The sequence below is a fragment of the Physella acuta genome, unplaced genomic scaffold (assembly GCF_028476545.2).
Source record: "Physella acuta isolate Inbredline_101_S28 unplaced genomic scaffold, ASM2847654v3 ptg000591l, whole genome shotgun sequence".
Taxonomy (NCBI): domain Eukaryota; kingdom Metazoa; phylum Mollusca; class Gastropoda; family Physidae; genus Physella; species Physella acuta.
Genome location: NW_026732110.1, coordinates 412,637 through 556,815, shown reverse-complemented (window position 1 = coordinate 556,815; position 144,179 = coordinate 412,637). Strand labels below are relative to the sequence as shown.

Genomic DNA, 144,179 nt, shown 5'->3' with positions numbered 1-144,179 from the left:
CAAACATCCGTTGTAACTGTTTCATATGTGACTCTCCAAACATCCGTTGTAACTGTTTCATATGTGACTCTCCAAACATCCGTTGTAACTGTTTCATATGTGACTCTCCAAACATCCGTTGTAACTGTTTCATATGTGACTCTCCAAACATCCGTTGTAACTGTTTCATATGTGACTCTCCAAACATCCGTTGTAACTGTTTCATATGTGACTCTCCAAACATCCGTTGTAACTGTTTCAAATGTGACCCTCCACACATCCGTTTAAACTGTTTCAAATGTGACCCTCCAAACATCCGTTGTAACTGTTTCAAATGTGACCCTCCACACATCCGTTGTAACTGTTTCAAATGTGACCCCCCAAACATCCGTTGTAACTGTTTCAAATGTGACCCTCCCCCTCCGTCCTAGTCACTATGTGATGAAATAGTTTGACCAATATATGTCCACATCCAAGTCACAGTACGATGGTAAAATTGTTTGACCAATATGTCTGCGCCCCATCCCCATCCGTGATGTTGAAACAGCAACAAGCGACAAAAAAAAACAAACAAACAAAAACAACTGACTGGATTACTGTATTCTTTACATGTGAGTTTCGCGGCGGTTTGTCGTGTAGGGACTCAATACCTGGTGTACGTTCATTCTAGTTCACCGTCAGTCAAGTTTGTCGTCATTCACACCACGGTACTGTCCAATTTGTCACTTTGTAATAACTGCCACATCTGTCACTTTGTAATAACTGCCCAATATGTCACTTTGTAATAACTGCCCAATTTGTCACTTTGTAATAACTGCCCAATTTGTCACTTTGTAATAACTGCCCAATTTGTCGCTTTGTAATAACTGCCCAATTTGTCACTTTGTAATAACTGCCCAATTTGTCACTTTGTAATAACTGCCCAATTTGTGACTTTGTAATAACTGCCCAATTTGTGACTTTGTAATAACTGCCCAATTTGTCACTTTGTAATAACTGCCCAATTTGTCACTTTGTAAACACTCTGTCACACTCGGAAACACAATGTGCAAATACTCAGGATTTGTTTTTTATTGAACATTTCGACCGACTTACAGTTCCACATTGAACATTTTGACACACTTACAGTTCCACATTGAACATTTTGACACACTTACAGTTCCACATTGAACATTTTGACGCACTTACAGTTCCACATTGAACATTTTGACACACAGTTCCACATTGAACATTTTGACACACTTACAGTTCCACATTAAACATTTTGACACACTTACAGTTCCACATTGAACATTTTGACACACTTACAGTTCCACATTGAACATTTTGACAGACTTACAGTTCCACATTGAACATTTTGACAGACTTACAGTTCCACATTAAACATTTTGACACACTTACAGTTCCACATTGAACATTTTGACACACTTACAGTTCCACATTGAACATTTTGACAGACTTACAGTTCCACATTGAACATTTTGACACACAGTTCCACATTGAACTTTTTGACACACAGTTCCACATTGAACATTTTGACAGACTTTCACGTTGAACATTTTGACACACTTACAGTTCCACATTGAACATTTTGACACACAGTTCCACATTGAACATTTTGACAGACTTTCACGTTGAACATTTTGACACACTTACAGTTCCACATTGAACATTTTGACACACTTACAGTTCCACATTGAACATTTTGACGCACTTACAGTTCCACATTGAACATTTTGACACACTTACAGTTCCACATTGAACATTTTGACACACTTACAGTTCCACATTGAACATTTTGACGCACTTACAGTTCCACATTGAACATTTTGACACACTTACAGTTCCACATTGAACATTTTGACACACTTACAGTTCCACATTGAACATTTTGACACACTTACAGTTCCAAATTGAACATTTTGACAGACTTACAGGCAATGACTAAACAATTATAGTTTTTCATGGAATAAACTGTGGTAAATTCGAACCGTGGTAAATAAGAACCGTGGTTTATTCGAACCGTAGTAAATTAGAACCGTAGTTTATTCGAACCGTGCCTTAGTTTTCTGACTCCCCCGTGCGTCACTGACGCTAGGCGTCACTCAGATGAGTTCTTGACTTGAGCACCAGTCTGGCGCCATTATACGTCTGCTGCTGTTACAGGAAGATCGTCTGCTGCTGTTACAGAACGATCAGCTTTCATGCTTGGTTGACCGAGTTTTGTAGGGTGTATCAAATGTACAGATTTTCATTTAGGTGTCACCGCAGTAGTGTCGTCGTCTTTGGTGTTGATGGTGGTGTCACCGTAAGGGTGTCACTGTAAGGGTGTCACTGTAGTGGTGTCATAGCTGTGATATCAGTTTGGTGGTGTCACTAAGACAATGTCACTATAGTGTATGTGGTGGTGTCAACGTGGTGGTGTCACCAATGACGTCATTTTGTGGGGTGTACGTCTAAAGGCCGACATGTACAGAAAGCCGACATGGACAAAAGGCCGACTCGACATAAATCAGACGGACTTAAACCACCGACACCTATAAGGCCGACAGACCATAAAGCCGACGACAATAAGACCGACAAAGAAACAATGCTGTTATTGCACTATAGACGATTGTACGGCATAGCCGCTGTATATCTCACAGAGTTGATACATGAATCAATGTTCGAAATTTGAGGCGACTGGCGTCACGTAACCCGTCCGTCAAACCAGGCTACAGGCTACACTGACAGGGCTACAGGCTACCCATAGAGGGCGAACAATTAGGTCTCAGTCACGGGGTACCTTAAGAACAAAAGACAAATGGTAGGTTGCAATACCATCTGATACCCGCAACAAATGGGGTAACAAACTGACCAATCACCGGGTCCTGATCAAATTACATGACACATACGACTAGATCATTATTGATTATTGCATTCAAGGTTTTAGTATTTTGATTCTCATATTTATACACATTTTATACAACATTCCTTTCATCGCGACGTCAGGCTTACATTAATGTTTTCTGTTTAATTTGGTTTACCTATCATTTGTATTCATATTTTATACAACATTTGATCTCAAGTCAAGTCCGCTACAAGTGGTAAGTTTTTGATCTTGATAAAAAAATTTTAAATTGAAAATTAATAAGACAGATGTATTCCCAGTACCATTTGTTAAAATGTGATTTTAATTAAATAGCATAAAATATTTAGTGAAACCCGCTGCTTTCTTTGATGTTGGTTTGGTGATAAAGTAAAGGTTAAGGGGTTTTAAAAAAATAAATCGGAGGGGGGGGGGCACATTGTTATAACGATATACCAGACTTTTATACTGTATTAAATCATTCTATAATTTTAAACATAATTTTGATGCTAGGACTTAATGATTCAATTCTCTGTATGAAATTTAAACTATCGTCAATTATTGAGATGTTGTAACACGGACTAAAGATCCTGGGCACAGGTTAAAACTATTTAAAAAATTGATTTAACCCACTCTGAAGGTCTTCAGAAATATTTAACATTTTTATAGTAGTAAAATATATCCATAAAATGAAACTTGTAAAAGAGAACAAAGGTATACTTGACGGTCTTATGTATTGTCGGCCTTTTGGATGTCGGTCTGGCTAGTATAGCCCTTACTTTCAGTTAGAATTTTGTTTATGTCGGTTACTTGGACCAACTATTTATTTATAGCTACAGTCTAACGAACGAATATCAGTTAAAGGCTACACGCGATTGGGCGATTCCTTTTCCCCTTCGTGCTGATACACCGGATGTGACGTTCTACTCGAGTTTTCATTGACATACGAGGGTAAACATATATGTCACAACATACAATGACATACAAGGGTAAACATATGTCACAACATAATAGGGTAAACATATGTCACAGCATATAGTGGCATACGAGGGTAAACATATGTGACAACATTCAGGGACTTACGAGGGTAAACATGTAACAACATAAGTTACATAAGAGGGCGAAATATAAACTATAACCTGGAGATGTACCTTGGGGTTGGGGCTGACTATTTAGGGGATCCAAAATCTCAATTAAATGTATGTTTGTATTTGTTCGAATCGTGTTATAGCATGGTCGAGTGGTAGTAACTTGCTGCCAGTTCAGATCTTAGTCAATGATTTCTCTCAGTCCACCCAGCTCTGGTGGGTACCTGACTCCCGTTCTGGTGGGTACCTGACTCCCGTTGGGAAAAGTAAAGGCTTCATATGCCTAGGTCAACAAACATCTGGAACCTTCTCTATCTGCCCCATAGATCGTAAGGTCTAAAAGAGGAATTTTAATCTGGATCATACAAGCGTATACAGTTAATAGAACATTCAATGGTTGCTTGATTTGCTCTCACCTGTTACATATTCTCTCACCTTAGCATGCGGCGGGTGCTTAAAGTAGTGAGCACATACTGCTATACCTGAACGCCATTACGCACGGAATCTTAATGAAATCGTGAGCGTCATGCCCGCAAGGTACTCACTTTTCGGCGGATAATTTATGCGACCTAGGGGCTTATCGAGCAGCGAGTGCTTGATATTCCGCCGGAGCTAAATCTTCAGCTTGAGCTTAATCAGCGAGACAGCTTAGTGGTGAGCTATATTAGAATATTGTTGACAGGAGCTTTTGTCGGAGACCCTTTTGATAGGGGGCGATCGTCGGGATCCTTACGGAGGAGACATTTTTTTGTCTTAGTTTTTTGGAATTCTGACTAACTGAAGCCATTATTTCATAAGCCATTTTGACGGAGGCTAATCTAATCACGTCTTCATAATGTAGTTGATTGGATGGGATCGTAATGTCACAAAATGTTTGAAGAACTTTGCTTACATCCCTCCCTAAAACATCCACCCCACAAGTAGGTTGTAGTTACTCAATAGTTCTTACCCCACGGGGAAGTAAAAAAACAAAGACGGAACAAACGATAGAGAAAGAAAAGACCTAATGTTTATACATTTCTGTAACGTTTTCAAGCTGACATAGATATACACACAATTACACAAAAACACACATACACACATATGAATATATATGGAGTATGAACATTTTAAAAAAAAATTGCTTGGGGGGGGGGGGGGTAGGGGGGGGGGAGCTTTATATTTTTGAACAGTTAACGGTGAACGAAAAAAAAAATCACAGGAAACAAAAACACAAAAAAAAGTAACAGAAAAAAAAATCACAATAATATTTTAAGAAATATTTTTTTTTAAATTTTGAGAGTTGTAACATTTTGGGTGTTTATTGATGTGGGTGGTGTTTATAAGCTAGAATATTTATACACATTTAAAGTATTGTGTGTTATAACAATAATAGGTAAAAAATACTATAATTTACAGAGCTCCTTTAACTTTTGTTTGGTAGAAAAATTTATTATAAAAGAAATATAGGCCAATCATTATATTTTGTATGTCTTTTGCCACAGGCCATTTCTTTATTGGCTTCTCCTTGGTCAGTCTTGTTCGTCCATATTGTGTGGTGTTGCCGTTTTGTGTCAACAACAGCCTTTGTACCGTGTCGGCTTTTCTATGCTTTGGTATGTATTGAGCGTGATAAATGTTGACAGCACAGGTAGTGGAACTATTGTTGTGATGGGTTATGGTCAGTAAGTCACATTAACTTTGTCTTTATGCCATTTCTCGCTAATTTAAAGTTGGAATTTTAAAAAAAACACGATGAAAACCTAGAGGGCTGGAACATTCTATTAGGTTCTAATACATATTGTATGTACAAACCTACAAACTTCAAACTAAATAATTTTTACATGTCTTATAAATATTACTTTTTGTATGCAACCTACATACATTACAATACATTTAATTTATCATAAGTTGATTTGCACTTTCTGAATAATAAATTCATAAAAGTCAAAGAATTAACCAACTCCATGACTTTTTTTCCTGTTTTCTTTTTCCCTGTAACTTTTTCCGACAATCGGAACAACGTCAGTGACGTCATAGAACAGGCTCTCAACCCTGTGCTGCACGTGCCAGATGCTATAAATAGAACTACAGTCCCATACCTCACCGGACACCCCCTACCCTCCCGTAGCTCTTATATTTGATGGAATGTTGATGTTCCCTCCCCCCCCCCTGCACTGGACATGCCTGCTTGTTGTCTGGTGACTGGATTAAAACGGAGTTTAAATAGACACCGGTCTTACGTGCACTTCCGGTTCCGCTGTTTCAGGTTAATTGCCGGCAATCAACCGGCTGGAATGTTTGTCGTTGTTTGTTTTTTGCTGGCTGGTGGGATACATGGACAGGCAGTCGGTCAGACAGACAGACGGACAGACGGACGGACGGACGGACGGACGGACGGACGGACGGACGGACGGACGGACGGACGGACGGACGGACGGACAGACAGACAGACAGACAGACAGACAGACAGACAGACAGACAGACAGACAGACAGACAGACAGACAGACAGACAGACAGACAGACAGACAGACAGACAGACAGACATCAATCATCATGATTCCCACACAATGTTTGCTATACACGACCAAACAGAAAGTACAGTAACATTTCACCATCGGGATTTCCCGCAATACTCAGGATTTCAAAAACCAGACATCAGGTCAAAGGTCACAATTAACCTCGTGACGTATGAACACAGCGGGAGCTCACTTCGTCAGCTGTAAGTTCAAACTCTCCAATTTTTGGAGGAGAAAAAAATAAATTTTTAAAGTCAGTCAATTTGTGTAGAGAAGGCAAGTTTGTTTAAACTACTGGTAAACTAAGGGAAAGGGGGGGGGGGGGGGGGTAGAGGGAAGGAAATAGAAAAGTTCATTCTCGAAAAATAAAATAATTCACAAAAAAAGTTACTTCCTGTCATGTCTCGGCAAACTGGTCTCTGGACGATTGGCTGGTTGTGTGTCACATGATTGATCTGTTCACGTGACACAGTTACCTTTCTCTACTGGAACAGTTCCCGACGTTATTATTTTAAAAATTAATTGTATGAGTATCGACCCTTGTACCGCTATTTAACCTAACCTCAGCTTTTAAATTTTTAACCCTAATGTACATTTACAAGACATTTCAAATTCTTTTCAACGTGTTAATTTTTAATGGAAGTTCAAACAATCATGTGAATAATTAATTCTTTTATCATAGCAAATTTCAATTATGATCTTTGTTTTGTTGATGAATTCTTTAACCGGGCTTTTAAAATTTATTTTATGGAGCTGAGCTTTAGATTCCAGTTTAAATTTTTACCGTAGATGTTTTATTTAAATGAAATCGTGCTTACAGAAAGATGCTAAATTAGTTATCTAAAATAGTTTGTCGACTTCGACACAAAGCTCTTTGAAACCCTAGACACGTCGGCTTACAAGGAACAATACAAGTATTTAAACATTTATAATAACAAGCTTTTAAAAGCAAGAAAACAAAGAAGATTAACATTACAATGTTTAGCTATAGTAGTCTAGTAGTAAAAAGCTTTCATCTAGCTAGAATTGTTTTCCTTGACCTAGCTAGAAATGTTTTCCTTGATCTAGTTAGAATTGTTTTCCTTGACCTAGCTAGAAATGTTTTCCTTGACCTAGCTAGAAATGTTTTCATTGATCTAGCTAGAAATGTTTTCCTTCATCTAGCTAGAAATTTTTTCATTGATCTAGCTAGAAATGTTTTCCTTCATCTAGCTAGAAATTTTTTCATTGATCTAGCTAGAATTGTTTTCCTTGACCTAGCTAGAAATGTTTTCCTTGACCTAGCTAGAAATGTTTTACTTGATCTAGCTAGAAATGTTTTCTTTCATCTAGCTAGAAATTTTTTCATTGATCTAGCTAGAAATGTTTTCCTTCATCTAGCTAGAAATTTTTTCATTGATCTAGCTAGAAATGTTTTCCTTGATCTAGCTAGAAATGTTTTCCTTGATCTAGCTAGAAATGTTTTCCTTGATCTAGCTAGAAATGTTTTCCTTGACCTAGCTAGAAATGTTTTCCTTCATCTAGCTAGAAATTTTTTCATTGATCTAGCTAGAAATGTTTTCCTTCATCTAGCTAGAAATTTTTTCATTGATCTAGCTAGAAATGTTTTCCTTCATCTAGCTAGAAATTTTTTCATTGATCTAGCTAGAAATGTTTTCCTTGACCTAGCTAGAAATGTTTTCCTTGACCTAGCTAGAAATATTTTCCTTGACCTAGCTAGAAATGTTTTCCTTGACCTAGCTAGAAATGTTTTCCTTGACCTAGCTAGAAATGTTTAGCTTCACTGATTGGCTGTACTTAAACCATTCCCAACTGCGAATTCTTCAATTCGCGACACAGTTCGTGTTTCTATTCTAAAGAAACCGAGTTTAATTACATACACTTAGTATAACAGGCTACATACACTGAGCATATCAGGCTACATATACTGAGTATAGCAGGCTACATATACAGTGGGTATAGCAGGCTACATATACACTGAGTATAACAGGCTACATATACACTGGGTATAGCAGGCTACATATACGCTAAGTATAGGAGGCTACATATGCACTGAGTATAGCCGGCTACATATACACTGAGTATAACAGGCTACATATAGCAGGCTACATATAGCAGGCTACATATACGCTAAGTATAGCAGGCTACATATATACTGAGTATAGCCGGCTACATATACACTGAGTATATCAGGCTAAATATACACTGAGTATAAAAGGCTACATATACTCAAGTATAGCAAGCTACATAAACACTGAGTATAACAGGCTACATATACTCAAGTATAGCAGGCTACATATACACTGAGTATAGCAGGCTACATATACACTGAGTATAACAGGCTACATATACACTGAGTATAACAGGCTACATATACACAAGTATAACAGGCTACATATACACAAGTATAGCAGGCTACATATACACTGAGTATAGGAGGCTACATATAGCAGGCTACATATACACTGAGTATAACAGGCTACATATACACTGAGTATAGGAGGCTACATATACACTGAGTATAACAGGCTACATATAGCAGGCTACATATACACTGAGTATAACAGGCTACATATACACTGAGTATAGGAGGCTACATATACACTGAGTATAACAGGCTACATATAGCAGGCTACATATACGCTAAGTATAGGAGGCTACATATACACTAAGTATAGCAGGCTACATAAATGACATAAAAAAATAAAAAATGGCGATGTAAACAGCACACAGATACGAGATAAAGACAAATATAAATTCTCAAATACCAGATATCGTATGCTGATTTGTGCTAGCTAATGTAATAGGATGTAATAGAAAGATAAGCTGCCTGAACTCCACAAATCCTAACCTCACATTTTTTAAAACTAATCCCAGCTATGGTCCGTATTTCAATAAAAGTTGCCAGATAAATAGATAAATACGTTGCAAATAAATTCTTTAGACTGCAGCCCGCGATTCTTGATACAGGCCGTGGTTGTTCGAAACGCTGGATACCACTTCCCACTTCCCACACAACCAACAACTGATACCACTTCCCACTTCCCACACAACCAACAACTGATGGTAAACGGAAAAAAAGTCACAGGAAAAAAAAACACAGAAAAAAAGTCACAGTTTTTGCTAGGAAAAAAAGTCACAGAAAAAAAGTCACAGTGGAAAAAATTTTTTGGAAAAAAAGTCACAGAAATAAAGTCACAGAAAAAAAGTCACAAAAATATTTTTAGAAATATTTTTTTTATTTGTTTAGAATTGTAAAATTTTGTATGTATCTTGTTGTGGGTTGTATTTTTTATAGCATAAATTATTTATAGACGTTAAAAGCATTATGGTTTATAACAATTGTAAGTAAAAATACTCTAATATAATTTACACAACAATCTCAACTTTTGTTACGTATTTAGTTAAAAACGCGGTAGAAAATTTAACTATAAAAAAAATTTAGGCACATTTCGCCGTAGGCTATTCTCTGGTCGGCCTCTCCTCAGTAGGCATTGTCCGAACATATTTTGTGTTGTTGACGTCATGCGTCAATGACAGCATTTGAACATTGTCGGCTTTCTTTTTTGATCCTAAGTGTCGTTATGTAATGAGCGTGATAAATGTGGGTAGTAAAGGTGGTTGAACTAAACATCTAAACATAACTATTGTGGCCATGAGTTGAGGGCAGCAAGTCAGACGAACTTACCATTTCACAGTAATTTAATGTTGGTATTTAAAAAAAAACAGGATTAAAACCGTGGACTTTGGAGCATTCTATTAAACGCTACTAATCTTAAGTTTAAAATAATTACAATCTACATACTTCATACTAAATATTTTTAGATGAATTATAAAAATTCCTATGCGTATAGGCCTACAGCCTACACACATTACATTACATTGAATTAAGCCTAAGTTAATTTGCACTCTCTGAATATTTAATACATAAAAGTATTAACAAGTATCATGCAAATATATATTTGTGACTTTTTTTCCTGTGACTTTTTTTCCTGTGACTTTTTTTCCTGTGACTTTTTTTCTGTTTTTTTTTCCTGTGTTTTTTTTTCCTGTGACTTTTTTTCCTACAATCCAACTGATACCACTTTCCACAATACCAACAACTGATACCACTTCCCACTTTCCACAATACCAACAACTGATACCACTTCCCACTTCCCACAATACCAACAACTGATTTCCCGGGTGGAAATAAGGTGGTTAATGTGTTTAACCTCCATCCCAACCACATAACCACGTGATCACGATCGTGGCGCCAGTTTTTGGTTATTGACGAGATTTTGTTGTAAAATTTTAGCCGATTGTTTTTATGGTTGTATGACGATGTAGAGCAAATAATTACTTTAATTAAAGCATACTGAGGCAAGTTTGATTGGATTTCCTGGTTCCATCATTCCGATTGATTGGGCTGGCTTAATTAGAGAGTTCCCGTGGTTATCGGCTATTGAGGGCACGGATTCTATTGTAATTAACACAATTTATTAGGGTCGTGTCCTTAATTCCATAGACGTGGTGACACGTGAAAATGGGAAGAGGTGGTGTTTTTAGTGGTGTGAGATTGGTGTTTTTAGGTGGCATGTGGGTGTTTTTGGTGGTGCTAGGGTGGTGTTTTTAAGACAGCGTTAGTGTTATTTTTATGATACGTTACCCGTGTTTTTAGAATGACATTGGTGGTGTTTTAGTGAAGCATTAGTGTGACGTCAAACGATTGGGAAGTTATGTCCGTCTAGTTTAAGGATATGTAACTGTGTGTAGGTGATTGTGTGTGGGTGACTGTGTGTGGTTGACTGTGTAGGTGACTGTGTGTGGGTGACTGTGTGTGGGTGACTGTGTGTGGGTGACTGTGTGTGGGTGACTGTGTGTGGGTGACTGTGTGTGGGTGACTGTGTGTGGGTGACTGTGTGTGGGTGACTGTGTGTGGGTGACTGTGTGTGGGTGACTGTGTGTGGGTGACTGTGTGTGGGTGACTGTGTGTGGGTGACTGTGTGTGGGTGACTGTGTGTGGGTGACTGTGTGTGGGTGACTGTGTGTGGGTGACTGTGTGTGGGTGACTGTGTGTGGGTGACTGTGTGTGGGTGGCTGTGTGTGGGTGACTGTGTGTGGGTGACTGTGTGTGGGTGACTGTGTGTGGGTGAATGTGTGTAGGTGACTGTGTGTGGGTGAATGTGTGGGTGACTGTGTGGGTGACTGTGTGTGGGTGACTGTGTGTGGGTGACTGTGTGTGGGTGACTGTGTGTGGGTGACTGTGTGTGGGTGACTGTGTGTGGGTGACTGTGTGTGGGTGACTGTGTGTGGGTGACTGTGTGTAGGTGACTGTGTGTGGGTGAATGTGTGGGTGACTGTTTGTGGGTGAATGTGTGGGTGACTGTGTGTGGGTGACTGTGTGTTGGTGACTGTGTGTGGGTGACTGTGTGTGGGTGACTGTGTGTGGGTGACTGTGTGTGGGTGACTGTGTGTGGGTGACTGTGTGTGGGTGACTGTGTGTGGGTGACTGTGTGTGGGTGACTGTGTGTGGATGACTGTGTGTGGGTGACTGTGTGTGGGTGACTGTGTGTGGGTGACTGTGTGTGGGTGACTGTGTGTGGATGACTGTGTGTGGGTGACTGTGTGTGGGTAACTGTGTGTGGGTCACTGTGTGTGGGTGACTGTGTGTGGGTGACTGTGTGTGGGTGAATGTGTGTGGGTGACTGTGTGTGGGTGACTGTGTGTGTGTGACTGTGTGTGGGTGAATGTGTGGGTGACTGTGTGTGGGTGACTGTGTGTGGGTGACTGTGTGTGGGTAAATGTGTGGGTGACTGTGTGTGGGTGACTGTGTGTGGGTGACTGTGTGGGTGACTGTGTGTGGGTGACTGTGTGTGAGTGACTGTGTGAGGGTGACTGTGTGTTAGTGAATGTGTGTAGGTGACTGTGTGTGGGTGAATGTGTGTGGGTGAATGTGTGGGTGACTGTGTGTGGGTGAATGTGTGGGTGACTGTGTGTGGGTGAATGTGTGGGTGACTGTGTGTGGGTGACTGTGTGTGGGTGAATGTGTGGGTGACTGTGTGTGGGTGAATGTGTGGGTGACTGTGTGTGGGTGACTGTGTGTGGGTGACTGTGTGTGGATGACTGTGTGTGGGTGACTGTGTGTGGGTGACTGTGTGTGGGTGACTGTGTGTGGGTGACTGTGTGGGTGACTGTGTGTGGGTGACTGTGTGTGGGTGACTGTGTGTGGGTGACTGTGTGTGGATGACTGTGTGTGGATGACTGTGTGTGGGTGACTGTGTGTGGGTGACTGTGTGTGGGTGACTGTGTGTGGGTAACTGTGTGTGGGTGTCTGTGTGTGGGTGACTGTGTGTGGATGACTGTGTGTGGATGACTGTGTGTGGGTGACTGTGTGTGGTTGACTGTGTGTGGGTGACTGTGTGTAGGTGACCGTGTGGTTGACTGTGTGTGGGTGACTGTGTGTGGGTGACTGTGTGTAGGTGACCGTGTGGTTGACTGTGTGTGGGTGACTGTGTGTGGGTGACTGTGTGTAGGTGACTGTGTAGGTGACCATGTGGGTGACTGTGTGTAGGTGACCGTGTGGTTGACTGTGTGTGGGTGACTGTGTGTGGGTGACTGTGTGTAGGTGACTGTGTGTAGGTGACTGTGTAGGTGACCATGTGGGTGACTGTGTGTAGGTGACCGTGTGGTTGACTGTGTGTGGGTGACTGTGTGTGGGTGACTGTGTGTAGGTGACCGTGTGGTTGACTGTGTGTGGGTGACTGTGTGTGGGTGACTGTGTGTGGGTGACTGTGTGTAGGTGACCATGTGGGTGACTGTGTGTAGGTGACCGTGTGGTTGACTGTGTGTGGGTGACTGTGTGTGGGTGATTGTGTGTAGGTGACTGTGTGTGTGGGTGACTGTGTGTAGGTGACCGTGTGGTTGACTGTGTGTGGGTGACTGAGTGGGTGACTGAGTGGGTGACTGAGTGGGTGACTGTCTGTGAAAAGGGATGTTCGCGAATGTGTGTATATATGTGTGTATACATGTTTGCATATATATGTGTATACATGTGGTGTATATACGTAAGTATATGTGTATATAAGTGAGTATTTATGTCTATATAATATTAATAATATGTATATTTGTGTGCATATATGTGCGTATTTATATGTATATATTTGTGAGTCTCCCATGTTGGTTTAGAAAATAATTCACGAGACAGAGCGTAATCTGATTGGTTGTTAAATATAGACTTCGTTTTTACGTGATCCAATTGGTTGTATTAAAATAGCAAATATAATTATTGTAGCCAATGCTAGTTAGTAAACGAAATAGGTTAATGTTCGGACTTAAAATGGCGATACACAAAATACATCCATACGTATATAAATGTAGCAACAACATTGAAGGAAGATGGACTAAGACATGCACAAGGTGACGTCAAGAGGCTACTAAAGTACACGGTAAATAGGACGAATCGTCTGCCAGTCTAGTCTAGGACGAATCGTCTACCAGTCTAGTCTAGGACGAATCGTCTGCCAGTCTAGTCTAGGACGAATCGTCTGCCAGTCTAGTCTAGGACGAATCGTCTGCCAGTCTAGTCTAGGACGAATCGTCTGCCAGTCTAGTCTAGGACGAATCGTCTGCCAGTCTAGTCTAGGACGAATCGTCTGCCAGTCTAGTCTAGGACGAATCGTCTGCCAGTCTAGTCTAGGACGAATCGTCTGCCAGTCTAGTCTAGGACGAATCGTCTGCCAGTCTAGTCTAGGACGAATCGTCTGCCAGTCTAGTCTATTCAACACTGAGAGTTATCCTGACCAGCTGTCGCCCCCTCGCGGTACAGTACAAAGTCCCAGAACTCTGAGTGAATAATCGAACGTTGACCGCTGCCGAGTTGCTGAGCCTGGCCGAGATGGCTTCACGCATGAGTGACCCGAGCTGACGAGTTCATCTGACAGACTCGTCTCTTGTTGACTTACTCTTTGGGCGGGGCATTTCTCCAAGGGGAATAATTCTGATATCCTCGTCACTACAGGCGGGAAAACAACTCTAAACTATTTCATCACAAGGGACACAACTCGCGTATAAGTCTCCAGTAAAGGGAAATAATTAAAATATCTAATTTACACTCGCCCCGGGCAAAAGCTTTGTGGCACGGACTGAAGCAGTTTAAAACATCCTGAGCAAGACGGGAGGGGAGATAATCAATACTTCTTTCGGCGAAATTTAAAGGGAGGCTAGTCGAGGAAAACAAGAAGGGGACACAACTGAGATGAATTATGCAAGGATTGTTTACTATCGTGTCTTGACTGAGTCGCCTTGGTTCAATGACTCCCAAAATCATTCAGGCGTTCAGGATTGAACTATGGGAGTCTATTTTTTCTAACAATCCAAGGAAAAACAATTTGATAGATTCTCTCCACATGTGTTAGTGATTGTTAAGGGGTCTACTAAATATTCAGCTCGAAGGAACAAAGTCATCTGTTGTATGACATTTGGCGTGACACTATCAGATGATATTTGACGTGACACTGTCAGATGACATTTGACGTGACACTGTCAGATGACATTTGACACTGCAATAGACCCAGTGTCATGTGAGACAAACATGTCTGGACTCCCGTGTTCATCGAGTCAAAAAGTCGAGAAATTTGTTCACATTTTGTCATGCGGAAGAAACATTTGTGGTTCTGATATGTCATGTGTCATATGTCATGTTTGATAATGACATGTCTATTCGCAAATTGACGGAATTTTAAAAAAAATAATCCAATCACATTTTGTAGTTTGAAAAAAAAATAGTTAATATTATTTGAGGAAAAAATCTTTTGACGAACATTTCGAAAATGGACTGGGTAAAAATGTGTGGAAGAATATTTTAAACATGGGCTGGATAAAAATGTGTGGAGAATATTTAAACATGGACTGGATAAAAATGTGTGGAAGAATATTTTAAACATGGACTGGATAAAAATGTGTGGAAGAATATTTAAGCATGGACTGGATAAAGAATATAAAAGATGAGACTAAACAAACAGCTTACCTGTTTATTCTACCTTGACACATGGACATCCAAGGAATCCCAGACATCAGTTCAAAAATTCTCAAATCTCCATCCTGCCCGAACGTTTTGGCAAAGTCTTGTTTGAAACGAAAGATAGTTAATCGATGGTGATTTGTCTATTTAATGATCGTTAGAAAAGTTGCTTTACCCCAATCACCGACACACGCGCATGCGTAGAAGACCCATACCGTCCCTTGGTTACCTGTGTCTTTAACACAACTCAACACGACACAACAATAACACATCAACTGTGTACTAACACGACACAACAATAACACATCAACTGAGTACTAACACGACACAACAATAACACATCAACTGTGTACTAACACACAACTCAAGAACCACAACACATCAGCCAATGCTGCCCCGTATGCTGGGTACTGGAGTCTGCTGAGTTGAAGCGAGGCGAGATGAGGTTAACGACAGCCTGCATGCTGACAGCCTATCTGGCAGTAAATCAATCTAACTAGACAGTGCTAAAAAACCTGGACACAACTGTCATCAGACGTCACTCATCTGTCGCTAGATTGTTTCCTACGTCACGTACACATGACGTAACGCTCGTGCAGTTGATGCCTGGTCACGTGATGCTATTTTAGGTGCAGGCTAGATGCACATCCTGTGTGGCATGGACGGTCACGTGCAAGTTTCCCTGGTCACGTGACTGTCACGTGACTGTCACGTGACACCTTTTTAGTTTCCTCGACTGACCTAGTACCTGACAGTATGTATGGCAGGTGAAGCAGAGTTCATCTGTTTCTTAGAGTGTGTAGTGTACGGTCATGGTTTCTTTCATACATCCTCCTGGGAGAGGGGGGGGGGCATGAAAATTCCCGCGGTGGACGGTACATGAAACCTCTGACGGTGTGAGGGGGGGGGGAGGTAAGTTGAAATCTCCGAGGTGGGGGCGGTTACCTGAAATCTCCGGGGTGGGTGTAACTCAAAAATTCCTGTCTAAAGTATATATTTTGTGTATAATTTACACCTGTTTTCTGTTTATCCCGCGGATTACACATCATAAGATGTTCCTGTGCCGTAAATCTCTTTGTAACTCACAAACTATAAATTAATAACAGGATGTTTTGATTTAAGAGGGCTTTCACATGTTGATGATGTAAGCCGTGTTCACATGTTGATGATGTAAGCCGTGTTTTATTCATCTACAAGAGATCTCTCATTAGATCTCCATCATGTTGCCACCTCAACCCCCTCCCCAGGTCCTAACCGTTACAGCATACCCCCCCCCCCCCTCCCCACCCGCCTTCTGATGAATGGGAGCCCCATGCCAACATAAACAATCGTCTGGTTTTCAAAATTCGCAGCAGATTGTAGGAAAAATAGACAGTAAAAAGTTTGGCTGAAGCTAAAGTTAATGAACTAATTTTGTATTCAACAAGAAATTCCAAAAATGTGTGAGTTTGAAGTTGACGCAAGTTGAAATCAAAACGTAATTCAGGTAGCTTGAAGTGCAAAAATGTGTCATCAGGAATTGTACACAAGCGGGGTTCTTTGACAACAATAGGGTAATTAGGTGAATGAGTAATTAGGTGAATGAGTAATTAGATGAATGAGTAATTAGATAAGTGAGTAATTAGATAAAGGAGTAATTAGATAATTGAGTAATTAGATACGTGAGTAATTAGATAAGTGAGTAATTAGATAAAGGAGTAATTAGATAAAGGAGTAATTAGATAAAGGAGTAATTAGATAAGTGAGTAATCAGATAAAGGAGTAATTAGATGAATGAGTAATTAGATGGATGAGTAATTAGATGAATAAGTAATTAGTTGATTGAGTAATTAGATGAATGAGTAATTAGATGAATGAGTAATTAGATGAATGAGTAATTAGATGGATGAGTAATTAGATGAATGAGTAATTAGATGAATGAGTAATTAGGTGAAAACTTTATTTGATAAATGAGTATTTAAATGAAATACGCTTTTAAAAACTTTATCTTTAATGCTTCCACACAGCATTAGAACACATATTTTTGTTTGTGTATGACAACAGTTCAAATATTTGTTGTATGATACCATGATAATTAGTCGCATCATTCACATAATAATATTATTCACATACCAATTAGTGTATGTTCCCCTAACAATTAGTCGTATGCTACCATATCAATTAGTGCTAATGATCATGACCACGACTTTAAGCCCGGATTTGGAAGTTTTTGTGCGATTAAAATCTTCCAATGAAGACTTTGAGCAATTGTGAAGGAGCTGAGCTCTAATGGCCTGGAAACGATGGAACTTAGTTAAGTGAAAAGGCGTGTCTGGAGATTTTTTCCCCGGCCCCCAGTACACGCCTGGGCGGGGAGACAAGAGGGCGGTTAGATGACGTCATCCGTCGCTGGAACTCTTGGCACAGGCAGCTGACGTCATCAGTACAGGGAACTGACGACATCAGTACAGGGAACTGTTCCCGATTTTGGACAATAGACAGTGACTAACCCACTCTCAAGGTGGTCATGAGGACATGAGGACATGAGGACATGAGGACATGAGGACTGTGGACATGAGGACTGTGATTACAGAAACATTTCAAACCTGTTCCTAACTAAACATTGTGTGGCCATGAAGCAAAAGGTTACTTAGTTCGGTAATTTAGTTTAATTTTAGTTTTACCTGAAACGTACGGTCCATGGAACAGGTAAAGTAGAGTTCACCTGTTTTAGTGAGTCCAGGTCACACATAGACAACTTGACCAACATATCAGTGACATTTTGTGTACATCAGACAGAAAAAAAAGTTGTACTAGCGATATTTTGTGTACATCAGAAAAAAAGTTGTACTGGCGATATTTTGTGTACATCAGACAGAAAAAAAAGTTGTACTAGCGATATTTTGTGTACATTAGACAGAAAAAAAAGTTGTACTAGCCATATTTTGTGTACATTTGTAACATTAGACAGAAAAAAATAGTTGTAGTAGCGATATTTTCTGTATCTGACACAGAACCCTCATTCCTCCCCTTCCTCCTCCCCCCCCTCTCCCCAACAATCCCACCAACACCTGCTCAATGCTGACTGTTAACATATTTTCCAAAAGTTCTATTCAGTTGCGTCCCTTGAAGTTTGAAAGATTTATTAGAAGAAGCTTTCTGCGACTGTGGATTCTCCCCCTTTAGCCGAGTTAACAAAGTAAACCTTGTCGAGATCTAGTGCCGTTAACGAATTTACTCACCTTTTCCTGCATTTGTTCTCAGCCATCTGAACGTGAGCGCGACGTGCGTGATTACTGTAAACCTTTCAATTTACTGGCAGTTGAAACTTCCTAGTTGGTTTTTTGTAGTTGCAACACTTTAGCTTTACACGTCCGTAGTTGTAGCACTTTATTTTTACACGTCCGTAGTTGTAATACTTTAGCGTTACACGTCCGTAGTTGTAGCACTTTATTTTTACACGTCCGTAGTTGTAATACTTTAGCGTTACACGTCCGTAGTTGTAACACTTTAGCTTTACACGTCCGTAGTTGTAACACTTTAGCTTTACACGTCCAGTTGTAATACTTTAGCTTTAAACGTCCGTAGTTGTAACACTTTAGCTTTACACGTCCGTAGTTGTAACACTTTAGCTTTACACGTCCGTAATTGTAACACTAGCTTTACATGTCCGTAGTTGTAGCAATAGCTTTACACGTCCGTAGTTGTAATACTTTAGCTTTACACGTCCGTAATTGTAACACTTTAGCTTTACACGTCCGTAATTGTAACACTTTAGCTTTACACGTCCGTAGCTGTAACACTTTAGCTTTACACGTCCGTAGTTGTAACACTTTAGCTTTACACGTCCGTAATTGTAACACTAGCTTTACACGTCCGTAGTTGTAGCAATAGCTTTACACGTCCGTAGTTGTAATACTTTAGCTTTACACGTCCGTAATTGTAACACTTTAGCTTTACACGTCCGTAATTTTAACACTTTAGCTTTACACGTCCGTAGTTGTAACACTTTAGCTTTACACGTCCGTAGTTGTAACACTTTAGCTTTACACGTCAGTAGTTGTAACACTTGTAAGCTACAACTTTGGAAGGCTTGTTTCATTTCTCATTTTGTTGGTATGCTAGCCTAAGTGTGGACATTTCACATTTTGTAGATGTGATTTAAATGTGAAATAAATGTGCATATCTTAAAACAGAATTTTTCATTTTATCTGCAAGAGTTTCATGAAATGCGTCTACGTACGTTGCACATTTCTACGGGATGTAGGAATATTTATTTAAATAATACACGCTCTAGTAAAAAAAAATATCCGAGTTTTATTCATTAAAATAATAAATATACGCTCTAGTAAAAAATAAATCTTAGTTTTATTCATTAAAATAATGCATGCACTAGTAAATAAAAAATATCTGAGTTTTATTTATTAAAATAATACACGCTCCAGTAATCCTAAAAATATAGCGCCCGATAAAAACTACAACCTCCACATTTTAATGTCTCTAAAATTTGAGTTTGAAAAGGCGTGTCTTCATTTGCCGGCATTGAGGTCACTTCCGCCGTCCTCGCCTACACATTATATGGACATGGGGAACTCGAGCGGCCTGCTTTTCTAAAAATAGCCCGTGACGTAGTCATTTCCTGTGCCCTATAATACGAGGGTTACGTAAAATAACAGTTTCATCTACATTTATCTACGGTAGTTATAATATCCATTTCTCCTAGTGTTGATAAAGACAGAGGAGTAGCGAGGGGGGGTGGGGCGGGGGGGGGGGGGGCGGGGGTGCGGACCGCACCGGGTAACACCATTTAGGGGGTGACACCAAGGCAAAAAATATCAAAATATATAGAGAAAAACTTGAGGGGGGGGGGTGCAAATCGAAATTCGAAAATTTGAAAGTTTGTCCCCGGGAAGGGTCGCTACGCCTCTGGAGGGGGGGGGGGTGACACCATTAAGTGCCGCACCGGGTAACACCCGACCTCGCTACGCCACTGGATACAGATATCACACGGTAGTTATAAGTACATTCCTCATAGTGTTGGTACGACAACATGGTTAGACAAAAACCAGTTGGACTAATACTACAGACTAGGGGCGCCACTAGGCCGGGCGTCACCCGGTGCTGTCCGCATCCCCCCCCCCCCCTTGTAACGCCCTTGCTAATGAATGACAGTCTTTACCTAGTCTTGACGCGATCTTGAGACAATCTTGACATAGTGTTGACAAGTCTTGACACAATCTTGACACATTGTGGTGACAAGTCCTGACAGTGGTCTACTGACCACGTGGTGTAAGAATGGGCTGTGTCACGCCCACAATGTAAGCGGGCCTAGAACCTTCTCTTTCTCTCAAGCCCAGATGTGCTCACTGATACACTAGCCACGCCCTCTTTTCATTCAGCTACACTTCCGGCTTTGGATAAGTCCCCCCCCCCCCCCAATCCACCCTCCATCAGAGAGATAATGAGATAATATCCGTCAACAATTTGTTAAAACACACATTTTGTTTTCTTTTAATGATAGCGGTTTTCGTCGGTTTAAGATATACAATTCTTAATGGTGCTACTTTTTTTACAAACCCATTTGGACATTTGATAAAGCAACCCAACATTCATAATCACTCAACATTTAGATCTAACCCACATAAGAAACCTAAACCGACATTTAAGCCTAACCGACTTGTTTAAATTTTTTTTTGATGGAGCAGAGGAATCCAGTCACTTTAGGCATGGGGTCAGGGATCACAGTTACACAATGTAATCGTGAACAGGACCCCAGATTTGGTAAGGTCAGATGAGAACCTCGGGTCAATGTAAGCATGGGGTCAAAGGTCAGAGTTAATCGTGTCATAAGCCATTGGGGTTACGGTTAAGTCAACACACACATTTTTCTCACACAATACGTCCATCTCTTGGCCAGATGGAAATAGGTGCGTTTGTTTATGTGGGTGTGTGTGTGTGAGGGGGGAGGGTGTGTGTTAGACGGGTGGGGGTGTTGGCCAGGATGGAGAGCTTGCCCCATTAATTTTTACGCCCATAAACTTTGATTCCCTTGACATGTTCCCACGTGACAGTTATGTCATTAAACCTTGGCTGTCACAATTCACATTGTTGGGCCGATTTCTTGCCGTTGGTCAAATGTGAAACTGTGAACAAAACCGTTGAGTTGAGCTCTAAATTAAGCTCTGAGTTAAAGCAGATAGTTTTCTAAAGACGGCCCCATTCTACTCGAGTTGTCTGCCCCGAGTTGTCTTGGTGCTAAAAATAGAAACCCAGCCACGCGGCAAATTTAATTTTTCTTTCCAGCTTTCCCCATTACAGATGATATCCTTTGGGCGGAAGCCGTACATGTGTGTGCATATATGTAGAGGTGTATTCGTGTGTGTGTGTTGGTGGGGGGTGTCTTTTGATATATTTTGTGATGACTAGCTATCTGAAAAAAAAAAAACATTTCGTGTATTATATCCACTTTGACAACAAGCGAGGGCCCAACAAACCCCAACCTACCGGATCCGGCCACACCCCAACCAAAACCCAACCACAACCCAGCCACAACCCAACCCAACCACAACCCAACCACAACCCAACCACAACCCAGCCACAACCCACCCTGACCCCTGTCTGCCAACCCTGGCTGCAAACAACCCGGTAGTTAAAACACACTAATCTAAGATTTATGACTCGCACAAAGGTCTAGTTCTATCACAGAATTAACTCCTTACCCCACCCACACGGCTCATTAGCCCAGCTTTGATGCTATAATTAGCTTCCACCTCGGACTTGCTCACGTGATTTATCGTACTCACACGTGCCGCATTCAAGTGCCGTAACTCTTATTGTCTTCAAGTGCAGTAACTCTTGTTTACAAGTGCCGTAACTCTTTTCTACAAGTACCATAACTCTTGTTGTCTTCAAGTGCCGTAACTCTTGGTGTCTTCAAGTACCGTAACTCTTGGTGTCTTCAAGTGCCGTAACTCTTGTTATCTTCAAGTGCCGTAACTCTTGGTGTCTTCAAGTGCCGTAACTCTTGTTATCTTCAAGTGCCGTAACTCTTGGTGTCTTCAAGTGCCGTAACTCTTGTTATCTTCAAGTGCCGTAACTCTTGTTGTCTTCAAGTGCCTTAACTCTTGTTGTCTTCAAGTGCCGTAACTAGCTAGGTCATTGACTGAGCTACCTGTATACATTAGACTGGCCGAGGGCAAAAAGAAGGGGAAAAAACAAGTTAATTAAAAAAAGTAAGTTAATTAAAAACTTGACTTTTGTTTGATTAACGTACTTCAAAGAGTTCAATTTGACACGCTTTATGGTGTTTGTAGTGGAGGTCAATTGGTGTCATATGCCAGTGTCATGTGTCGGAAGATGAGTTTCGTGTCAGTGCCATGTGTCAGTGACAAGTGTCATGTATGAGTGACAAGTGTCATGTGTCATGTGTCTGAACATGAGTGTCAAGTGTCAGTTATGAGTGTCATGTGTCAGTGACAAGTGTCATGTGTCAGTGACGAGGCTCGTGTCAGTGTTTGTGCCACAAGATTGTGCTAATTAATGATCTAAAACCTAATTTAGAAAACCAAATCTTAATTAGGCAAATCGCATCGTTCTAAAGACTTGAAACATTCTACGTAAGTTGAGGTGTGGAAACATTATGGGATAAGTCAATAGGCTAATGTTGACGTTGTTATACTAATAAGCTAATGTTGACGTTGTTATAGTAATAAGCTAATGTTGACGTTGTTATAGTAATAGGCTAATGTTGACGTTGTTATAGTAATAGGCTAATGTTGACGTTGTTATAGTAATAAGCTAATGTTGACGTTGTTATAGTAATAGGCTAATGCTGACGTTGTTATAGTAATAGGCTAATGTTGACGTTGTTATAGTAATAGGCTAATGTTGACGTTGTTATAGTAATAGGCTAATGTTGACGTTGTTATACTAATAGGCTAATGTTGACGTTGTTATAGTAATAGGCTAATGTTGACGTTGTTATAGAAAATAGGCTAATGTTGACATTCTAATAAGACTGGATAAGAGTGACCACGTCATTTGTAAAATCAAAACATAACACTGCCCTCTCCTCAGAACAGCTTCCCTAGTCCTTGGCTAAAAGTATTTAAAAAAAACCTTCACACTGTAATTTAAAAAATAATTTTAGCTTAGTCCATGTTTCATGTGTTTTTTTGCCTCACCAACTTGCAAACTTGTGTTTGTTTATCAGCCAGTTCATCACCAGCCTACAGTAGAAAAAAATAAAATTTCAACGCTTTAATTACTGCTTTAATTACCTAGAAAAAAAAATTTTCGCCCATTCCTGAACGCCTTGATGTCGTGACGCCCATTCCTGAACGCCCCTGACGCCCATTCCGGAACGCCCCGATCAGCCGTATCAGCCGCCCCCTGCTGGCAGTCAACACCCCAAAAAAATTCCCGCGCTTTTGAAGACTCGTCTGCGTACCTCGCCGAGATCTGGAGGACTCTCGCGCGTTAAATGAGTTGCCGGTTGGCACTTACTAAACACCGAGAGAATCCGCCGCGTCTTATCGAAACTCTCGGCCCAAACAGACGGAATAAACTTTTCACACACTGGAAAATATTTCTTATCGTTATTGATGTTGAAACTAGCGTAAAATAAATGTTGAAATATGGGATAAAATGGATGCTTTTTATTTTGGGTAAAACGAATGTTTGTAAATATCTGCACACTTGACCTCATTAGTTGGGATTTTTTTCTGATGCACTTTAAGAAGTGTTTTATTTTTGTAACGTTCGCTCCATGTTGACAAGTAGTGACCCCTACAGTTGACCCCTATAGAGATCTTATGACAAGAAGTGACCCCTGCATTGACCCCTATAGAGATCTTATGACAAGAAGTGACCCCTGCAGTTGACCCCTATAGAGATCTTATGACAAGAAGTGACCCCTATAGTTGACCCCTATAGAGATCTTATGACAAGAAGTGACCCCTATAGTTGACCCCTATAGAGATCTTATGACAAGAAGTGACCCCTGCAGTTGACCCCTATAGAGATCTTATGACAAGAAGTGACCCCTGCAGTTGACCCCTATAGAGATCTTATGACAAGAAGTGACCCCTATAGTTGACCCCTATAAAGATCTTATGACAAGAAGTGACCCTTATAGTTGACCCCTATAAAGATCTTATGACAAGAAGTGACCCCTATAGTTGACCCCTATAGAGATCTTATAACAAGAAGTGACCCCTACAGTAGACCCCTATAGAGATCTTATAACAAGAAGTGACCCCTACAGTAGACCCCTATAGAGATCTTATAACAAGAAGTGACTCCTACAGTAGACCCCTATAGAGATCTTATGACAAGAAGTGACCCCTATAGTTGACCCCTATAGAGATCTTATAACAAGAAGTGACCCCTATAGTTGACCCCTATAGAGATCTTATGACAAGAAGTGACCCCTACAGTAGACCCCTATAGAGATCTTATAACAAGAAGTGACTCCTACAGCTGACCCATGCATGAGACAAGTTGAGACCCCCAACAGTTGACCCCAACAGTTGACCCCCAAAACTGTCCCCTTGACCGTCTTGCACTGAACCAATGAGACAATTGCCCAACTTCCGGTTCCAGAAGTGGCAGTCACGTCTGCTGATGAATTGGATCATATGGCGGGAATGTTTGCCTGACAGACGAGATCTGGTCGGGGATCTGAGGAGTCACGTGACGTCCAGACGTCCTTTCATTGGTCTATTTTTAGCTTGTCTTGGCTGGTGAGGGGAAGACCTGAATGACACGGTTGGTGTGTGGGTGGGTGTGTGTGTCGGTATGTGTGGGTGTATATGGGTGTGTGGGTGTGTGGGTGTATGGGTGTGTGAATGTGTGAATGTGTGTGTGTGTGGGTGTGTGTGGGTGTTTGTGGGTGTGTTGTCGTGTTTGTGTGTTTGTATGTGTGTGTATTGGTGTGTGTGTATGTGTATGTTGGTGTGTGTGTGTGTGTTTGTGGGTGTGTTATCGTGTTGGTGTGTGTGTGTGTGTGTTGGTGTGTGTGGGTGTGTGGGTGTGTGTGTGGGTGTTTGTGGGTGTGTTATCGTGTTGGTGTGTGTGTGTGTGTATGTGTGTGTGTTGGTGTGTGTGGGTGTTTGTGGGTGTGTTATCGTGTTGGTGTGTGTGTTGGTGTGTGTGGGTGTGTGTGGGTGTTTGTGGGTGTGTTATCGTGTTGGTGTGTGGGTGTGTTGGTGTGTGTGGGTGTGTAAGGGTGTTGGTGTGGGTGTGTGGGTGTGTGGGTGTGTTTGGTCTTGTGTGGTTGGGTGGAGGGGAGGAGAAGAGCCGACTGACACAGTTAGGTGTGTGGGTGTGTGGGTGTGTTGTTGTGTGGGGGTGAGGGGGTGGGTGGATGGGGGAAGGGAGGAAGGGCTGACTGAAAGGGTTGAGTGTGCGTGTTGGTGTTTGGGAGTGTGGGTGTAGGGGTGTGGTGGTGGGTGGAGGGAGGAAGGGCTGACTGAAAGGGTTGAGTGTGTGGGTGTGTGGGGTGGGTGGAGGGGTAGGGGATCTGACTTGAGATGACAGTGCTCTTGTCAAAGAAAAATCCGTCAAAAAATACCAGATATCCAACCAAAGTAGTTTAGTAATGGCCGTCTGATACATTTAATTAAGTAATTGACTTCATCAGCCACTAAGTAAAGACGTTTTTGGGCGTCATGTTGTTTTATTTAACAGTAAGTTGACATCTGGATAGTTAGCTGACATCTGGACAGTTAGCTGACATCTGGACAGTTAGCTGACATCTGGACAGTTAGCTGACATCTGGACAGTAAGTTGACATCTGGACAGTAAGTTGACATCTGGACAGTTAGCTGACATCTGGACAGTTAGTTGACATCTGGACAGTAAGTTGACATCTGGACAGTTAGCTGACATCTGGACAGTTAGTTGACATCTGGACAGTAAGTTGACATCTGGACAGTTAGCTGACATCTGGACAGTTAGTTGACATCTGGACAGTTAGCTGACATCTGGACAGTAAGACAACAGGACACCACGCCAACAAAAGAACTGGTTTCTCTCAGCAAGCGCATAAAAAAACTGACCACACCAGTATAAGGGTAGGGGTAGTTAGAGGGGTGGGGGTGGGGTTATTGTTGGTGGGGGGTGGGGCGGATGTTATCATGTTGTTGATGGGGGGTGGATGTAATCATGTTGGTGAACTCACTCCCTCGGGGTGCAAACGCCGTCTTGATGTGTGAGATTTGAATTCCGCTTCTTGTAGTGGTCTCTACTCTCTGCAACGTTGGCGACATGGATTCTGTCTCTACGGTCTAGAATCAAGGGTTAAGTTTAGGGTTATTGTGTAATGACGGTCTAGAATCAAGGGTTAAGTTTAGGGTTATTGTGTAATGACGGTCTAGAATCAAGGGTTAAGTTTAGGGTTATTGTGTAATGACGGTCTAGAATCAAGGGTTAAGTTTATGGTTATTGTGTAATGAAGGTCTAGGATCAATGGTTAAGCTTAGAGTTAACTTTTATGAAGATCTAGAATCAAGGGTTAATTTTATGGTTATTGTGTAATGACGGTCTAGAATCAAGGGTTAAGCTTAGGGTTTACTGTTACGAAGGTCTAGAATCAACGGTTAACTTTAGGGTTATGTGTTATGAAGGTCTAGAATCAACGGTTAACTTTAAGGTTATGTGTTATGAAAGTTGGCTGTAAAGATTTGTTTGGATGTTTTGAGTAGCTTTTGTCTGCTCAGTTCTGACATCCATTGCCTAGCACAAGTTAGTCAACATTGCCTAGCACAACATAGACCAAAGCTGACTTAATCAACAAACAGAAGCGTGAGATGACCGACATTTGCGCCATAAGACCGTCGCTGTGTACTCATCAGTCACACAACAAAAGTCAACATGTGACTGCGTGACGTCAGCCTAGCGGAAACTGGCCCGTGTAATCTAATGATGACATCAAGGGCCATCACCGCATGTTTGTTGTCCTTTGGGCTAATCGGGGGATCGCGTGAGTGTGGGGGGGGGGGGGGGGGGGGGAGGGGAAATTAGAGGGCATTGACACAGTACGTCACAGCCTCTGTCAGTGAGCGGGGACCCGGGTGTTGTCTGGGTGGGGACCCGGATGTTGTCTGGGGACCCGGGTGTTGTATGAGTGGGGACCCGGATGTTGTCTGGGTGGGGACCCGGGTGTTGTCTAGGGACCCGGATGTTGTCTGGGGACCCGGATGTTGTATGAGTGGAGAGTCAGGTTTTCGATATATGACGCTGTCTACTTTTTTTAAATTTTATAATCGTCGTCTTGTTTGTGGTTATGTTTTTTAATATTTTATTTTACAAGCAAAAGTCGTTTTCCTGCCTCGGTGATAGATGTGACCCCCTTCCGTTGGACAGTTTTGGTCAGTCTCCAGCTGTCGTTTAACTCCTGTTGTCCCAGTTTTGGTCAGTCTCCAGCTGTCGTTTAACTCCTGTTGTCCCAGTTTTGGTCAGTCTCCAGCTGTCGTTTAACTCCTGTTGTCCCAGTTTTGGTCAGTCTCCAGCTGTCGTTTAACTGAGTAGAGTTAGACTACCCTGCTTGATACGGACACAAGAAGAGATTTCTCGCACATTTCACATTCTCATGTTTTCTGTATTCGGTGTTTTTATCAACAAAACTTTTTATCTCTATTTTTGGCAGGGGTTCGATCAGTTTCCGGCTTTTGGCTGGGGGGTTCGATCAGTTTCCGGCATGTGGCCGTAGATCAAGGACGTAAATGTGTCTTTTGAAATGAAGTCTCAGGAATAGTCAAAACTTTGTATGTGTGTGTATGAGCCTGGCACCAGTCGATCTACATGTACAAACGCCAGATTTTTATAATTCTTGGGTTTTATCAGCGTCTCTGGTTGCCAGACTTGACCCGGCAGTAAAATATAAACCAAAAACAGCGCTCACTATAATTACATGGCGTAGCGGTATCACGTGATCAGCTATATATAGCACGTGAGGTTATAGCCAAATAGGAAGTCTGATCAAGCTGAGATGTAATCACTGATGTGGTGATGTAATCACTGATGTGCTGATGTAATCACTGATGTGATGATGTAATCACTAATGTGGTGATGTAATCACTGATGTGGTGATGTAATCACTGATGTGGGGATGTAATCACTGATGTGGTGATGTAATCACTGATGTGATCATGTAATCATTAATGTGATGATGCAATCACTGATGTGGTGATGTAATCACTGATGTGATGATGTAATCACTGATGTGGTGATGTAATCACTGATGTGATGATGTAATCACTGATGTGGGGATGTAATCACTGATGTGGTGATGTAATCACTGATGTGATGATGTAATCACTGATGTGGGGATGTAATCACTGATGTGGTGATGTCATCACTGATGTGGTGATGTGGTGATGTGGTGATGTAATCACTGATGTGGGGATGTAATCACTGATGTGGTGATGTAATCACTGATGTGATGATGTAATCACTGATGTGGGGATGTAATCACTGATGTGGTGATGTCATCACTGATGTGGTGATGTGGTGATGTGGTGATGTAATCACTGATGTGGTGATGTAATCACTGATGTGGTGATGTAATCACTGATGTGGTGATGTAATCACTGATGTGGTGATGTGGTGATGTAATCACTGATGTGGTGATGTAATCACTGATGTGGTGATGTGGTGATGTGGTGATGTAATCACTGATGTGGTGATGTAATCACTGATGTGGTGATGTAATCACTGATGTGGTGATGTAATCACTGATGTGATGATGTAATCACTGATGTGATGATGTAATCACTGATGTGATGATGTAATCACTGATGTGATGATGTAATCACTGATGTGGTGATGCAATCACTGATGTGATGATGTAATCACTGATGTGGTGATGTAATCACTGATGTGGGGATGTAATCACTGATGTGATGATGTAATCACTGATGTGATGATGTAATCACTGATGTGATGATGTAATCACTGATGTGGTGATGTAAGCACTTCTCCTTCTTCTTCGTTCTTAATTTTTAGTGTTAGAAGGGATCCCCTCTAGCACAAGTATATGTGTCAACTGGTTATGCGCCATTGAGGCCATTAACTCCGATTTCAGCCTGCTTTTCTTTTTGGATTTGCTTCCATAGCCTTTGTCCAACCAAGAATAAACTACAAGGCAGCAGTTGTTTAATTTTGGAGTTGCCTCTCCTAGAAGAGTGGCTGTCCCCAGCTAACGAGCCTCATCTGCCCGAGGGTTCGAACTGGAGACTATTCGGTTTAGCAACCATGAGCTTTATCGACTCGACCACGCCGACCCCTTTGTAATCACTTATTGGGTGATGTAATCGATCAAACATCGAACATGTAGTGACTCAAACATCGAACATATACTGACTCAAACATCGAACACCTGGTGCCTTAAACATCGAACACCTGGTGCCTTAAAATCGAACACCTTGTGCCTTAAACATCGAACACCTGGTGCCTTAAACATCGAACATTTGATACATACAGCATTGTAATAACTCAGGCCTAAACACAAAACTTGACGAAAAACAAAATTTGCTTAATTTTAGATGGCCACTTGCCTAATGATCCGAACATTTAAAAATATCAAGTTTTACTGCACTTATAAGCCCAATGGGTTACAACATTTTTTCCATTGCTCTTAAGCCAGCTGAAAATAAACACAGCAACAGCCAACACTGTTTAAAAACTTACGAAACAATGCAGTTGACTTTATTTAACTTAGAAAAGATGTCGATGCCTCATTGTACATAGATTTACTGGTTTCTATATGCGGAGATGATTAAGGAAGAAATTAATTTAAAAAGTGGTTTTGTGACGTCATTGTGGGCTCGTATTCTGGAGGCGTTCAGTAGAATCAGCAGAAAGTTTCAAGGGCCACCACTCGCCCTAGAACCAGAAAGGGCCGCCACTCGCCCTAGATCCAACAAGGGCCACCACTCGCTCTAGAACCACGAGTACATAAGGGCCACCACTCGCCCTAGAACCAGCAAGGGCCACCACTCGCCCTAGAACCAGCAAGGGCCGCCACTCGCCCTAGAACCAGCAAGGGCCACCACTCGCCCTAGAACCAGCAAGGGCCGCCACTCGCCCTAGAACCAGCAAGGGCCGCCACTCGCCCTAGAACCAGCAAGGGCCACCACTCGCCCTAGAACCAGCAAGGGCCACCACTCGCCCTAGAACCAGCAAGGGCCGCCACTCGCCCTAGAACCAGCAAGGGCCGCCACTCGCCCTAGAACCAGCAAGGGCCGCCACTCACTTTGATGTCCTGTCTGCAACAAGACCAAGGCTGTGACCTTAAAATACAAGGATGTAAAAAACGAAATTAATTAGCTGCCAAAGATGAGAAATTAATTAACTGCCAAATGCTAATTGCCCAGCAGATAGAGCAGGTGATGAGTGGGAGTTTACAATGGCAGAGGAAAAAGTTGAACTTGCGGGTGTTGTTTGACCAGGGGAGGTAAGAGCCTGGGAAACTTGCAGCTGGTGGTCGCTGATGGCGACAATTTGCAGCAAATTGTGTCCCTTGTCGCTACGATACACATTTTTTGGGCTGTTCTGTGGGTGCTAACTCGGTGTGTGTGTGTGTGTGTAACATGTGTGTTTGACGTGTGTGTGTGTTTAACGTGTGCGTGTATGACGAGTGTGTGTGTTTTTGGTGTGTGTGTGTTGCGTGTGTATGTGGCGCGTGTGTGACGTATGTGTATGACGTGTGTGTGTGTGTGTGTGTGGTGTGTATGACGTGTGTGTGTGTGTGTGGTGTGTGTGGCGCGTGTGTGAATTTTGTGTGTGGCGTCTGTGTGACGTGTGTGTGTGTGGTGTGTGTGGCGCGTGTGTGAATTTTGTGTGTGGCGTCTGTGTGACGTGTGTGTATGACGTGTGTGTGTGTTTGACGTGTGTGTGTATGACGTGTGTCTGACGTGTGTGTATGACGTGGGTGTGTATGACGTGTGTCTGACGTGTGTGTATGACGTGTGTGTGTGTGGTGTGTGTGTGTGACTTTTGTGTGTGGCGTGTGTGTGACGTGTGTGTATGACGCGTGTATGTGTATGACGTGTATGTGTTTCTGTATGCCTAGAATTAGTTTCACCACTACAGCAGACAAGTTTTGCTCATTTGAACAATCGCCTTTCTAACGGTAGGGTCTTTGTAGCCATATAGTAGACTTCTACCACATACTACCTACCTACACCTACACCTACACCTACACCTACACCTACACCTACACCTACACCTACACCTACACCTACACCCACACCCACACCCACACCCACACCCACACCCACACCTGCCACCTACCACCTACACCCAACTGCCACTACCACATGTGAGATGTGACTCCCCAACTGCCACTGCCACATGTCAGATGTGACTGCCCAACTGCCACTGCCACATGTCAGATGTGACTGCCCAACTGCCACTGCCACATGTCAGATGTGACTCACCAACTGCCGTCACTTACCAGACACCTGAGCCTTCAAACCTCCAGGACAAAAAGTTACGTGACGTCACACGACTGCCACGTGGTGTCCTGACGTCTGCTAGTCAGACGTGCTTATCTCAGACGACCGAGTTCTCCACTTTCAGTCGCTAATGTCTAGACAAACTAAGTGCAGTCGTTGGGTTGCATTTTAATCCAACAGGTTCGATCATGATATAGTGTGTGTGTGGGTTTATGATATCGTGTGTTTATTTTAGAAATCCTAAAACAAGTTTTTTTCTTGTTCTGCTGTCATCAGTTACCCCCACTTGTAACTTTTATAATTCCATTCAATGCTTTATCTGTGAGTTAGTCCAGCATAACTACCTCCCCCCTAGTCCAACATAACTACCCCCTCCCCTAGTCCAGCATAACTACCTCCCCCCTAGTCCAGCATATCTACCCCCTCCCCTAGTCCAGCATAACTACCTCCCCCCTAGTCCAGCATATCTACCCCCTCCCCTAGTCCAGCATAACTACCTCCCCCCTAGTCCAGCATATCTACCCCCTCCCCTAGTCCAGCATAACTACCTCCCCCCTAGTCCAGCATATCTACCCCCTCCCCTAGTCCAGCATAACTACCTCCCCCCTAGTCCAACATATCTACCCCCTCCCCTAGTCCAGCATAACTACCTCCCCCCTAGTCCAGCATATCTACCCCCTCCCCTAGTCCAGCATAACTACCTCCCCCCTAGTCCAGCATATCTACCCCCTCCCCTAGTCCAGCATAACTACCTCCCCCCTAGTCCAGCATATCTACCCCCTCCCCTAGTCCAGCATAACTACCTCCCCCCTAGTCCAGCATATCTACCCCCTCCCCTAGTCCAGCATAACTACCTCCCCCTAGTCCAGCATATCTACCCCCTCCCCTAGTCCAGCATAACTACCTCCCCCCTAGTCCAGCATATCTACCCCCTCCCCTAGTCCAGCATAACTACCTCCCCCCTAGTCCAGCATATCTACCCCCTCCCCTAGTCCAGCATAACTACCTCCCCCCTAGTCCAGCATAACTACCTCCCCCCTAGTCCAGCATATCTACCCCCTCCCCTAGTCCAGCATAACTACCTCCCCCCTAGTCCAGCATATCTACCCCCTCCCCTAGTCCAGCATAACTACCTCCCCCCTAGTCCAGCATAACTACCTCCCCCCTAGTCCAGCATATCTACCCCCTCCCCTAGTCCAGCATATCTACCCCCTCCCCTAGTCCAGCATAACTACCTCCCCCCTAGTCCAGCATATCTACCCCCTCCCCTAGTCCAACATAACTACCTCCCCCCTAGTCCAGCATATCTACCCCTCCCCTAGTCCAGCATATCTACCCCCTCCCCTAGTCCAGCATAACTACCTCCCCCCTAGTCCAGCATATCTACCCCCTCCCCTAGTCCAGCATAACTACCCCTCCCCTAGTCCAGCATATCTACCCCCTCCCCTAATATAGGTCAAGGTCACACAAAAAGATGACTTGCTATTCCCTAAGTTAGAAGGTCAACTTTTCGTTAGGTCAAAAGGTCAGCTGTACATAGGTCAGCTGATGCAGCCAGCCAAAAGGTCAAAATGACACCACAGGGTCGTACAGCCAGCCAAAGGTCAAGGCTAGACCAGTTGGCCTGGTGCTCCAGATAAAATCTGTGAATGACTTGGTCAACAAGAAACTTGGCCATGTCGCCGTTTGTCTTGTGGGGGGGGGGGAAGTGATAAACGACCCTGGAGACAATGGTCTGATTATCGGACCTGACTACCTGGCTATGTGATGGGACAGGGCGGGACGGTGGTGGACTGAAGGTCAACTACATCAAAGTTGTGTACATCTGTGTGTGTACTGAAGGTCAATTAACTGTGTACATCTGTACACCACTGCAGTTAATTAGGTCCAGTACACGGGGTTCAGACGTGCACAAAACTGAGTGGTGACGTAGTACACAAAGTTAAGCCGTGACGTAGTACACAAAGTTGAGCTGTGACGTAGTACACTCGAGCTGGCCCATATCATACCTAACACGCGTCCAGTGTTTTCGTAAGACACGAGCGTCCATGATTGGATGGAATGACTGGACACTTGACACCAGGTAGACTAGCAGTTACCACACAACGGGTCACTATGACCTAATGGATATTTGAGTCCAAAGTCCTGTTTCCATGGCAACATATGGTCAGGTTTCTCACAATAAGCGACCAAGGCACAAGTTCAGTTCTAGCCGTTGATCTCTTCCTCGTATGATTACACGCGGACACAGTTAGTTAGAATGAGTTAGACACCCCCCCCCCCCCCCACAGACGTGTGTACAACACACCTGGACATGTTCTCACCTAGTCCAATCTTCATAGTTTCCACCCCCACCTCCCCCGTCCCCGACCCAGAGGAAACCTATTTATACAACCTTCTCCATCCAGTGATTGCTGGTGGGTGTCGTGACGCCCCAGGGGAAGGCAACAGGGTGCCGGGACACATTTATTCTTGGGGCGCCAGCAACTGACGGGAATTATACACTGACGGGGGGGGGGGGGAGGCAAACTTTGATTGTCTTAAAAATTGGATGGGTGGATGAATATTATTTACTGATCAGAATTTTTGAATGCCATTTTGAAATATGGATAAACTTGATGAACCGTTTAACCAAGTCGTCTTATAAACATCTTTTCTCTTGCTGTCACATTGCTTACTGAAACCTTAATTAAATGTTACTGTGTTGTCCCCTAGCGTTCTCTACGGCAGATGAAGTAGAGTCCATCTGTGTCGTTAAGTTTGGCATATGACATAATGCTACCCGCGATGCGACCTCTAACGACATTTACTTCACAAACTCTGGTCGGCACTTGGAAGAGTTTGGGTGACCGAACTTCAACTTTCTGGCTAGCAGTCGTGTACTCTACCAGCTTACCACCCCGCTCCAGAATATCGCACAATAAAACTAAAAAATGATGACGATGCAGATTCCTAGACGTTAAAAAAATAAGATTAACAACAGCGTAGAATGTCATTTATAGAATCTCGTCGTTTCAGATGTTTTTTTTATATCTGGTAATCTGATGAAAACTTCCTTTATCTGCGGTCGGTTGGATGCTTACATTATCTGTTACATTCTTCCATTATCTGCCAACTGTTGACGTCACTAACTTCAGACCTGTGTCTGTTAGACCTCATAGTTCATACACGCAGATTGTCCTTAATGGAAACAGCAACTTCACAAATACTAAAGCATGGGCATACCAAAGCACCTAACAAAAACAAAAGCAACCCGACAAAAACAAAAGCAACCCGACAAAAACAGACAAAACACAAAAACAGACAAAAAACAAAAACAGACAAAAAACAAAAACAGACAAAAAACAAAAACAGACAAAAACAAAAGCACTAAGAGAAAAACGAAAGCACCCTTATAAAAAAAGTCGTAAAACGAATATTTAATTCTTAGTCTATCAAGAAAACAATCGTAAAACTAGATGTGGGTGTTCCAGTTGTAAACTTTATAGGCCGACATCACATCGCAATAAACAGTAACAGAAACAAACATTAAAAAAATGTTTCAGTTGTAAACTTTATAGGCCGACATCACATCGCAATAAACAGTAACAGAAACAAACATTAAAAAAATGTTTCAGTTGTAAACTTTATAGGCCGACATCACATCGCAATAAACAGTAACAGAAACAAACATTAAAAAAATGTTCCAGTTGTAAACTTTATAGGCCGACATCACATCGCAATAAACAGTAACAGAAACAAACATTAAAAAAATGTTTCAGTTGTAAACTTTATAGGCCGACATCACATCGCAATAAACAGTAACAGAAACAAACATTAAAAAAATGTTTCAGTTGTAAACTTTATAGGCCGACATCACATCGCAATAAACAGTAACAGAAACAAACATTAAAAAAAATGTTTCAGTTGTAAACTTTATAGGCCGACATCACATCGCAATAAACAGTAACAGAAACAAACATTAAAAAAAATGTTTCAGTTGTAAACTTTATAGGCCGACATCACATCGCAATAAACAGTAACAGAAACAAACATTAAAAAAATGTTCCAGTTGTAAACTTTATAGGCCGACATCACATCGCAATAAACAGTAACAGAAACAAACATTAAAAAAAAAGGTTCCACTGTCTGAGTGTATCAATAAACTCTCACAGGTCACCGCGACCTAGCGTGTGCTCTGTAGAGGTGAAAGGTCGAACGATAACTTCTTATTGGTTGGTGGATTTTGATGTCACTTTCATTGGTTAAGGCTGGCGTTTTGTTTTATGTAGGTATAGATGATTGTACAGGGGGTTGGTGTTTTATGTAGGTGTAGATGGTTGTATAGGGGGTTGGTGTTTTATGTAGGTGTAGATGGTTGTATAGGGGGGTTGGTGTTTTATGTAGGTATAGATGATTGTACAGGGGGTTGGTGTTTTATGTAGGTGTAGATGGTTGTATAGGGGGGTTGGTGTTTTATGTAGGTATAGATGATTGTACAGGGGGTTGGTGTTTTATGTAGGTGTAGATGGTTGTACAGGGGGTTGGTGTTTTATGTAGTAGGTATAGATGGTTGTACAAGGGGTTGGTGTTTTATGTAGGTATAGATGGCTGTATAGGGGGTTGGTGTTTTATGTAGTAGGTATAGATGGTTGTACAAGGGGTTGGTGTTTTATGTAGGTGTAGATGGTTGTACAGGGGGTTGGTGTTTTATGTAGGTGTAGATGGTTGTTCAGGGGGTTGGTGTTTTATGTTAATATAGATGGTTGTATAGGGGGTTGGTGTTTTATGTAGCAGGTATAGATGGTTGTATTTTCTTTACACTTACACTGACGTCTAAAGGCAAGACGAAGCACATTAAGTGTAGCATTAGCTACAATGTAGCACACCACATGAGCTTTTGCTACAATATTTCTAGTCATTCATCCTGATCGTTACAAAAAATATTTCTCACTAACCCAATTAAACGTGTTTCATATTTCATCATTAATACATCCCAATGGGCCCGTTATCTAAGGCCGTTATGTAATCAACCAATGACCTTCCCGCTCCCTCCCCCTTAGATTCTGAATTATTGCCACCCCATGTACGGCACTTAAGAACCATATGGGGGGGGGGGGGGGCGCTGGGGCAGTCTAATTGACAGAAAGGTGGGGGTGGTAATGTCCTGCTCCCGCGGGCGGTACTTGGATTGGCATAGCCTGGACTCATTTCTGCAGGTTTTTATCATGGGGTGTCAAAGACAACGTCAACATTATTTGAGTGTCTTAAGACTGTCTTGTCTGACCAAAAATGGTCTTAAGACTGTCTTGTTTGGCAAGTCCTCTACTACCTGTCTCACTGCTCTTTCCCCTACCTGAACACCAGATCTTGTTACCTGGACAATATGTCCTGTGTCCTGAAATACTGGACAAAATCGGACATTTCCTGTGTCCTGAAATACTGGACAAAATCGGACATTTCCTGTGTCCTGAAATACTGGACAAAATCGGACATTTCCTGTGTCCTGAAATACTGGACAAAATCGGACGTTTCCTGTTTGTCTTAAAGTACAGTTTCCTTCAGAAACCAATTACGGTAGCACAGAGCAAATTGATGTTGCCATCTGACTGTCAAGGTCAAGCAACAAAAGCAATCAAGGCTATATTTAGCCCTTCCGGCGATTATCGTGGTGCAATCTAAATCTTGAAATAACGACGTCACTGTTGTAGGCTTACAACACGGCGACGTTATCTGATTGAAGAATCTGGGGGTCGGGTACAAAATAACGTCTTTGTTCCACTCACGGGCCGCTGGGTCAAGCCCAACTTGCAGACGGTCGGGAGACATCCCATCCCCCGCCCCGTAATAAGGGGAGGCTAGGCGAGAGCACTGCACGGTTAGAGAGGTCGATTACTGCCCCTTGATTAAAATAGCCAGTGATTGATTCCTCGTATGGAGGAGGTTGTGATAACAATGGCCGTTCATCACGGGCAGTGGCGACTGTCAGCCACAGGTAGTCATTACCTGCACAGGTAGTCATTACCTGCATAGGTAGCCCTCACCTGCACAGGTAGTCATCACCTGCACAGGTAGTCATCACCTGCACAGGTAGTCATCACCTGCACAGGTAGTCATCACCTGCACAGGTAGTCATTACCTGCACAGGTAGTCATCACCTGCACAGGTAGTCATCACCTGCACAGGTAGTCATTACCTGCACAGGTAGTCATCACCTGCACAGGTAGTCATCACCTGCACAGGTAGTCATCACCTGCACAGGTAGTCATTACCTGCACAGGTAGTCATCACCTGCACAGGTAGTCATTACCTGCACAGGTAGTCATTACCTGCACAGGTAGTCATCACCTGCACAGGTAGTCATTACCTGCACAGGTAGTCATTACCTGCATAGGTAGTCACCTGCACAGGTAGTCATCTCCTGCACAGGTAGTCATTACCTGCATAGGTAGTCATTACCTGCATAGGTAGTCATTATCTGCATAGGTAGTCATCAACTACGTCATCTAGAGACACAACTGGGATATCAACTAGGACACACGCATCTAACATTATTCAACGCCCACCTTTAAGACCAGGTCACGTGATACACATTCTATCACTTCAGGACACTCAACCAGCTGACCCCAATGATAATCTAGTTAAACAGGAGCTTCGCTAATCCCTCCCTCTCACACCCCCTCTCTCAATCAAAACATTTTTAGCCATTATCTACCGAGGAGATATGTTAGGACGTATAAAACGAGCCATTTGTTATAATTATAGAGCATAAAAACTGTTTTCTAGTTTTATTGAGGCAATAATTTTATTTTTGACGGGTCTTTAGGGTCCGAATCAAACAGTGAAGTGGGTGGGTTATTTGGGTCAGACCCCGACCCCAGCACGTTGAAAGTGCGGCTTTAGTTATGTCGGCAAAGGGACGCACTACAAGGTGCAGCGTCTAACTGCAGTCTGTTGCTGGACCATCTAACCCAAACATTAACCCTGTCTAACCCAAACATTAACCCTGTCTAACCCAAACATTAGCCCTAACTGTCTGCAGTCCTTTGACTGACCATCTAACCCAAACGTAACGCCCTAGCAAACCCGTGTTACGTTATTGATAGTTCGACCAGAGTTTGACCAGGAAATGACCACCTCAGACGTTTAACCAAACCAGACCGTGACATGCATAGACGTGCATCACGTGCAGGTCTGATGACACGTGACCAATCAGCACGTTAAATTGTCTCCCTTCCACCGAGTCAACAAACCCCACGAGCGCTGACCCCCCCCCCCCTCCCCACCCATCTGGCATCAGGTTCCTTCAGTCCACGAGGTCCAGCAACCCAATTCTTCCCGTGGGGTCACTCGCAGACTTCCTGTCTTCACATGTACACAGAACTACGTCACCCGCAGAATTCCTGTCTTCACATGTACACAGAACTATGTCACTCGCAGACTTCCTGTCTTCACATGTACACAGAACTATGTCACTCGCAGAATTCCTGTCTTCACATGTACACAGAACTACGTCACTCGGAGACTTCCTGTCTTCCCATGTACACAGAACTACGTCACTCGCAGACTTCCTGTCTTCCCATGTACACAGAGCTACGTCACTCGGAGACTTCCTGTCTTCCCATGTACACAGAGCTACGTGAGTCGGAGACTTCCTGTCTTCCCATGTACACAGAACTACGTCACTCGGAGACTTACGGATTACAAATAACGTCCAATTAAGTCTGAATGTTTTAGACTGAATTTAAAATAATCTTGTTCAAATGTTATTACCTTATAACTCCATAAGAAATCCTCCCTAGCTTCGAAATTCCACGACTGAAATGGTAATACAACACACACAAACATTCATTTCGTAATTTGATCGGTTGTTGCTTAGTCAAATAATTCATGTCAGTAAATTAAGACTTTTGTCTTACTCAAGACATTTTGGTTGCGCTGATCGACCAATTGACTACGTTCTATCGTCCCAGCTACTTACTCGAACAACCCTACCCCAATACCCCCCACCCCCTCCACCCCTAGGCCCTGAATCACAGAACAAGTCAATGTTGGCAAACTTGTTTTATTAGAACGATTTATTTCCCTTGACCAAGTAACAGTTGTTTTCTTCCGTGGACGGGATGACCCCAAAGGAGTCGATGGCCAGTTTGTGATGGCCAACTTGTGACGCCACTAAGGGAATTAAAGGCCATCTTTGGGGCCAACTCGATGGTTAACTGAAAAAAAATGTTAAAATCGTTGAGACAAACAGCGAGGGCCAATATTTTGTTTCGTTAAGTGTTGGGGCTCGCAGAGTGTTAAAAGTTATGGCTGTGCCTTAAATTATGGCTGCTGGCTTAAATTATGGCTGTGGCTTAAATTATGGCTGCTGGCTTAAATTATGGCTGTGGCTTAAATTATGGCTGCCGGCTTTGTTTATGGCTGCTGGCTTAAATTATGGCTGCTGGCTTAAATTATGGCTGCTGGCTTAAATTATGGCTGCTGGCTTAAATTATGGCTGCTGGCTTAAATTATGGCTGACGGCTTAAATTATGGCTGCTGGCTTAAATTATGGCTGCTGGCTTAAATTATGGCTGCCGTCTTTGTTTATGTTTTAAAGTGACAACTTAGGGTAAAGATTGTATCAGTGACGTCAGCAAAGAATAAATCGTCCTCTGCTGTAAAACGCAACATTTTACTGGCGCTAATTAAAACTCTAACAGCTAATGAAACCGCTAATTAAACCCTAGGACGCGTCACGTACAGACAGGTCGGCCGGAGATTTCCTGAGCGATGTGACGTCACCTGCTCACCCGCGGGCGGAAGTGTTGTGACATGCGCACTCACCCCATATGAATAAATGGTTTTTTGTTACTTTAGCTTGTTGTAAGGTTTTCAGTTAACATGTCATTGAAGGTGTGTGTGTGTATGTGTGTGTGTGTGTGTGTTGTAGAGGTATGTTTATTGTACTGTATTGTTTATTGTCTGTATGTTTGTTGGTCGTCTTTAGATTTAATGATAGAGTCAGTGAAACACATTTTTACAACGCCCATTGCCTGAGGCAAACACAAAACACAACCATCAACCACAAAACACAACCACCAAACTAAACGACCAACAACCAACAATAATAGGCCGTTACCATTGACAAGATTTCGTTCCAGTATTTAGTGCACTCTTTTCAAACACACATTTTCATACTCACTTTAAACACACATTTTCATACACATTTCTAATACATATAATTAACACACAATATTTACAAACATCAGACACCCATTTCTAAAACATACTACCCATAAACTTCCCACAAACATTTTCCACACACACACATATACTTCCTACACTCGCCATAAACACACGTTTCCCACACTTAATTCCCCACACACTTCCCCACATTTATTGCCCACATATTACCCACACACTTCCCCACATTTATTGCCCACATATTACCCACACACTTTTCCCACACCAAAATAAACTGCGACGTATTATCCAGGAGATGATTGAGGTGGGGGTTAATTGGATTCGTCACTCGATATGTGAGACAGGGGTCAAGGAGAGGTCAAATAGAGGTCAAGGGTTGAGAAGAGAAGCTAATGTGAAGCATCCCTGGCTTCATTGTCGACATAGAAAAACAAAGTTTTTCTCTTTTATAAAAGTCTGAAATTGAATAAAAAAACTCAAGAATATTCTAAGGAAATATGTGATAGAATGTGAACTCCGACTCCACTCATCCTACAATGTGTTTTAAAACGTTCAGTCTTCCATGACCACCGTGGTACTAACGAATCCACGACCAACTTTTGTTGACTTTGATATTAGTGGTATGGTTCGAAACTTATCCGCTGATGTATTTGTTCTACAAGATCCGCTAATATATTAGCTCTAAAATATCCGCTTATGTATTTATAGTAAAACATCCGCTGATGTATTTGTAGTAAAAAAAATCTAATGTATTTCTTCTAAAACCTCCGCTCATAAAATTCTTCTAAAAAATCCGATATTGTTTAAGTTTGTGACTGTCAAAAAAAATACCATTTTTTACAAGCTTTTATTTAACTCACTTCCTCTGTCTGTCGACAGTCGTCAGTCGTCAGTCTAGACGGAAACGCAAGAGTAAAAATTCGGACCCTTCTACTTGACCGATACGATTCACATTTGACACGTGGGTCAAGACATGAAGACAATGCATTCTGAAACTAAATTTGACTTAATCGGATGCCTAATTAATTTTTTATGAATTAATACAAATTTGGACCGAATTAGTAGGCATGTCTAGCCAACCACACCACACGCGTCATCACCTTCAATAGCTGCGCCATCACGTAATGGCTGCGTTCAAAAACCATTGCGCGCCTACTGAACGTGATGTTCAGTAGGCGCGCAATGGTTTTTAGTCATGTAACTCTATTGTAAATAAAACATGTAAAGTACTGAAAAAAAAATTCATAAAAAACGTTTTAATAACAAGCTTTTATGTAATGATGCACTAAAAAGTAGAAAATAAATTATAGACTACTATTTAAATAACTATAAAGAAAAGCGTGGGTGTCTTCCTTAACATTAGTAAAGGTATCCAATAGATACTAAAGTGACCCACGCTTTTCTTTATAGTTATTTAAATAGTAGTCTATAATTTATTTTCTACTTTTTAGTGCATCATTACATAAAAGCTTGTTATTAAAACGTTTTTTATGAATTTTTTTAACGATCCCATCCGACTGCCCATTAATTCACTCAAGTATTACTAATCGGTAATTCATGTGAAATAAAAGGTTTAGATTATTTTTTTTAGCATGCGAGTACACTTGATTCCGTGACAATTAGTGCAGGAAAGTTATATATCTACCAGTTATATAACAATTTATTCTGTGGAGTTAGTGCACACAATTTATAGATCTACCAGTTATATAATAGATCTACCAGTTATAACGATATATTCTGAGAAGTTGAAATAAAGGAAGAAAATTTTGAAATAAATACACTTTTGTTTACATACGTGCTTATAGCTGACGTGAGCTACTTCATGTAGTAAAGTTTTGATGTAGCCCTATAGACAGGCTACACTCGTAGCTACAGTGATGTAGCCCATATGTGACAGGCTACACTGATGTAGCCCATATTTGACAGACAACACTGATGTAGCCCATATATGACATGCTACACTTGTAGCAAGGCTGGTCTAGCCGCCATGACAATTGCCCACGTGACATGTGGGGTGGTTCCCTTAAACTGGTTAAACCGCTCTGGTTACAACCAGGAAGTCCAACTGTCAAACCGTTGCCACATTTAACTTCAACCAATGACAAGCCTGCACGCCCCATCTCCCCCTGTCAGAGAGATTCAGTCACGTGACCGTCTGTATCTAGCATTCGGTCACAGAACATGGGGGGGGGGGGGATGGAGTTGTGGGTGGTGGATGCTGTTACAGCTAGGACTTGGATGGATATATATATATATATATATATATATATATATATATATATATATATATATATATATATATATATGCGCGTGTGCGTTTAAAATAAGCTCATCTCTCCATCTTTGTGAATGCAACCAAAAGCCACGCCCCTTCCACCCCTCCCAGAGGCTTGGTATTTAGACACCTACTCTATCACCGGAGAAAACATTGTGATATGGTAATCACGCGACTAAGAAATCCCGTCTTTCTGTAGCGCCCAGCCTCCGTACTGAAATCCTGGTCTGTATCTGTCATTGTTAGCGCCAGGCTCGACCTTGACCTTCATCAGATGTTACCCCTAGTATTCTATATTCTATAAGCGAGGGGATTCAAAACTTGGTTTTGATAAAGTAGAACTGTGAGATTGGATTAGGGTAATCCAATGACGTCATTGGGTTAGGGTAATCTAATGACGTCATTGTAAGAGCTTCGGTACCAGGGTTAATTGTGTGAGTTAACTTTCATATGTGGGAAATGTGTGGGCCTTGTGTGGGAAATGTGTGGGCCGTGTGTAAAACAATGTGTGGGCCTTGTGTGGGCCTTGTGTGGGAAATGTGTGGGCCTTGTGTGGGAAATGTGTGGGCTTTGTGTGGGAAATGTGTGGGCCTTGTGTGGGAAATGTGTGGGCTTTGTGTGGGAAATGTGTGGGCTTTGTGTGGGAAATGTGTGGGCTTTGTGTGGGAAATGTGTGGGAAATGTGTGGGCTTTGTGTGGGAAATGTGTGGGCCTTGTGTGGGAAATGTGTGGGAAATGTGTGGGCTTTGTGTGGGGAAATGTGTGGGCCTTGTGTGGGACATGTGTGGGAAATGTGTGGGCTTTGTGTGGGAAATGTGTGGGCCTTGTGTGGGAAATGTGTGGGCCTTGTGTGGGCCTTGTGTGGGAAATGTGTGGGCTTTGTGTGGGAAATGTGTGGGAAATGTGTGGGCTTTGTGTGGGAAATGTGTGGGCCTTGTGTGGGCCTTGTGTGGGATATGTGTGGGCCGTGTGTAAAACAATGTGTGGGCCTTGTGTGGGCCTTGTGTGGGCCTTGTGTGGGCCTTGTGTGGGAAATGTGTGGGCCTTGTGTGGGCCTAGTGTGGGAAATGTGTGGGCCTTGTGTGGGAAATGTGTGGGCTTTGTGTGGGAAATGTGTGGGCTTTGTGTGGGAAATGTGTGGGCCTTGTGTGGGCCTTGTGTGGGAAATGTGTGGGCTTTGTGTGGGAAATGTGTGGGCCTTGTGTGGGAAATGTGTGGGCTTTGTGTGGGAAATGTGTGGGCCTTGTGTGGGCCTTGTGTGGGAAATGTGTGGGCCGTGTGTAAAACAATGTGTGGGCCTTGTGTGGGCCTTGTGTGGGCCTTGTGTGGGAAATGTGTGGGCCTTGTGTGGGCCTAGTGTGGGAAATGTGTGGGCCTTGTGTGGGAAATGTGTGGGCCTTGTGTGGGAAATGTGTGGGCCTTGTGTGGGAAATATGTGGGCCTTGTGTGGGAAATGTGTGGGCCTTGTGTGGGCTTTGTGTGGGAAATGTGTGGGCCTTGTGTGGGCTTTGTGTGGGAAATGTGTGGGCCTTGTGGGGGAAATGTGTGGGCCTTGTGTGGGAAATGTGTGGGCCTTGTGTGGGCCTTGTGTGGGAAATGTGTGGGCCTTGTGTGGGAAATGTGTGGGCCTTGTGTGGGAAATGTGTGGGCCTTGTGTGGGAAATGTGTGGGCCTTGAGTAAATAAATGTGTGGGCCTTGTGTGGGAAATGTGTGGGAAATGTGTGGGCCTTGTGTGGGAAATGTGTGGGAAATGTGTGGGAAATATGTGGGCCTTGTGTTGGAAATGTGTGGGCATTGTGTGGGAAATGTGGGGGCCTTGTGTGGAAAATGTGTGGGAAATGTGTGGGCCTTGTGTGGGAAATGTGTGGGCCTTGTGTGGGGCATGTGTGGGCCTTGTGTGGACCTTGTGTGGACCTTGTGTGGAAAATGTGTGGGAAATGTGTGGGCCTTGTGTGGGGCATGTGTGGAAAATGTGTGGATCTTGTGTGGGGCATGTGTGGGAAATGTGTGGGAAATATGTGGGCCTTGTGTGGGGCATGTGGGGGCCTTGTGTGGGAAATGTGTGGGAAATGTGTGGGACTTGTGTGGGAAATGTGTGGACCTTGTGTGGGGCATGTGTGGGCCTTGTGTGGACCTTGTGTGGGAAATGTGTGGACCTTGTGTGGGGCATGTGTGGGCCTTGTGTGGACCTTGTGTGGGAAATGTGTGGACCTTGTGTGGGAAATGTGTGGACCTTGTGTGGGAAATGTGTGGACCTTGTGTGGGAAATGTGTGGGCCTTGTGTGGGAAATGTGTGGGAAATGTGTGGGCCTTGTGTGGGAAATGTGTGGACCTTGTGTGGGAAATGTGTGGGCCTTGTGTGGGGCATGTGTGGGAAATGTGTGGGAAATGTGTGGGCCTTGTGTGGGAAATATGTGGGCCTTGTGTGGGAAATGTGTGGGAAATGTGTGGGAAATGTGTGGGAAATGTGTGGGCCTTGTGTGGGAAATGTGTGGGCCTTGTGTGGGAAATGTGTGGGAAATGTGTGGGAAATGTGTGGGCCTTGTGTGGGAAATGTGTGGGCCTTGTGTGGGAAATGTGTGGGCCTTGTGTGGACCTTGTGTGGGGCATGTGTGGGCCTTGTGTGGACCTTGTGTGGGAAATGTGTGGACCTTGTGTGGGAAATGTGTGGACCTTGTGTGGGAAATGTGTGGGCCTTGTGTGGGAAATGTGTGGGCCTTGTGTGGGAAATGTGTGGGCCTTGTGTGGGAAATGTGTGGGGCATGTGTGGGCCTTGTGTGGGCCTTGTGTGGGGCATGTGTGGGCCTAGTGTGGGAAATGTGTGGGCCTTGTGTGGGGCATGTGTGGGCCTAGTGTGGGCCTTGTGTGGGGCATGTGTGGGCCTAGTGTGGGAAATGTGTGGGCCGTGTGTAAAACAATGTGTGGGCCTTGTGTGGAAAATGTGGTCCTATCGTTTGACCGAGTGATCTGTATATGGATCTCGCGTAGGTCATGGTGGCCGTATGTCAGCTAGTTGGCCGTATGTCGGCTAGTTGGCCGTATGTCGGCTAGTTGGCCGTATGTCAGCTAGTTGGCCATATGTCAGCTAGTTGGCCATTGACCTCAGTCCTTAGAAAGCTCAAAGTAGGCACAATTGTAAATTTTAAATAAGCAGCTGAATACAAATGTAACTACATTTGTATTCCTTTTTACACCTCTAACAAATATGACACGGGATAATTTTTTTAAAGTGCTTTGTGTTTTATGAAACAAATTTTTTTAAAAATAAAAAATGGAAAATACACTTAAGTGGTTAAGAGGGAGCCTCAACTGTCAGTACGTCTGAGAAAAAGGGGGGGGGGGGTTAAAAGACCAAACCTTTAAGAAAGACAAACGTAAGCATTTCTTTTACTACAAATTCCCAAGTTATTGCCAACAGAATTTGCTTAGTGTAGTGGGGGAAGAATGCACGTAGTGGTTTGTGTATTCAACAATCAAACATGTCTGTCGGGTCAGTTTTCTCAGGTCAATGTGACATGTCAGGTGTTTTCGGGTCAGCTTGACACGACACGTTTTGTCAAGACACTGTCACACGTCATGAATCTATTTAAAAATATTTGACGTCTAACAGCGAATAAAAACTATGATTGTAAGTTCTAATTGGGTAACAACACTACGCCACGTGACTGTATAAAAGTATAGGACCACGTGACAACTGATCACATGACCATAATTTGTTCTATTTTTAACCCATACAAAGAAGCTCAAACAAATTTGTCTTAATTTCACGTTTGACTTATTTCGGGACAAGTAGTGTGAAAATCACGAGGTCAAGTTAATCTTGCTTCTAACCCCACTTGTGTATGCTGTTGTTGGTTCTGTTGGTGATGTTGTTGGCTTCTAACGCCACTTGTGTATGCTGTGGTTGGTTCTGTTGGTTCTGTTGGTGATGTTGTTGGCTTTTAACGCCACTTGTGTATGCTGGTGTTGGTGATGTTGTTGGCTTCTAACGCCACTTGTGTATGCTGGTGTTGGTGATGTTGTTGGCTTCTAACGCCACTTGTGTATGCTGGTGTTGGTTCTGTTGGTGATGTTGTTGGCTTCTAACGCCACTTGTGTATGCTGTTGTTGGTGATGTTGGTGATGTTGTTGGCTTCTAACGCCACTTGTGTATGCTGTTGTTGGTGATGTTGGTGATGTTGTTGGCTTCTAACGCCACTTGTGTATGCTGTTGTTGGTGATGTTGGTGATGTTGTTGGCTTCTAACGCCACTTGTGTATGCTGCTGTAGGTTCTGTTGGTGATGTTGGTGATGATGTTGGCTTCTAACGCCACTTGTGTATGCTGCTGTAGGTTCTGTTGGTGATGTTGGTGATGATGTTGGCTTCTAACGCCACTTGTGTATGCTGTTGTTGGTTCTGTTGGTGATGTTGTTGGCTTTTAACGCCACTTGTGTATGCTGTTGTTGGTGATGTTGGTGATGTTGGTGATGTTGTTGGCTTCTAACGCCACTTGTGTATGCTGTTGTAGGTTCTGATGGTGATGTTGTTGGCTTCTAGCGCCACTTGTGTATGATGTTGTTGGTTCTGTTGGTGATGTTGTTGGCTGCTAACACCACTTGTGTATGCTGTTGTTGGTGATGTTGATGGCTGCTAACGCCACTTGTGTATGCTGTTGTTGGTTCTGTTGGTGATGATGTTGTGTTAGAACACTACAGACACCTGTCTGTTTGTGTTTACCTACATCTCCGCCCTGGTCACGCATGACTGACGGTTCCACACCAGTGAACATGCGTCACGCTCGAGTGAGTGAGTACACCACTGGCCTCTCTGATGCACGTGCAGGCGTCTGGTCTGTGATGTCCGGGGGGTGGGGGTGGGGGAGGGGGGGGGCAGATAAGACCATCACAGGCTGAGCGGTTGTTCTCAAGTAAACAGCGAAGGTGAAGGCCATTGGCTGTTTGTAGAGAGGCCAGTCTGACAAACTTGCTGGACAAGGTCAGTCTGACAAACTTGCTGGACAAGGTCAGTCTGACAAACTTGCTGGACAAGGTCAGTCTGACAAACTTGCTGGACAAGGTCAGTCTGACAAACTTGCTGGACAAGGTCAGTCTGGCAAACTTGCTGGACAAGGTCAGTCTGACAAACTTGCTGGACAAGGTCAGTCTGACAAAAGGTTACTGGACAAGGTCAGTCTGACAAACTTGTTGGACAGGTCAGTCTGACAAACTTGCTGGACAAGGTCAGTCTGACAAACTTGCTGGACAAGGTCAGTCTGACAAACTTGCTGGACAAGGTCAGTCTGACAAACTTGCTGGACAAGGTCAGTCTGACAAACTTGTTGGACAAGGTCAGTCTGACAAACTTGCTGGACAAGGTCAGTCTGACAAACTTGCTGGACAAGGTCAGTCGGACAAACTTGCTGGACAAGGTCAGTCTGACAAACTTGTTGGACAAGGTCAGTCTGACAAACTTGCTGGACAAGGTCAGTCTGACAAAAGGTTACTGGACAAGGTCAGTCGGACAAACTTGCTGGACAAGGTCAGTCTGACAAACTTGCTGGACAAGGTCAGTCTGACAAACTTGATGGACAGGTCAGTCGGACAAACTTGCCGGACAAGGTCAGTCTGACAAACTTGCTGGACAAGATCAGTCTGACAAAAGGTTGCTGGACAAGGTCAGTCTGACAAAAGGTTGCTGGACAAGGTCAGTCTGACAAAAGGCTGCTTACCATAACTTACATTAACCAAACTCAACGTCAAAGTCCTGATACAAAATGTCATGTGACATATTTGGGCATGTGTGTGAATTGTGTGGGGTTTGAGTGGGTCCCAGATGTGTTGGGTTTGTGTGGGTCCCAAGTGTGTGGGGTTTGTGTGGGTCCCAGATGTGTGGGGTTTGTGTGGGTCACAGATGTGTGGGGTTTGTGTGGGTCCCAGATGTGTGGGGTTTGTGTGGGTCCCAGATGTGTGGGGTCTGTGTGGGTCCCAGATGTGTGGGGTTTGTGTGGGTCCCAGATGTGTGGGGTTTGAGTGGGTCCCAGGTGTGTGGGGTTTGTGTGGGTCCCAGATGTGTGGGGTTTTTATAAGTCCCAGATGTGTGGGGTTTGTGTGGGTCCCAGATGTGTGGGGTTTGAGTGGGTCCCAGGTGTGTGGGGTTTGTGTGGGTCCCAGATGTGTTGGGTTTGTGTGGGTCCCAGGTGTGTGGAGTTGGTGGTTGACAGTAAACCCGAGCCACACAATCTTTTAACAACATCCAGCAACATTTCAAAGTTCAGCGCCGCAACTTGAGACGTTCAAAACTTTAGGAAATTAAAAATGGCGTCTCTCTCTGAAATAAATGTTCTTCCTGGATTTAGAAGAGACTTGACGGCACTTTTGTATCATCCAGCTACAACTTGGCGTCACTTTTGTACTACAGCTACAACGTGATGTCACTTTTGTATCACACAATTTGACGTCACTTTTGTAATAAAGAAATTAAACAAATCTGATTTAAAGCTAATCGACTGTTCCAAATCCAAAGTTTATATTGTGACATTGTTTAAAGAAACTACACTACAAATAGCACCCACAAATGACGAACTTTAAACACCAACAAACGACGACCCTCACACCCCAACTAGACCATCTTGCCAGAAAAATATCCCACACACGGACGACCTTGACACAGTTCCGCTCCTGCTTCTCTATAAAAGTCTGCTGGTGAAGTTATGAAATAAATAAACGTCAGAAAATCATGTTGGGACTTTGATGACTGAACTGTGAGATGTCAGTCTGATGACATCTAGCCATGACTGAACTGTGGGGCAAATGTCAGTTCGATGACATCTAGCCATGATTGAACTGTGAAATGTCAGTCTGATGAAATCTAGCCATGACTGAACTGTGGGGCAAATGTCAGTTCGATGACATCTAGCCCTGACTGAACTGTGGGGCAAATGTCAGTTCGATGACATCTAGCCATGATTGAACTGTGAGATGTCAGTTCGATGGCATCTAGCCATGACTGAACTGTGAGACAAATGTCAGTGTGATGACACCTAGCCCTGAGTGAACTGGGAGACAAATGTCAGTATTATCTGCTGCTAGCCACAAACATCCTGGACCGTCTCGCTTCTGGAATTTTTTGGCACAAGATCTGAGGATTTGAGGGGTGTGACTTTTATATCGCCTCACCTTGACCTAGATTGAAACGTCCAAGAACGAGCGATTCATTTGTTTACACTTTGCGGGAAACATTTTTTAACCACCAAAAGTTTTCTTATACGTTCCCCTTAGAAAATTTTCTCATAGTTTTCTTTCAAAATATTCTGACAAAGTTTTTCTGATAAAGTTTTGGGAAAAAGTTTTCTGAAAAAGTTTTCTGAAAAAGTTTTCTCTCAGAATATGCTGACAAAATTTTCTAACAAAATTTTCTAACAAAATTTTCTAACAAAATTTTCTAACAAAGAATTCTGACACAGTGTTCTGACAAAGCTTTCTCCCTAAGTTTTTCTGTTATTGTTTTATCTAAATAAGAAGAGAAAAAAAAAACAAGATATTCTAATATATATAAAAGTACATGCGCGCACTTCTCTCTCTCTCTCTCTCTCTCTCTCTCTCTCTCTCTCTCTCTGTGTCTCTCTCTCTCTGTCCGCATGTTCCAAGCCTAAGAGATCAGTATCTTCAACGATATGAATTTACTTAAACATACGGACATTTGTTGAAAATAATGTTGGATCATTTAAATGTATAGACTAAATTTTATTTAAAGAAAGAAAATAAAAATTAAGCAATATTCGAATGCAGAAACGCATTTTTAATTATGCAACCGAAAAAGTGTTTGTGCCCATGGATAGTATGAAGAGCTGGTCTCTAAACGGTTTTTGATTATAATTTTTGCTCAACCTACCCTCTCTTGAATTACATTTGAAAATTAAATCTTTTTTTTTTTTGTGTGAATATTCTTGATTTTAGATTCATTAAACTTTTTTTTCAAAATCAAATCGAAATTTTGACCTTATCTCGACGTTTTACATCGAAATGAGGCATACCATTTTGCCATTTTGTCTGTGTGTCTGTCTGTGAATACGATAACTTGAGTCTTCTCAGTTATGTTGAGGAAATTTAACAAATAAATAATAAATCAAGTTTGCAATTTTCTATCAGTTTTTTGAGCTATTTCCGGTAACCGGAAATGGTACTAACTCACGATTTGTCAAAAGCACAAAACTTGAGTACCGTTTAAGTCAGGGCAACGAAATTTCACACAATTACATTGTATGCGCAGGATTCTTTCAACTTTTGAACGAATTCCGATAAACGGAAATGATAACACGGCAACTTGAATCCTTTTTTATTTAGGTAGCCGAAATGTCATAAGTAAGAAAAAGATCTTATACATGAATTACTTTCAATTTTTGAGTGACCTCCGATCTTTATCTTGATTCCTTTGTTTACTGTCCGTCAAGGGCGGAAACATCCGAGCAAAATTTCGACCACTTCTATTGGATCGATTTCTTTCAAACTTTTCACGTAAGTCAAGACCCGATTACAATGCATTGTGACAAAACATATTACTTAATCAGATGTTCAATTAACGATATAAATATTAATGAATATCCCCTTAATAAAGCACCAATTTTACTCTCTATTAAACACACATTGTTTGCGTTCATTTGGTGCGCATTTTTTTCTCAGTGAGTCTTGGAGGGTGGGGGTGGGGGGGGGGGGGGGGAAGTTGCCCGTGGGTCATCTTGCCCTGTCGTTCGGTCAATGTCTTCCCAGTGCAGGAGGGTTATAAATAGTGACGGTTGAAGAAACCACGTGACACGATGGGCAGCACCAGCCACCAGCCATTAGCCCCCCCCCCCACCCCATCTGTTGACACGTATCTGCTGCATCAAACACCAGGTTTAGGGTTGGCTCTTATTGGCTCAGGTTTTAGCGCCATCCTGCCCCACCGGCTCTAAATGCGGCTCATCAATGCTTGCCTCTAGTGGCGCTAAATGCGGCTCTTCAATGTTTGCCTCTACCGGCTCTACGGGCTCTAAATGCGGCTCATCAATGCTTGCCTCTAGTGGCGCTAAATGCGGCTCATCAATGCTTGCCTCTAGTGGCGCTAAATGCGGCTCTTCAATGCTTGCCTCTAGTGGCGCTAAATGCGGCTCATCAATGCTTGCCTCTAGTGTCGCTAAATGCGGCTCATCAATGCTTGCCTCTAGTGGCGCTAAATGCGGCTCTTCAATGTTTGCCTCTACCGGCTCTACGGGCTCTAAATGCGGCTCATCAATGCTTGCCTCTAGTGGCGCTAAATGCGGCTCATCAATGCTTGCCTCTAGTGGCGCTAAATGCGGCTCATCAATGCTTGCCTCTAGTGGCGCTAAATGCGGCTCATCAATGCTTGCCTCTAGTGGCGCTAAATGCAGCTCTTCAATGTTTGCCTCTACCGGCTCTACGGGCTCTAAATGCGGCTCATCAATGCTTGCCTCTAGTGGCGCTAAATGCGGCTCATCAATGCTTGCCTCTAGTGGCGCTAAATGCGGCTCTTCAATGCTTGCCTCTACCGGCTCTACGGGCTCTAAATGCGGCTCATCAATGCTTGCCTCTAGTGTCGCTAAATGCGGGTCATCAATGCTTGCCTCTAGTGGCGCTAAATGCGGCTCTTCAATGTTTGCCTCTACCGGCTCTACGGGCTCTAAATGCGGCTCATCAATGCTTGCCTCTAGTGTCGCTAAATGCGGCTCATCAATGCTTGCCTCTAGTGGCGCTAAATGCGGCTCTTCAATGTTTGCCTCTACCGGCTCTACGGGCTCTAAATGCGGCTCATCAATGCTTGCCTCTAGTGGCGCTAAATGCGGCTCTATCGGCTCTAAATGCGGCTCTACCGGCTCTAAATGCGGCTCTTCAATGCTTGCCTCTAGTGGCGCTAAGTGTGGCTCTTCAGTGCTTGCATCTAGTTGCACTATATGCGGCTCTACCGGCTCTAAATGCGGCTCTATGCAAGCCGTGAGCCGCAGGTCGGCCGTCAGACGAGCTGCTGAGGTTGTGTTACAAATGTTGTTGTTGTGGTGGTGAGGTGGGCGGTAATGGCGGCCGTCTGGTGAGGCGTCAGATGACGTCTGGATGTTGGGGTTGATGACCTGTATCTTAAAGTCACAGACCTGACCTAGAGCTGACTGAAAAATATGGCGACACTTGACTCTAAACTACGTGAGCTAAGGCGAATTTATCCTATCCTAAGTTTGGCAAATGTATCATGTTTGGCTATGTTAATAAAACACTATTTAGACGAGCAGATTTTTGCTTTTTGCTAACAAAGACCTTTGCTGCTAATTTGACAACGTAAAGACCTTTGCTGCTAATTTGACAACGTAAAGACCTTTGCTGCTAATTTGACGACGTAAAGACCTTTGCTGCTAATTTGACAACGTAAAGACCTTTGCTGCTAATTTGACGACGTAAAGACCTTTGCTGCTAATTTGACAACGTAAAGACCTTTGCTGCTATTTTGACAACGTAAAGACCTTTGCTGCTAATTTGACAACGTAAAGACCTTTGCTGCTAATTTGACAACGTAAAGACCTTTGCGGCTAATTTGACAAATTAAAGACCTTTGCTGCTAATTAGACAACGTAAAGACCTTAGCTGCTAATTTGACGACGTAAAAACCTTTGCTGCTAATTTGACAACGTAAAGATCTTTGCTGCTAATTTGACGACATAAAGACATTTAATGTTAATTTGACGACGTAAAGACCTTTGCTGCTAATTTGACGACGTAAAGACCTTTGCTTCTAATTTGACGACGTAAAGACCTTTGCTGCTAATTTGACGACGTAAAGACATTTGCTGCTAATTTGACGACGTAAAGACCTTTGTTGCTGTACTCCCATAAAACAACAAGTTAGTTGTACCAATAGAAAACATTCAGTGGATGTAGGACACTAGTGTTTACATACGTTATTTACGTGATGCTTATAAATAACTCTCGTGGGACTTCACGTCATGAGTGTCAGCATAAATAGATGGGACACATTAGGACCACTGACAGAGCAAAGAATTCACTAATAGAATCAAAGGAATAATTTACAAATAGAATGGAACCAAATCAAGATATTCTCTTTGCATCCCTTTTCAGAAAATTAAATTTAAAAACCAAATGATTGTCTTTTCCTCTAACCCCCCCCCCCCCCACCCCCCCACGCCCCGTCGGACAGAAACCTTTTCTTCTTTCGGCCAGTCTCGCCCACAATCATGGCTTTAACTCGCCCACAATCATGGCTTTAAATCGCCCACAATCATGGCTTTAACTCGCCCACAATCATGGCTTTAACTCGCCCACAATCATGGCTTTAACTCGCCCACAATCATGGCTTTAGCTCGCCCACAATCATGGCTTTAACTCGCACACAATCATGGCTGTAACTCGTCCACAATCATGGCTTTAACTCGCCCACAATAATGGCTTCAACTCCCCCACAATCATGGCTTTAACTCGACCACAATCATGGCTTTAGTTCGCCCACAATCATGGCTTTAACTCGCCCACAATCATGTCTTTCACTCGCCCACAATCATGGCTTTAACTCGCCCACAATCATTGCTTTAACTCGTCCACAATCATTGCTTTAACTCGCCCACAATCATGATTTTAACTCGCGCACGAGAATTTCTCAAAATATTTTCCCGTCCTAGATATAAATCTAATTTTATAAACGAACTGTCTCACTGGCAAGTTACTATCACTGCCTGCTACCAAAGAAAGAAACACTTATACAAAAAGTCGATCATTTTTTATGGTTCGCTCTAATGGTCTCCGGCGTACTAATGTGTAAACCACCCACCTCTATACTTAGCAATGGACCTGGTTTAGGCTGGTTAAATCACAAACCAGCCTTAGTTAGCAATGGAACCGGTTTAGTCCGGTTCGACCAACGTCAAGCTAGTGCAGCAGTCAAAAAGTGACAAGCCCATTTTCCTGTTATTGGAACTTACTTGCTCTGAGGGTGGGGATGTGGGGGGGGGGGGGGGGGTGTCTACATCTCCAGGCACCATTATTAATTCTACAAATCAGGTCATCTGGTCCGCGGGCCTGTGTTTGTCATTTCGGTTTACTTCACTTACAGCAGTTACATTACCCCCCCCCCCCCCCAGACACTGACAACTCCACTGGAAACTTCGCTCATAGTCAAATGTTTGGCTCACATTTTTTGGTTGTGGTCATTGTTTTGTCTTCATCTGTTAAGTGCCTGTTGGCTTGGAGAAGATACTATTTAAGGTGACCTCAGTATATACATACATATATATATATATATATATATATATATATATATATATATATATATATATATATATATATATATATATATATATATACATATAAAAACATATAAATGTCCCCTTTGGACAAGTGTCCATTCGGGCTACCGCCCATTCGGGCGTTATCGCATTTTGAGCAAGTGTCCATATGGGAAAACATTCCGCCCCCCCCCCCCCATGTTTTGAGTGTCGACAATTTTTTCTGAGCGAGTTAATATTTAACCAGTAGTTGACCGAACCTTTGTGTAGTTAAAGTTAAGGTTAAGTATAGATAGGAGGAGAATGTCAGCAGGCGGGTATCCATTTACCCGTTGGTTTCGTGAACGTTGCACGTAACTTTACACCATTTTGTAACAGCTTAGCCTGAAGGTTGCACGTAACTTTACACCACTTCATCGCAAGTCAGAAAAAATTAATATTCCCAGCCATATCACCCCCCCCCACCTATCCCCAAGGCTGTCTCTCTGAGCCAACCATCCCCAGCCCCGGGGCGGCCACTCCCCCCCCCCCCCACCTAGCACAATATGCAGATTTACCGGAACAATTTTGGTGCCCAGCTCAAATCTCCATCTCAGCGATCAAATTTTGGAATTTCTAGCGAGTTATCGAACGTTGCAGTGGCTTCCCTTTTGACATTAAATGAATTGTCTTCTCTTGAATATTTTTTTTACGGACGGAGTGTAACACAACCCTAACATAGTAGGTCATGTGCCACAGGATATATCATCTGACACTAGATATGTCAAGTGACACTAAATGTGTCATCTGACACTAGATATGTCATGTGACACTATGTCATGTCACTTTAGACATTTCATATAGAGTAGTGTAAATTCTCTAACTTCTTCAAGGCGTTAACAACCATAATAAGGTTTTGTTTTGTCAATAATTAAAAATAAAAATTGTGACAAGATTGTTGACTTGAAAAAAAAAAGTTGATCTCAAGTCATGTCTGTCATCTAAGATTTTTCTGTCATCAGAGATTTGTATAGACCCGGTAGTTATGTCTAAAGCTCGGAACTTGTAAACAAAATTAAAATAACTCCACAAGCGCCGGGGTCAGACACTTGATCCATTTTATGGGACAAAAACTGTAACAATAATTTTAAAAACGTATTAAACAGCCCATCCGCGACTAGACAAATCTGGCGACCTCACATCATGACGTCATTAATCTCACATCATGACGTCATTAACCTCACATTATGACGTCGTTAATCTCACATCAACACAGTGCAGGACGTCTAAACACAACTCACCTGCGACATTAAATGACTTACCTACAGCCTGAGCACGTCACATAGCCGCGAACCCAACGTTTATAAGCTTTTTAATGCTCAGGTTGTGTGGAATTTTCTAGACCTTGTCTGGGCAATGTCACATTTATCGCCCCTGGTGAGGAGTTGTATGCTTTTATTGTCAGCTTGGGTATATGTGGTGTTGTATGCTTTATTGTCTGCTTGGGTATATGTGGTGTTGTATGCTTTTATTGTCAGCTTGGGTATATGTGGTGTTTTACGTTTTTATTGTCAGCTTGGGTATATGTGGTGTTGTATGCTTTATTGTCAGCTTGGGTATATGTGGTGTTGTATGCTTTATTGTCAGCTTGGGTATATGTGGTGTTGTATGCTTTTATTGTCAGCTTGGGTATATGTGGTGTTGTATGCTTTTATTGTCAGCTTGGGTATATGTGGTGTTGTATGGCCCTCGCTTCTAGTGCTGTCTACGTCTATGTTGGAAGGCCAAGTCCAATTTTAGTGTTTTGTTTACTTGTGGCCCATCACGCTAATCTGCTGGTAGATTGTGAGGGATTATCTCGCCCATTACGCTAATCTGCTGGTAGATTGTGAGGGATTATCTCACCCATCACGCTAATCTACTGGTACATTGCGCTAGATTATCTCGACACTTCACAATGCGAACATTACAGACATTTCTTGGTGCGAAAACTTCACTTTTATCTTTAAAAATCTTTTTCTTTAGTCGTGTTCACAAATTACATCTTCATTAGGCGTTTGAAAAAAACAACAACACATTTTCATTAAGCCTTTAACCGTCAGTGCGCAACAGTCAATTATGTCTGACGTCAAGACATCAACAAGCAAAAACAAAAACCATCAAGACCAAGTTTTTAACGAATATTAATCCGATCACCCCAAATAAGATGACTTATTTCCCTTTACGTCTAAGTTCCCTAGCACTAGTCCACAGCAACAACACACAATTCATCTGCAGAAGTTGCACATTGTTTTTCTAAACATTAGAAGCTAATACTACATCAATTAAAACCCCGACACCTTGACGTCTGCTAATAGAAGCCTTCAAACAACATCGACAAAAATCACCAGGAACTCGTATAAAAATATTGTAGAAATATTAAAAATTAATGCTTGAACGATTTTAACGTGAAGTCCGATAATTGAATTTTTCACACAGTTCTGAGGTTTTTTCACCGTTCAGATGAAAAAAGTTCTCTAAAGGAAATCTGAAATCATTGAGTGGGTGATTGTCCGAGACAATACATCTTCACCCAGTGGCATCAGCATGCTTCCAGACGACCCTTGACTAACTAATCAAGGTCACTGACCACTGTTTTTTCCGCCATTAAAATGACGTATTTTCTACCTCATCAAACTGAGCGTTTCTCGGTCGAGTTTTGTGTGGGATATAATTTTTATAAAGGTTTAACAAGCTATATATAGCACATCGGCGTTGAGCTAGATTTATTACTCAAACATTAAACCTCATCTGCAAGTGTTAACGTTTATTTTTAGCATCCTGCCGTGTTTATTTTAGTATGACCTTCAACTGTGGTAAACTTGACGGTTATTTTTTGACGATAGTAAACATTAACGATATACTTTTAGCTAAGGTAAACATTTAACCTTTTAATTTAGCGGTGGAAATCTTTGACTTTAATTGTATTCAATGATGGTTTGTTAAGATCACAGGTAAACTTGTAAATCACACTTTGCAAGCAGTCACACAGTACTCCCAACACTGTGATGTTGTGGTCAGTTGATCTAGTCACTGGTGCGTCTGTCTAGATGGCTGGAGAACAGTTTAGATGTGTCCAAGCTCATTAGTAGCTGCTGCTGATTACGTCTTTACCATATTCTTTAATTAGCCGCTATCACACTTTTACGGCTGGTTACAGTATTCATCTTTTGACAATCCTTCTTTTAGTACCCCCTCCCCACTCCCCCCACCCCGCCCCCCCCCCCCCCACCCCCAAACCGACTATTACAATTAAAGATTAAAACAAACCACGATTCAAGTTTGTGTGTAAAGTACATTGTGTTTTAACAATGAGGACGGCCATTAGGACTTCAGGTAATTCTAAAGTACATTTGTGTCTGTCTCTTTTGTGGGAACCCGCATATGGTCTTTATGGTAGTTAATGGTCTTCATTTGATGGTCTCATCATTTGATGGTCACATCGTTTGATGTTCACATCATTTGATGGTCACATCATTTGATGGTCACATCATTTGATGGTCACATCATTTGATGGTCACATTATTTGATGGTCACATCATTTGATGGTCACATCATTTGATGTTCACATTATTTGATGGTCACATTATTTGATGGTCACATCATTTGATGGTCACATCATTTGATGGTCACATCATTTGATGGTCACATCATTTGATGGTCACATCATTTGATGGTCACATCATTTGATGGTCACATCATTTGATGGTCACGTGACGTATTTGATGGTCACATTATTTGATGGTCACATCATTTGATGGTCACATCATTTGATGGTCACATCATTTGATGGTCACGTGACGTATTTGATGGTCACATTAGGTACACTGCATTTAAAATATATTTGCTGGGTTATAGGACAAATGAACTTAGGAGAAAATATCCCAGACAAAATATCTCAAAGACAAAAGATTTCAGGACAAAATACAACACGACAAAAGATTTCAGGACAAAATACATCACGACAAAAGATTTCAATGACAACATACATCACGACAAAAAATTTCAGGACAAAATACATCACGACAAAAGATATAGTGGACACATATTCTCAAGGGAAAATTACCTTATGAGAAAATACCCCAGACAAAATAGGTCAAGGAGAAATGATCTTGAGGAGAAATTATCTTGAGGAGAAATGATCTTGAGGAGAAATGATCTTGAGGACAATTGATCTTGTTACAGTATCCAGACCACCAGCATGACTCAACATTTGAGTTGAGCTGGTGGTTCGTATTGTTTACGTGGGCGACTGTCCCCCCCCCCCCCCCCCCCTCCGGTCAGTGTCCGCCCACCCAGCGAGCGTCCACCTTACCACGGAGATGTTTTCATTGCCCTGCCATCACAATATGAGCAATCCCATTTGATCTATTTTTGTCCATGTGACGTAGAGGATTGTCTCGCGCTCTCAAGTTCGACACGCCCACCTACCAGGTCTCTAGATAATTTGTCTCAACTTCCGTATCTTGATACTACTATTTAAAAATAGAACATGTTTAATGACTTTTAATACGATAAACATATTCTTTTTATTTTATAATCGCCCAAACATTGTCTGTAGATATTCTATCCTGAGATGTCGGGGATATTTTGTAATTTTTCCATGATATTATTTGTCCTGCAGTCCGGATAATTTGTCATTAAATGAATTGTCCTTGAGATTATCTTGGATTTGTCTAAGATAATTTGTCGTTAAATGAATTGTCCTTGAGATTATCTTGGATTTGTCTAAGATAATTTGTCGTTAAATCAATTGTCCTTGAGATTATCTTCGATTTGTCTAAGATAATTTGTCGTGAGATCATTTGTCCTTGAGATTATCTTGGATTTGTCTAAGATGTTATTGAATCGTCTGCTGATGTTATATTCTCCTATCAACCTTCCATCTGCCTACTCATATCGTCTGCTAAGTATCAAACTGCCCCCCCGCCCCTCTCACCCCACCCTCACGGGTGGCTCAACTCTCCTCCTCCACACTAGCCCTTGACCGGAAATGTCCGGCTTCCTGACAGCATCAGCAAGTCAGTCACTCACCAGATGGCAGTCAAACGCCGGTTCTGCCGGTTTAACTCGCCGGTACTGCCGGGTCGACCGGAAGCGGGAGGCCGACCTTTGCTAAGTCCTGCCTCGTTGTTGGAGGCCTCGGGTTTAAAAGTCTGTAGGGAACAATTAAAGGAACAATTAGAGGAACAATTAAAGGAACAAGTAGATGTAGCAATTAGATAAAGTAATTAGATGACGCAATTAAGTTTATGGTAATGAGACGTCTTTATCCTCCTGCTGACAGTGCCGGCCTTCAGGGAAATGAAGTGTCGACTCGTGTAAGTGGTTGAAGGTTTTTGTTTTTAATGTACTGTTTACCATCAACAGAAAATGACTGACAGCACCCCTCACCTGTCTAGCACCTGCACCAGGTACTCACCTGTCTAGCACCTGCAACAGGTACTCACCTGTCTAGCACCTGCAACAGGTACCCACCTGTCTAGCACCTGCAACAGGTACCCACCTGTCTAGCACCTGCACCAGGTACCCACCTGTCTCATAGCACCTGCACCAGGTACCCACCTGTCTAGCACCTGCAACAGGTACTCACCTGTCTAGCACCTGCACCAGGTACCCACCTGTCTAGCACCTGCACCAGGTACCCACCTGTCTAGCACCTGCAACAGGTACTCACCTGTCTAGCACCTGCACCAGGTACCCACCTGTCTAGCACCTGCAACAGGTACTCACCTGTCTAGCACCTGCACCAGGTACCCACCTGTCTAGCACCTACACCAGGTACCCACCTGTCTCATAGCACCTGCACCCGGTACCCACTTGTCCTGTCTAGCACCTGCACCTAGCCTCCACCGCCTAAAGTTTAAAGCGCATCTTTCATTAACTGGCAGTGACAGTGAGGTGGTAGTTTTGCTTGTGTGGGCTATAAATACTTCATGATAAACACATGGTTCAGTGTCTCCCTCTACCTGTTTATACCGCCCTGAAACAAAAATCATTTCTCATGTTTCATTCGGCAACAGTTTTACAGTACAAGAATTCAGAGCACATATTCAATAGAAGCTCATAGATTGACTGACAAAGAAAACATTCAAAACAACAGACAGACGGAGAGACCGACAAAGACCGGTACCATCAAATGGTGACCAGAAAAAAATCACAAAAAAACCCTCAGAAAAAAAGCCAGTTTTTGCTAGGGAAAAAAGTCGAAGAAAAAAGTCACAAATCTTTTTAGAAATATTTTGATTTCATTGTTGAGAATTGTAAAATTGTGGGTATTTATTAATGTGCGTGTTTTTTTTCTTCGGTAGGATGTTATAACAATAATAAGTAAAAATACTATAAGATAATTTACACAGCAACCTCAACTTTTGTAACATGTTTGGTCAAATACGCGGTAGAAATTATTACATAGTTGTGCTTTGCATTGTGTTTTTGCCGTAGGCTTTTCCTTGGTCGGCTTCTCCTCAGTCGGCCTTGTCCGTCCATATTGTGTGTTGTTGACGATTTGCGACAATGACAACCTTTGTACCGTGTCGGCTTTATGTTTTGATCCTCTGCTTTGTTATGTAATGAGCGTGATGAGTGTGGACAGTAAAGGTGGCTGAACTATTGTTGCGATGAGTTGCAGACAGCAAGTCACATTGACCACTAAGCCATTTTAAGGTTGGATCACTCTATTAAATATTCTATTTATAACGGAATTAAAACCTACATACTTCATACTAAATATTTATACTGTATTATTAGTATTACTATACGTATACAATCGACGCACAAAAGTCTAAAATATATGTCTAATATTATATTTAAGTTGGTTTGTACTTTCTGAATATTTAATACTAACAAATTTTATTCAAATACACATTTGTGACTTTTTTCCTGTGACTTTTTTCCTGTGACTTTTTTCCTGTAACTTTTTTCCTGTGACATTTTTCCTGTGACATTTTTCCGGTGACATTTTTCCGGTGACATTTTTCCTGTGACTTTTTTTTCCTACAATCCCATCAAATGCACTACATGTGACACCGCCAGACTACCACCAAGTGACCTACTATCACATTTAGCACAACCAGAATCACAACCAAATGATCTTACCACAACATCGACATCTTATAGCTGACGCTATAAAAATTTTCATGGCGCCGAATTATGACCACGATCTTCGATTTGCTCCAGTCTCTTGAATAAATAATGGCTCTACTAATGGACAGACATTAACTTTCGGTGTGGTTCTCAAATTTTTTGAGAATATACTATCGCAAAAACATTACCATAAATACACGACAAAAAACATAAACACAAAAACTCTACATTAAACACAAAAAAAAAAAACAACCACAATTTACTATTGAAAAAAAATACTACCACAAAAACAGTACCACAGAAACCCTACCACAAAATCTCTAACAACAACAACAAAAATTCCTTACAATAAAAACCAGTTTTTGTATGGAATACTACCAGAAATCTCAATTATGTTGCTCGGTTTTCTAGAGTCGTCTTTCTAGTCTATACAATTACGAATACACGGCTGTGACGTCACCAAGACGTGTGCGCGGTTGTGACGTCACCAGAACGTGTGCACGGTTGTGACGTCACCAAGACGTGTGCACGGTTCTGACGCCAAACATACGGGATATAAAATGTTGGGCAGTAAGCAGACATGGGCAGTAAGCAGAAATGAAAAGAAACAAAAAGTCTGAACGAAAGGGGGGGGGGGGGGCGAGAGATCCCTGCTATAATCGTCTAGACTTTAATTTACTTTAAACTATTGTAGCAGATAATGAAACCCCCTGCTATAATCGTCTAGACTTTAAACTATTGTAGCAAATAATAAAACCCCCTGCTATAATCGTCTAGACTATAAACTATTGTAACAGATAATAAAAACCCCTGCTATAATCGTCTAGACTTTAAACTATTGTAGCAGATAATGAAACCCCCTGCTATAATCGTCTAGACTATAAACTATTGTAACAGATAATGAAACCCCCTGCTATAATCGTCTAGACTATAAACTATTGTAGCAAATAATAAAAACCCCTGCTATAATCGTCTAGACTTTACACTATTGTAGCAGATAATGAAACCCCCTGCTATAATCGTCTAGACTTTAAACTATTGTAGCAGATAATGAAACCCCCTGCTATAATCGTCTAGACTTTAAACTATTGTAGCAGATAATGAAACCCCCTGCTATAATCGTCTAGACTTTAAACTATTGTAGCAGATAATGAAACCCCCTGCTATAATCGTCTAGACTTTAAACTATTGTAGCAGATTATGAAACCCTCTGCTATAATCGTCTAGACTTTAAACTATTGTAGCAGATTATGAAACCCCCTGCTATAATCGTCTAGACTTTAAACTATTGTAGCAGATAATGAAACCCCCTGCTATAATCGTCTAGACTTTAAACTATTGTAGCAGATAATGAAACCCCCTGCTATAATCGTCTAGACTTTAAACTATTGTAGCAGATAATGAAACCCCCTGCTATAATCGTCTAGACTTTAAACTATTGTAGCAGATAATGAAACCCCCTGCTATAATCGTCTAGACTTTAAACTATTGTAGCAGATAATGAAACCCCCTGCTATAATCGTCTAGACTTTAAACTATTGTAGCAGATTATGAAACCCTCTGCTATAATCGTCTAGACTCTAAACTCTCGAATGTTGATGTTGCTCGTGCCTATATTAAGAACAGATAACGTAATTAAATGGAGGGTTTGAAATATTCAAGTAAATGAATCCAATTATTTTTTTTCACCTGTAAGGTCACATGACCCAGGTACTATCAGCCAGGTGAGATAACCAGTGCCGGGTTAATCCACGTCTGGTATGCAGTAATCTCCCTTTATCGGGGGGGGGGGGGGAGGGGGGGCATTCATTCTCGTTATGCCACCATGTTCAAGCAGGTAGCAGTTGGAGGCAGCGTGTAGCAGGTAGCTTATAAGAGGTTACAGGTAGCTTATAGCGGATAGAATGTAGCAGGCAGAGTGTAGCAGTGGCTACTCTAGCTCACATGTAGCAGTGGCTACAAAAATGAGTCACACGTTGTCACACTTACATTGGTCACGTCTGTTCCAAGTTTGCTGGTATAAAGACGTCTGTCTGTTGTATGCCGTGTCTAACTCACGTCTGGTATAAAGACGTCCGTCTGTTTTATGCCGTTTACACCTCCTTTTAGAGTTTTACAAGAAATAAAACACTTCACACTCACACCTCTGCCAACAATGGACGGGACGATTTACTTTAATTAAAAACACGTCACTGGCTATCTACGTTCGTTTAATCATCTACCCTGATCTGTCGACGTCACACAAAAATAATTACCTCAATCTAATCCCATGTTAGTCCAGTTAATGTTGACAGTACCACCCCCCACCCCCACCCCCACACTTGTGGAGCCAACCAAAAACCCATCTCCAAGACTTCGGGTACTCGTGAAATCGATCCCTAATGTTTGTTTGAAAGCAATCGCGGCTAAACGAGTAATTACAATCTTTGGCGGCGGGGATAATTTGGCGTTCTATCCCATCATCCACCCCCACCACCCTACCCCACCGTCCTTCCCCACCACCCCGCTCCATCATCCACCCCCACCATCCCACTCCATCATCCACCCCACTACCCTCCCCATCACCCTCCTATGATGAATGTCCCTCCTTAAAAGAATCATCCAGCTACTTAGTGAAGATCAAAGACCTCCTTGCTCCCCCCTCCCCCCATCTATCACAAACCTGTCAGACTTGCATCTACTGACAGGTAATTGTTTGTACAACTGCCTGACAAGTAGATTAGGGGTGGGGGGTCTGAACACAATGAACCCCAGCGTTGATACGTCTCTGGCTGTGATGGCATCAGAAACTGCTGCTCATGTTTTGGGTACCTGTCCAAAGTCTTCACCTCAACAAAAAACGGTTAACCCAAATCTTTGAAATACTTTAAAAAAAAAAGAAAACATCAACAATTCTGGTAAACAGACCGACAACCCCAAATATCTCCAACCACAAAGACCGACAACCACAAATATCCCCATCCACAAAGACCGACAACCACAAATATCCCCAACCACAAAGACCGACAACCCAAAATATCCCCAACCACAAAGACCGACAACCACAAATATCCCCAACCACAAAGACCGACAACCCAAAATATCCCCAACCACAAAGACCGACAACCACAAATATCCCCAACCACAAAGACCGACAACCCAAAATATCCCCAGCCACAAAGAATGACAACCCAAAATATCCCCAACCACAAAGAACGACAACCACAGAATCCCCAACCACAAAGACCGACAACCCAAAATATCCCCAACCACAGAGAACGACAACCCAAAATATCCCCAACCACAAAGAACGACAACCACAAATATCCCCATCCACAAAGACCGACAATCCAATATTTCCTGTTCTCTACAGACTAATAAGAACGACAGCCTTACTCCTCACATATTAAAAAAAAAGGAACGACAACTCCTAATTTCACCAGCTTACAAGAACGACAATCCAACAGAGCCAACAATATTTCATCCTGACGGTCGCCGTGTAGACGGCCAGCGGTTTATCAGACAGGGGAAGATAATTATACGTCATCTGTGAATTACCGCCCTTGTCGAGGTATTTTTCTATAAATGAGTTACGAGAAAAAATATTTTCTGTTTTAAACGCTGTACTTAAATTGTGTTTAGCACCGATCAAGACATATACGAACCTATGTTCTGAGAGGGTCTATGACAAATTCCCGAAAGACACTTGTCCGAATGCCGTTTGCCCGAAGGCCGATTTCCCGAATGGACACTTGCCCGAATGGAAATCGGCCTTCGGGCAAACTGCATTCGGGTAATCGTCTTTCAGGAAAACGTCCGGCTCTCGTTCTGAGACCTATGACAGAGGTCATAAATTATGTTTAAGAACTATGACAGAGCCCTATGTACTGAGAACTATGACCGAGCCCTATGTACTGAGAACTACGACAGAGCCCTATGTACTGAGAACTATGACAGAGCCCTATGTTCTGAGAACTATGACAGAGCCCTATGTTCTGAGAACTATGACAGAGCCCTATGTTCTGAGAACTATGACAGAGCCCTATGTTCTGAGACCTATGACAGAGCCCTATGTTCTGAGAACTATGACAGAGCCCTATGTACTGAGAACTATGACAGAGCCCTATGTTCTGAGTACTATGACAGAGCCCTATGTTCTGAGAACTATGACAGAGCCCTATTTTCTGAGAACTATGACACAGCCCTAAGTTCTAAGAACTATGACAGAGCCCTATGTTCTGAGAACTATGACAGAGCCCTATGTTCTGAGAACTATGACAGAGCCCTATGTTGTGAGAACTATGACAGAGCCCTATGTACTGAGAACTATGACAGAGCCCTATGTTCTGAGAACTATGACACAGCCCTAAGTTCTAAGAACTATGACAGAGCCCTATGTTCTGAGACCTATGACAGAGCCCTATGTTCTGAGAACTATGACAGAGCCCTATGTACTGAGAACTATGACAGAGCCCTATGTTCTGAGTACTATGACAGAGCCCTATGTTCTGAGAACTATGACAGAGCCCTATTTTCTGAGAACTATGACACAGCCCTAAGTTCTAAGAACTATGACAGAGCCCTATGTTCTGAGAACTATGACAGAGCCCTATGTTCTGAGAACTATGACAGAGCCCTATGTTGTGAGAACTATGACAGAGCCCTATGTACTGAGAACTATGACAGAGCCCTATGTTCTGAGAACTATGACACAGCCCTAAGTTCTAAGAACTATGACAGAGCCCTATGTTCTGAGACCTATGACAGAGGTCCCATGCGCACAAGGAAACCAAAGGAACGACAACAGCCTTTAAAGCTGGCGTTCTCTAACATCTATTTATAGATTGATTTAGACAGCTAGCGCCATTATTTCAAATTTGAATTTTCTCCATTGACGTGATTGGCCAATTTGTTGCCAACTTTGAAATTTATTGTTTTCCTTTGATTGCTTAGATTAGCAGACCAAATTTCTTCTAATCTTAATTAGCATGTGGCAGCTGCTAATGACCCTAATTTTAAAAAAAGTTTCATCACAAACTACATTAAAAATAATGCCGCTGAATTGGCTTAAAACATGGCTGAGCTTAAAATATGATTGAGCTTAAAGCGACCTTCGGTAAATATCAAGAAACTGTATCTTTCTCTAAAATCTAACAAACTATAAATTCATAAAGCGAGTTATTTTAGGATATATATTGATGGGGAAATTAAATGTATAAGTATAAGAGGGCAATGTGTGTGTGTGTGTGTGTGTATGTGTGTGTGTGTGTGTGTGTGTTTGGGGATCGTGGTATTAATTGCCACTTACGATATGATCATAAGGGATATTTATAACTATCTCCAGGTAAAGTAATCAATTACCTCTTTAGATTAATTGATTAATTTAATTACTTGTACTGTCTTCTAACCTGAAGGAGAACTGGGTAAAGTGCGAACTTTATCAAATCATTGTTTGGTTGTTCACGAATATCATGGTCACAGGTACTTGTCGCAGTCTCACACCAGAGATAAGTCAAAGACAAGACAAATCTGCCAGACTAAATCAGGCGAGTCCCGGATGTTGGCACAGACCGAGTCTGGGGGTCCGTGCTGGCATTTGTGGGGCACCGTCTGTGGTGAAACCAGCGCACACTGAAATAGTTCATGGAAGTTTAAAAGAATTGAGTGCCCAATGAACACTTGAAATTATTGCATATTAAGAAGAAACCAATTTTTGTTGTGATAAAGTACCCAGGGTGGAGTAGAGTTAATCTACCTAGGAACGGACAAACACGCGACACGTGGAAGTGTATATATAGCGACACGCGGGCGTAGCGTTCCCCGTATGTCACCAGATTTGTCACTGCCTGATGCTGGTGTGGGGGTGTGTGGGGGTGTGTGGGTGTGTGTGGGGGAGTGTGGGGGTGGGGGAGGCTGGACACAACCAGGACATCAACACCTTTTGTTGTCCAAACCTAAACACGACTACTCCGACTCGATACTGGCAGTTCTAGAGCGAGAAGAATAGGCCGGCATTGTGAGATTGTGGCCGGCACCGTGAGATTGTGGCCGGCACCGTGAGATTGTGGCCGGCACCGTGAGATTGTGGCCGGCAGGCGAACAATCGAACCGGCGTCCTGAGGAGATAGGCAGACTTAGACCAGACACCCTGCAACAGGATAGACAGACAACAGGACAGACAACAGGAAAGACAATAGGACAGACAGGCAATAGGACAGACAGACAACAGGACAGACAGACAACTGGACAGACATCAATCATACACATCCAATAGCCAGCGTTTGACATGTACTCCCATGTAAAATCCCATAACCCCTCTAAGCCTGCTACTAATATGGGTCTACGTCTTTACCTAATTGTACTTTAACTGGAAATAGTACATTACCGATAAACATTTTTTTTAAACATTTCTTGTAGATTGCTGTTTGATTAAAGAATCCTTAATGAGCTAATCAGCCACGTCAGGGAGAGAATTACTTAACCAGAACAGCAGGACGTGATATGTGACGTCATCAACGCTAAAGGTAAGAGGTTCTGTGACTTAGCGGTCGATCATATTGTTCCATTATTGTAGCAAGGGATGTCAGGGGGTGGGTCAGTGGGTGGGTCAGTGGGTGGGTCAGTGGGTGGGTCAGTGGGTGGGTCAGTGGGTGGGTCAGTGGGTGGGTCAGTGGGTGGGTCAGTGGGTGGGTCAGTGGGTGGGTCAGTGGGTGGGTCAGTGGGTGGGTCAGTGGGTGGGTCAGTGGGTGGGTTAGTGGGTGGGTCAGGGGGTGGGTCAGTGGGTGGGTCAGTGGGTGGGTCAGTGGGTGGGTCAGTGGGTGGGTCAGTGGGTGGGTCAGTGGGTGGGTCAGTGGGTGGGTCAGTGGGTGGGTCAGTGGGTGGGTCAGTGGGTGGGTCAGTGGGTGGGTCAGTGGGTGGGTCAGTGGGTGGGTCAGTGGGTGGGTCAGTGGGTGGGTCAGTGGGTGGGTCAGTGGGTGGGTCAGTGGGTGGGTCAGTGGGTGGGTCAGTGGGTGGGTCAGTGGGTGGGTCAGTGGGTGGGTCAGTGGGTGGGTCAGTGGGTGGGTCAGTGGGTGGGTCAGTGGGTGGGTCAGTGGGTGGGTCAGTTGGTGGGTCAATGGGTGGGTCAGTGGGTGGGTCAGTGGGTGGGTCAGTGGGTGGGTCAGTGGGTGGGTCAGTGGGTGGGTCAGTGGGTGAAAATGTCGTCCCCGACCCAAATTCAGACAAAAATGTCGACTGGCCAATAACTAAGCAAAAATATCCATCCAATAACTAGACTGAAAACTGGATCGTTTTAAAAATTGGCACACAAAAAAATTCCATCTCTACCAGACACCAGACTCCCCCCCCCCCACCCCCACCTTACCCCACCTGTTTATCGTCTGCTTGACTCCACCTGGTGCATGCTGGGAAGATCCTCAGGCGACGTCCAGAAACTAACGGCAAGGTTAATTGCTCTAATTAAAAGTACCTGTGGTTTAACGGACTGGATTCCATGGTGTTACCTAAATAAAACTACCTGGTTTTGATACAACTGGATTCCATGTTATTCTCGTGAATCTTTCAGTAGCCGGGCATTGGAGCCACTAGTAGGACGGAGCTATTTAGTTTTGTGGTCCCTTCTGATAGGTCTATATCGGCAGTGGCGTAGCTAGGGGAGATCGGGTGGGGGGGGGGGGGGGGGAGGGGCGCGTCGCCCCGGGCGCCAACCCCAAGGGAGCGCCAAAACGGGCAGATACATTTATTTTAAAGCTCGTTTTAAGCTAAAGTATCGAATTATATAAAAAAATAAAGTACTTCAAGGTTTTACACACTGATTTAACTGTTTTTTATATCAATTTTGAGGCACCAAAAATGTTACGGGATAGTAACTGGTTGGAAGCGCCACAAGCCTTTTTAGCTGGAGGTAGGGGCGCTTTTACACAGACAGGAATAATTATATATAGAAATGGGATAATCCGCCCCAGGCGCCGGAAAAGGCCGCTACGCCTCTGTAAATCGGTGCTTTCCTGCGCGTGTTTGTCATTCTAACTTGCTGTAATCATGCCAGTCTGTCAGATTTAACAAATGATAATTGCAGTGCAATATTTGCTAATGACAGAAAAATTAAGACTAAAACAAAGTCTATACAAAATCACGCGCATCAACCCACATCCGGTTAGACCCCCTTTCGACCCCAGTCTCTATAAGACCCCAAATGACCCTACTGTACCCTTAAGACCCATGTTCACACCCATGAGATTCTTTATACTAATCTGGCCAATCAGAGGCTACCGAGTTAATCACGTGTTAATGACGTCATCTTCCTCTTAGGGTCTAATCCAAGTGTGGTAATGTTTAGTCAGTGGCCCGCTAAGTCCAGCAATCGATGGCGACGTTTTCAAATCATTCCCACCTCGACTACAGGCTACTAGAAATAGATTTAGGCTGGGGGGTGGGGGCATCAGATCCAGTCCTGTTTTAGGCGGTGGATGGGGTGGGTGTGGTGGCGAGTGTTGATCAAATATTGATTTACGTTGACTTGGTGTTGATATAGTCTCAAATATTTTTGCTTGATTTGATCTTGATAAATTTGAACTTGACTTACCAAATTGACTCGTCAGATATTGACACAGATAGACTTGACTGGTCAGATATTGACACAGATAGACTTGACTGGTCAAATATTGACACAGATAGACTTGACTGGTCAAATATTGACACAGATAGACTTGACTGGTCAAATATTGACACAGATAGACTTGACTGGTCAAATATTGACACAGATAGACTTGACTGGTCAAATATTGACACAGATAGACTTGACTGGTCAAATATTGACACAGATAGACTTGACTGGTCAAATATTGACACAGATAGACTTGACTGGTCAAATATTGACACAGATAGACTTGACTGGTCAAATATTGACACAGATAGACTTGACTGGTCAAATATTGACACAGATAGACTTGACTGGTCAAATATTGACACACACTTGACTGGTCAGATACTAACTCAGGTACCTACCATCTGGCATTTATCCTGAAGGTGACCAGAGAACCAACAGACCAAGCAAGCCCCATTAATCACGTATAATCGATGTCTCGTGACGTAACGTGACTATACCGAGACCGGAAACACGAAATACCTTGTCGCAGACGGGAGTCGTTAAATTTTTCAAACAAAGCCAATTGGTTGGCTAGTTCCCTCAAATAGTCCAATAGAATATCAAGACAAAATTTGACCTTTTCGTACATCGTGGCTTCTATGCTGCATAACACAGAGAGAAAAACCAACCTTATGTAATCAATACATGTATTCATTACATGTAATCAATACATGTATTCATTACATGTAATCAATACTCTTTTGTCGCATTTTAAAGTTATGAATATCGATTGTAAAAAAAAGTGCATTAAATAGTCCGTTGAATTAAATGGTCGTTATGGTTGCTTTGGTTTAAGTTGAGTTGTATGTTTGAAGGTTGTTGTCTGTTAGTGTTGCTTTGGTTCAAGTTGAGTTGGATGTTTGATAGTTTATGTCTGTTAGTGTCGAATATTGTCAAGTTCTAAAACTTGTCAAATAATGTCAACTTCTGAAAGTTGTCAAATAATATCAAGTTCCACGGGGGGTCGGCGTGGTCGAGTCGGTAAAGCTGATGGTTGCTAAACCGAAAAGTCTCGAGTTCGAACCCTCGGGCAGATGAGGCTCGTTAGCCACTCTTCTAGGAGAGACAACTCCAAAATCGTATCCTTAATTGTGATGGAGGCGTGGTCGAGTACGCAAACAGCTCATGGATAATACATTCGAAAAAGTTCAAACCCTCTGGCAGATAAGGCTCGATCCCTTCCAACACTAAAAATTTAGAACGAAGAAGAAGAAGAAAGTCAAGTTCCACCAAAACTTGTTGAGGGACTTGCCCCCTGTGGTGTCAGCTGGTCGGGTAGCGCTCACACAAGATCATTTATACGTTATTTTAGGCAGGTTTATAAAAGGTCAATAGGGAGTGTAATACATCTTCCCGGGAATAGCTGAAACGTGTGATATGGGTGTGTCCGCGCATGCTCAGTAGGAATTCTTCTCCCTGAGAAACTCCCCGACATGCACCGCGCGAGAAACGGTCACTTGACCATTGAGTGCAAAAACTGGAAGCACAAAGCGAATGGATCTTTGGCTTTTCATTCAATCAGTTGAGTGTTTAATGAGTATCGATTTATCGATCTGTTGGCTATAACTGAGCAGAAGACGATCGGGAATTTTTAAAAGGCAGGAACAGTGTAACGGCATCTTTTGTTTTAGGAGGTGAAGACGTGTGTGGATGTGCGTGGATGTGTGGGACTATGTGGGAAAGTGTGGGGGAGTTTAGGAAGGTGCTGGGGTGTGTGGAGAGGTGAAGAAATGTGTGGGGAGATTTGTGGGGAAGTGTAGGGTGATGTGTGGACATGTGTGGGGACATTTGGTGATGTGTGGAATTGTGTGGGGACATTTAAACAACCAGTCTCGATGCCTTATAATTAGAATGACTTGCTAAGGCTGAAAAATCGATGTAACAAAAAAATTGGTTTTTCAAAATCAATTTTTAAAACGATGTTTAATTACAATAATTTCATTCTTTTTTTCTTCAATCAAGAATAATGTTCACCTTAGCTTTTTACATGAACATTTTTCAAAACAATTTTTTCCCCAACGGTGGAATGATTTAAAAATGTTGTGTGTTATGTGCTATGAGTCATAGTTACATCACTGGCTTCACTCGTTCCAAATTAAACAAAGTCTAGCGCAGATCATAACTAATTTGCTCCAGCTCACATATAACTTGCCACATACAAAGCATGGTTGAAACTAATATTACCAAGTTAATCTAAGCGAAATCCTGACATGAAATCCGACCTTTTACTGAAAAACAAGAAACAAAATATACACAAGTTTCACTGGACTGATGAAGGTCTCGTGACCTACCATCATAGACCACCAGAAAGGTCAGGTGACCTTTCAGACTGTTGTTGTAAAGAGATTTCCCATCCAGGTTTGTCAGTTGGGATAGGTTGGGATATTAAATCGTTAGGTTGGGATATTAAATCGTTAGGTTGGGATATTAAATCGTTAGGTTGGGATATTAAATCGTTAGGTTGGGATATTAAATGGTTAGGTTGGGATATTAAATCGTTAGGTTGGGATATTAAATCGTTAGGTTGGGATATTACATAGTTAGGTTGGGATATTAAATCGTTAGGTTGGGATATTAAATCGTTAGGTTGGGATATTAAATGGTTAGGTTGGGATATTAAATGGTTAGGTTGAGATATTAAATCGTTAGGTTGGGATATTACATCGTTAGGTTGGGATATTAAATCGTTAGGTTGGGATATTAAATCGTTAGGTTGGGATATTAAATCGTTAGGTTGGTATATTAAATGGTTAGGTTGGGATATTAAGTTAGGTTGGGATATTAAATCGTTAGGTTGGGATATTAAATGGTTAGGTTGGGATATTAAATGGTTAGGTTGGGATATTAAATGGTTAGGTTGGGATTTTAAATCGTTAGGTTGGGATATTAAATGGTTAGGTTGGGATATTAAATCGTTAGGTTGGGATATTAAATCGTTAGGTTGGGATATTAAATCGTTAGGTTGGGATATTAAATGGTTAGGTTGGGATATTAAATCGTTAGATTGGAATATTAAATCGTTAGGTTGGGATATTAAATGGTTAGGTTGGGATATTAAATCGTTAGGTTGGGATATTAAATCGTTAGGTTGGGATATTAAAACGTTAGGTTGAGATTTTTAATGGTTAGGTTGGGATATTAAATGGTTACGTTGGGATATTAAATCGTTAGGTTGGGATATTAAATGGTTAGGTTGGGATATTAAATCGTTAGGTTGGGATATTGAACCATTAGGTTGGGATATTAAATCGTTAGGTTGGGATATTAAATCGTTAGGTTGGGATATTAAACCATTAGGTTGGGATATTAAATCGTTAGGTTGGGATATTAAATGCACGAAATGACGTTCACGAACGTTTTATTTTAATGATTTTATTTTATTCTAAATTTAAAAATCTGTATGAAACCTTATAGGGACAGAATATTTTTTAAGGAATATCAGGAAAGCACCAACTAATTAGGCCTACATAAGACATTAAAAAACGCCTATTCAACAATTCACCTAAAAAGGTTAGATAAAAAAAAAGTTGTTTCCCTTTTATAGACTTACGTTTTTTATTTAATGAAAACATGATTAGATGAAACACCGCTTCTGCTAGCTGGTGACGTCACGTCCGCTGAAAACAAGACGCAGACGAAAGTGGCGCGTCCAGTTTAATGATGCCAGAAGCCCCGCTAGAGTGGAGGTCATTTGCTGGAGGTCATTTGCGGGAGGTCATTTGCTGGCCAGATGAAAATGAACTGAACTAATTGGCCTAGTTTTCCCGGTCTAATGCTCTCTCGCCGACCAATGGCGGACAGTGGGGGACAGTGGGGGTCAGTGGGGGTCAGTGGGGGACAGTGGGGGACGGTGGGGGACGGTGGGGGACGGTGGGGGACGGTGGGGGACAGTGGGGGACAGTGGGGGACAGTGGGGGACAGTGGGGGACAGTGGGGGACAGTGGGGGACAGTGGGGGACAGTGGGGGACAGTGGGGGACAGTGAGGGACAGTGGCGGACAACTACGTTAGTACGTACGTGCGCAGTGAGAACTGGATAAATCTGGCCAGTTTCTCCCGCCTGGAGTTTTGTCTTTCCAAAGGTGTTTTAACGTGTTTCAACGTGTTTCATCGTGTTTCAACGTGTTTCAACGTGTTTCAACGTGTTTCAAAGTATTTCAACGTGTTTAGCACAGGCAAAGCACTTTAAGGACCCGATTCTCACTTCACACAGCACCCAATCCCCACCCTCCCAGGACCCAATGCCCACCCTCCAGTCCACCCCCCTCCCCCCAGGCCATTAGTGGCCCTAAGACCGACCAGTGAGGCACGGCACTTATTAACAAGCTACTTGTGTAAGTTCCACCGGCTTCTAGACTCGATTGAGCCGGACAGCTTGTCGCGACAAACCGGCACAAAAAAACCGGCACAAAAAAGTGGACATAAAAGTGCCGGCACTGCCTTAGAGCGTGAGACTGATAGAGTGTAGAGGGCTGATTAGTTTAGTCTTTAGACAGACTATCGAATTTTAAGTGTTGCTTTAGTCGAGAAAAAAATGGCATTATGTCAGCTAGGTATATTTATATTCTCAATAAATTATCACATTTTTTTTTCTTATGTATTGCATAACTTTTGACATCTTTTCCCATCGTATTCCAAAACATCATTCCCCACCCGATGTGTTTAACACTCCCCACCCGATGTGTTCAATATTCCCCACCCGATGTGTTCAACATTCCCCACCAGATGTGTTCAACATTCCCCACCAGATGTGTTCAACATTCCCCACCCGATGTGTTCAACATTCCCCACCCGATGTGTTCAACATTCCCCACCAGATGTGTTCAACATTCCCCACCCGATGTGTTCAACATTCCCCACCCGATGTGTTCAACATTCCCCACCCGATGTGTTCAACATTCCCCACCCGATGAGTTCAACATTCCCCACCCGATGTGTTCAACATTCCCCACCCGATGTGTTCAACATTCCCCACCAGATGTGTTCAACATTCCCCACCCGATGTGTTCAACATTCCCCACCCGATGTGTTCAACATTCCCCACCCGATGTGTTCAACATTCCCCACCAGATGTGTTCAACATTCCCCACCAGATGTGTTCAACATTCCCCACCCGATGTGTTCAACATTCCCCACCAGATGTGTTCAACATTCCCCACCAGATGTGTTCAACATTCCCCACCAGATGTGTTCAACATTCCCCACCCGATGTGTTCAACATTCCCCACCCGATGTGTTCAACATTCCCCACCCGATGTGTTCAACATTCCCCACCAGATGTGTTCAACATTCCCCACCAGATGTGTTCAACATTCCCCACCCGATGTGTTCAACATTCCCCACCAGATGTGTTCAACATTCCCCACCCGATGTGTTCAACATTCCCCACCAGATGTGTTCAACATTCCCCACCCGATGTGTTCAACATTCCCCACCAGATGTGTTCAACATTCCCCACCAGATGTGTTCAACATTCCCCACCAGATGTGTTCAACATTCCCCACCAGATGTGTTCAACATTCCCCACCAGATGTGTTCAACATTCCCCACCCGATGTGTTCAACATTCCCCACCAGATGTGTTCAACATTCCCCACCAGATGTGTTCAACATTCCCCACCAGATGTGTTCAACATTCCCCACCAGATGTGTTCAACATTCCCCACCAGATGTGTTCAACATTCCCCACCAGATGTGTTCAACATTCCCCACCCGATGTGTTCAACATTCCCCACCCGATGTGTTCAACATTCCCCACCAGATGTGTTCAACATTCCCCACCAGATGTGTTCAACATTCCCCACCAGATGTGTTCAACATTCCCCACCAGATGTGTTCAACATTCCCCACCAGATGTGTTCAACATTCCCCACCCGATGTGTTCAACATTCCCCACCAGATGTGTTCAACATTCCCCACCCGATGTGTTCAACATTCCCCACCCGATGTGTTCAACATTCCCCACCAGATGTGTTCAACATTCCCCACCAGATGTGTTCAACATTCCCCACCCGATGTGTTCAACATTCCCCACCCGATGTGTTCAACATTCCCCACCCGATGTGTTCAACATTCCCCACCAGATGTGTTCAACATTCCCCACCAGATGTGTTCAACATTCCCCACCCGATGTGTTCAACATTCCCCACCAGATGTGTTCAACATTCCCCACAACATTCCCCACCAGATGTGTTCAACATTCCCCACCCGATGTGTTCAACATTCCCCACCCGATGTGTTCAACATTCCCCACCAGATGTGTTCAACATTCCCCACCCGATGTGTTCAACATTCCCCACCCGATGTGTTCAACATTCCCCACCAGATGTGTTCAACATTCCCCACCAGATGTGTTCAACATTTCCATGTTTGTCCCCCACATCAAGACTGACCTTTCCCCTCTGATGTCTCGATGTCCTCTACCTCCCCTGTGGTTCTCACTTCCGCTGTCTCAACATGCCCGACCCCAGGGGCGTAGTACCTCAAGGTTGGGCTGGACACGGTACCTTAGGGATTAACCAAAAGTGTTAAACCAAAAGTGTTAAACCAAAAGTGTTAAACCAAAAGTTTTAAATCAAAAGTGTTAAACCAAAAGTGTTAGACCAAAAGTGTTAAACCAAAAGTTTTAAACCAAAAGTGTTAGACCAAAAGTGTTAAACCAAAAGTTTTAAACCAAAAGTGTTAAACCAAAAGTGTAAAACCAAAATGTTAAACCAAAAGTTAACATGTTTGTTATGACATCGATTGCTATATTACGCCAGTGAGCCCGTCTATTTTTAGATACCAGTCAATACATCGTTCTTTTATGTAGACTTGAGATAAAATGTCACAGGTAAATAGTGTCATGTGACATGTATAGGGTCAAATGTCACAAGTAATTAGACATTAGCTAAACGCTCATAAGTAATTACACATTAGCTAAAAGGTTACAAGTAATTAGACATTAGCTAAACGGTCACAAGTAATTAGACATTAGCTAAAAAGTCACAATATAAAAGTCAGCAGGCAAGAAATCCCCAGGTAAACGACATGGTTCCAGTAACCATGGTAACCATGGTAACACCATCATATTCTAAGGGCAGCAGCTAACAGGTCAGACTTTTGATTAGCGTCGTGGTGTCGTGTTTAGTAAGTGTGTGGTTAACTCATGGACACAGAGCGTGGTGTCGTGTTTAGTAAAAGTGTGGTTAACTCATGGACACAGGGCGTGGTGTCGTGTTTAGTGTGTGGTTAACTCATGGACACAGGGCGTGGTGTCGTGTTTAGTGAGTGTGTGGTTAACTCATGGACACAGGGCGTGGTGTCGTGTTTAGTAAGTGTGTGGTTAACTCATGGACACAGGGCGTGGTGTCGTGTTTAGTGAGTGTGTGGTTAACTCATGGACACAGGGCGTGGTGTCGTGTTTAGTAAGTGTGTGGTTAACTCATGGACACAGGGCGTGGTGTCGTGTTTAGTAAGTGTGTGGTTAACTCATGGACACAGGGCGTGGTGTCGTGTTTAGTAAGTGTGTGGTTAACTCATGGACACAGGGCGTGGTGTCGTGTTTAGTAAGTGTGTGGTTAACTCATGGACACAGGGCGTGGTGTCGTGTTTAGTAAGTGTGTGGTTAACTCATGGACACAGGGCGTGGTGTCGTGTTTAGTAAGTGTGTGGTTAACTCATGGACACAGGGCGTGGTGTCGTGTTTAGTAAAAGTGTGGTTAACTCATGGACACAGGGCGTGGTGTCGTGTTTAGTAAGTGTGTGGTTAACTCATGGACACAGGGCGTGGTGTCGTGTTTAGTAAGTGTGTGGTTAACTCATGGACACAGGGCGTGGTGTCGTGTTTAGTAAGTGTGTGGTTAACTCATGGACACAGGGCGTGGTGTCGTGTTTAGTAAAAGTGTGGTTAACTCATGGACACAGGGCGTGGTGTCGTGTTTAGTAAGTGTGTGGTTAACTCATGGACACAGGGCGTGGTGTCGTGTTTAGTAAGTGTGTGGTTAACTCATGGACACAGGGCTTGGTGTCGTGTTTAGTGAGTGTGTGGTTAACTCATGGACACAGGGCGTGGTGTCGTGTTTAGTAAGTGTGTGGTTAACTCATGGACACAGGGCGTGGTGTCGTGTTTAGTAAGTGTGTGGTTAACTCATGGACACAGGGCGTGGTGTCGTGTTTAGTGAGTGTGTGGTTAACTCATGGACACAGGGCGTGGTGTCGTGTTTAGTAAGTGTGTGGTTAACTCATGGACACAGGGCGTGGTGTCGTGTTTAGTGAGTGTGTGGTTAACTCATGGACACAGGGCGTGGTATCGTGTTTAGTAAGTGTGTGGTTAACTCATGGACACAGGGCGTGGTGTCGTGTTTAGTAAGTGTGTGGTTAACTCATGGACACAGGGCGTGGTGTCGTGTTTAGTAAGTGTGTGGTTAACTCATGGACACAGGGCTCGGTATCGTGTTTAGTAAGTGTGTGGTTAACTCATGGACACAGGGCGTGGTGTCGTGTTTAGTAAGTGTGTGGTTAACTCATGGACACAGGGCGTGGTGTCGTGTTTAGTAAGTGTGTGGTTAACTTATGGACACAGGGCGTGGTGTCGTGTTTAGTAAGTGTGTGGTTAACTCATGGACACAGGGCGTGGTGTCGTGTTTAGTAAGTGTGTGGTTAACTCACGGACACAGGGCGTGGTGTCGTGTTTAGTAAGTGTGTGGTTAACTCATGGACACAGGGCGTGGTGTCGTGTTTAGTAAGTGTGTGGTTAACTCACGGACACAGGGCGTGGTGTCGTGTTTAGTAAGTGTGTGGTTAACTCATGGACACAGGGCGTGGTGTCGTGTTTAGTAAGTGTGTGGTTAACTCATGGACACAGGGCGTGGTGTCGTGTTTAGTAAGTGTGTGGTTAACTCATGGACACAGGACGTGGTGTCGTGTTTAGTAAGTGTGTGGTTAACTCATGGACACAGGGCGTGGTGTCGTGTTTAGTAAGTGTGTGGTTAACTCATGGACACAGGGCGTGGTGTCGTGTTTAGTGAGTGTGTGGTTAACTCATGGACACAGGGCGTGGTGTCGTGTTTAGTGTGTGGTTAACTCATGGACACAGGGCGTGGTGTCGTGTTTAGTGTGTGGTTAACTCATGGACCCAGGGCGTGGTGTCGTGTTTAGTGTGTGGTTAACTCATGGACACAGGGCGTGGTGTCGTGTTTAGTGTGTGGTTAACTCATGGACACAGGGCGTGGTGTCGTGTTTAGTGTGTGGTTAACTCATGGACACAGGGCGTGGTGTCGTGTTTAGTGAGTGTGTGGTTAACTCATGGACACAGGGCGTGGTGTCGTGTTTAGTGAGTGTGTTGTAACGGACACCTATCTACCAGCCAGATAGATGGTGAACGCCCCCGGATTCTTTCTTGGGGTTATATGCAAATGACCTAAAGCCTAACTGAATGAAAACAAACTCAACAACTCACTAGGGCTCGATTTCGAGGTCTAGGGAAAACTAGTGAAACTATTGAAGTTAACAACTCATTCAATCTGCATACAACCTTTAATAAGTGAACACAGTTGTGGCAGAACACAAGGTTAAACAAGATAAAATATTTAGTTTAGAAAATAACAAAACCCAACTTACAAAGCGTAAGAAAAAATACTATCACAGATTCTAACACTTTATAAAAATAGCCACTGGTCACATAACACTGCTATAGCATCAAGAATCACTTGGCCACAAGTAATATAATACTAGAATACTTAAACAACTTAAGAATGCATAGCACACTCAGGACTTAAGTTCTCTCACGTTCAAATGGTCAGAATGGACTGCCGGTCAAAATGGACGGCCTGGTCAAGATGGACTGCCTCGTGTCGCCTGTGGGCGATCTAGTTATAGACTTAGGCAACAGGGGAGGTTACCTTCAACTCATGTGGCCATTGGTTGGGGTGGTCATCTGGTCTGAATCAATCAATCAGATCTTGATGGAAAATTTCTGAGTCTTAGACTCTCTTAGTAAGACAGCGGAAAAAACCCGGTTGTTGCACCATCGACCATATATGGTATTATAACAATGTCAAACTAAAAATAAAACATTACTAGACCTAAGTAGGTCACAGTGTTGTTAACTCATGGACACAGGGCGTGGTGTCGTGTTTAGTGTGTGGTTAACTCATGGACACAGGACGTGGTGTCGTGTTTAGTGTGTGGTTAACTAATGGACACAGGGCGTGGTGTGTTGTTTAGTGAGTGTGTGGTTAACTCATGGACACAGGGCGTGGTGTCGTGTTTAGTGTGTGGTTAACTCATGGACACAGGGCGTGGTGTCGTGTTTAGTGTGTGGTTAACTCATGGACACAGGGCGTGGTGTCGTGTTTAGTGTGTGGTTAATTCATGGACACAGGGCGTGGTGTCGTGTTTAGTGTGTGGTTAACTCATGGACACAGGGCGTGGTGTCGTGTTTAGTGAGTGTGTGGTTAACTCATGGACACAGGGCGTGGTGTCGTGTTTAGTGTGTGGTTAACTCATGGACACAGGGCGTGGTGTCGTGTTTAGTGAGTGTGTGGTTAACTCATGGACACAGGGCGTGGTGTCGTGTTTAGTAAGTGTGTGGTTAACTCATGGACACAGGGCGTGGTGTCGTGTTTAGTAAGTGTGTGGTTAACTCATGGACACAGGGCGTGGTGTCGTGTTTAGTGTGTGGTTAACTCATGGACACAGGGCGTGGTGTCGTGTTTAGTGTGTGGTTAACTCATGGACACAGGGCGTGGTGTCCTGTTTAGTGTGTGGTTAACTCATGGACACATGGCGTGGTGTCGTGTTTAGTGTGTGGTTAACTCATGGACACAGGGCGTGGTGTCGTGTTTAGTGTGTGGTTAACTCATGGACACAGGGCGTGGTGTCGTGTTTAGTGTGTGGTTAACTCATGGACACAGGGCGTGGTGTCGTGTTTAGTGAGTGTGTGGTTAACTCATGGACACAGGGCGTGGTGTCGTGTTTAGTGAGTGTGTGGTTAACTCATGGACACAGGGCGTGGTGTCGTGTTTAGTGAGTGTGTGGGGCGGATTACTGCGTGTGTGTGTGTACTGTAATATTGCGCGAGGATGGGTGTGTTAACGTGTATGTTGTTGTAGGGAGTGAACGAGGGTAACAAGGGAAGCGACTGAATTTAAATGAGAGAATCCCACCTTTATTAAAACTTTAGTGTACTACCTTTTGTTAAAAGTTAACCTTACTGTCCTACCTTTTGTTAAAAGTTAACCTTACTGTCCTACCTTTTGTTAAAAGTTAACCTTAGTATCCTACCTTTTGTTAAAAGTTTACCTTAGTGTCCTACCTTGAGTCGGGTAATCGTGATCTATCTCAGTGAATTAACTTGTTGACTGTCGTATCACGTGACAGATGACAGAAGGCGGGTCCGGTGACAGATGACAGAAGGCGGGTCTGGGTTATTACAACATGCTGGGTCGGGTTTCAGTCGTCCTCCATTATGCTGGACTAACTGTGGGCGCTTTGACCTCAGTGCTGAGTTTGGTCGTTATGTGAGGCCTTGAACAGAGTTAGTTTGCTGGTTGGTATTGATTGCCCTGGGGCTCCAACTCTACCGTGGGGCACCAACTCTACCGTGGGGCACCAACTCTACCGTGGGGCACCAACTCTACCGTGGGTCAACTCTACCGTGGGGCACCAACTCTACCGTGGGGCACCAACTCTACCGTGGGTCAACTCTACCGTGGGGCACCAACTCTACCGTGGGCACCAATTCTACCGTAGGGCACCAACTCTACAGTGGGCCACCAACTCTACCGTGGGGCACCAACTCTACCGTGGGCACCAATTCTACCGTAGGGCACCAACTCTACCGTGGGGCACCAACTCTACCATGGGGCACCAACTCTACCGTGGGGCACCAACTCTACCGTAGGGCACCAACTCTACCGTAGGGCACCAACTCTACCGTGGGGCACCAACTCTACCGTGGGCACCAATTCTACCGCAGGGCACCAACTCTACCGTGGGGCACCAACTCTACCGTGGACGGGGATGCTGCAGGCCTTGACCTTGCTAAACTATAACCCCCCCCCCAGCAGGTCACATACTCTCCACCCCTACCGGCTTGAGTGACGTCACAAGACAAGAGCGGGGCTCCTCCCACGGAGAGAGAAAAGAAAAGTTTTGAATACAAACATTTTTTGGACTAATTACTTAAAAGCTTAGGGTGGTGGTAGTGGTGGGAGGGGGGGGGGGGTCTTTACGATCAAATGTGATGTCTGTTTTCTAAATACAGAGATTTTTGGTAATTAATTCAAGGCCCCCCCCCAAAGATTGAGATCCCTGTTGATAAAAAAGGCCCCCAAAGATTGAGATCCCCTCTTAAACTCAAGGTCTCCAAAGATTGAGATCCCTGTTGATAAACTCAAGGTCCCAAAGATTGAGATGCCTGTTGATAAACTCAAAATTCCCAAAGATTGAGATCCCTGTTGATAAACTCAAGGTCTCCAAAGATTGAGATCCCTGTTGATAAACTCAAGGTCTCCAAAGATTGAGATCCCTGTTGATAAACTCAAGGTCCCCAAAGATTGAGATCCCTGTTGATAAACTCAAGGTCTCCAAAGATTGAGATCCCTGTTGATAAACTCAAGGTCCCCAAAGATTGAGATCCCTGTTGATAAACTCAAGGTCCCCAAAGATTGAGATCCCTGTTGATAAACTCAAGGTCCCCAAAGATTGAGATCCCTGTTGATAAACTCAAGGTCCCCAAAGATTGAGATCCCTGTTGATAAACTCAAGGCCCCCAAAGATTGAGATCCCTGTTGATAAACTCAAAATTCCCAAAGATTGAGATCCCTGTTGATAAACTCAAGGCCCCCACAGAATGAGATCCCCTGAGTGAACTAGCACCATAGACCGATGTGTCTGAATTGAGAGAGTTGAACCAAAATGTTACACCCGTCTGCCGCTACCAGCACTTAACATTTTTCAAACACTGGAACCATTAAACCAGGTCTGTGTATAGCACCAGCGCAAATGTTTTTACTCCAGTTAATACTCCCAGATTTTTTCTACCTAAAAAAACGTTTTTACACCTTTTTAACACCCCTTCTTTACTTCACAAAAAAACATTGTGCATCATTTTAACACTCTTTCCTCAACCAACATTTTTACAGCATCCCCCCCCCCACCCTTCTCGTCCTCCCGTCCTGTCTATTGTACTCTACCCCCCCCCCCCCCACCAACACGGTCTACCTGCCATCATTAACAAGAACTACTACTTTAGCCCCCCCCCCCCTTTCGCAACCACTTCCAGCTTGTTCATAGAGAAAAGTGTTCAGATTTTTAAACTGAGCTGAAATGGGTGTGGGTACAAAATGTATAGGTAACAAAATGTGTGGGTAACAAAATGTGTGGGTACAAAATGTGTGGGTAAGAAAATGTGTGGGTAAGAAAATGTGTGGGTAAGAAAATGTGTGGGTAAAATGTGTGGGTAAGAAAATGTGTGGGTAAGAAAATGTGTGGGTAACAAAATGTGTGGGTAACAAAATGTGTGGGTAACAAAATGTGTGGGTAAGAAAATGTGAGGGTAACAAAAGGTATAGCTAAGGAGAAAATGCGAAGGTAGACAATAACGGTCAAAGACGGACATGGACAGACAAGAAAGGAAGACGTCAACTACCAAGGGCAGATAAAGCCAACAATAGAGTCACTTTCACAGTCCAGTAACCTTACCTGTGCCAGTGGCGTAGGCAGGGGGGGGGGGTTAGGGGGGGGGTCATACCCCCCCCCCCCCCCCGCATAGACTCCTCGGTATATATATAAAGTATGTGGGGGGGGGGGTGCAAATCAAAATCAAAAGTTTGAGGGGGGGGGGGTGCAAATAAAAAGTTTGTCCCCGGGTAAAAATTTGAATCCCCCCCCCCGACGTGAGACGACCCTGGCTACGCTACTGACTCTAATATCTTAATCATATGTGTCCTGTCCGTCTTCTGTGTACCTGTCTTTATTCTATGTGTACCTGTCTATGTCTGTGTACTAGTATGTACTTCTAACCACCTAGCCAGACCATCACGTGACTGTAAACACCCTCTAATGTCAACGTAACCCACCCACGTGATCTCGATGCTGACCAATCAAAGCTATCTTTACCTTTGTTCTTCCGTCTACTCTCCTATGATAGAAAAGTACATCGCCTCCAGTTAATGGCCTTTGTCTCAAAAGTTTAATTTCATATTTTTGAAAACCTTAACGAGATTTATCAAATGATTTTTTGATTACATAAAAAAAAGTTTAGAATGTTGACCGAGATCGAGTTATATCGGCAGTTATTGGCCTTTATATCGGCAGTTATTGGCCTTTATATCGGCAGTTATTGGCCTTTATATCGGCAGTTATTGGCCTTTATATCGGCAGTTATTGGCCTTTATATCGGCAGTTATTGGCCTTTATATCGGCAGTTATTGGCCTTTATATCGGCAGTTATTGGCCTTTTGTTTCTAGGGGAGGGAAGTAGGAAATCCACAGCTAGACATTCTAGTTCAGACGGTTTTAATTGCCCGGAATTTGGTCTATATTCGATTTGTTTTTTAAAACAACATATTTACTTACAAACATAGGTTTTTTACTTTCTTGTATACGGAGTAGACCTATAGAGGAAATAGATGAAATATTGTAATCGTGCAAAAAGTCGAAATCGAGACTTTGACAACTGTAGACGTTCATTAAACGCTACAATTATCGGTACAACAGTTCTTAAAAGTCGGGGAATGGTAAAGGCAGGTCATTAACAGACAATGTGAATACACGTCAGACGGCCACGTCCAACATACGTGACGGACACGTCCAACATACGTGACGGACACGTCCAACATACGTGTCAGACCAACACGTCCAACATACGTGACGGACACGTCCAACAAACATGACGGACACGTCCAACATACGTGACGGACACGTCCAACATACGTGACGGACAAACACGTCCAACATACATGACGGACACGTCCTACATACGTGACGGACACGTCCAGCATACGTGACAGACACGTCCAACTAACGTGACAGACACGTCCAACTAACTTGACAGACACGTCCAACATACGTGACAGACACGTCCAACATACGTGACAGACACGTCCAACATACGTGACGGACATGTCCAACATACGTGACGGGCACGTCCAACATACGTGTCAGACAACCACGTACGACATACGTGTCAGACCAACACGCCCACCAGTCGTACCATAATTGTACCGCGCAAGTTGAATAAGATTCCAGGAATAACTAACCCCCGAGGCACGATGATCTGTTTCGATTAAAATCGATGTTAATTGCTAATCCGTTCTGTTATTCGCGTTAAAGTCGGTGGCCTCAGGGGAGGTAACGATCTTAACTAGCTGTGGCATTAAGACACACACAGTTAATGCCCTTGCCGAGCAATTGGACACAGGAAATGGCTGAGACAAATTAGCGGAAGTTTGTCCTAGTCAACACGAACATGGACAAGACAAATTAACAAATCAATAACAAATCAATAACAAACAAATCAATAACAAATCAATAACAAATCAATAACAAATCGACGAAAACAATATAACTGGCTGTCTCGGGTGGGTAGAGTTCTGCTAGTTGCTGACATCTATGACGTAATTAATCTGTCATGACATGTCATGTTGTCAGTTAAACCCTGGGGACATTCCAGGTGACGTCATGGACTGTGTGGGTGGGGAAACGGGAAGCGTTGAAGAAATCCTTGAAGTATAGTGTCTCAAGTGTGTCTAGATGTGTCAAATGTGTCTCAATTGTGTCTAGATGTTAGAAATGTGTCTGTGTCTACGAATGTGTCAAATGTATCCTAGGTTGTACTAAAAATAGTTTAAAAAAAAACATTTGTTCAGACTGAAAAAAAAAGAACACTTAATTATTACATCTTCTATAAGTAAAGACAAAATCAGTGAAGAATTATAAGAAGATTGATTTTAATAAGATTAAAATCGTCTTTTTTTTATTAATTGATACTTTAGAAGAATAAAATCGTCATATTTTGATAATTATTTGATGATTTTAATACGAAAATAGGATGATTGTTGAATGATTATTTGATGATTCTAACTAAAAGTGTCATTTAGAATGATTATTTGATGATTTTAACATAAAATTAACTTAAAGATTTGATGAAAACTGACACTGTCACGACACATCACTCGGTTTGGTTTAATTAGATACGTCATCAACCTCTCACACTGGCGCTCATTAGTAATGGCGATGTATAGTAATAAAACTATAACTCTAACGATAACTCTAACAATAACTCTAACCATAACTCTAACGATAACTCTAACAATAACTCTAACGATAACTCTGACAAAAACTCTAACAAAAACTCTAACGATAACTCTAACAATAACTCTAACAATAACTCTAACGATAACTCTAACAATAACTAACGATAACTCTAACAATAACTCTAACGATAACTCTAACAATAACTCAAACAATAACCCTAACGATAACTCTAACAATAACTCTAACAATAACTCTAACGATAACTCTAACAATAACTCTAACGATAACTCTAACAATAACTCTAACAATAATTCTAACGATAACTCTAACAATAACTAACGATAACTCTAACAATAACTCTAACGATAACTCTAACAATAACTCTAACAATAACTCTAACGATAACTCTAACAATAACTCTAACGATAACTCTAACAATAACTCTAACAATAACTCTAACAATAACTCTAACAATAACTCTAACGATAACTCTAACAATAACTCTAACGATAACTCTAACAATAACTCTAACGATAACTCTAACGATAACTCTAACAAAAACTCTAACTATAACTCAAACAATAACTCTAACGATAACTCTAACGATAACGAATAATAACTTGAGTTCCATGAGGGACCAGCCCTCTGACATTACAGGAGAGTTACGAGAGAGCAGGGGCAATAAGCCTGAGTGAGAAATGATCTAAATACTTCACGGACGGGAGCTGAAAGATTATCTTTCTCTGTGGCTGGTGGCTTCTCACATTCAGATACTGAGGCGGGGCTTTCAAACGGTCGCTATCTGCAGATAGCGTCTAGACTTGCGTGAGCATCTACTCATAAACTGATGACGTCATCCCGCCAGTCTAGAAAGCCGTGGTTTTATCTCAGCCCACTGAGAAATGTTCCATTATCGGGTAATTTGTACATAACATTTGAATGCTAGAAATTCTAAACGATAAACACGTGCCACGCGATCCTTATTTCTTCTTCTTCTTCTTTTTCCCGCCCTTTTTGCCTGATTTGGATTTGGATTTGCCAGATTTAGATTTGCCAGATTTTTTCCCGCCACTTTTTCCTTTCTTGGAGGGGCTGCCACTTCTGCTACTGCCGGCAGACTTTGCCCCGCGTTTCCCGCCATTTTCGTCATCCTTCATGTATTCTTTGAGAACCGTCTCGACCTTTTGACCTTGGCAATTTTTCTGGAATAGAAATGAAGTCAACTGTTGACTGCAAATACCTTTAGGAAAAGAAAGTTAGATAGCAGAACGCGCTATTTTGTTAAACATTGTTTGAAGACGATTGGCAGACTTCATGAAAAGATTTTAGATAGCTCCAATACTTTGTCAAAAGTACTTTAGATGCACATGTATTTGAAGAACAGACAACTGGCATACTTTTGGTTGAAAACAGCAGATGTTGATGAATGAATGACATGCGCGAAAACTCAAAATGACATTCTAAAATAGCAGAGCTGACAAATTCAGGTTGTCTATCCTGATACACCTCTTTTCGTCATGGGTAATCTCCCCCTGACTGGGTAATCTCCCCCTGTCGAGGTAATCTCCCCCTGTCTGAGTCTATTTGACCTCACCTGGTTGCACTTGGCGCAGATCACAGCCTCCCTCATCTGTCCCGTGAACTCACCCTTCAGGCACTCCCTGCAGTAGCGCGTGCCGCACCATTTACACATGAACGTCTGAAAGACAAGATTTACACAACCTGAATGTCTGAAACAGGACAAGATTTACACAACATCATCGTCAGCTGGACAGGATTTACACAACATCATCGTCAGCTGGACAAGATTTACACAACATGAACGTCTGAAACAGGACAAGATTTACAGCGCATGAACGTCTGAAAGACAAGATTTACACAACATGAACGTCTGAAACAGGACAAGATTTACAGCGCATGAACGTCTGAAAGACAAGATTTACACTACATGAACGTCTGAAACAGGACAAGATTTACAGCATATGAACGTCTGAAAAAAGACACAAAACGATGTTTTCCAATCTCTATGTGTCATCTGAAATATTTGCCTTATTCTACTACTTAACTCCCTTTGATCTCCAACACTGGATCAGCCCAATATCAGTCTGGAAGCTTCTATATACAATTTCCTTCTCCCATAAACAGTACTGTGGGTAGGGGAGGTCACTCTAACACTGTTTACTGTGGGTAGGGGGAGATCACTCTAACACTGTTTACTGTGGGTAGGGGGAGATCACTCCAACACTGTTTACTGTGGGTAGGGTGAGATCACTCGAACACTGTTTACTGTGGGTAGGGGGAGATCACTCTAACACTGTTTACTGTGGGTAGGGGGAGATCACTCCAACACTGTTTACTGTGGGTAGGGTGAGATCACTCGAACACTGTTTACTGTGGGTAGGGGGAGATCACTCCAACACTGTTTACTGTGGGTAGGGTGAGATCACTCGAACACTGTTTACTGTGGGTAGGGGGAGATCACTCCAACACTGTTTACTGTGGGTAAGGGGAGATCACTCTAATCAATCTAACACTGTTTACTGTGGGTAAGGGGAAATCACTCTAATCACTCTAACACTCTTTACTGTGGGTAAGGGGAAATCACTCTAATCACTCTAACACTGTTTACTGTGGGTAGGGGGAGATCACTCAAATAACTCGAACACTGTTTACTGTGGGTAGGGGAGATCACTCTAACACTGTTTACTGTGGGTAGGGGGAGATCACTCTAATACTGTTTACTGTGGGTAGGGGGAGATCACTCCAACACTGTTTACTGTGGGTAGGGGGAGATCACTCTAACACTGTTTACTGTGGGTAGGGGGAGATCACTCTAATACTGTTTACTGTGGGTAGGGGGAGATCACTCTAATACTGTTTACTGTGGGTAGGGGGAGATTACTCTAACACTGCTTACTGTGGGTAGGGGGAGATCACTCCAACACTGTTTACTGTGGGTAGGGGGAGATCACTCTAATACTGTTTACTGTGGGTAAGGGGAAATCACTCTAATCACTCTAACACTCTTTACTGTGGGTAAGGGGAAATCACTCTAATCACTCTAACACTGTTTACTGTGGGTAGGGGGAGACCACTCTAACACTGTTTACTGTGGGTAGGGGAGATCACTCGAACACTGTTTACTGTGGGTAAGGGGAGATCACTCGAACACTGTTTACTGTGGGACCCACTCAGCTGTTGGTAGTGGCTCGCAACACAGTTCACACTCGTTACACGTTGAACTTATAGGACCTTGACCTCACCAAACATTGACCTTACTTGACCTTGACATTACCTAGCCTTGACCTCATTTCACCTTGAACTTACCGAGTTGAAAGCTTCACATCCCCAGCGACACATGTCTGGTAGCTGTGACCTTCAACTGTCACCGTCAACTGTCACCTTCAACTGCCAGTGACAACTGCCAGTGTCACATTCAGCTGTCGAGTCTTTGACTCTAACTGTAATAAACCTTGCTCATTAACCTCTGAACCTGTATAGGGGTGCATATAACAGAAGGGTGTATACGGGTGCATATAACAGAAGGGTGTACACGGGTGCATATAACAGAAGGGTGTATAGGGGTGCATATAATAGAAGGGTGTATAGGGGTGCATATAACACAATGGTGTATAGGGGTGCATCTAACAGAAGGCATGTAGGCAGTGTTTCTTCCAGACTTTTTTCTCCGGGGGGGGCACTTGAAATTTTCGGGGGGGGGGGGGCGGTAGACTTTCTTCGGGGGGGGGGGGGGCGGACACTGTTAAAAGTATATATTTTCTATATAAATTATATAAATTTCATTTCGTTCGGGGGGGGGGGCGGTCAAATTTTTTCGGGGGGGGGGGCTTTGCCCCGAAGAGATGCCTGGAAGAAACTCTGCACGTAGGCTGGTATTTTTATTTGTAAGACAATTCCTGATATATGTACCGAAAGTTCCCATGTAAGAAAGGCGAATTTGTATTAGCCAACAGTTTACATATACAGTAATTTGTTATGTACTAACTTTAGATGTACTTTACACTTTACATGTACAGTAATTTGTTATGTCCTTAAGTTCACATGTACCATGTTATGTACCATGTTTAAATGTACAGTAATCTGTTATTTTTTATTTGTCCCGACAAGTTTGGTCTCGACAAAAAAACTAAAAGTTTACAGTAAAATTTCAATAATCAAATTGGTTTAACGGACAAAAAGATTTACAGTACCAAAGTACAAAAATACTTTCGGAGAAATTTTACAAAGCCATTTTCAGTTGAGAAAATTGGACGCTAAAAACGGGAATTGTATTGAATAATCAATAACCCAAACTGGCAACAAATAAGTTCATAGCGGATGTGCCAGGAGCTTGTCAGAGCTGATACATCAAAATGGATTAAATTTTACCCGCTGTTGGAGCAGAATTGTGAGGGAGGGTGTGGGGTGTGGTAGTGTGGACCACACACACAGATCATTATAATCCTGACTATCATTACTTTACTAACTCTATTTGATTGGGTTTTAAAAAAAATTAACTTCATTACGGATTAGTTTCAGTTGGATATTTTTATAAAATCGTCTACCATCTTTTACCCGTGTACTTGCAACAGTTGTCTGCCCATGTCACTCTGTCATTGTTGGTCGTGTTACTTCCCCTGGTTGTGATCCACATCACTGGTAAAGTTCCCTTTTCAAACCTGAGGATCTATGGGGCAAGTCAAGTGGAGTTCACTTGTTTCTGTGACCTCGACATATGAAGAGATAGTGTGGTCAGCACTATGCTTAGCCGCCTTTACTTTCCCTAACGTGAGTTAGGTACCCTTCAGAGCTGGGTAGACTCAGGGACGGTCTACTGACTTATCACTAGTTAACATATCTAATATCTACCTATACAAAGCTGTTCTATGCACGTATACAGTCGTGTTCCGCCCTTGTATTGGCTTTAGCTGCCCCATTCTGCCCTTTATATATCAGTGTATAAAAATGCGCCCTGTCATTTTGTCATATCGTTTTATGCACAGATGTGGTGTACAGGTGTTAAGTATGTGTGAACCCTGAGCAACATGACATTTGTGACATGACATTTGTGACATGACATTTGTGACATGACATTTGTGACATGACATTTGTGACATGACATTTGTGACATGACATTTGTGACATGACATTTGTGACATGACATTTGTGACATGACATTAGTCACATGACATTAGTGACATGACATTAGTGACTTGACATTAATGACATGAGATAAATGACGTGCCACGAAGACATGCTATGAGAGACATGCCATTAGTGACATGCCATTGCTGAAATGACACTTGTCATTTGGCTTGACTGGCATGAGATAAAAACACCAGGAAGTCTGGGGCGGCTATTTTTAGAACAAATATGGCGGTGACACCGTTCAAAAAAATCTGTGTGTTGGTCAGACGGAGCTGTCTCGCAATTAGTGACGTCAATTATAATAGAAAAGGGAAGTGACGTCAACATGTCTAAAAATTAAATTAAAATTAAGCGAATTAAGTGCTGCAGTTAAATTCTCTAGAATTAGACATTAGCACGACCTTCGCTGGTCTAAAACTGGAATAGACATGTCATACGATTGGGCTAATCACGTCATACATCACGGCTCAGCCTGACATCAACTTGTCATTTATCAGGTCATATCCTGACACCTGTGTCCTACATTTGCGCTAATCATCATCTTTGTGTGGATGATAAACTCAACAAAACATCCCGGTCATCAGGGTACACATACAAGTACTCACTCACCAAAGTACAATAGATTTTATCCTAGGGACTGTAGGAGAGACTACAACAGATTTTATCCTAGGGACTGTAGGAGAGACTACAACAGACTTTATCCTAGGGACTGTTGGAGAGACTACAACAGATTTTATCCTAGGGACTGTAGGAGAGACTACAACAGATTTTATCCTAGGGACTGTATTCATTTAGTTTGATGAAGTTTTGCGATGGTTTAGCTACATGGTATGATAGGTTCGCGTTCTTTAAGTCTGGAACAACGGCATTGGGTCTATCAGCAGACAACTCTATCTTTTGGTGAAGTTATCGTCTGCTCGAGTTAAAAGGTGGGTGTCTGTTGGTATATCAAACCAGCAGACGTCAACAAACCAGCAGACGTCAACAGACGTCAACAAACCAGCAGACGTCAACAAACCAACAGACGTCAACAGACGTCAACAGACCAGCAGACATCAATAAACTAGCAGACGTCAACAGACGTCAACAAACCAGCAGACGTCAACAGACGTCAACAAACCAGCAGACGTCAACAGACGTCAACAAACCAGCAGACGTCAACAGACGTCAACAAACCAGCAGACGTCAACAGACGTCAACAAACCAGCAGACGTCAGCTAACGGTTTATGTGCAGCAAATAACGTAGCAGACGGCACTTAACTAAAATGTTTTCATCTGTTTTATATCGAGTTTACTTTCGTTGGCTTATATCATGCACAACAATAACCTGCTATCTACCCTGTTTAAATGTACAGTAATCTGCTGTTTTATCCGCACAACAACTTTGCTCGCGGCTATAAAAACGAAAGTTTACAGTAAAATTTCCTTAATCAAATTGGGTTTTAGCGGATAATAAAATTTATAGCACAATATCTACAAAATATGGTTGTGTTTTTATCCATTCATAGGTTAGACGTAAACATGTGTTTAAATACCTTATTTATATTATCAATGACTAGCCCAAAATATGTGTTTAAATACCTTATTTATATCATCAATGACTAGCCCAAAATATGTGTTTAAACACCTTATTTATATGATCAATGACTAGCCAAAACACGTTGTATTTATCGCTATCGACTCGCCGATTACGTGTATTTTATTCCTACCTTTTATCCCGTGTTACCCTCGTACCAAATGCTCACAACTTGCTCAACTCGCCTGCGTCAACCGCCGAACTTGTATGTGTGCCGTTGCTAAGCGGGGTGTAAGACGTAAACAACATGGCGTCAAGGCGGTAGTTACCTCCCCTTGTGTGCCAGATAACGTCGAGCTATAAATAGATCTATCTACTGGTCTACACTGTTCGATCTGCTTGTCACACGTGACCGCCTGATCTAGGTCAAGGTCACACACATACACACACACACACAACACACAGCACATTAACTCATACCGTAATCAAAATATCAACAATCGCATCTATACAAGAAAGATTCGTTATACAACTAGAATAGAGTTTAAAAAAATCAAATGTCGATTATGATACACAATTCTCCACAAACCTAACATACCATAACTGTCACTCGCTTCATTTGATTTTGATTGTATGAATGTGTGTGTGTGTTTGTGTGTGTTTGTGGGGGGGGGGGGGGTAAGGTGTTTGCGGGGAGTAGTGGAAGGTTTGTGACCATTGTCATAGCCAAAAAATGTGTAGTTGACTAGCCGACACATGTGTAGTTGACTAGCCGACACATGTGTAGTTGACTAGCCGACACATGTGTAGTTGACTAGCCGACACATGTGTAGTTGACTAGCCGACACATGTGTAGTTGACTAGCCGACACATGTGTAGTTGACTAGCCAACACATGTGTAGTTGACTAGCCGACACATGTGTAGTTGACTAGCCGACACACGTGTAGTTGACTAGCCGACACACGTGTAGTTGACTAGCCGACACATGTGTAGTTGACTAGCCGACACATGTGTAGTTGACTAGCCGACACATGTGTAGTTGACTAGCCGACACATGTGTAGTTGACTAGCCGACACATGTGTAGTTGACTAGCCGACACATGTGTAGTTGACTAGCCGACACAAGTGTAGTTGACTAGCCGACACATGTGTAGTTGATTAGCTTTTGAAGAACACACATCTTTGCGTTGCGTCATTAGTCCCCCCCCCCCCACAAGATTACCTTGAACAAATGTCTCCCCCCCCCCCCACCCCCACATTACCCAACCCCCACCCACCCCACCTCACCACGCTACTCTCACTTAGCCAATACGACTTGTTCCTTTTTCTCCTGCTAAGTCTTATCGATCTCCAGATAATACATTAATCCAAGCTATTGATTTTTCTATCGATTTTTCTACCTTCTTACGGTCGTATTTCACGCTTTCAATCGTTCTAATTTTCAAACATTGAGGCACCAATGAATCCAAACATTAAGGTACCAATCAAAACATTAAGGTACCAATCAAAACATTAAGGTACCATTGCACTGCGCAATGTGTCATCAAGATGTGCACTGTGTCATGTGTCATCAAGATGTGCACTGTGTCATGTGTCATCAAGATGTGCACTGTGTCATGCGTCATCAAGATGTGCACTGTGTCATGTGTCATCAAGATGTGCACTGTGTCATGTGTCATCAAGATGTGCACTGTGTCATGTGTCATCAAGATGTGCACTGTGTCATGTGTCATCAAGATGTGCACTGTGTCATGCGTCATCAAGATGTGCACTGTGCCATGTGTCATCAAGATGTACACTGTGTCATGTGTCATCAAGATGTGCACTGTGTCATCAAGATGTGCACTGTGTCATGTGTCATCAAGATGTGCACTGTGTCATGTGTCATCAAGATGTGCACTGTGTCACCAGGAAGTGCACTCCGTCACGAGCTGGATGCCACCAGTGCAATCTCTCAGCAAGGACCGGAAACAGATTATACGTCACATCATACGTCACATCATACGTCACAGCTTTCGTTATATTTGGGTTTTCCCAGTCAGGGGAATTAATCCGTCCAGCAAGGGAATTAATTAAGGAGATGAGGAGAGAGAGAGAGCAACAATAGAAAGCCAGTTCACAGTTACAGACATTCAAATTAGTTTTCTAGAGACAGACGTTTTAAAAAAAATATAAAAAACTACCCAAGGCAAAAAAAAAACCAACAATAAAATACTTAAAAAAAACTTTTTAAAAAACCACGTTTTTCTTGTGGACTAAAAAGTAGAAAATAAATTTTTCTTTTGTGCTTCCTCGAGCTGTGCAGATTCTTGTGATGACTGACAAAAAACGTGGGTACGTTCACCATCAAATTTCCCGACCCACGTTTTTTGTCAGTCATCACAAGAATCTGCACAGCTCGAGGAAGCACAAAAGAAAAATTTATTTTCTACTTTTTAGTCCACAAGAAAAACGTGGTTTTTTAAAAAGTTTTTTTTAAGTATATTATTTTCTCCTTTTTAGTCCGTTGCTACACATGAAAAACGTGGTTTTTAAAAAGTTTCTTATATAGTTTATTTTCTACTTTATCTAATCACTTGATTAAGTATGACTTGACTAAGTGTTTTTAAATACACGGACTAAAAAAATCTTGAGCGACCGATACGCTTTAAACAGAGAAAGGGTGTAATTTACGTTGCTGGCGTGGAGATCTACTCACGAATCACGTGATCAAATCTCCCATAAACAAACAAATAAACGCGAAGCTGAGTTAAGGAAAAACGTGTTTATGTGTATTTTAGCATGCCCAGCGTACCAACCGTGTCACCGTTAACAATGTGTTACCGTGTCCGTTCTCCTTTTTAGTCCGTTGCTACACATAAAAAACGTGGTTTTTTAAAAAGTTTTTTTTAAGTATTTTATTTTCTCCTTTTTAGTCCGTTGCTACACATGAAAAACGTGGTTTTTAAAAAAGTGTTTATAAATACACGGACTAAAAATCTTGAGCGACCAGGATTCGAACCTGGGTTGTCGCGGCCACAACGCGAAGTACTAACCACTATACGATCACGGCCAGCGCGCTCACATCGATTGGGGCCGAAGTAACTGTGTCAATAGGCCTCAAGTCTTGTCGGTATCTTTAGAAATCATGTCCTCAATTTTATGGTCCTTGGGGCGTAATTAAATTAAGCTAATTACGGTCACTAATTGCTAGTTTTTATGATTGCATCTGAAATTGTTAGGCGAAAGTAGCATGCATGCCAAATTTCAGGTCTCTAGAGCAATCAGAAGTGGGCTAATTTTCGATGTCAATTTTAACAACAAACACACAAACGCGAAGCTGAGTTAATAATAAAATACTTAAAAAAAACTTTTTAAAAAACCACGTTTTTCTTGTGGACTAAAAAGTAGAAAATAACTATTTACATACATTTGATGACAAAAAACGTGGGTACGTTCACCATCAAATTTCCCGACCCATCTGCCCGACCCACGTTTTTTGTCATCAAATGTATGTAAATAGTTATTTTCTACTTTTTAGTCCACAAGAAAAACGTGGTTTTTTAAAAAGTTTTTTTTAAGTATTTTATTTTCTCCTTTTTAGTCCGTTGCTACACATGAAAAACGTGGTTTTTAAAAAAGTTTTTTATATAGTTTATTTTCTACTTTATCTAATGACTTGATTAAGTATGAATTGACTAAGTGTTTATAAATACACGGACTAAAAAAATCTTGAGCGACCAGGATTCGAACCTGGGTTGTCGCGGCCACAACGCGAAGTACTAACCACTATACGATCACGGCCAGCGCGCTCACATCGATTGGGGCCGAAGTAACTGTGTCAACAAGCCTCCAGTCTTGTCGGTATCTTTAGAAATCATGTCCTCAATTTTATGGTCCTTTGGGCGTAATTAAATTAAGCTAATTACGGTCTCTAATTGCTAGTTTTTATGATTGCATCTGAAATTGTTAGGCGAAAGTAACCTGCATGCCAAATTTCAGATCTATAGAGCAATCAGAAGTGGGCTAATTTTCGATGTCAATTTTAACAACAAACACATCCACGCGAAGCTGAGTTAATAAAAACGTGTTAAAAACGTGTTAAAAACACGGCTAGTACTAGGCATTGTTTCTTCCAGACTTTTTTTTTCCGGGGGGGGGGGGTACTTGATATTTTCCGGGGGGCGGACAACATTTTTGGGGGGAGTGGACACTGGTAAAGTATATGTTTTCTATAAAAATTTCATTTCGTTCGGTAGACTTTCTTCGGGGGAGAGGGGTGGGGTGGAGCAACCTCCCCCCCCCCCCCCCCCCCCCCGCAAGGGATGCATTGAGCCAGGTGTGTCCACTAATTGGAGACACGCGGCCCGCCGTGACGTTAAAGAACTGGTTACATCAGATGATTTATATCCACAGGGGGCATAATCATTGGGAAAACTTATGAAATATCTGTTTGGACGGTGTTATTTAATACCATATGTTTATTAAGTATGTACACACATACACAATGTTTGAGAAAAACTGATACATAATTAGGTAAAGCACAAACTTTTTAATTGCTTTATTTATTTATTCAAAATAGAAACAGTAAGTTGGCTTTAATTATAATCAAAATAAATATTTTAAAATTTATTTTTGATTAATTTGTAATATAAGGAAGCCCAGAATTGTCACGTCTTTTTAGGGGGGGGGTGTCTTACTTTTTGTGACGCTGCGTTACGATGTGGAGTGGTTAAAAATAGACAAAACAAGCGTGACGTCATTTATTTACACCAGCTCCCACTTGGCCAACAGTTCCTCTGATTAAGTTAATTATCAATGAGAAAGTCATTAAGTTAATTATTAATGAGAGAGTCATTTAGCTGAATATTAATGAGAGAGTCATTTAGTTGAATGTTAATGAGAGTCATTTAGTTAAATATTAATGAAAGAGTCATTTAGCTGAATGTTAACGAAAGTCAAAGGTTAGTTTGTTATGGCCAACAAAGGACGGGCTACTTGAAATAATTGTACCAGAAATGTTTTGTTGTATTAAAGTTGTCTAGATTTTGTTGTTGCTCCAAGGGTTGCATGTACGTGTAGTGTCAGACTATCTAGAGTCTAGACAGATAGTTGATGCATTGGTCTGCTTTAGTTAGGGAATTTTATCAGTTTACACCCCACAGAACTGTAAATGTGTGTTCTCCCCCCCCCCACCCCATCCCACCCCACAGGACTGTTGAAAGTTAAGATGTGTGTTCTCTCTCCCTCCCCCCCCCCACCCCACAGGACTGACTATGTCACCCAGCCCGGTACAAAGTTAAAGTGTGTCTTCTCTCCCCCCCCCCCCCCCCCCCACCCCACAGGACTGACCATGTCACCCAGCCTGGTTCAAGGCCCGTACAAGAAACAACGACCGGACACACGCTGACCCCAGCATGGACGGACCGGAAGTCAACCGGAGCCTGTGCCGGACGGATGACGTGTTGAACGGCACCGGCCTCTACGGCGACCTGTACACCAACTGCTCGGCCAGTGACGTCAACTTGACGGACGCCGTCTGCAAGGATTACCTGAGGGACAGCGCCAACCTTATGATCCTGGACCTCGCCAGGTGAGTCGTGACGTCATGTGAATATGGCTGTGGTGTAAAAGATGTTTTGGGATAGCCTTGTTAACGTAAGTAGGGGAAGGGAAGTAACCGATGAAATACATTTAGCATCTAAAAATAACTGCTTACATCCCCTTTATTTAAAATACTGGGATGTGTCACGATTGCTCCGCCACTTCTTTCTGTTATTTGTTGTCTCAAAATGTCTGAGCATCTCCCCCCCCCCCCCTCATTACCTCCCTAAACTAAAGGCGCTCTCACTTAAATTTTAACTTTATTAAAATTTGACATTGGAGGTTATTTGATCGTTTGAGTTGGTATTGTGAAGTGATGACATCGTGAGGTGGTGACATTTGGAGGTGGTGACATCGGGAGGTGGTGACATTTGGAGGTGGTGACATCGGGAGGTGTTGAGATTGAAATGTGCTTTATTTTTATCTCTCTCATAAATCTTTATGTTCTTATTTTTTTATTTGACCAGCCTCTATATTAAATTAGACCATATATTAAATATGATGGCCGAATTATTTAAGCTGCAATAATTTTTAAAAACCAAAAGAAAATCCACAACAACAAAATACACTAGCAAGAACATTATAATCATTATCAACATCAACAACAAACCGGAAAGATCCACGCAATAAAAACTACCCTCATCCTAATCGTCAAGGGAAGTAATACTGAACACCTAATCAGAAATATAAAAAAATGGATTGTGGTTCCTGCTTCTTAGCCCTTTAGGCTTTATTGAAAGACGGGCATTTTTTTCCCCACGAATTTAAAATACGTTTGTTCGGCATTAAAAAAAAACAAAAAGAAAAAAAAAAAACTTTTTCCTCATCAACATGATTAAGGTTAGTTTAAGATTCCCTCATTAGCATAATTAACGTTAGTTTAAGATTACCTCATTAGCATTATTAACGTTAGTTTAAGATTCCCTCATTAGCATAATTAACGTTAGTTTAAGATTACCTCATTAGCATGATTAACGCTAGTTAAAGATTCCCTCATTAGCATAATTAACGCTAGTTTAAGATTACCTCATTAGCATGATTAACGTTAGTTTAAGATTACCTCATTAGCATGATTAACGTTAGTTTAAAATTCCCTCATTAGCATAATTAACGCTAGTTAAAGATTCCCTCATTAGCATAGCAATGTTTAGCGCCATCATGTTTAACAGGCTGGGTAACATTAATTTTTTTATAAAAACTCTATACGTGACGTAACACTTAACATGACGAGGTCCTGGTTTGTTTAACCTGTCTGTCCTCATTGGTTTAACCTGTCAGTCCTCATTAGTTTAACCTGTGTGTCCTCATTAGTTTAACCTGTCTGTCCTCATTAGTTTAACCTGTGTGTCCTCATTAGTTTAACCTGTGTGTCCTCATTAGTTTAACCTGTGTGTCCTCATTAGTTTAACCTGTGTGTCCTCATTAGTTTAACCTGTCTGTCCTCATTAGTTTAACCTGTGTGCCCTCATTCGTTTAACCTGTGTGTCCTCATTAGTTTAAACTGTGTGTCCTCATTAGTTTAACCTGTCTGTCCTCATTAGTTTAAATTGTCTGTCCTCATTAGTTTAACCTGTCTGTCCTCATTAGTTTAACCTGTCTGTTCTCATTAGTTTAACCTGCCTGTCCTCATTAGTTTAACCTGTGTGTCCTCATTAGTTTAACCTGTCTGTCCTCATTAGTTTAACCTGTGTGTCCTCATTCGTTTAACCTGTGTGTCCTCATTAGTTTAAACTGTGTGTCCTCATTAGTTTAACCTGTCTGTCCTCATTAGTTTAACCTGTCTGTCCTCATTAGTTTAACCTGTCTGTCCTCTTTAGTTAAACCTGCCTGTCCTCATTAGTTTAACCTGTCTGTCCTCATTAGTTTAACCTGTCTGTCCTCATTAGTTTAACCTGTCTGTCCTCATTAGTTTAACCTGTCTGTCCTCATTAGTTTAACCTGTCTGTCCTCATTAGTTTAACCTGTCTGTCCTCATTAGTTTAACCTGTCTGTCCTCATTAGTTTAACCTGTCTGTCCTCATTAGTTTAACCTGTCTGTCCTCATTAGTTTAACCTGTCTGTCCTCATTAGTTTAACCTGTCTGTCCTCATTAGTTTAACCTGTCTGTCCTCATTAGTTTAACCTGTCTGTCCTCATTAGTTTAACCTGTCTGTCCTCATTAGTTTAACCTGTCTGTCCTCATTAGTTTAACCTGTCTGTCCTCATTAGTTTAACCTGTCTGTCCTCATTAGTTTAACCTGTCTGTCCTCATTAGTTTAACCTGTCTGTCCTCATTAGTTTAACCTGTCTGTCCTCATTAGTTTAACCTGTCTGTCCTCATTAGTTTAACCTGTCTGTCCTCATTAGTTTAACCTGTCTGTCCTCATTAGTTTAACCTGTCTGTCCTCATTAGTTTAACCTGTCTGTCCTCATTAGTTTAACCTGTCTGTCCTCATTAGTTTAACCTGTCTGTCCTCATTAGTTTAACCTGTCTGTCCTCATATATTATTCTGTTTGTATTAGCTCAACGTATTTTCTCTTGCTGTTGCAGAACTTATCTGCCGCCTAAAGCCTCTCCTGTATCTTTAATCTCTTCTCGTGTTTTTCATTTCTCGCGAGATTTCATACAGCTACACACACTCTCTGACACACACACACACACACACACACACACACACACACAATCACACACATACTCTCCCTCTCTTCATCCACCCCCGCACCTCATCAGCCAAAAAAATCACACTTTTATCCCGTGTTTTCACACAAAAACTGGATCAAACGAAAACAAATTTTTATATTCGTTAGCGATGTGAGGGGGCTAGATGATATGGGGGAGGGGGGGGGGGGGGGGGGAGGGACGGTGTAAACACAGACAGGACAGCATAGCTCGTGGAGTTACTTAAGCCCCAGTCTAGGCCAACTACAGGCCATAATAGGTCAGCCTAGATCAGGCCAACTACAGGCCATAATAGGTCAGCCTAGATCAGGCCAACTACAGGCCATAATAGGTCAGCCTAGATCAGGCCAACTACAGGCCATAATAGGTCAGCCTAGATCAGGCCAACTACAGGCCATAATAGGTCAGCCTAGATCAGGCCAACTACAGGCCATAATAGGTCAGCCTAGATCAGGCCAACTACAGGCCATAATAGGTCAGCCTAGATCAGACCAACTACAGGCCATAATAGGTCAGCCTAGATCAGGCCAACTACAGGCCATAATAGGTCAGCCTAGATCAGGCCAACTACAGGCCATAATAGGTCAGCCTAGATCAGGCCAACTACAGGCCATAATAGGTCAGCCTAGATCAGGCCAACTACAGGCCATAATAGGTCAGCCTAGATCAGGCCAACTACAGGCCATAATAGGTCAGCCTAGATCAGGCCAACTACAGGCCATAATAGGTCAGCCTAGATCAGGCCAACTACAGGCCATAATAGGTCAGCCTAGATCAGGCCAACTACAGGCCATAATGGGCCAGCCTAGAAAAGTCTATCTATGTGCCAGGCTAGAAAAGTCCATCTATGGGCCAGGCTAGAAAAGGCCATCTATGGGCCAGGCTAGAAAAGTCCATCCATGGGCCAGGCTAGAAAAGTCCATCCATGGGTCTGCTTAAATAAGGCCAACTACTGGGCAACAATGGGTCAGTATAGAATAGACCGACCACGGACCAACCTAGAAAAGACCGACAATGGGCCAGCTTAGAAAAGGCCAACCATGGGTCAGCCTAGAAAGGCCAACTGACCCACCCAACGTTCCCTGGCCTAGTGGCCCAGTGCACTAGAGAAATGAAGGACAGAAGTGGCTATCACGGTAAGGAGATTTAACCACGTGATCCGGTCTTTGATGACTGGCCATTTATTTAAAAACGTCATTCAGTCTAAAAATAGCTTCACTAAACATAGGATGGAAGATGGCGGAATGATTTAATGATAGCTCTACTGAAATTTTAATTTGCTATATGAAGCTTTAAACATAGTCGTGGCATTATGATATTTATGGGCAGGACTCGTTTTATCTTTAAATACACACCTTAAACTTTATAGAGTATAACTCTTTCATTTACATTATGCTTTAATAAACGATATATATATATATATATATATATATATATATATATATATATATATATATATATATATATATATAGCCTATATATATATATATATATATATATATGTATATATATATATAAAAATATAAATATATATATATATATATATATATATATATATAAATATATATATATATATATATATATACATATATATATATATATATATATATATATATATATGTATGTATATATATATATATATACATATATATATATATATATATATATACATATATATATATGTATGTATATATATATATATATACATATATATATATATATATATATATATATATATATATATATATATATATATATATATATATACATATATATATATATATATATATATATATATATATATATATATATATATATATATATATATAAACACTGAATGTCATAAAAATCTCAGCTTAAGACTACAGCAGCAAAAGATCGTTAAAATAAACCAGGAGTGATCTCCCCTAAACTTTCTCGAATATTTTTATATAAAATAACAGGGAATGGGAACTCGGGGTATAGACATGATTTTTAATCCATTTTAAATACTTAAAGTTTTACAAATAGAATAAAATCTCGTAGACAATTTAATTGCACACTAAGTGAACGCCAAATAAAAAAGTGCATACTAGTGCGCAATATTATTAGTACTTTAAAAATTTACATTAGTTTTTTGAGAAATCGGAAGTAGCATAAATTACTACTTCCGGTCAACTGAAATTACTCAAAATTTATCAGAAGGTAGAGAATTAGATCTTTTACTTACATGTGAAATTTCATTTATCTATCTGAAATAGTACTTAAGTTATAGGCTTTTGAAAAATTCAAAGTAGGAAAAGTACCACTTCCGGTTATTGGAAATCGCTCAAAAGTTGATACGGATCTACGATTTTTATAAAATACTTATATATGAAATTTCATCAATCTAGCTGTAACGGTACTCAAGTAATCGTGTTTATACACGGACACACACACACACAGACAGACAGACAGACAGACAGACACACAGACATACGGACAAGATTGCAAAATTATGTTTTTCCGTATCAGTGAGGTGTAAAACGTCGAGATTTGTAAAAATCTCGATTTTTTTTTGCACGATTACAAGACTTTCTCTATACTTCGTATATACGAGAAAGTTAAAATGGACGTGTCAGATCACGCCTACCTGAAAACGTCCGGGTCGACCCGAGGTAATAGATGGTTTCATTGATTTCACTGGCTAGTTTTTTAGTCTGGACATTGTGGGCATGTAGGGGTTTAAGTAGGAACAATTGTGTGTGTGGGGTGGGTGGGGGGGGGGGGTAAAGTAGGAAGAATTGTGGGGGTTTAAGTAGGAAGAATTGTGTTTTGGGGGGGGGGGTAGAGTAGGAACAATTGTGTGTGTGTGTGGGGGGGGGGGGTTAGAGAAGGAGCAATTTTTTGTGTATGTGGAGGTAAGGGGGGGGGTTTAAAGCATGAAGAATTGTGTGTGTGTGGGGAGGGGGTTAAACTGTGAGCAGTACTTTGATAACTGTCTGGAAGACATTCAGTGAGCTCAAGTTAAGCTCCCTGAGTTATAAACACACACTGGCCGAAGAGTTCCTACTAATCCTGTCATATCAAAACATTGACAGGAACCTAAAACTTTGACAGGAACCTAAAACTTTGACAGGGTCCTAAAACATTGACAGGAACCTAAAACTTTGACAGGAACCTAAAACTTTGACAGGGTCCTAAAACTTTGACAGTAACCTAAAACTTTGACAGGAACCTAAAACTTTGACAGGGTCCTAAAATTTTGACAGGAACCTAAAACTTTGACAGGAACCTAAAACTTTGACAGGGTCCTAAAACTTTGACAGGAACCTAAAACTTTGACAGTAACCTAAAACTTTGACAGGAACCTAAAACTTTGACAGGGTCCTAAAATTTTGACAGGAACCTAAAACTTTGACAGGAACCTAAAACTTTGACAGGGTCCTAAAACTTTGACAGGAACCTAAAACTTTGACAGGAACCTAAAACTTTGACAGGAACCTAAAACTTTGACAGGAACCTAAAACTTTGACAGGGTCTTAAAACTTTGACAGGAACCTAAAACTTTGACAGGAACCTAAAACTTTGACAGGAACCTAAAACTTTGACAGGAACCTAAAACTTTGACAGGAACCTAAAACTTTGACAGGAACCTAAAACTTTGACAGAAACCTAAAACTTTGACAGGAACCTAAAACTTTGACAGGAACCTAAAACTTTGACAGGAACCTAAAACTTTGACAGGAACCTAAAACTTTGACAGGAACCTAAAACTTTGACAGGAACCTAAAACTTTGACAGGGTCCTAAAACTTTGACAGGAACCTAAAACTTTGACAGGAACCTAAAACTTTGACAGGAACCTAAAACTTTGACAGAAACCTAAAACTTTGACAGGAACCTAAAACTCACAAAACTGCTGTGAACTAGGGCTAAAAAATCTCTTGCAACATTTTGTTACTGAATTAGGAACGCTTCTCGTAGCCAGCTGGGAGTCGGTGTTGTCGTTCGACGTAGCTAGGCCCTTATATGGGTTTTTTATGGGCGTTATATGGGCTTTTATCTAGGCTATTACCTTGATTTAAATATGTAACTCACTTCAAATAGCACGAATAAAGGTGGTAAAATAAAAACGTTCTCTATCTGGACGGATAGAGATGTCATCCCACCAGAAATGGGAGGGGTATTTAACAACACGTCAGTGCACCTACGTTCTTGTCAACAGGTGATAGACTTGATTTGACCTCAGGTAGGCGTAGTCTCACCTCTGGTAAGCGTGGTCTGACCTCAAGTACGCGTAGTCTCACCTCAGGTAGGCGTGGTCTGACCTCAGGTAGGCGTAGTCTCACCTCAGGTAGGCGTAGTCTCACCTCAGGTAGGCGTAGTCTCACCTCAGGTAGGCGTAGTCTCACCTCAGGTAGGCGTAGTCTCACCTCAGGTAGGCGTAGTCTCACCTCAGGTAGGCGTAGTCTCACCTCATGTAGGCGTAGTCTCACCTCAGGTAGGCGTAGTCTCACCTCAGGTAGGCGTAGTCTCACCTCAGGTAGGCGTAGTATGACCTCAGGTAGGCGTGGTCTGACCTCCGGTAGGCGTAGTCTGACCTCAGGTAGGCGTGGTCTGACCCCAGGTAGGCGTGGTCTGACCTCAGGTAGGCGTAAGAGCGGAGAGTTCAATCCTTCACTGTGGAGATAAGAGAAACAAGATGATGGGGGGGGGGGGGGGACACACGAGATCAGATGCTCAAGAAATTAATCTGTGGCCAGTTTTGTATTTCAATCGTTCAGCTGATGGAATAGGGGATTAACATGATCTTCCCTCTAATTGTTTATGTATTGTGTAACTTGGTATATATATATTTATATATATATATATATATATATATATATATATATATATATATATATATATATATATATATATATATATATATATGTATATATAGTGATCTATATACATTTTCTTTTACGTCAATAGTGAACCTATTATGCCTAAAAAAAATTCCGCATGAAAGTTTTCATTTTAAGCAATCCGGATATTGAGCTTTCACATTTTTCCGAAGATACCGGAAGTTGTGTAGACACGACAAATGTAACAGATGTACCCGAAATTCATTCAAACGTCAGTCACGTGACGTGTGAGTCTCGTGACGTGTTTCGCTAGACGTCATCAACATGTTGTTGTCTTCCCACTCTGCTGGAGGTCTGGACACGACCCCAGGACACGACCCCAGGACACGACCCCAGGACACGACCCCAGGACACGACCCCAGGACACGACCCCAGGACACGACCCCAGGACACGATCCCAGGACACGACCCCAGGCTTACAACACACGATCATATGTGGTCGCACTTATCTGGCCGTGTGCGTGTCTGTCAGTGCACATTTGGTCGCACATATCTGCCTGTGGGCGTGTCTGTCAGTGCACATTTGGTCGCACTTATCTGGCCGTGTGCGTGTCTGTCAGTGCACATTTGGTCGCACTTATCTGGCCGTGTGCGTGTCTGTCAGTGCACATTTGGTCGCACTTATCTGGCCGTGTGCGTGTCTGTCAGTGCACATTTGGTCGCACTTATCTGGCCGTGTGCGTGTCTGTCAGTGCACATTTGGTCGCACATATCTGGCCGTGTGCGTGTCTGTCAGTGCACATTTGGTCGCACTTATCTGGCCGTGTGCGTGTCTGTCAGTGCACATTTGGTCGCACATATCTGCACGTGTGCGTGTCTCTCGGTGCACATTTGGTCGCACATATCTGCCCGTGTGCGTGCCTGTCGGTGCACATTTGGTCGCACATATCTGCCCGTGTGCGTGACTGTCGGTGCACATTTGGTCGCACATATCTGCCCGTGTGCTTGCCTGTCGGTGGTCGTTTGTCTCCAAGTGATTTTTTGCTGACATTAAAAAAATAGACTTTGAACAAATTGAATGTATCGTCTAAGATAAAATGTTAACTTTTCCTTCCAACCTATAGCACCAATTTATGACCACGTTTAAAAGCTTTTTGATTTTCTTTTTACTAAAAGATTGATTTACTCATTTTAAAAAGTACAATGGGGTGTTTTTAAACTCGAGCATTTCACTTGAAGTGTAAGTGGGGGGGGGGGGGGGAGGATTAGTAAATCAGTTTAAGAATACACATTTTATATTCAAAAGCTGTCATGAGGTTGTGACGTCTATCAAAGCTTTTCCGCCCACCGCTTTAACCCAGTTGTACAGCCTCAATGTACCAGCGTTAGATTTTGTGACCGGCATGCACTTAAACCAGACACCATCATAAATTTTTACTCCTAAAAACCTTGACACTGTTACATACATGACGAAATCATGAGTTGGTAAATGTCTTCAGTCCCCTAACCTCGTAAGATGTCTAATTGTTTCCCTTTTCTCACCATATCATTACCTCCCTTCTTCTGCTACTTGCCCCTCTCAAGAGATTGGAAATTCCCATTCTAATTTAATATTCTAAAGTCTAAAACTTTTTTGATAGCATACATAGCTTTTTTTTTGTATACGTGTTGGTCGTAAATATCGTTTAACATAGGTTGTATGGTGTGGTCAGTGGAACATAGGTTGTATGGTTGTATGGTGTGGTCAGTGGAACATAGGTCGTATGGTGTGATCAGTGGAACATAGGTTGTATGGTGTGGTCAGTCTACATTGGTTGTATGGTGTGGTCAGTTGACATAGGTTGTATGGTTGTATGGTGTGGTCAGTGGAACATAGGTTGTATGGTGTGGTCAGTCTACATTGGTTGTATGGTGTGGTCAGTCTACATAGGTTGTATGGTGTGGTCAGTGGAACATAGGTTGTATGGTGTGGTCAATCGAACATAGGTTGTATGGTTTGGTTTGTATAGTTTAAAAAAATCTTTAGTGTTTTTGTAACATAAGCTTCATCTGTCAGCACAATCAATAGCAAGCACTAACACATCTACAAAACATCACACCGTCAAAAAATCACACCGTCAAAACATCACACCGTCAAAACATCACACTGTCAAAACATCACACTGTCCAAAACATCACACTGTCAAAACATCACAGTGTCAAAACATCGCTCTGTCAAAACATCACACCGTCAAAACATCACACCGTCCAAAACATTACACCGTCAAAACATTACACCGTCAAAACATTACACCGTCAAAACATCACACCGTCCAAAACATTACACCGTCAAAACATCGCTCTGTCAAAACATCACACCGTCCAAAACATTACACCGTCAAAACATCACACCGTCCAAAACATTACACCGTCAAAACATCACACCGTCAAAACATCACACCGTCCAAAACATCACACCGTCAAAACATTACACCGTCAAAACATCACACTGTCAAAACGTCACAATCCAAAACATTACAACTCCATATAAATAGAAAGCCGTGTTTTAGAGTAAACATGGCATACAAGGTAAGGGTTCACTATAAACCAAAGCTTAGTTTTAAAATGTTTACTGTAGTTTTAATCCCAGGCTCCCTTAGCTACTGTAAACATTTGGTTCTATAGACGTTCAATAATGGCTTAAAAGGTATAAGGTTGAAGCGTTCAAATATACGTGATTTATCGTTGCTTCACCGAGACATTAGTTGACTGAAGACGTTAGTTGACTGAAGACGTTAGTTGACCGAAGACGTTAGTTGACTGATGTCGTAAGTTGACTGAAGACGTTATATGACTGAAGACGTTAGTTGACTGGTGACGTAAGTTGACTGAAGATGTTAGTTGACTGATGACGTAAGTTGACTGAAGACGTTATATGACTGAAGACGTTAGTTGACTGAAGACGTTAGTTGACTGATGACGTAAGTTGACTGAAGACGTTATATGACTGAAGACGTTAGTTGACTGAAGACGTGAGTTGACTGAAGACGTTAGTTGACTGAAGACGTTAGTTGACTGAAGACGTGAGTTGACTGAAGACGTTAGTTGACTGAAGACGTTAGTTGACTGAAGACGTTAGTTGACTGAAGACGTAAGTTGACTTAAAAGGTTAGATGACTGAAGACGTTAGATGACTGAAGACGTTAGTTGACTGATGATGTTAGTTGACTGAAGACGTTAGTTGACTGTTGACTGAAGACGTTAGTTGACTGAAGACGTTAGTTGACTGAAGACTTTAATAGACTGAAGACGTTAGATGACTGAAGACGTTAGCTGACTGAAGACGTTAGTTGACTGAAGACGTTAGTTGACTGAAGTAATAAAATTATAAAATTATTATTTACCATCAGAGAAGTTAAAATTTTATACCAACAATATGACGTCATTACAATGTGTACGTGGCACAGTTATGGTCGAACTAAAAATACAATATCAAAAGTATTTAAAGTACTGTAACATTTTTATTTTTAGCTTCGGGTACTACCACCCCCATCTTTAAATAAATAAGGATATAAAATATAAAACCATTGACGGGACCAACTGGGTTTCAATGTGTTTCTTACTTGGACATTTCGCCTGAACGCTCCACGGAAACCTCTCATCCTCTCTAATCCGGGTAATGCTAATCCGGGTAATCCATGTTTACAGATGAGCTAAAGCTGATAGATGTCTCGGTGACCGAGATTTTCAGAGTACTCATGGACCTACCCTTACAAGGCTTCGGTTGTATCCCGCGCTTGTCTCGCTTATCTCCCTCTACTTGTCTCCCCTAGTCGTCTCCCCTAGTCGTCTCCCCTAGTCGTCTCCCCTACTTACAGATTCTCTCCCCTTCTGTCGATTTCTCTAGCACTTTGGCTTCTCTCCCATGCACGAGACCTCTCCCTTTAACACTGCATCTCCCCCTCTTATACAACTCCCTCCCCCTCTTATACAACTCCCTCCCCCTCTAATACAACTCCCTCCCCCTCTTATACAACTCCCTCCCCCTCTTACAACTTACCATTCCCCCCCCCCTCCCATCACAACCCCATCTTGTCTCACCACTTCACCCATCTTGTCTCACCACTTCACCCATCTTGTCTCACCACTCTCCCCATCTTGTCTCACCACTGTCCCCATCTTGTCTCACCACTTTGTCTCACCACTGTCCCATCTTGTCTCACCACTGTCCCATCTTGTCTCACCACTTCACCCATCTTGTCTCACCATCTTGTCTCACCACAGCCCCCATCTTGTCTCACGACTTCCCCCATCTTGTCTCACCACTGTCCCCATCTTGTCTCACCACTTTGTCTCACCACTTTCCCCATCTTGTCTCACCACTGTCCCCATCTTGTCTCACCATCTTGTCTCACCACTGTCCCCATCTTGTCTCACCACAGCCCCCATCTTGTCTCACCACTGTCCCCATCTTGTCTCACCACTTTGTCTCACCACTGTCCCCATCTTGTCTCACCACAGCCCCCATCTTGTCTCACCACAGCCCCCATCTTGTCTCACTACTGCCCCCATCTTGTCTCACCACAGCCCCCATCTTGTCTCACCACTTTGTCTCACCACTTTGTCTCACCACTGTCCCATCTTGTCTCACCACTTCCCCCATCTTGTCTCACCACAGCCCCCATCTTGTCTCACCACTTTGTCTCACCACTGTCCCCATCTTGTCTCACCACAGCCCCCATCTTGTCTCACCACAGCCCCCATCTTGTCTCACCACTTCCCCCATCTTGTCTCACCACTGTCCCCATCTTGTCTCACCACAGCCCCCATCTTGTCTCACCACTGTCCCCATCTTGTCTCACCACAGCCCTTATCTTGTCTCACCACAGCCCCCATCTTGTCTCACCACTTCCCAATCTTGTCTCACCACTGTCCCCATCTTGTCTCACCACAGCCCCCATCTTGTCTCACCACAGCCCCCATCTTGTCTCACCACTTCCCCCATCTTGTCTCACCACTTTGTCTCACCACTGCCCCCATCTTGTCTCACCACTGCCCCCATCTTGTCTCACCACAGCCCCCATCTTGTCTCACCACTGTCCCCATCTTGTCTCACCACTGTCCCCATCTTGTCTCACCACTTTGTCTCACCACAGCCCCCATCTTGTCTCACCACTGCCCCCATCTTGTCTCACCACTGCCCCCATCTTGTCTCACCACAGCCCCCATCTTGTCTCACCACTTTGTCTCACCACTTTGTCTCACCACTGTCCCATCTTGTCTCACCACTTCCCCCATCTTGTCTCACCACAGCCCCCATCTTGTCTCACCACTTTGTCTCACCACTGTCCCCATCTTGTCTCACCACAGCCCCCATCTTGTCTCACCACAGCCCCCATCTTGTCTCACCACTTCCCCCATCTTGTCTCACCACTGTCCCCATCTTGTCTCACCACAGCCCCCATCTTGTCTCACCACTTCCCCATCTTGTCTCACCACAGCCCCCATCTTGTCTCACCACAGCCCCCATCTTGTCTCACCACTTCCCCATCTTGTCTCACCACTGTCCCCATCTTGTCTCACCACAGCCCCCATCTTGTCTCACCACAGCCCCCATCTTGTCTCACCACTTCCCCCATCTTGTCTCACCACTTTGTCTCACCACTGTCCCATCTTGTCTCACCACTTCCCCCATCTTGTCTCACCACAGCCCCCATCTTGTCTCACCACTTTGTCTCACCACTGTCCCCATCTTGTCTCACCACAGCCCCCATCTTGTCTCACCACAGCCCCCATCTTGTCTCACCACTTCCCCCATCTTGTCTCACCACTGTCCCCATCTTGTCTCACCACAGCCCCCATCTTGTCTCACCACTTCCCCATCTTGTCTCACCACAGCCCCCATCTTGTCTCACCACAGCCCCCATCTTGTCTCACCACTTCCCCATCTTGTCTCACCACTGTCCCCATCTTGTCTCACCACAGCCCCCATCTTGTCTCACCACAGCCCCCATCTTGTCTCACCACTTCCCCCATCTCGTCTCACCACTTTGTCTCACCACTGTCCCATCTTGTCTCACCACAGCCCCCATCTTGTCTCACCACTGTCCCCATCTTGTCTCACCACTGTCCCCATCTTGTCTCACCACAGCCCCCATCTTGTCTCACCACTGTCCCCATCTTGTCTCACCACTGTCCCCATCTTGTCTCACCACTGTCCCCATCTTGTCTCACCACTTTGTCTCACCACTTTCCCCATCTTGTCTCACCACTGTCCCCATCTTGTCTCACCATAGCCCCCATCTTGTCTCACCACTGTCCCCATCTTGTCTCACCACAGCCCCCATCTTGTCTCACCACTGTCCCCATCTTGTCTCACCACTGTCCCCATCTTGTCTCACCACTGTCCCCATCTTGTCTCACCACAGCCCCCATCTTGTCTCACCACTGTCCCCATCTTGTCTCACCACTTTGTCTCACCACTTTCCCCATCTTGTCTCACCACAGCCCCCATCTTGTCTCACCACTGCCCCCATCTTGTCTCACCACTGCCCCCATCTTGTCTCACCACTGTCCCCATCTTGTCTCACCACTGTCCCCATCTTGTCTCACCACAGCCCCCATCTTGTCTCACCACTGTCCCCATCTTGTCTCACCACTTTGTCTCACCACTTTCCCCATCTTGTCTCACCACAGCCCCCATTTTGTCTCACCACTTTGTCTCACCACTTTCCCCATCTTATCTCACCACAGCCCCCATCTTGTCTCACCACTGCCCCCATCTTGTCTCACCACTGCCCCCATCTTGTCTCACCACTGCCCCCATCTTGTCTCACCACTGCCTCTATCTTGTCTCACCACTGTCCCCATCTTGTGTTTGATCCATAAACCAAAACCCATTTCTAAGAATGGGGTTATTCAGTTTTTTTAATTGAACTGCATCCAATCATATGACGCCTAAACATGTTGCGAGAAAAAAGTATTTGATCATGTTGCGAGAACACAGTATTTGATCATGTTGCGAGAACAAAGTATTTTGAACATGTGGTTAGCGGGAGGGTTAATAATTTCTGTTTTGCTGATAAATTTAAAAATCTGCACTTAAATTTAAAGTTGAGTTGGGTTTTCTTTGTTCTAAAAGCACCAGTTTCTATTTTGTCTGTAGTGTTAAAACTACTTTGATAAGGCGAAGGTAGTATTATATTGCTGCCAGATTAGTCTTTGGATTGAGTTTCTGATACAGTTCAGATTTAGAGTTTGGTAGATTGATTTTAGATTTAATCTTTTGTTTCGCAAAACCCAAATTATGATTGAATTTGAATAACAAAATCAGCTAAAAATCGTATAGTTTTGAAATACTGTCATCTTAACAGATGGTTTTCGTGTTACAGTTGTGCTAGGTTTGGTTTAGTTTGTCGTTTACGGAGGATTTCATCTGATGTTATTTTTATACTAGATTTTGATTTACGAATTTATTTGCGTTAAATTAAAATATGTTATCTCAAATTAGCCTACCATTTTTCTTTTTAAATATACATTTTCAGTAAATTTTACACGTTCGATATTATAGCTAGCTGAGAATTCAGTAGTCGTAATTAGTCATTTGCAATTTAAGCTATGCTAATTAATTGATGTATAGTTTAGTTTCTACCAAAAGTTATATTAATTTAATGCGAAATCATTAACAAAAATGTCGTATACATATATCAATAATAAATGTATAGCTAGTGAAATTAAAAAGACAATTTTTATAGCACAAGGAAAATGATGAGCCCGAATAAACACAAGGACCGCATGGGGCGTTCTCATTGTGATTACGGGGATGTTTTAGTGGCCAGGGCGGTTCCTGGCCGGGACGGCTGGAGTATTTATTACTTAAACATCGTTCACCAAACTTTATTGATGGAATGAAATAAATTTTCATATTTTTGAGGATATATATATATATATATATATATATATATATATATATATATATATATATATATATATATATGTATATATATATATATATATATATATATATATATATATATATATATATATATATATATATATATATATATATATATATATACATCTCCCAGACTGTATTGATAGAAAGGATCCACCAATTTGCCCTGTATTACTCGGGAGCTCACTCAGGTTAGACTCGTCCACTGTTGACACAAACACTCCAGCAACATTAAGTGGGCCAATCTTTTCTTTCCTGACACACGGGACCCAGGATCCCAGCTCTGACCCCATAAAAGGGATCAAGCTAAAATAAACCCGTTTATTTACTCTAATCCCCTTTCATCTCTCATCCATCGCGCTTAATTTGTCCTGGCCACTCGGGCGCTAATTAGATCTGTGCTCCGTTTAGATAGGGTCTCCGTTTAGGTGGGTGTTCTATTCGCACCCAGCAGAACTGGGGCGAGCGTTGACTGGCTTCTGTTTGCCTCCACTTGACCTTGGTGACACACGGGCTCACAAGCAAGGTCAACGTATCTGGTAACTTGACAACATATCCACATGTTTGGTAACTTATCAACATATCCACGTATTTGGTAACTTATCAACATATTCACGTGTTTGGTAACTTATCAACATATTCACGTTTTTAGTAACTTATCAACAAATCCACGTATTTGGTAAATTATCAATATATTCACGTGTTTGGTAAATTATCAACATATTCACGTATTTGCTAACTTATCAACATATTGACGCGATTGGGAACATATATTCATATATATGTAACAACGGTTTGAGCTGAGCAAACATCTTTTTACGGTTTTATTTATTATTGATTAACAAACTTTAGGTGCAGGACTTCGATGTTGTTATGGAAGCAAGCAATTCATTTTTATTTACAACAGGTCTTTAAATTGTACCATTTGTCCCTTGTCTATAGCTGTACCATTTGTCCCTTGTCTATAGCTGTACCATTTTTCCCCATTTGTCCCCTGTCAATAGCTGTACCATTTGTCCCTTGTCTATAGCTGTACCATTTGTCCCCCATTTGTCCCCTGTCTATAGCTGTACCATTTGTCCCTTGTCTATAGCTGTACCATTTGTCCCCCATTTGTCCCCTGTCTATAGCTGTACCATTTGTCCCCTGTCTATAGCTGTACCATTTGTCCCCTGTCTATAGCTGTACCATTTGTCCCCTGTCTATAGCTGTACCATTTGTCCCCTGTCTATAGCTGTACCATTTGTCCCTTGTCTATAGTTGTACCATTTGACCCCCATTTGTCCCCTGTCTATAGCTGTACCATTTGTCCCCTGTCTATAGCTGTACCATTTGTCCCCTGTCTATAGCTGTACCATTTGTCCCCTGTCTATAGCTGTACCATTTGTCCCCTGTCTATAGCTGTACCATTTGTCCCTTGTCTATAGTTGTACCATTTGTCCCCTATTTGTCCCCTGTCAATAGCTGTACCATTTGTCCCCTGTCTATAGCTGTACCATTTGTCCCCCATTTGTCCCATGTCTATAGCTGTACCATTTGTCTCTTGTCTATAGCTGTACCATTTGTCCCCCATTTGTCCCCTGTCAATAGCTGTACCATTTGTCCCCCATTTGTCCCCTGTCTATAGCTGTACCATTTGTCTCTTGTCTATAGCTGTACCATTTGTCCCCCATTTGTCCCATGTCTATAGCTGTACCATTTGTCTCTTGTCTATAGCTGTACCATTTGTCCCCCATTTGTCCCCTGTCTATAGCTGTACCATTTGTCCCCCATTTGTCCCCTGTCAATAGCTGTACCATTTGTCCCCTGTCTATAGCTGTACCATTTGTCCCCCATTTGTCCACTGTCAATAGCTGTACCATTTGTCCCCTGTCTATAGCTGTACCATTTGTCCCCCATTTGTCCCCTGTCTATAGCTGTACCATTTGTCCCCTATTTGTTCCCTGCCTATAGCTGTACCATTTGTCCCCTGTCTATAGCTGTACCATTTGTCCCCCGTTTGTCCCCTGTCTATAGCTGTACCATTTGTCCCCCATTTGTTCCCTGCCTATAGCTGTACCATTTGTCCCCTGTCAATAGCTGTACCATTTGTCCCCTGTCTATAGCTGTACCATTTGTCCCCTGTCTATAGCTGTACCATTTGTCCCCCATTTGTTCCCTGCATATAGCTGTACCATTTGTCCCCTGTCTATAGCTGTACCATTTGTCCCCCATTTGTTCCCTGCCTATAGCTGTACCATTTGTCCCCTGTCTATAGCTGTACCATTTGTCCCCCGTTTGTCCCCTGTCTATAGCTGTACCATTTGTCCCCCATTTGTTCCCTGCCTATAGCTGTACCATTTGTCCCCTGTCTATAGCTGTACCATTTGTCCCCTGTCTATAGCTGTACCATTTGTCCCCCATTTGTTCCCTGCCTATAGCTGTACCATTTGTCCCCTGTCTATAGCTGTATCATTTGTCCCCTGTCTATAGCTGTACCATTTGTCCCCCATTTGTCCCCTGTCAATAGCTGTACCATTTGTCCCCCATTTGTTCCCTGCCTATAGCTGTACCATTTGTCCCCTGTCTATAGCTGTACCATTTGTCCCCCATTTGTCCCCTGTCATTAACTGTACTATTTGTCCCCTGTCTATAGCTGTACCATTTGTCCCCCGTTTGTCCCCTGTCTATAGCTGTACCATTTGTCCCCCATTTGTTCCCTGCCTATAGCTGTACCATTTGTCCCCTGTCTATAGCTGTACCATTTGTCCCCTGTCTATAGCTGTACCATTTGTCCCCCATTTGTTCCCTGCCTATAGCTGTACCATTTGTCCCCTGTCTATAGCTGTACCATTTGTCCCCCATTTGTCCCCTGTCAATAACTGTACTATTTGTCCCCTGTCAATAGCTGTACCATTTGTCCCCCATTTGTCCCCTGTCAATAGCTGTACCATTTGTCCCCAGTCTATAGCTGTACCATTTGTCCCCTGTCTATAGCTGTACCATTTGTCCCCTGCCTCTAGCTGTACCATTTGTCCCCAGTCTATAGCTGTACCATTTGTCCCCCATATGTCCCCAGGGCCCTAGCAGCCAAGAGCTACTACTCCCGTAGCGTGTCCAACTGGCTAGAATCGCTGACCCAGCTGGACACCAAGATCATCCACTCGTTCTTCACACTCATGTGCTCCGGCCACCCAGACTTTGACCAGATTATCTACGAGTCTCTCCACAAGAATGATATCGATGTAAGTAGATGACAGAGGATTGGGATACTTAGAGGGGGGGGGGGGGGGGGCTATAGTCACGTGGTTGTTTTAACGATATCAAACTGGGGTTCAATCCGGCAATAATTATTAGGGCAACAAGGTCTTTGACATCTTTATTTGTACTATATTAATATAAAATAGATAGTTAATAAAGGTTACAAAGGTGTGTGGTGTGTATGTGTATGTGTGTGCGTGTGTTTGAGCGAGTGTTTCTCATGAGTGAAACAAAAAAATGTATGTGTATATGGGTCATTGTGTGTGTGTTTGTACGAAAACAGAAGGTTGTGTGTTTGTGTGTGGAACTCTGTGGGCTGTGTTTGTGTGTGAACCAAGAAGATGACATCCAACCGACACCTGTCCATACAATAAGATGACATTTAGCTCCGCATGTCAATATACTGAGATAACATCCACCCACACATCTCTCCCACACTGAGATAACATCCACCCTCACATGCACCCCCACACTGAGATAAAACCCACCCACACATCTCCCCCACACTGAGATAACATCCACCCACACATGTCCCCCACACTGAGATAACATCCACCCACACATCTCCCCCACACTGAGATAACATCCACCCACACATCTACCCCACACTGAGATCACATCCACCCACACATCTCCCCCACACTGAGATAACATCCACCCACACATCTACCCCACACTGAGATCACATCCACCCACACATCTCCCCCACACTGAGATAAAACCCACCCACACATCTCCCCCACACTGAGATAACATCCACCCACACATGTCCCCCACACTGAGATAACATCCACCCACATTTCTCCCCCACACTGAGATAACATCCACCCACCATCTCCCACAGACTAAGATCACATCCAACCACACATCTCCCCCACACTGAGATAACACCCACCCACACATCTCCCACACACTGAGATCGCATCCAACCACACATCTCCCCCACACTGAGATAACATCCACCCACACTTCTCCCCCACACTGAGATAACATCCACCCACACATCTCCCCCACACTGATAACATCCACCCACACATCTCCCCCACACTGAGATAACATCCACCCACACATCTCCCACACACTGAGATCACATCCAACCACACATCTCCCCCACACTGAGATAACACCCACCCACACATCTCCCCCACACTGATAACATCCAACCACACATCTCCCCCACACTGAGATCACATCCACCCACACATCTCCCCCACACTGATAACATCCACCCACACATCTCCCCCACACTGAGATCACATCCACCCACACATCTCCCCCACACTGATAACATCCAACCACACATCTCCCCAGGACGAGTTTGCCGTCAAACGTATCCTCTACCTGATCATCTTACCTGTCCTCATCGTCGTGGGCACCTTCGGCAACGTCTTCTCCTTCATCATTCTCAGACGGAAACAGATGCTCAAGGTCTCGTCTTACCTGTACTTAGGTAGGTCATCTTACCTGTACTTAGGTAGGTCATCTTACCTGTACTTAGGTAGGTCATCTTACCTGTACTTAGGTAGGTCATCTTACCTGTACTTAGGTAGGTCATCTTATCTGTACTTAGGTAGGTCATCTTACCTGTACTTAGGTAGGTCATCTTACCTGTACTTAGGTAGGTCATCTTACCTGTACTTAGGTAGGTCATCTTACCTGTACTTAGGTCATCTTACCTGTACTTAGGTAGGTCATCTTACCTGTACTTAGGTAGGTCATCTTATCTGTCCTTAGGTAGGTCATCTTATCTGTACTTAGGTAGGTCATCTTACCTGAACTTAGGTCGGTCATCTTACCTGTTCTTAGGTAGGTGCCGCAAAACAAATATACCTACATATATGTCGCCAGACAATACGACGGGAGCCCATTTGATGGGAGCCAATATATCGGGACCCTTTTTGTCGTTTTCTTAACTGGGTTATTTTGTCAGGGCCTTTTTTGGCGATGCAGCCATTTATTTATATGACAATAAATAAAAACATTGATGGCTCATGCAAATGTATATTCCACTTTTAGCAGTATGTAAGTGCCGGTGTAAGGAGTCTATGTTTCTCTGTATGGTGGACTAGTAAATGGTTTATGCGTCCATTTATATTTAGAGAAGTGCCAACCTATAAAATAGCAGCCCACGCTTTTAGCATAGTTATACAAACACTGGGCTTTTATTTTATTTCAAGTAAATTTTCAAAAAACATTTGCACTTATATAAGATTTTTTTATTGTCAATATCCCAATATATCTATTATATTTGTTTAAAATCTCAATCCTTTACATTGCGAGATTAAAAAATCTATTTAAAAAACTCAGCTCGGCCTTGAAGGAGGATTTTTTCTACTTCCTTCTCCCCCCTCCCTCCACCCCCACCCCATCCCCTCTCTGTAATTTTTTGTTGTTGAAAACCTTGTTTTCACGACAGCCTCGCTTTGATGGCAATAACTTCTGTTTTATAAGACAAAGCCAGAATACGATATATTTTTAGCCTTGTGGTAATTTCCCTTTCAGGGGACTGATTCTTCCAGTTGATTAATCGCGTCGAACTAATTAAGCAAGGTATTTAATTAGGTATTTTACGGCCTTATAAGTACCTACCTTATCCGTTTACCATAATGTTTAGAGTAAAACATTTAATTAACTCGGCCACCGTACAAGAAATGTAAGGATAAAAAGGTAATAAAGCTAGAACAGAACAGACGTCCTTAAGATCACCTTGGTTTTCTCTTACAAGTGTTGTCAGTGCTTTAAGGTAACTAGGTAACTTCTAGAACATCTCAGAATTTAAATAATGTCACAGAATTCTTAAAATATTTTAGAATTTTTCGCATATCTCAGAATTCATAGAATATCACAGAATTGCAAGAATATCTCAATTCCTAAAATATCTCAGAATTATAAGAATATCTCAGAATCCCTAGAATATTTCAGAATTGTAAGAATATTTCAGAATCCCTAGAATATCTCAGAATTCCTTAGAATATCTCAGAATCCCTAGAATATCTCAGAATCCCTAGAATATCTCAGAATCCCTAGAATATCTCAGAATCCCTAGAATATCTCAGAATCCCTAGAATATCTCAGAATCCTTAGAATATCTCAGAATCCCTAGAATATCTCAGAATCCCTAGAATATCTCAGAATCCCTAGAATATCTCAGAATCCCTAGAATATCTCAGAATCCTTAGAATATCTCAGAATCCCTAGAATATCTCAGAATCCCTAGAATATCTCAGAATCCCTAGAATATCTCAGAATCCCTAGAATATCTCAGAATCCTTAGAATATCTCAGAATCCCTAGAATATCTCAGAATCCCTAGAATATCTCAGAATCCCTAGAATATCTCAGAATCCCTAGAATATCTCAGAATCCCTAGAATATCTCAGAATCCCTAGAATATCTCAGAATCCCTAGAATATCTCAGAATCCCTAGAATATCTCAGAATCCCTAGAATATCTCAGAATCCCTAGAATATCTCAGAATCCTTAGAATATCTCAGAATCCCTAGAATATCTCAGAATCCCTAGAATATCTCAGAATCCCTAGAATATCTCAGAATCCCTAGAATATCTCAGAATCCTTAGAATATCTCAGAATCCCTAGAATATCTCAGAATCCCTAGAATATCTCAGAATCCCTAGAATATCTCAGAATCCCTAGAATATCTCAGAATCCCTAGAATATCTCAGAATCCCTAGAATATCTCAGAATCCCTAGAATATCTCAGAATCCCTAGAATATCTCAGAATCCCTAGAATATCTCAGAATCCCTAGAATATCTCAGAATCCCTAGAATATCTCAGAATCCCTAGAATATCTCAGAATCCCTAGAATATCTCAGAATCCTTAGAATATCTCAGAATCCCTAGAATATCTCAGAATCCCTAGAATATCTCAGAATCCTTAGAATATCTCAGAATCCCTAGAATATCTCAGAATCCCTTGAATATCTCAGAATCCTTAGAATATCTCAGAATCCCTAGAATATCTCAGAATCCCTAGAATATCTCAGAATCCCTAGAATATCTCAGAATCCCTAGAATATCTCAGAATCCCTATAATATCTCAGAATCCCTAGAATATCTCAGAATCCTTAGAATATCTCAGAATCCCTAGAATATCTCAGAATCCCTAGAATATCTCAGAATCCCTAGAATATCTCAGAATCCCTAGAATATCTCAGAATCCTTAGAATATCTCAGAATCCCTAGAATATCTCAGAATCCCTAGAATATCTCAGAATCCCTAGAATATCTCAGAATCCTTAGAATATCTCAGAATCCCTAGAATATCTCAGAATCCCTAGAATATCTCAGAATCCCTAGAATATCTCAGAATCCCTAGAATATCTCAGAATCCTTAGAATATCTCAGAATCCCTAGAATATCTCAGAATCCCTAGAATATCTCAGAATCCCTAGAATATCTCAGAATCCCTAGAATATCTCAGAATCCCTAGAATATCTCAGAATCCCTAGAATATCCCAGAATCTCTAGAATATCTCAGAATCCTTAGAATATCTCAGAATCCCTAGAATATCTCAGAATCCCTAGAATATCTCAGAATCCCTAGAATATCTCAGAATCCTTAGAATATCTCAGAATCTCTAGAATATCTCAGAATCCATAGAATATCTCAGAATCCCTAGAATATCTCAGAATCCCTAGAATATCTCAGAATCCCTAGAATATCTCAGAATCCCTAGAATATCTCAGAATCCCTAGAATATCTCAGAATCCTTAGAATATCTCAGAATCCCTAGAATATCTCAGAATCCCTAGAATATCTCAGAATCCCTAGAATATCTCAGAATCCCTAGAATATCTCAGAATCCTTAGAATATCTCAGAATCCCTAGAATATCTCAGAATCCCTAGAATATCTCAGAATCCCTAGAATATCTCAGAATCCCTAGAATATCTCAGAATCCCTAGAATATCTCAGAATCCCTAGAATATCTCAGAATCCTTAGAATATCTCAGAATCCCTAGAATATCTCAGAATCCCTAGAATATCTCAGAATCCCTAGAATATCTCAGAATCCCTAGAATATCTCAGAATCCCTAGAATATCTCAGAATCCCTAGAATATCTCAGAATCCTTAGAATATCTCAGAATCCCTAGAATATCTCAGAATCCCTAGAATATCTCAGAATCCTTAGAATATCTCAGAATCCCTAGAATATCTCAGAATCCCTAGAATATCTCAGAATCCCTTGAATATCTCAGAATCCTTAGAATATCTCAGAATCCCTAGAATATCTCAGAATCCCTAGAATATCTCAGAATCCCTAGAATATCTCAGAATCCCTAGAATATCTCAGAATCCCTATAATATCTCAGAATCCCTAGAATATCTCAGAATCCTTAGAATATCTCAGAATCCCTAGAATATCTCAGAATCCCTAGAATATCTCAGAATCCCTAGAATATCTCAGAATCCCTAGAATATCTCAGAATCCTTAGAATATCTCAGAATCCCTAGAATATCTCAGAATCCCTAGAATATCTCAGAATCCCTAGAATATCTCAGAATCCTTAGAATATCTCAGAATCCCTAGAATATCTCAGAATCCCTAGAATATCTCAGAATCCCTAGAATATCTCAGAATCCCTAGAATATCTCAGAATCCTTAGAATATCTCAGAATCCCTAGAATATCTCAGAATCCCTAGAATATCTCAGAATCCCTAGAATATCTCAGAATCCCTAGAATATCTCAGAATCCCTAGAATATCTCAGAATCCCTAGAATATCCCAGAATCTCTAGAATATCTCAGAATCCTTAGAATATCTCAGAATCCCTAGAATATCTCAGAATCCCTAGAATATCTCAGAATCCCTAGAATATCTCAGAATCCTTAGAATATCTCAGAATCTCTAGAATATCTCAGAATCCATAGAATATCTCAGAATCCCTAGAATATCTCAGAATCCCTAGAATATCCCAGAATCTTTAGAATATTCCAGAATCCCTAGAATATCTTAGCTCCATGCTAACACCTAGAAGGGACGGTACAACTTGAAACAAGTCCTGTGAAGGTTCAGAGATTCTTTTTCATATTTATTCAGTCCTGATATTTTTTCCTTAGCCATTCATAACAGGTAGAATCCACATTTGGTCTACCAAATGCCTGTTACATATTTTGTCTCGTTAACAACCTAACGAGGTTATACAATCTGAGCAAACACCAATACGTTATTAAATATTTGTCAATATGGGAAGAAACAGGTGGGAAAAAAAGTTTCGTAAAAATTGTTAAATCATATGACCTCAGTCATTGACGATAACACATTTGTACCAAATTATGAGATCGAATCAAAATTAAAAGCTGTCCTGTGTATGTCCTGTGTCTGACACGAGCTGTCCTGTGTCTGACACGAGCTGTCCTGTGTCTGACACCAGCTGTCCTGTGTCTGACACGAGCTGTCCTGTGTCTGTCCTGTGTCTGACACGAGCTGTCCTGTGTCTGACACGAGCTGTCCTGTGTCTGACACGAGCTGTCCTGTGTCTGACACGAGCTGTCCTGTGTCTGACACGAGCTGTCCTGTGTCTGACACGAGCTGTCCTGTGTCTGACACGAGCTGTCCTGTGTCTGTCCTGTGTCTGACACAAGCTGTCCTGTGTCTGTCCTGTGTCTGACACGAGCTGTCCTGTGTCTGACACGAGCTGTCCTGTGTCTGACACGAGCTGTCCTGTGTCTGACACGAGCTGTCCTGTGTCCACAGCCGTGCTGGCCATCATCGACACCTGCGTGCTGTACATCGGTGGCCTGCGGCTGTTCCTGCTTCACCTGCTGCAGGTAGACATACAGGACCTGGGCGACTGGCAGTGTAAGGTCATCGTGACCTTCAGCTACGTCGTGGCGGACTTGTCGGTCTGGCTCATCATCGCTGTCACGGTAGAGAGGTGAGTGTGTCACGGTGGAGAGGTGAGTGTCACGGTGGAGAGGTGAGTGTGTCAAGGTGGAGAGGTGAGTGTGTCACGGTGGAGAGGTGAGTGTGTCACGGTGGAGAGGTGAGTGTGTCACGGTGGAAAGGTGAGTATGTCACGGTGGAGAGGTGCGTGTGTCACGGTGGAGAGGTGAGTGTCACGGTGGAGAGGTGAGTGTGTCACGGTGGAGAGGTGAGTGTGTCACGGTGGAGAGGTGAGTGTGTCACGATGGAGAGGTGAGTGTCACGGTGGAGAGGTGAGTGTGTCACGGTGGAGAGGTGAGTGTGTCACGGTGGAGAGGTGAGTGTGTCACGGCGGAGAGGTGAGTGTGTCACGGCGGAGAGGTGAGTGTGTCACGTTGGAGAGATAAGTGGATTATTTCTAAAAATCCGCCTCTGAATATTGTTTGCGTACAAACTACCGACACCTGAAATGACCTTGAATTGACCTTGTGTTTCCTCTCCCCCCCCCCCCCCCACCCACACAGGTACATCGTTGTCTGCTTCCCCTTCCGTGCCAGCTCCATGTGTAACGTGACGAGGGCCAAGAAGGTTATCTTCTCTTTGTTCCTCTTGTTCCTGGCATTCAACTCGCACACTTTCTGGACAGTCAGGGTGAGTGGGGTGTGTGGGGTGGGGTGTGTGGGGTCGTGAGTGGGGTGTGTGGGGTGTGTGCTGTCGTGAGTGGGGTGGTGAGTGGGGTGTGTGGAGTGGTGAGTGGGATGTGTGGGGTGGTGAGTGGGGTGGTTAGTGGGGTGGTGAGAGGGATGGTGAGTGGGGTGTGTGTGGTGTGTGGGTTGAGTGGGGTGGTGAGTAGGATGGTGAGTGGGGTGGTGAGTGGGTGTGGGGAATGAGTGTGGGGTGAGCACAGTTGTAGGGTTAGATTTTGCACGGTGGTAGTGTTTGGTTTAACCAACATGTTGTGTTGTGTTTGTTAATATGACCACATTTTGTGTGTGGTACTATGACCAACTGTGTGTGGTACTATAACAACATTTTTTGTGATGTATATGCTATTATACCCATGTTTATCCCTCACCCCTCTCCCCACAGCTGGACTCTAAAGGAATCTGCTCACCCGGGGAAGAATATAAATACATGTACAATCATGTTTGGTCTATGATCGACTTTATTGTTTACAGTATATTTCCTTTCATTAGTATAACAATCATGAATATACTTATTATAAAAGAGGTACGTGATACATATTTTATGGTATACATTTTTTACTTTATAACATATTTTATTATGTCTACTCCTTGTAGGCTTAGTTAACTTATGCATCGAAATGTATTGTTTGACGTCATTTTTACTCATTTATAACGCAACAAGTACTCATTGTTATAATACCTTATTTTATAAGACAACTAAAACAATTACTTAAAAACACCATATACAGATACCTTTCACTGACCACAATCCCCCACTAATGCCCACAATCCCCCACTGACTCCCCCAATCCCCCACTGACTCCCCCAATCCCCCACTGACTCCCACAATCCCCACTGACTCCCCCAATCCCCCACTGACTCCCACAATCCCAAACTAACTCTCACAATCACCACTAACTCTCACAATCACCACTGACTCCCACAATCCCCCACAATCCCCCACTGACTCCCCCAATCCCCACTGACTTCCACAATCCCCACTGACTCCCACAATCCCCACTAACTTCCACAATCCCCCACTGACCCCCACAATCCCCCATTGACTCCTCCAATCCCCCACTGACTCCCACAATCCCCCACTGACTCCCACAACCCCCCACTGACTCCCCCACTGACCCCCACTGACCCCCACAATCCCCCCAATCCCCCACAAACTCCCACAATCCCCCACTGACTCCCCCACTGACCCCCACTGACCCCCACAATCCCCCACAATCCACCACTGACCCCCACAATCCCCCACAATCCACCACTGACCCCCACAATCCCCCATTGACTCCTCCAATCCCCCACTGACTCCCACAATCCCCCACTGACTCCCACAACCCCCCACTGACTCCCCCACTGACCCCCACTGACCCCCACAATCCCCCACAATCCACCACTGACGCCCACAATCCCCCACTGACTCCCACAACCCCCCACTGACTCCCCCCACTGACCCCCACTGACCCCCACAATCCCCCACAATCCACCACTGACGCCCACAATCCCCCACTGACTCCCACAATCCCCCACAATCCCCCAATCCCCCACTGACTCCCACAATCCCCCACTGACTCCCACAATCCCCCAATCCCCCACTGACTCCCACAATCCCCTACATTACAGGTGGCCTGGGCCAGGTCGAACCGTGTCCTGTTGTCTGGCACCGAGCACGAGAACTCGTCCAGCCACCTGGGCACCTCGTGCACCGGTCACAGACGGTGCAACATGGGGGAGGGGCCGCGGCTGACCATCCTCCTGCTGACCGTGTCCTTCACCTTCCTGGTCTTCACCTTCCCCAACAACATCTTCATCTCGTTCTCACACGTCTGGAACCAGGCGGATAGCACGGTCTATGTAAGTACCGGAAGTGGCCAGATAACACGGTCTATGTAAGTACCGGAAGTGGCCAGATAGCACGGTCTATGTAAGTACCGGAAGTGGCCAGATAGCAAGGTCTATGTAAGTACCGGAAGTGGCCAGATAGCAAGGTCTATGTAAGTACCGGAAGTGGCCAGATTTTGTTAGCACGGTCTATGTAAGTACCGGAAGTGGCCAGATAGCACGGTCTATGTAAGTACCGGAAGTGGCCAGTTTTTGTTAGCACGGTCTATATAAGTACCGGAAGTGGCCAGATAGCACGGTCTATGTAAGTACCGGAAGTGGCCAGATAGCACGGTCTATGTAAGTACCGGAAGTGGCCAGATTTTGTTAGCACGGTCTATGTAAGTACCGGTTATTGCCTGGTTTACATGAGTACTAGTTTCATCTGATAAGACTATTTAGACTGTTTGTAAACATGATCGCCCTTGACCTTTGTGCTCTTTGTGTTTCACCCCTCAAAAACCTTGACTTTTGTTTGGATATAAATGAGTTAGTCTGCATCAACAACATAAACTTTGATAATAAATGAGAAGGTCAGAGTTGAATCGCGTGCGTATACACGTACTAAATACCCAGATCCCGCACATCGCTTCAATCAACAGCTGTTAATTACATCTCACTGTTAATTACGTTAATTGTGTTTACCTTGTCAGAGACCATCTAAAATGAGAACAAACAACTTAATGTTGGCTTTTTATTCTCCCTAAACTGGGTGAAAATTTTCATGTTAGCCCCGCCACATTAGCTTAGTGAGTTTTTTAAAACAGTTTTTGTTGACATCGACGTTAGCTTTTCTGTGGTTAACCACACGTCTTTAACAGCTTTTGTTGGCAACTTTTCTGTGGTTAACCACACGTCTTTAACAGTTTTTGTTGGCAACTTCTGTGGTTAACCACACGTCTTTAACAGCTTTTGTTGGCAACTTTTTAGTGGTCAACTATACGTCTTTAACAGCTTTTGTTGGCAACTTTTATGTGGTTAACCACACGTCTTTTTTTAGATTCTCTGGCCACAATTCCGTGATCGATTCGAGAATTAAATAACCCGAAGGGCAAACAACTCCCGTGTCTAGCTAAACCATTCCCAGGGGCAGGTAACTACCGCTTTACGATAAAACAATGTCAAGGGCGTGAACTCATGCTAGCACTGGCAGGTTGAGAAAACGAGGGGGGGGGGGGGGCAGTTTGGCTAAATGTGACAAGAATACGGACAGCTAGTTTGGCTAAATTTGACACGAATAGAGACAACTAGTTTGGCTAAATTTGACACGAATAGAGACAGCTAGTTTGGCTAAATTTGACACGAATAGAGACAGCTAGTTTGGCTAAATTTGACACGAATAGAGACAGCTAGTTTGGCTAAATTTGACACGAATAGAGACAGCTAGTTTGGCTAAATTTGACACGAATAGAGACAGCTAGTTTGGCTAAATGTGACAAGAATAGGGGCAGCTAGTTTGGCTAAATGTGACAAGAATAAGGACAGCTAGTTTGGCTAAATGTGACAAAAATAGGGACAGCTAGTTTGGCTAAATGTGACAAGAATAAGGACAGCTAGTTTGGCTAAATGTGATAAAAATAGGGGCGGCTAGTTTGGCTAAATGTGACAAGAATAAGGCTAGCTAGTTTGGTTAAATGTGAACTGATTCATTTTATTATCTCAGTCTTATAAACTCCGGTAACCAAACGAAACCCTTACAACTGTCTTGTAATCAAAGACACATTCAAGACACATCCATGGTATCCACTTGATTCTCCTGAGTCCATTTGGTAAACAGGAAGTTGTAGAGTCAGTCAGGGATATCTGGCACCAGTACAACTCTCTGGATAGGTTTTGTTACACTGTGAGGTGTATTTTGTGAGGTGTATATTGTGAGGTGTATATTGTGAGGTGTATATTGTGAGGTGTATATTGTGAGGTGTGGCCTATATTGTGAGGTGTGCATATAATGTAAGGTGTATATTGTGAGGTGTATATTGTGAGGTGTATATTGTGAGGTGTATATTGTGAGGTGTATATGGTGAGGTGTATTTTGTGAGGTGTGGCCTATAATGTAAGGTGTATATTTTTATGTGCATATTGTGAGGTGTATATGGTGAGGTGTATATTGTGAGGTGTTTTTTGTAAGGTGTATTTTGTGACGTGTATTTTGTGAGGTGTATATTGTGGGGTATATATTGTGAGGTGTATTTTGTGAGGTGTATATTGTGAGGTGTATATTGTGAGGTGTATTTTGTGAGGTGTATATTGTGAGGTGTATATTGTGAGGTGTATATTGTGAGGTGTATATTGTGAGGTGTATATTGTGAGGTGTATATTGTGAGGTGTATATTGTGAGGTGTATATTGTGAGGTGTATATTGTGAGGTGTGGCCTATATTGTGAGGTATTTATGGTGAGGTGTAAGTTGTATGTTATTTTATATGGAGTATATTGTGAGATGTATATTGTGTGTCCTGTAGTTGAACGATTGCCCACCAACTTACCTGTGATTGTCTAGTAATTGAATGATTGCCCACCAACTTACCTGTGATTGTCCTGTAGTTGAATGATTGCCCACCTGTAAACCACCTGTGTCTATTCCAGCGCGCCAAGCTGAACGTGGCCCGGGCTATAGCCGAACTGCTGATGTACGCCAACCATTCCATCAACTTCTTCCTCTACTGCGCCACAGGCAACAAGTTCCGCCAGCAGATCCTCGAGCTCTGCCGCTGTCTCAGGCGGCGACACAGGGGCAGCAACCACACCACCTTCACCCACACCCACTCCATCCGCCGCGCCTCCCAGTCCTACATGGGAGGGGAGGGGGGCGAGGTGATGGTCACCCTGAAGTCGGAACGCCGGAGGAGCAGCTGTTTGAGCAGTGAGATCAACGGCGACAGTCACGAGGGTGAGGCCGAGCACTGCCGGGTCCTGTCCGTCAAGCCCCACCACGTCAACGGGAAAACCAAAGCTGGAGACAGCGACGACAACGGGAATGACCGAAGTTACGGGAAATCCCGGAACGCGTATGGGATTTCCCGGAATCATGAGAAGAAAGATAAACGGAAACAGAACGGGTCATCGCGACACGGCTTTGGTCCCGCCCACCAGGTGAAAGATTACGACACGTTGGATAAGTCACCCATCGGGTCAGGTCAGGTCAGGGGTCGGGCCAGCAACGGCGGGGGGTGGAAGGTGTACTACAGCAGCAGCAAGAGGAACCGGCCCGCCCCACAGGAACAGATGCGCCGGACCTTCGGCTCAGTGGACGACATCAGCCCCAAGGACAAGGAGTACATCCTGCTGCAGCCCACTATCAGGTGGTGTGAGGCGTCGGTGCTGTCGTGAGACCTGCACACACTAGAGACCAGCACAAACAGCGTTGTGAAAAGTCGGTGCTATCGTGAGACCATTTCAAACTGTCTAAAAATTGAAGACTAATCATATAGACCAGCACAAACTAGACGAAAACTTAATTATAAAAACTGGCTATACCAGCGGATTAAAACCGACACAGCTGTTGTTTTCAGAATTATCAAGAACAGTTGTTTGAAAGCCTAATAAAACCTCATGTTAAAAACTGACAAAATATACACGTTTTTGTTAAATGACAAAAATATGTGTTTGAAATTGGCCATGTTTTACAGTCATTCTAGTGTTCTAGCGAGTGTTCTTACAGTCATCAGTCATGTAACGAGTGTTCTTACAGTCATCAGTCATGTAACGAGTGTTCTTACAGTCATCAGTCATGTAACGAGTGTTCTTACAGTCATCAGTCATGTAACGAGTGTTCTTACAGTCATCAGTCATGTAACGAGTGTTCTTACAGTCATCAGTCATGTAACGAGTGTTCTTACAGTCATCAGTCATGTAACGAGTGTTCTTTCACTCATCAGTTCTATAACGAGTCAGGAAAACAAAATCAGAAATTGTGGAAACCACGGCGTCCATAGACCCATGATACTCAACACATCGGCCCGGATGTTCGTCCATTCTCTCGACTGTTTCAGGCTTCAGACGTGACTTAATGGATGGGAGGGATGTAAATATTTCAACTTCACACCTGACACTGACACGTACTGTCAACAGACAGGTGTCACTGACACGTACTGTCAACAGACAGGTGTCACTGACACGTACTGTCAACAGACAGGTGTCACTGACACGTACTGTCAACAGACAGGTGTCACTGACACGTACTGTCAAGTGACACTTGTCACTGATGTCAATTACCAGTAAACAAACCTGCAACAAGATTTTATAATTTTGTGATGTCACTTTGTGATGTCACTTTGTGATGTCACCCTATAGTGCCACCATCTTGTGATGTCACCTCGAGTTGTCATCTCAATAAAAACACGCACGCTTATGTCATTTAATGACAAGATTTTAAAATTTGCAAGCACGACATGGGGATGAGACGGGTCAAATGCCCAGCGGATATGACGTCATATCCCCATAGGTCCGCCACTCAAGGAAATTGTGAACAGCATTACATCAACCTTCTGGTTGGGATTTTTGTGTCTGGTGTGGTTTTAATGTGAACTGATAGAAATGTCATTTATTGCTGACAGAACTGTCATTTATTGCTGACAGAACTGTCATTTCCTGCTGACAGAATAGTATTTCATTCTGCCAGAGGTGTCATTTGAATGTGAGTGCCATTAGAAAGGTTTGAAGAAGGTTGCGCTTTTGCCTGTGGTAGGTTTGGAGGAGGTTGCTCTACTGCCTGTGGTAGGTTTGGAGAAGGTTGCTCTATTTCCTGTGGTAGGTTTGGAGAAGGTTGCTCTATTTCATGTGGTAGGTTTGGAGAAGGTTGCTCTACTGCCTGTGGTAGGTTTGGAGAAGGTTGCTCTATTGCCTGTGGTAGGTTTGGAGAAGGTTGCTCTATTGCCTGTGGTAGGTTTGGAGGAGGTTGCTCTATTGCCTGAGGTAGGTTTGGAGAAGGTTGCTCTACTGCCTGTGGTAGGTTTGGAGGAGGTTGCTCTACTGTCTGTGGTAGGTTTGGAGAAGGTTGCTCTACTGCCTGTGGTAGGTTTGGAGGTTGCTCTACTGCCTGTGGTAGGTTTGGAGAAGGTTGCTCTACTGCCTGTGGTAGGTTTGGAGGTTGCTCTACTGCCTGTGGTAGGTTTGGAGGAGGTTGCTCTACTGCCTGTGGTAGGTTTGGAGGTTGCTCTACTGCCTGTGGTAGGTTTGGAGGTTGCTCTACTGCCTGTGGTATGGCCCCAGCACCATAAGACAGCTAGACGGCAGACTAGTAAGGCAAAGACTGGGCTGTCACTGGGGACTTGGATTCATTTAGTACTCGTGGACGTTGGTTACAGCTACGGTTGTCACGTGGTTGGTCATCTACGCTACACGTATCAAATGGTGAGAGCCTCCATGTCAATGTGAGCAGCCTCGTTATCGATGGAAGGAGCCTCGTTATCGATTGAAGGAGCCTCGCTTTAAAAGAGTAGCAACCCTACCGTATGAACTATCAGCTGTGTTGGATATGTTGCACAGTGTAAAAAACATAAGGATGTTACAGGCTTAAAAAAGCAACATTCCTTGCAACAGTGTAGATTCTAGGAAAATGACGTTACATACATGTAGATTCTAGGAAAATGACGTTACATAAAGTAGATCCTGGAAAACCAGCATTGTACTACAACGGGATTCGGGACCTCAAATGGTCATAGTTGTAAGGAGCTCAACAAGATACTTTTATTGGTTTAATTAATTAACTTAACAAGATGTTGTTGTAGGTTTAATTAATTAACAACGTGACACTGTTTCATTAATTAACTCAACAAGATACTGTTATAGAAAGCTCAATGAAAGCCAATATTTGCTCAGATTTTTGTTATGTCCATGTAAAACCACAGTTTAAAATAAAACCACATTATTGTAATGTTTCAAATCACATCTTTGCCGCAGTATAATAAGCCAATCATAATCAAATGTATAGCGATCTATATTTTTTGATGTTTCATTATAGCTACACATGTTTTCTTCTGAAAATTGACAATTTCAAAACATAACTTGACATTATTGAATTATAACTCGTTTGCTATCATTTTTTCATCGTTCATTTCTAACTTGATATTGTTCAGTTCTACTTGGCATTGTTCAACTTGTTGGTCACTAACTTGACTTTCGTTATGTCTACTACAATGTCCAGCTTCAATAGAAATAGTGTTTTAGTCTAGATCTTATCTTTCTGATTCAATTACAGTAAAAATATACCAGATCGTACAGGACAGACATATGAAGATATATATATATATATATATATATATATATATATATATATATATATATATATATATATATATATATATATATATATACGTAAGTATAAATAAATAAATATACATATATATATATGTATATCTATATTTATTGATGTATATGTATGTATGTTTGTATGTAGACCTATTTATATGTATAAATACAAATGTGTATATATGTATATATACATTTATATGCTTATATATAAGTATGTGTATATGTATATATTTGTAATTATATTTAAAAATGATCTGTATTTATATATATGTATATTTATTATGTATGTATATACATGTAAAATAAGCAAAAGTTTATGCCTTAGCTTACATTATGAGTTGAATTGATGTTGTGTGATAATGTATTTTTATCTAATTAATTACGGTAATATATCTGTTGTTGTTATTACTAACATTCATTTAATGCACAAATTAATTAACATTCTTAACTTTGCTGATTACTATAGTACAATGTTCACCTAAAAAACGGAATGACTGCCCACATCTTGTAGTAGACTGTATAACTAACTTACAGCTTCATCGAATCAACCACTCGCTGTTTCTACCCACAAAGTTGACTCATTGTTTCAAGCTTGTGATGACATTGTTTACGTTTTACCTTCATTAAAACAAGAATATATGCCATGAACGTCTGTTCTAATCGGTAGAGACTAATTAATTAGCCTAGAATGTATGTGTTTGTCTTGTTTGCGTCACCACTACTGAACATGACAGACTGTTACTAAACAAACACTTCGTTGCAAACTTCATTGACGACTCTTGATATGTAATACTGTGTATAGCACTCTGATTATATGTGCGTGTGTGTACGTTCATATGCACGTGTAAACGGAATTATTATATGTTTTCATATATGTATAAGTATATACAGATCGACGTTTGCACATACATAAGTATGTAATGAACTTACTGGTGATACAATTATATGATTTAAATTAAACTTGGTGAACTAACTTTTGTTTTACATTTTGTTTATACGTGACGGTAAATTAACTTGTTATACATCATTGTCTATACGTGATGAAGTTAACTTGATTGAGTCAAATATACACAAAGTCAGATGTTACCTGGTTCTTACCACGTGACGTGTGGCAGGAACCACGTGACGTGAGACAGGGAACTTACCACGTGATGTATGGCAGGGAACTTACCACGTGACGTGTGGCAGGGAACTTACCACGTGACGTATCTCGAGGAACTTGTTGTCTTGATGTGTGACAGGGAACCCAGCAAGTCAAATATTCTGGGAACCAAACAATGGAGTGCGTACACGTCAAACGCTATCGAAGAAAAACAAGAAAGATAAAACTTGAACGATTGTAAGCTTTTAAAGGCACTAAAATTAGAAAATAAAAACAACTCTTTCTTTACTAAAAGCTTTGGTCGTCCATGTAATATTTTTTTTTTTTAATTTAAAAGGAAAATATATCTTGATGTATGAAAATATGGTGGGAGGATATTTATGAATTAATCTCTGCACATTAGAGCGAAAAATGCTGTAAAAGTTGTGAAGAGAGAAAGAAAAGTTTATTCGCTTGATTTTACTGCTTTTAAAAGTTGATTTTTATTTTGGCTTTTAAAAACAGCAGCGTATGTATTCCTGTTGTTTCATTGGTTGAAATTACGTTTAAGGTATAATTTATAATGTATTGCAGTTGAAAATGAGTTGCTCATGTAGAATCTTGGATTACAGTTCTAGTTTTGAGATATAAGCACCCACTCAATCACTCACCCACCCACCCACCCACCCACCCACCCACCCACTCACCCACCCACCCACCCACCCACTCACCCACCCACCCACCCACCCACTCACTCAATCACTCACCCACCCACCCACCCACCCACTCACTCAATCACTCACCCACCCACCCACCCACCCACTCACTCAATCACTCACCCACCCACCCACTCAATCACTCACCCACCCACCCACCCACTCACCCACCCACCCACCCACCCACCCACCCACCCACCCACTCACCCACCCACCCATCCACCCACTCACCCACCCACCCACCCACCCACTCACTCAATCACTCACCCACCCACCCACTCACTCAATCACTCACCCACCCACCCACCCACTCACCCACCCACCCATCCACCCACTCACCCACCCACCCACCCACCCACTCACTCAATCACTCACCCACCCACCCACTCACTCAATCACTCACCCACCCACCCACTCAATCACTCACCCACCCACTCACTCAATCACTCACCCACCCACCCACCCACTCACCCACCCACCCACTCACCCACCCACCCACTCACCCACCCACCCACCCACCCACTCACCCACCCACCCACCCACCCACTCACTCAATCACTCACCCACCCACCCACTCACCCACCCACCCACCCACCCACTCACCCACCCACCCACCCACCCACTCACCCACCCACCCACCCACCCACTCACTCAATCACTCACCCACCCACCCACTCACTCAATCACTCACCCACCCACCCACTCAATCACTCACCCACCCACCCACCCACTCACTCACCCACCCACCCACCCACTCACTCACCCACCCACCCACTCACTCACCCACCCACACACCCACACACCCACCCACTCACCCACCCATATAATTCGTTACAAATTATAATACTACTGCCACTTGCACTAACTACTAAAAAAAACATGAACAAACATGACAGGTTTCGTATCCGTCAACTCTACCAGCGAGCAGAGAGCTGCCACACTATCGATTCTATCAGGCAGTGTGTGAAACAAGTCGTAGAAAATAACAAATATAGGAGGTAAAACATAGGTCTCTTAAATATTCTTAAAAATGTACACTGCCGTTTGAAAATTCTAAATATAGATATCTAGCTTCGACGGATTATGATAGTTTATAAGCACGTTGCGTACATCCTCTATTGCTGATGGAGAGACCGATAGGCACTTTACTTCACTTTGTCGCTCAATATAAAGTTAAAAATGTTGAACTGCTGTGTCTAAATTGAAAGTTTTAATTAGTTAAGTGTGAACTCAAATTAAAAATTCCATCAGAAACAGCAACAAGACGATTTAACCGTTAATTAGGTTAATTACACAACACGGTGTTAACTGTCACAATGAATGTTTATTTAAGACTGTTGGCAGTTTCAAGAAACTCTGGTCACGTGCATAGAAGGATCAAGGGGGGGGGGGTTAACTCGCACTTTCTACATATAACATAATATTATTCAAACTTGCCGTAAATAACAAAGATAAAATATCGAACATGTACCTCTTAAATCGAACGCACGTTTTGGCACCCAAGTATCTTCTGATGAGGCAGTCACACAGTACAATTGTTGTCTCTCTACACATGTTTACTCATCATCTTTATATGTTGGCAGAGATTTCCTCCAACACAATTAAGTATTACGTGTCAGCATGTTTACTCATCATCTTCTTTATCTTAATTGTAATGTTGGAAGAGATTCCCCCTACACAATTAAGTATTACGTGTCAACTTGTTCGGCGCCATACGGGCTTTTGACTTCGATTTCAGCCAGCTTTTCTTTTTGGGTTTGTTTCAAATAACCTTTATCCAACCAAGAACAAACTACAAGGCAGCAGTTTTTTAAACTTTGGAGTTTTGACATCATAGATGAGTGGCTGTCACCAGCTATCAAGCCTCATCTGCCGGGGGCTCGAACTAGGGACCTTTGGGTTCAGCAACCATGAGCGTTACCGACCCGACTTTGGATTGTTGAATGAACTCACAGCTTTAGCTTCTAGCATATGCTTAAAGCTTCTGTGATATACTGATAGCTTCTAGTATATGCTAATGAGTTATCAGATCATTCCTACTTTATGTTGAATAAGTTATCAACTTTCATTAATTTAACTATAGAAAATTGACTTTCTCTTGTTTCAACTAAGAAAAATTATTTGCTTTTAACCAAGGAGACAAATTCTTTACTTTTAACGAAGTAGACAAATTCTTTACTTTTAACGAAGAAGAAAAATTCGTTACTTTAACAAAGTAGAACAATTCTTTACTTTTAACGAAGGAGAAAAATTCGTTACTTTTTACAAGCTTTTATAACGAAGTACTATAATCAACACAAGCTGTCAGTAGAAAACATGGCGGCTCAGTAATGGCTTGCTGGTCATAGTGTCACCTGCACCATATCTCGTGTGGTGTGGGTGTGTGTGGGGTGTGGGTGTGTGTAGTGTGGGTGTAGGTGACCTTAGACTCCCAGCTGTGAGTAGAAAATATGGCGGCTCAGTAATGGCTTGCTGGTCATAGTGTCACATGTACCGTCTCTTCTATTTTAGGTGTGGGTGTGGGTGTCGGGGAGGGGGGTGGGGAGGTGTAGGTGACCTTAGACTCCCACTCACATCTTTTGTTGAACTTAAAAGTGTTTTATACTGCTAAACTCAAACTGAAAATGTGCTGACTAAGATATAAAGATACAAAATCCAATACCGCTACGATTCTACCCAAAAATAAACAAAAACGATTAAAAAACCGCCCCTTACATTAAACAGGAATCTGTTGAGTTGCAAGGGGACAGTAACAATACGACCGTCTGTTAATTAAATCCTAAAACATTACTTTCAGCTGAATTATCTACCTTGAACTATCGAGGGAGGTAATCCAACTCTTTAATTAAGATCGTGAGCCGGAATTTCAGCCCCCAGTTAGTCAGCTGTACACCACAGGCAAGCGAAATAATCCTGTTCCATGCTGTACAAAACAGGCAAGGGAAACAATACTGTTCCCAACACAGACAAGGGAAACAATCCTGTTCCATGCTGTACAACACAGGCAAGGGAAATAATCCTGTTCCATGCTGTACAACACAGACAGGGGAAATAATCCTGTTCCATGCTGTACAACACAGACAAGAGAAACAATCCTGTTCCCAACACAGACAAGGGAAACAATCCTGTTCCCAACACAGGCAAGGGAAACAATCCTGTTCCATGATGTACAACACAGACAAGGGAAATAATCCTGTTCCATGCTGTACAACACAGACAAGAGAAACGATCCTGTTCCATGCTGTACAACACAGACAAGGGAAACGATCCTGCTCCATGCTGTACACCACAGACAAGGGAAACAATCCTGTTCCATGCTGTACAACACAGACAAGAGAAACGATCCTGTTCCATGCTGTACAACACAGACAAGGGAAATAATCCTGTTCCATGCTGTACAACACAGACAAGGGAAACGATCCTGTTCCATGCTGTACACCACAGACAAGGGAAACGATCCTGTTCCATGCTGTACACCACAGACAAGAGAAACAATCCTGTTCCCAACACAGACAAGGGAAACAATCCTGTTCCATGCTGTACAACACAGACAAGGGAAACGATCCTGACCCAAGCAGTGCAGGTGTCCCAACATGAGAACAAAAAATGCCTTCCTTATATTTCGTTATTCTTGGTTTAATGAAATCAGCCTTCAAGTTTCAGGAAGTTTTTTGTTTAAACCCAGACATTCATTCACTCAGACAATCCAATTAGTGCAAGATTTTCGCCAACTTTGTCCACAGTTTTTGTCCTAAGTAAATAATAAAGTTAATGTACCGCATCGAATGTGTACCAAAGGGAATGTACCGCATCGAATGTGTACCAAAGGAAATGTACCGCATCGAAATGTGTACCGCACAGTAAATGTACCGCATCGAATGTGTACGAAAGGGAATGTAGGTCTACTTTGTATGTGTTGAAGGGACGCTCGTTACTGTCGGTATAAAACCAAGTGGTTGATGATGATTGATCAAATTAATTACACAAATTATTTCGGTCTGATTGGTTCTCGTGTAAGTCAAACTATTCAGACACAAAATCAGTCTGATTGCCGTTGTTGTGTGTTGTCCTACAATCAAAACATCCACATATGAAATCAGTCTAATTGATTGTGTGCGTTTTTTATTTCACAAAGCGAAATGGTTAACAATAAAGTATACATCCAACAGAAGACGGCGTACTGTAGGTCAAGTTTGCACCCCCCCCCCCCCCCCAAACAACTACTGAAGTAATAGCACTTCTAATTTGAAATAAATAATACATCAAAATGTTTTAATATGAAGTTTATTATTATTTGCGCGTCGATTCAATACACATTAGTTTAATTAAGGAAGTCCTTTGATTTCAAAAACAAAGCTGATTATTGAAGTAAATAACACGTGACTTTCCGGCCTATTCCCACAACTAAATGTTATTTTAGCCACAATAAACTTTTATTTTTATTTTCAAAGCTTAGACCTCAGCAAGCATACAGAGTCACGTGACCTTACTAGTATATCACACAGGAGAGAATCACGTGACCTAACATACAACTGACCTCACTAGTACATCACACAGGAGAGAATCACGTGATCAAACATACAACTGACCTCACTAGTACATCACACAGGAGAGAATCACGTGACCTAACATACAGCTAAACTCTCAGGAGAGAATGACGTCATCAAAATATGCCGCTGCCGGATTATACTCCCACTTTTAAAGGGAAATAAGCAGCAACAGTTCCTGTAATCTGAGTAGAGTCACTCCCCTTGTAGATTACGTAGCATTTACATCAGATCGCGGTCTCTCTATGTAAATACATTTTGACAGAGTTCAAGGACGTCTGTCCTCAGTGTTGACCGCACAAACTTGGCAGCTGGAAGATCAACAAAAACAACATATTTTCTGCACTATTTTCGACAAGTTTTAATCAACATTTCTTTATCTTCATGTTCCAACATTTTTCATGCTCCAGTTAAAGAAAAATTATTTCATACAATTTTTAATACAAATTTTTAATAAAGGCTTTTTCATGTTTGCACTAAAAAGAATGAAAAAAAATGAATTTCTTAAAATATTTAATAATGCACCACAAATATCTTCAGAGAAAACCGGTTTTAATCATAGTTTTTGGTCAATATAGAGACCCATGCTTTGCTTTACACTTGTATATATAGTCGATGATTATTATAAACTTAAAGAAAATCATTTTATTTTTCTTTCTTTACGTTGCATCTAATAAAGTTCCGTTTTCGAACCGAAAGGTCCATTGGGCAAGTCAAGTAGTTCACTTTTTTCAAGTATGAAGAGATAGTGTGGTCAGCACTATGTCCAGCCGCTTTTACTTTCCCTAACGTGAGTTAGGTACCCATCCGAAATGGGTGAATTCAGGTACCTTATATTTACCGGATTCGAACTTGAGACTTTCGGGTTAGGAGTCTAGCACTCTACTTAAGGTCACACATATATAAAAAAATTGTTATTATACACGTTTTAACTATGTTTCGGTAAAATCAAATCAATTGAGTTAAAACACGTGATGGTGTCACTGACAGACGCCACTGAAGGTGTCACTGACAGACGCCACTGACGGTGTCACTGACATATTGTCACTGTCACATAGGGCCAGAGCTCCAATAAATGCTGGGGATGGATTTAAAACTGAATGGCGACTCAAGTATCAGACTTGCTGTAGTCGTCACATCGACCCGAACCACACACGCCCCCCCCCCCCGCAGACACACTGAGAGAGAATTGCCCCCAGGCTGATAGACACGGTTCACTGATTACATTATTCTAGCTGACGTCATCGTTTCTTCTGTGTACGTCATTAAATCAGGAGCTGGCTCTGTCAATAACAGGTCTGTGATTACTGGGGTATCGATACCGATATAAATAACCTAAACCAGGGGTCGGCAACCTGCGGCTCGCGAGCCGCATGCGGCTCTTTTGATGTCAAGATGCGGCTCTTCAGCTCCATGCACAAATATTAATAACGAGAAAAATGGCCCGTTGAGGAAGGATACAACGGGCGCTAGGCTGATAGTGCTGTCTCTTTTCTCTAAATTAAAACCAACCCCCCCCACCCCCACCCCCCCCACACACCACCCCCCACCCACACCCTCCCCCCTCCCACCCTCCCCCCACCCCCCCACCCCCACCCCCACCCCCCAAAAACATGTCTACCGTCCCATTCAACGAAATATAATTATATACTTTTTCCAGTGTCCGCCCCCTCCCCGAAAATTCTACCCCCGCCCCCGAAAATTTCAAGTACCCCCACCCCTCTCCGTGGAGGAAAAAGTCTGAAAGAAACACTGGTGTCGCGCTTAGCCACTACGCTAAGAATTGCATTAAAGAAATTGCAAGAAAACCACTTTTTAGATTAGACACATTAATTAGGCGGTAATTTTATTATAGAGTATCGATGAGGAAATTTCTTTTGAGTTGGGGAGGGGGGGGGGGGGCTCAGACGTTCTTACGCGGGGTTGGGGCTTCGCCCCTACCCGAAGAATTGTATGAAAGAAACTCTTCACGCAAACCACTTAGATTAGACAAAATTGCCTTTTTATTCAATGTTTACTCGAGAATCAATGACGTCATATTACTGTGTGCACTCTCCGGCTTGATATTATTTTCTACTATACGACGTCATACTTTGTTTTCGTTTCACTGTGCAAGTTTTTAATTTTCTTGTGTTTTCTCTATAGCGTTCTTGTCAGATAGAATTTTTGCTTATGTTTTCTCTAGAGCGTTCTTGTCAGACAGAGCGTTCTTGTCAGATAGATAGATAAATACACAGACAGCGAAACTATTAGTATTAATTATTTTAATTTATTTTTAAAACTCATAAAAATATTAGTCTGCAATACTCGGTAATTAATGATATAGATATAATAACCATGTAAAGTTTCTAATTTCGAGCAGAGCTTGCTAAACTACTTTAATATGTTTTGTGCGAAACATGTGTATGTTTTTTATATGAATAAATAGTATTTCATATTTTAAGGTTTTTTATTTTAAATGTAATGTAATGTATATATATATATACTAGCTGCATCCCGTGCTCCGCCACGGTAAATCTTTTTTAAATGTACCAACTTGGGAACAGAACAAAACTAAACACAACACAAACGAACGCAAAAAAAAAACACAAACGAAAAAACAAACACAACACTCATAACATAAACACAATTTAAATGCAATCATAAAGGCATATTGCTCACAGTCTAGCCCGTAGCGCCAAGTCGCGCCCTTTCCGGTGATTTGCACCCCCCTCAAACTTTCGATTTGCACCCCTGTCCACCCACCGCCCTAAAACTTTCGATTTCCACCCCCCCCCCTCGCAAATTTTTTCCAACGCACTTTGGCGCCCCCTAGGGTCGGCACCCGGGGACATATGCCCCCCCCCCTCGCTACGACTCTCCTATAAAACCCAAGATATAGAATAATAATTAGAAAACAGTGTGAATAATAGGCAGTATTTAAAATATCCGTGTTTTACCTACAATATTTCACTTTATCCATTTACGCATTTTTTTTCCAGTACTTTAAATTTTAAAAATTTACAATAGTTTCATAACTAAAACCATTGCGCACCTAATGAACGTGATGACGCGTCGATAATAGTGCTGAATAGTTGATTAAAAATTATAAGTAATAAACAGTAGGGCCTACATTAAAATAAATAAAAGATTGCCTTTTAACAATAATTTCCTCTTACACATCCGAATAATTTGCATTCACATTTTGCTAATTATATTATTGCAACACTAATTCCTTCTATGACGAACGTATATTTGCATTCACATTTTTTATTAGCGTGAGTTTAATGTATTTTTAAATTACCTCCTTTGTCAAAATTAGAAAAGAGTTAAATTAATTTGATTGTTCTACCCTACTGTTATTATCTTATTAAAATGTATCCACTTTTTCTGGGAACCTAAACGAAAATGATATTTGACATTAATCTTTTTAATACGTTTTAGCAGTTTGCGTGTATTTAATATTTTCTTGACGTTATGCGAAAGAGTAAAAACCGTGGCAATTATAAAATAGCTCTATGCCGCTATATAAACAAACCCTACTCTAATACTTATAATAAGACACTGCGGTGCACTGAAAAGCACAGCATGGTGCGAATGTTTACTTTTATGGTTCCAAAAGCTATAGCGATGACAGAAGGAAGGAAGGAAGGAAGGACTGACACACGCTCAGCCCGCTTATATTATATATATATATATATATATATATATATATATATATATATA

At 42.5% G+C, this 144,179-nt stretch overlaps 3 protein-coding genes across 4 annotated transcripts; 2 read left to right on the top strand and 1 right to left on the bottom strand.

Annotated features, from left to right (window-relative positions):
* Positions 1 to 87,530: 87,530 nt before the first annotated feature.
* On the top strand, positions 87,531 to 88,141 carry LOC131947301 (putative uncharacterized protein DDB_G0286901; the record flags this gene model as incomplete). The annotated part of the gene is given in 3 exon segments (XM_059308480.1): positions 87,531 to 87,683; positions 87,685 to 87,861; positions 87,863 to 88,141. Coding segments are annotated over 3 exon segments (609 nt in total), but the record flags the coding sequence as incomplete, so codon positions are not given.
* Positions 87,742 to 94,481, bottom strand: LOC131947300 (uncharacterized). 2 transcript variants are annotated; one of them, XM_059308478.1, is made up of 4 exons: positions 94,384 to 94,481; positions 90,853 to 90,986; positions 89,120 to 89,224; positions 87,744 to 88,727 (listed from the first exon to the last, which is right to left on the bottom strand). In XM_059308478.1, exons 2-4 carry the CDS (start codon positions 90,883 to 90,885, stop codon positions 88,506 to 88,508), a joined length of 360 nt encoding a protein of 119 aa, XP_059164461.1. In that variant the 5' UTR covers positions 90,886 to 90,986; positions 94,384 to 94,481; the 3' UTR covers positions 87,744 to 88,505. The 2 variants fall into 2 exon arrangements, with proteins under 2 accessions (XP_059164462.1, XP_059164461.1); XM_059308479.1 differs by lacking the exons at positions 90,853 to 90,986; positions 94,384 to 94,481 and adding an exon at positions 89,282 to 89,296 and having other exon boundaries at positions 87,742 to 88,727; positions 89,120 to 89,247.
* Positions 94,482 to 99,587: 5,106 nt separating this feature from the next.
* Positions 99,588 to 131,208, top strand: LOC131947281 (thyrotropin-releasing hormone receptor-like). The gene is made up of 8 exons (XM_059308437.1): positions 99,588 to 99,763; positions 118,232 to 118,397; positions 119,725 to 119,863; positions 125,136 to 125,316; positions 125,828 to 125,954; positions 126,393 to 126,533; positions 127,622 to 127,852; positions 130,465 to 131,208. The coding sequence occupies exons 1-8, from the start codon at positions 99,588 to 99,590 to the stop codon at positions 131,206 to 131,208; spliced, it is 1,905 nt and encodes a 634-aa protein (XP_059164420.1).
* The last annotated feature ends 12,971 nt before the right edge of the window (positions 131,209 to 144,179 follow it).

What these genes read in the sequence shown, in the direction of transcription:
- LOC131947300 (XM_059308478.1), bottom strand. Translation starts at nt 90,885, where the DNA reads ATGTGTCGCTGGGGATGTGAAGCTTTCAACTCG. An exon ending in GATGTGAAGCTTTCAACTCG is followed by an intron (nt 89,225 to 90,852) that starts GTAAGTTCAAGG and finishes CTTGTCTTTCAG; the next exon opens with ACGTTCATGTGTAAATGGTG. An exon ending in TCTGCGCCAAGTGCAACCAG is followed by an intron (nt 88,728 to 89,119) that starts GTGAGGTCAAAT and finishes TTTCTATTCCAG; the next exon opens with AAAAATTGCCAAGGTCAAAA.
- LOC131947281 (XM_059308437.1), top strand. Translation starts at nt 99,588, where the DNA reads ATGGACGGACCGGAAGTCAACCGGAGCCTGTGCCGGACGGATGACGTG. An exon ending in TCCACAAGAATGATATCGAT is followed by an intron (nt 118,398 to 119,724) that starts GTAAGTAGATGA and finishes ACATCTCCCCAG; the next exon opens with GACGAGTTTGCCGTCAAACG. An exon ending in AGGCGGATAGCACGGTCTAT is followed by an intron (nt 127,853 to 130,464) that starts GTAAGTACCGGA and finishes TGTCTATTCCAG; the next exon opens with CGCGCCAAGCTGAACGTGGC.